This window comes from Conger conger, chromosome 4 (genome assembly GCF_963514075.1).
Source record: "Conger conger chromosome 4, fConCon1.1, whole genome shotgun sequence".
Lineage (NCBI taxonomy): Eukaryota > Metazoa > Chordata > Actinopteri > Anguilliformes > Congridae > Conger > Conger conger.
Genome location: NC_083763.1, coordinates 44,182,739 through 44,326,917, shown reverse-complemented (window position 1 = coordinate 44,326,917; position 144,179 = coordinate 44,182,739). Strand labels below are relative to the sequence as shown.

At 41.7% G+C, this 144,179-nt stretch overlaps 6 protein-coding genes across 10 annotated transcripts in view; 3 read left to right on the top strand and 3 right to left on the bottom strand.

The window, feature by feature from the left end:
• dmbx1b (diencephalon/mesencephalon homeobox 1b) overlaps positions 1-2,408 on the top strand; it is an 8,934-nt gene extending 6,526 nt beyond the window's left edge. The window contains exons 4-5 of the mRNA XM_061240771.1: positions 291-678; positions 1,993-2,408. Of these exons, the coding sequence (XP_061096755.1) occupies positions 291-678; positions 1,993-2,408 (804 nt within the window). The remainder of the gene's footprint in view (positions 1-290; positions 679-1,992) is intronic.
• Positions 2,409-35,336: 32,928 nt separating this feature from the next.
• On the bottom strand, positions 35,337-66,305 carry faah (fatty acid amide hydrolase). 3 transcript variants are annotated; one of them, XM_061240739.1, is made up of 17 exons: positions 66,210-66,305; positions 65,938-65,998; positions 65,360-65,551; positions 60,586-60,699; positions 58,258-58,398; positions 51,883-52,016; positions 51,470-51,676; positions 50,255-50,295; positions 50,015-50,139; positions 49,361-49,486; positions 44,005-44,099; positions 43,682-43,781; positions 43,450-43,493; positions 42,773-42,812; positions 42,010-42,118; positions 39,262-39,407; positions 35,337-38,445 (listed from the first exon to the last, which is right to left on the bottom strand). In XM_061240739.1, exons 3-17 carry the CDS (start codon positions 65,531-65,533, stop codon positions 38,290-38,292), a joined length of 1,752 nt encoding a protein of 583 aa, XP_061096723.1. In that variant the 5' UTR covers positions 65,534-65,551; positions 65,938-65,998; positions 66,210-66,305; the 3' UTR covers positions 35,337-38,289. The 3 variants fall into 3 exon arrangements, with proteins under 3 accessions (XP_061096723.1, XP_061096724.1, XP_061096722.1); XM_061240740.1 differs by lacking the exon at positions 65,938-65,998; XM_061240738.1 differs by lacking the exons at positions 65,938-65,998; positions 66,210-66,305 and having other exon boundaries at positions 65,360-65,745.
• An 8,303-nt stretch (positions 66,306-74,608) lies between these two features.
• LOC133127168 (cytochrome b-c1 complex subunit 6, mitochondrial) lies at positions 74,609-77,134 on the bottom strand. Of its 2 annotated transcripts, none has more exons than XM_061239850.1 (4): positions 76,971-77,134; positions 76,353-76,397; positions 75,837-75,998; positions 74,609-74,828 (listed from the first exon to the last, which is right to left on the bottom strand). In XM_061239850.1, exons 1-4 carry the CDS (start codon positions 77,013-77,015, stop codon positions 74,796-74,798), a joined length of 285 nt encoding a protein of 94 aa, XP_061095834.1. In that variant the 5' UTR covers positions 77,016-77,134; the 3' UTR covers positions 74,609-74,795. The 2 variants fall into 2 exon arrangements, with proteins under 2 accessions (XP_061095834.1, XP_061095835.1); XM_061239851.1 differs by having other exon boundaries at positions 76,353-76,385.
• Positions 77,135-80,276: 3,142 nt separating this feature from the next.
• On the top strand, positions 80,277-83,741 carry LOC133126622 (leucine-rich repeat-containing protein 41-like). The gene is made up of 6 exons (XM_061238964.1): positions 80,277-80,293; positions 80,411-80,463; positions 80,712-80,810; positions 83,120-83,248; positions 83,343-83,415; positions 83,513-83,741. The coding sequence occupies exons 1-6, from the start codon at positions 80,277-80,279 to the stop codon at positions 83,739-83,741; spliced, it is 600 nt and encodes a 199-aa protein (XP_061094948.1).
• A 6,811-nt stretch (positions 83,742-90,552) lies between these two features.
• Positions 90,553-99,587, top strand: lrrc41 (leucine rich repeat containing 41). 2 transcript variants are annotated; one of them, XM_061240383.1, is made up of 10 exons: positions 90,553-90,896; positions 91,270-91,356; positions 91,834-91,904; positions 92,751-93,216; positions 93,322-93,567; positions 95,310-95,471; positions 95,719-95,817; positions 97,078-97,206; positions 97,301-97,373; positions 97,471-99,587. In XM_061240383.1, exons 1-10 carry the CDS (start codon positions 90,788-90,790, stop codon positions 97,688-97,690), a joined length of 1,662 nt encoding a protein of 553 aa, XP_061096367.1. In that variant the 5' UTR covers positions 90,553-90,787; the 3' UTR covers positions 97,691-99,587. The 2 variants fall into 2 exon arrangements, with proteins under 2 accessions (XP_061096367.1, XP_061096366.1); XM_061240382.1 differs by having other exon boundaries at positions 92,361-93,216.
• rad54l (RAD54 like) lies at positions 98,498-107,287 on the bottom strand. Its single transcript, XM_061240381.1, has 18 exons — positions 106,870-107,287; positions 106,676-106,759; positions 106,438-106,551; positions 105,936-105,996; positions 105,620-105,755; positions 104,705-104,774; positions 104,206-104,494; positions 103,713-103,837; positions 103,358-103,508; positions 103,071-103,197; positions 102,670-102,744; positions 102,331-102,461; positions 101,288-101,398; positions 100,967-101,090; positions 100,709-100,787; positions 100,261-100,440; positions 99,797-99,960; positions 98,498-98,995 (listed from the first exon to the last, which is right to left on the bottom strand). Exons 1-18 carry the CDS (start codon positions 106,870-106,872, stop codon positions 98,794-98,796), a joined length of 2,226 nt encoding a protein of 741 aa, XP_061096365.1. The 5' UTR covers positions 106,873-107,287; the 3' UTR covers positions 98,498-98,793.
• Between the last annotated feature and the right edge of the window lie 36,892 nt (positions 107,288-144,179).

The following is a 144,179-nucleotide window of genomic DNA, read 5'->3' as shown; positions in this document are numbered from 1 at the left end:
AGGGTTTGGGGGGAATTTCATTTGGTGGGAAGTCCGTGTTTTATCAATGCTGCAGAGATCCCCTCTGTTGGCGGGGCATCCAGTCAAAGTACATGTGAAGTGCCCTGCTCTGACTTACTATCTGTGTGAGCTTTACTGAAGGGAAAGAGGAGAACGACTGTCTAAACTTTTTCAAAATGAGAAGGGAGGTGCCAACACAAACGTACAGTATATGAACTTCAATATTTGGACTGGAACGAACCTGGACGGTACGGTCTTGGCCCTTAATCTAACTGTGCGTCTCCCCCCAGGTATGGTTTAAGAACCGCCGCGCCAAGTTCCGCAAGAAGCAACGTAGCTTGCAGAAGGAGCAGCTGCAGAAGCAGAAGGAAGTGTCGGAGGGGCCGCAGGAGGAGGGCAAGGGCGAGCCGCCCGCCACCTCCGTCTCGGAGGCGCACACCCCTCCCCCCTCCTCCTCTTCGTCCTCGGAGGCCGAGCGGCCTCAGCACCTCCTCCCGGCGGAGCTGAGCGTGGAGGTGAACGTCACGTCGGCCGAGCAGTCGGGCAGCGAGTCCGCCGCCGAGGACAACACCGACAAGGAGGAGGAGCTGAAGCAGCTGGGGGAGGGGCCTAAGGGTGATGTCAGCCTGCTGCCGGGCAACACTTCACCGCCCTGCAAGCGTCTCAGCCCCAAATCTGGTGAGTAATAGAGGAATACTTCTTCAGAACGCAACGTGTATTTTACATGTTGTGTAGCATGTTTTAAGAAAAAGATACGAAAACCAACTGAGGTCTAATTGGATTGAACCAAACAAAACAAATTAATAAATGTAACCTAGTGTTAAAAAAAAGAATGAACCTTTTTAGGTTCTGTTTTACCTTTGACACCAATGATAACATTATATGGAATGAGAGAATGTATATTGCGAATTTCCAAATGTACCAACAACCTAGAGATTACCCAGGGCTATTTTCAGTTGCTTAGAACAGTAGTTTTTCCTATTACTTTTACTATTAGAAGAGTCATTCCATAAGCAAGTGGTATTTGAAAATTAACCGCCTGGTACTCCTTCTACAGTCCAAAGACATGCAGTTAGACTAATTGGAGACTCTAAATTGCTGGAATGGCTGAGTGAATGGTGTGTGGGCCCTGTGATGGATTGGCAGCCTGCCCAGGGTGTATTCTGCCTCGCACTCACTGCATGCTGAGATCCAGCCATGACCCATGACCCTGTCCAGGACTATGCAGTTTAGAGAATGAGAACATGAGGTGGAAAGTAAATGTTGCTCTTATCCAGCAATAAGTGCTTGATGGGGCCAAACAAACAACTTCCAATTTTCTCATTGAACAACATTTGATAACTATTAACACATGAAAATAATGGAAGCTCTACTAGCTCAGCGCTACTCAAATCCAGGTCCTGTGGGCTGCAGTTTCTGCAGGTATTTGCTCTTACCTTGCGCTACACTACCTGATGTCTCTAATTATTTGACCTGCTTGGTTCAGATAATAAGCTAACGAGTGAAATAAGGTGGTGTACCGCACAGTTGAAGCCCGCAGGACGTGGAGTCGAGTAGCGCTGCACTAGCTAATAACAGTTTCCATACAAGTACATAAAAACATTTCACATTCAATTCACTGGTGACAAATCATCTTTATGTGCATTCTTAAAATTGTAAAATTTGGGAAAAATAGCATTTGGGGGAAAAAAGGTGCAGAATGGTAAAAGAGTAGTAGTACAGCGGATTTAAAATTACATTACATTATTTGTATTTGGCAGACACTCTTATCCAGAGCGACGTACAGTTGATTAGACTAGGCAGGAGACAATCCTCCACTGGAGCAATGCAGGGTTAAGGGCCTTGCTCAAGAGCCCAATGGCTGTGCAGATCTTATTGTGGCTACACCAGGGATCAAACCACTGACCTAGAGTGTCCCAGTCATGCACCTTAACCACTATGCTACAGGCCCCCTACCCTATGTGATATCCTGTTTTTCCTTCCCCTCCTCAGACTCCCCGCTCAGTTCCCCGCCCCTCCCTTCCTCAAGCGGCGTCGGCAGCGGGATGGCGCAGAGCAACTCGTACGCCTCCTCCCCGCTCAGCCTCTTCCGTCTGCAGGAGCAGTTCCGCCAGCACATGGCCGCCACCAACAACCTGGTGCACTACTCCTCCTTCGACATGAGCGCCCCCTCCTCCATGCCCTACCTGGGCATGAACGTCAACATGGCGGCTCCACTGGGCTCTCTGCACTGCCAGCCCTACTACCAGTCTCTATCCCAAGCCCAGCAGGTCTGGAGCAGCCCTCTCCTGCAGACCCCCCCCGGCAGTCTCCCCAGCCTCAACAGCAAGACCACCAGCATAGAGAACCTGCGGCTCCGCGCCAAGCAGCACGCTGCCTCCCTGGGTCTGGACACTCTGCCCAACTGACCCCCCGGGACTTCCGCCCAGCCGAGAACCGTTCCCCCCCCCCCCCCCCTCACACTGGACCTCAGCTTCACCCAACCCCCGCCACCTGCAGCTTCATCTGGAACCGGTTCCCAAGATGACAACCAGCTTCAGCTACTAGCATTGGGACTGAAGGCGTCACCGGATTTTTCCCAATGTGAGCCTAGAGCTCAATATCTCACCTGAGCACATCACATATGCAAGAGACAGTATTAACCCTTCCGGGAAAAAAAGTATGCACTTCACTTAAAAAAGGGAATAATCCAATGATAAACACTGCATCATCCACAGTACATTCAGATTTTTTTTATGTCAGCTACAGCCGAAGACTTACGGCAGTGGCGTAGACTGCTGCATTTAATTATTTCTCAAAGAAAGAGGCGAAGGACTTCCTTTAAATTCTTCCATGAGCTCCTCTTCAGCCGACTGGTCCTGATCAGAACTCACCGCATTCTTCAGACAGTCTGCCTGCGCTTTTCACCAAGGATCTACTCAGCTTTGTATATAGCCTCACACATTTGTTCACATCTCCCTGGTTTGTGTGTCTAAGTCAGTGTCGCCTTCTGTGAAGAAGACTGTGAAGAAAATATTTAAAACTTTTTTTATTTCCCCGTTGTGACGGTAAATAAAGGGGACAAAATGGAGTGAACTCAGACTCTTCAACAATGCAAATGTACATAGAGGCTGCCCGAAGGTGGGACTACTTTCAACACAATGACCATAAGATTAAAACTGCTATGTTGCGTACTTTGTCATTGTCTGTCCCGTTTATGTATCCCTTGATTGTTTAATTAAATGTGACTAATTTATATGTTTTTATGCACGGGATTAAACCACATATATGGAGAATATCCTGACAATGACAAAATAATTTAAATGACTGAATGTGCACGATTTTAATTACTTTTTGCCTGTGGCAATAGCAACTTTACGGTATGCCAGTGTAAGCTCTGTGTAATATGAATTCCACTTCAACAAAGTGGTTGTAAGACAAGCAAGGCAAGTAACCTCAGTTTCTATTACCCTTCACAGTTACAGTTGAATATGCATATGCAATTCTTTACCAGATAAATGAACATGAACTAGACTGGAATCGATTGCATTCAGACTGAGCTTTTAACATCATTGGCCAAATGCTGATTATGATATTGGTTTATGTCACTGTTTGACTGTTTGTTGCATACCTGTATCTTGGGCAAAACAAACCGACTTCTAAATCCTCGGAAACCCCGCCTCAAATTAGACCCAATCAGTTTGTACAAAGTTAATACAAATGTCATATAAAAGGGCTAGAGACACATAACTAGAACCTAACACAGTTTTTCAACAGTCTCACTGAACGTTAACCAATAGATTAGGTGATGTGGCACTTCCTGTTGGGACATAGGAGTTGTTAGAGCACTTCTAGAAACTTCTCCAGTCAGTCTCCTGCATGTCTCTCCTTGTTGAAGACTCTGAATTCTTCCACTGATATTATGAAAATGATTTTATTTGTAAATTATAAAAGATCTGTAAATGTTATTTGAAAGGGGATATGTACATTTCTCATTTGTTGTAGACTGAGAAGTATCATTTGGAAGGGAGAACCTACAGTCCAACTCTCCCTCGTTTACGATTGTATCAAAATTTGGCGACAGCTCCGCACCTTAAAAGGAGGCGGTGAATGCTATAAACGGTAGTCTGGGTGTCTATGTAACTCTTCCTGTCAATTTCCATTGTCACTGTGATCATGGAACAGAATGATCACAGTTCATTCATGGGCTATCAGGCCAAACTGTGAAGGTCAAATGGGTGAAAACTGATTCTGATAAAAGTTTCCCTAACTTAATAAAGTAGGTCTTAAAGTGGTATGTTGTAAAATCCTCAATAAAGTATTGTTTGGAGATATTTATACATAAGTCATCCCTCCATGTGTCTTTGTTTGGTGAAAGTACTGACCAGTTAGTACTGTAGGTGATTTCATTGATATCCCACACTAACTTTTGTGGCTAAGTACATTCTTCGTGTTACTTTTTGAGGCCGAAAGGCAAGAAAATGCGATAATATGTGTCTCTCATGGAATGATACTTTCCCATTAGGCTGTCTAAAGGAATGCAAAGAATTGCATTGTAAAATGTCACCGAGAGACCAGTCTGGACTAGAGTGCATAGCTCACAATGTGCAATACCGTATACAATCAATATCATTTGTCCTGGTGCAATGTCTATGCACATGGAATTCCAGATTGCATAGCTGACAACATGCAATATGAACACTCAATATAACTGATCAAAGTGCCGATGTTCAGATGTGGCGCGATGGAATTCCTCTTTTGTGTGTGTGTGTGACACCAACATCAACACCAAAGATAATGAGTAGAGAACATTACTTCAATCATGTATGACAATGATAAAATCACGTATTTCATATGCACCCAATGCATATTCTTTCAATATGGGCAATCTTATGGACGGAAAAGTATATTTTAGATGTACTGGCGGTGAGACCAATGCTGAGTAAAAGTACGGTAACGCTATTTTGGCATGAGCGTGGCCAAAAGAACTAGCGAACGGTCTGTGGAACAGAGAGAAGAGGGCTTTCTTCCCAGAGCTAATTTAGAAAGCTACAGTTTCTTTCCCCCTCGGTTTCTTTGCATCAGTGGCATGGTGTCGGTGTGGAGGCGGTTCCCCCCAGGCTATGTGTGAATGAGATTCCTCTCTCTCCATCATCCTCTTGGGCAATCAGTCTCTGTGATTGAGCCCGGCCGCCCAGGCCACCCCGAGCCCACCTCCCGAGCACCACGTGACGCCCAAACGACACACCTCATGACACCCTCTGCCATCTATGCCCCGTATGACACCCACTGATGACAAGACAAGCTCTCAGTCGTATGATCCGAGGCTGGAGATTCGCCAGTTAGTTCGACGAGTTATGGCATATAGCTAAGGGAATTTCAGGATAAACCTTTTCAACCTAATATGAGGTCAGTTTTAAAGAATATAATAAGGTCCCCTACAAACTATTATTTATAACAATTAATACAAAATATAAATAAAGGAGTGAATTAATGTACACGCAGTGATCATCTTATTAGGTATTTATTAGACTTAATTTTTAGACATATTGGTCTTCTGCTACTTAGAGGTTTGACAGAGATGCTGTTCTGCTTGCCACTGTTGTAAAGCGTGGTTATTTGCATTACTGTCACCTTCCTGTCAGCTTCAACCAGTCTGGCCCTTCTCCTTTGACCTCTCTCATTAACAAGGCGTTTTCCCCCCAAAACTGCATGTTTTTTTGGGGTTTTTTTTGTTTTTGCACCATTCCTTGTAAACTCTATAAACTGTTGAGTGATAATCCCAGGAAATAGGCATTTTCTGAGATATTCAAACCACCCTGTCTGGCACCAACAATCATTCCACGGTCAAAGTCACATTTCCTCTCAATTCTGACATTTGGTCTGAAAAATAGCTGAACCTCTTGACCATGTCTGCATGCTTTTATGCATTTAGTTGCTACCACATGATTGGCTGATTAAAGATTTGCATTAACAAGCTGGAGCACAGGTCTACCTAATAAAGTGCTCACTGAGTGTATAGCATTCATTAATATAAGTTGGTTACATTTATATAGTGCTTTTCTCACACTCAAATCATTACATTACATTACATAACAGGCATTTGGCAGACGCTCTTATCCAGAGCAACATACAGTTGATTAGACTCAGCAGGAGAAAATCCTCCCCTGGAGCAATGCAGGGTTAAGAGCCTTACTCAAGGGCCCAACGGCTGTGCAGATCTTATTGTGGCTACACCGGGATTAGAACCACCGACCTTGCGTGTCCCAGTCATTTACCTTTACCACTACGCTACAGGCTGCCCTGTAGCAATTTTTTTTCCCAATTAAATCAGGGATGATTAGGAGGCAGGTTGAAATTTAGCCGCGGAATGCATACTGACAAACAGAGCAGTCACTACAAGTGATTATACTTCAGAAGCCATAGGAACACAAGCCATGGTTGTGACTGAACAAATAAAGGCCATGCCCGTGTCACATATCCCTCCATCCAAAGCAGGATGATTCTCTCTTAACGTGCAGTTTCATAAGCAATATCCTACAAGCCACAATAGCCTAATGATGCAAACGGATAGAGGGTACGAGACTTAATGGACGGCACAGCGAGGCTCCCCGTCTGCCGGGTGATAAAACGACAGTCCAGCCGTCACGTCCTGGAGGAGGCCAGCAATGTACCTTTACAGGGGACATCAAAGCAATTTCGAGGCCAGAAACATCGCTGGCTTTAAAGAATTTGGTCAATTTCTTCAGCCATTACCACACAGCGGAGGGCATAAAGACAATGTGTGCGGAGGTGGTGGGGGGGCGGGCGGAGACAGCGTGAACCTGAAATCAGATTACCAGACAGCTGACGCAGGTGTGCGCTCCCCCGCCCGAACAGGGGCGCCTTCAAGTGCGGCATCCGCGCGCGGTTTGTCCTCGAGCAGCCGAAAGCAGTCGACACATCCGCCGTTTCTCCGCGCTACAGGATTAGAGCCTAATAATGAGTCTACGATTCCGTGACTCATACAATTTAGTGATCCAGGCTTCAGCTTCTTATAGCCCCTATCCCGAGGATTAAACGCAAACCCCTCCGGACAGGGTTCAGTCTTTTATGATGGTTCCACTCTACTTCCGGATGCTTCTATTCCCCAGCTCTCACAACAACTACACCCCCCGTCCCCACCTCCATCATCCCTCCCACCGCCACCACCAACCCTGTCTTGCATCTGCTGGGTCTAGGCTTTCCTTTCTTCTCCCTGGTGGCTCGATCGCCCCGCAGCCCTTATAGCCAAATTGGTTTACATTAGACATATAAATACATTGCAAATGCGCTTAAACAAATACAGTAAAAATGCAGACGGTGCATGCCAGGATTATCACCGGAGTCAGCGGGGAAGAAGGAGCGTTTGTGCAGCACAAAGCCCGAGAACCAGACTGAAGCCTGCTGATGCAGCCCATCTCATCCACTTCTGGGGGGAAAAAAGTAGGGGATTTAGCATTAGCATGTCAGCCTGTAATTCCAGGTATTATACAACTTCATTGCCAGCAAACAAACTCAGCACTGCAGCACCGTTCGAGTGTGGCTTCGCGCGGCTGAGCAGGCTGAGGCCCTTCGGGTTGTGGAACAAAGGGCTCATTGGAGAAAGGCCACCCCTGAGGGCTCTGGTAGGGTGCTACGGCGCAGTCAACCCAGCAAGTCCCGGAACGAAGAGGCTCGCGGCTAGCCGTCCCAATAGCAGCTAAACTTACTGCATTTTAAAGGGGGGGAGGGAAGATTCGGAGGATATGTGATTTTTCTTTCGGGGGGACCCCAGCCCCCTCTGTGTGGAGGTGTTTACACTGCAAGGGATTTAATGCCTCCCCAACAAGATTTGTTAGCGGGGCTTCCTGCAGGATAGGTGGCCGGCTAACATTGTGTTAGCGCAGATAAGATCAACTCAATTTCTATGTAAGCCCAAGGCAAGTCTGCACACATGGGACAGCGGATTGCAGCAGGAGAAGGGTGAGGGGAAGGCGGCTAGCCTGGCCACGAGCTAAACGCTAATTCTGCTGATGTCACCCGCATCATTTGTGAACCGGCTCCATATTTACTAGGGTTTAATACAGAAGGTAAGTTCAGGCCATAGGTAATTAGACAGTGTTGTGAAATGAACCAAGCCCCATGCTCTTATAAAGGCCATTTTAAAGTCGATGTGGGATGACATCACTGTCCATTACATTGTCATTGAGGAGTATGCACCACACGATCGCAAATTTTTTATTTCTGTTATTTTAACAAATTTAACATAAGAGCTATAATCTTTCACATTAAGGACATTCATCACAGTGCCACAGGGCCCACCATGCTTAAGGACAAAATGCAATCATGTGTATGTCATTTATATTGATATAACCTTGCCCGCTTTCAAGAAGCTTAGTCTAATTTTTTTTTTCTATTGGCGAAACAGCTACACTGTAGGTCATTTGCTGAGTAATTCTGATTAGGACATTTAAAACAAAGCAGTACAAAAATAATAATACATGAGCATAAATTGAAATATTTCTCTCACACAAGAGAGGTTCTTCTCTTAAAATGCTCAGACTGTGTTGCTTCAGCCTGGATTGTTCTTTTGTGGTTTCCTTTTATCAAACAGAAAGGCCTCGGTCCCACAAACAAAAGCAGAAATTCGGCACAGACGCCAGTCCCCACTGCAGCAGTGCACCGCAAGGACAACTCTACACAGCGAACCCTACACACAGCAGAAAGAAAGGAGATGAAAGAATGAAAGGCAGAGGGTGAAAAGATGGAGAGAGAAAGACTGAAGGAGAGAGGGAGAGAAAGTGAGTGAGAGGGAGAGAGAGGAAGAGAGAGGGGGAAAGAGAGAGAAGGTAATCTTGTGATATAAAAAAAATGTGCAGGGAACGTAAACTCTCCCAAATGAATAAGTAGCCTATTATGTTGAAGAATGACAGCCGGGGGCCACGATTATGCCGGCATTATATCTTAAACAGCGTGGTTTGTCAAAAAGCATAAGCCCCGCTGAAATAAAGAGGGGGCTCCCGCATTTACATTCCTCCAGCAATTGGTTACTGCCACTGGGGTCCCCCCCTTCCGATATCAGAGGCCTCCGATGGCTGTTTTGGCTTTTTTCTTCGCAACCCGAGACACTAATTGAATCCACCTTATTCGCATTCTTCCCCACACTGTAAATAAAGTCTGTTTCTCCAGGCCACCCTTCCGAAAGCGGCCATGCCACGACGGCGTAATCCTGGCGATGCAGCGAACGACGCTGGAGGTGGGATGGCGGGGAGATGCACCGCAGACCCCCGCGGCCGCCGCGCGAACGCTAGCGCCCCACGTGACCCCCCCACCCCGCCCTGCCCCACCCATACAACATTCTGTCACGCTCAAACCACCACGCCCGCGGGGCTGGCAGGCAGATATGCGGATTTTAATGCGCCGAGGTCAAACGTTTTCCGCGCAGTGATAGAGTGGTCCCTCCCAGCATGCAAATGGGAGTTGGCCGTCTTCCGCAAAACCGTCTGAATTATTTTTCCGCTCTTCTCTGTTTTTTTCGGGGTGAACGATGATCGTGCCGATTGCCCACAACCAATGGTATCAACTTTTGAATTTCAGCGTCATAACTTCTGCTACTAAACACCAACAGGGAAATCCAGTCTATTTCCTCTGCCTTTCAGGTGTTCAGAAACAGACTGCAGGTTCCTCGTGCGGGACATATCTGCGCATGGGCATTTTGCGTGTGTCTGTGTGTGTGTGTGTGTGCATGTGCGTGCGTTGGCATGCATGCATGCGTGTGTGTATGTTTGTATGTAGGATGAGTGCAGGGCTGGGGGTGTATTGTTGATGTTCCCATGCTGTGAGCATCTCTAATGAGCCACAGTCTGAACCCCCCACACAACCCACCGTCCTCTCGTGAAAAGCACTCACACCTCCACCAAAGGTTGTAACAGAGTGCTTGTCAGGGAAATCTGGCGCTCCATCAATTACCTCCCAGAACCTGAAGTCTGATTCAGTAAAGTTCATTCCACCCCTTCAGGCCTCTAAGCCAGACAGTCTCCATGCTTCCCATCTCTTTCACCACAATTTTGTTCAATATTATCTGCCCAAATGCTTTAAACTGGCAGGAGGCAGAACGCTAATAATAAATGGCCCGATTCATTAAGGATTTCATTGCCATAAGCTGTACACTCAGAAAAAAAGATTCACAAAACAAAGATTTAAGTGACTGTAATGCTGTTGCAAATGCTATGAATTGAGCAGTCATAAACTGTTATGACAGAGCGAAAAAATACACTGAGACAATATGAAGAGAAATTGAGCTTTCACATTTAATCACATTTTAGAGTTTTATGGATTAATCACCAGATGGTCACATGCTTTCTGTTTCTAGCTCTAAATTCCAAATGGCCTCCGTAAAAGCCTGCCCTTCCTGCTAACTACTTAGCGGGCCCGGATAACAAAGGGGCGAAAATGAAGTCAGAGCTTTGTGCTTTCCACCTCCGCAATATGGAGAGTACACCTAATTCCCAGTGAACTGTCACAATGTACATCTGCAGCCTCCCCACAGAGGAGAATAGAGGACTGGAAGGCCTGGCTTTACCAACCTCGACCCCATTGCGGTAACACATTTCATTTCTCAGAGATCAGAGCTCAGGGTGAGGGGAGGTCATGGTGCTAATCCTCTCTTCATTTAGGAAAATTGGGGCTTTGGATGCGGGCCCCGGTGGCAGCCCACGGGAAAGCTGGGAGCGGCCCTCATTGTGCTGGATTAAAAAGAGCCTCCCGCCTATTTGCAAAACAAACAGCAAATTATGAAGTGGCCACTGTGCGGTGAGCGCTGTGGGAACAGGTGACAGGGCGGTTTAGTGCGAGTTCTCACACAGGGTGGGGAGTGTCCGTCCAACTGAGGTCATTAGCAGTCGTCCACTAGACAAACTGGATCAAACAGACAGTACCCATGACCCATGGGTATGTTTTTATTTTCTTGCGTTTAAACTTGCAGCCGCATAATGAGCGCATCACAAAACATGCCGTTAATGTTAGAGGTTACTAGAATTAATAGTAGAATATATTCCAGTTTTTAGCTGGCTTAGCCTTAAACAGCCTACAGCAGAAAACCCCTACACAAATGAGCAATGTCATTATATGCCACTACTGTACTGTATGTCTCCATGCCTATGCTCAAGACTTTGGCGAAGAAGTTGAAAGCAGGACACAAACCAATGCGCCGTATGTCCAATATAGGAAAGTGCCGTCACCATTGTAACAGGCAATAGCAGTTAAAGCCAAAGCTGGCTCTTTATAGAGGCTATTCTTCCCCGTTGGGCTGGCCTCCATCTACAACGATGCCCTACGGACTGCCCAAGAGATTTAGCATGAAGTTTACAGAACGCAGTCATCTCTCCCCCCCTCTTCACCCTCAGCCTGCACGCAAAAGTACCACTGCCTCTTTAATTTCCCCAGCCCTCCCCATACAATGCACCCTAAGCTAGCCCAGAACAGAAATCACAGCGTACCATTCAATCAGTGTTTTTTTTCACCCCCCGCCCCTCCACCCCCTTTTTATGGTCCCACTAAAGGTTTTAGCGGCAGGGAGAATGAAAGCTGCCACTATAAGAAACCTTAGCCCATTGAAGAGCTGACAGGCACTGCCAGAATATGATCCTAATCCTGTTTCCAGCATTCTTTTAGCCTACTGGCATCGCAATTCTGCCACGTATTCTCCGAGCTGTCAACTCAGAAAATCCCTCTAATAGTGCATTGGCCAGATACACATCAAAGAGCTCCTGGAAACCTCCAGCAGCTTAGCAGCATAGCAGTGCAGACACACACGGACACACACACGCACACACAAGTACGCACACACACACGGACACACACACACACTCACACACACATTCACACACACACATACACACACGCACACACAGATCAGACCCTTTTGAATGACGGCTAGTATATCAGAGTTTTGAATATTCATATATATCTTTACTTTGCTCAAGTTTAAAATCCTAGCACAGTGCATCTGAAACTTGGTCGAGAGGGAGAAAAAGAGGCGGGAAAGTATTGAAGCAAGAGAAAATGAAAAAGAGGGAAAAAACACAAAAGTGGAAAAGAAATATAAAAAAAGTTGGGATAGAACAGAAACAACTCCCGTTTATTAATGATCATCCCAAAAAAGAGTTGTCTCCTCAGGGAAAAAAACCTCTGCAAAAGGGTGACATCAAGTGGGAGCAGAAGGGTTGAATATGAATCATTTGCCTGCAGGATTAGTCACACTATAAATGGTGTACGAGCCCTCATGATTAACCAATGATGCTGGATGACGGTGTGTGTGTGTGTACACAGGGGGCTCATGGGACCTGCAGTAAGAAATAAATAAAAGAGTGGGGCATGTGCTGTGAGACAACAGCAGAACCTCTGAGATCCAGAAAGCAGGCTGACTGATCTCATCGAGCACTTTATTAGGAATATTTTTACTTTATTACACCTACTTATTCATGCAAATATCTAATCAGCCAATTGTGTGGCAGCAGTGCAATGCATACAATCATGTAGATACAGGTCAGGAGCTTCAGTTAATGTTCACATCAACCATCAGAATGGAGAAAAAATGTCATTTAAGTAACTTTGACCGTGGAATGATTGTTGGTGGCGGACAGGGTGGTGTGAGTATCTCAGAAACTGCTGATCTCCTTGGATTTTCTCGCACACTAGTCTCTAGAGTTTGCAGAGTATGGTGCAAAAAAAACAAAATCCAGTGAGCAGCAGTTCTGCAGACAGAAAGCTGACAGGAAGGTGACAGTAACACAAATAACCACACATTACAACAGTGATATGCAGAAGAGCATCTCTGAACACACAACACATCATAACATCATAATTGGATAGGCTACAGCAGTAAAAGCCAAAAAAATAAGTCTAATAAATACATAATAAAGTGCTTGGTGAGTGTTTTACGCATTTAGCTGCTGCAACATGGTTGGCTGAATAAATATTTGCATTAACAAGCTGGTGTACAGGCCTACCGAATAAAGTGCACATTGTATATTGTATGAGGTGCCATTTGCAAAAAGACGCATACACTGTAATCCTGCTCAATTCTTCACATTTATAATTTATGTAAAATGTTCAAATATCACTTTTTTAAACATTTATTTAAAAATGGGTACAAAACATTGATATGGCTTACATGAGTAATGTTTTTTTCAAAAATGTTATTATATGAACATTAAATATTAAATGTAAATGTTAAATATAAATATAAATAATGAATGCAATTCTAAAACTTAAACATAATTGTTAAATGTAAATATTAAATGTGGAAATTAAATGTTTGAAATATACAGTACTGTGCAAAAGTTTTAGGCAGGTATGAAAAAATGCTGTAAAATAAGAATGCTTTCAAAATAGAAATGTTAAGAGTTTATTTTTATCAATTAGCAAAATGCATGAACAGAAGAAGTGATTGAACGGAAGAAAAATCTCAATCAAATCAATACTTGGTGTGACCACCCTTTGCCTTCAAAACAGCATCAATTCTTCTAAGTATACTTGCACACAGTTTTTGAAGGAACTCAGGAGGTAGGTTGTTCCAAACATCTTGGAGAACTAGCCACAGTTCTTCTGTGGATTTTGGCAGCCTCAAATGCTTCGGTCTCTTCGTGTAACCCCAGACAGACTCGATGATGTTGAGATCAGGGCTCTGTGGGGGCCATACCATCACTTCCAGGACTCCTTGTTCTTCTTTACACTGAAGATAGTTCTTAATGTCATTGGCTGTATGTTTGGGGTCGTTGTGCTGCTGCAGAATAAATTTGGGGCCAATCAGATGGCTCCCTGATGGTATTGGATAAGTATCAGCCTGTACTTCTCAGCATTGAGGAGACGGTTAATTCTAACCAAATTCTCAACTCCATTTGCAGAAATGCAGCCCCAAACTTGCAAGGAACCTCCACCATGCTTCACCGTTGCCAGCAGACACTTATTCTTGTACCGCTCTCCAGCCCTTCGGCAAACAAACTGCCTTCTGCTATAGCCAAATATTTCAAATATTTCTGGACTTTATCAGTCCAGAGAACCTGCTGCCATTTTCCTGCACCCCAGTTCCTGTGTTTTCATGCATAGTTGAGTCGATTGGCCTTGTTTCCATGTCGGAGGTATGGCGTTTTGTCTGCAATTTTCCATGAAGACCACTTCTGACATTAAACTGTCTTCAGCAACCTGACCTTGGAAGCAGAGTTTGGCTGTTCCTCGCCCAGTTTTAACAGCTGTTTATGTTTCAGTTAAAGATTGTGTTTCAACCTACATATTAAATTGATGATCATTAGCTCCTGTTTGGTATAATAGGTTAATCACACACCTGACTATATGCCTACAAAATCCCTGACTTTGTGCAAGTGTACCCAAAATAATCGATGTTGGTTTGAAGGCCAAGGGTGGTCACACCAAATATTGACTTGATTTAGATTTTTCTTCTGTTCACTCAGTTTGCATTTTGTTAATTGCTAAAAAAAATAAACTATTAACAAACTATTAAGTAAGCATTCTTACTTTACAGAATTTTTTCACACCTGCCTAAAACTTTTGTAGAGTACTGTATGTTAAATGGCCTTATGTATGTAACACCTTATATACAATGTAGGTTTTTTTGCGAGGAGGAGGGCAGTTTCAACTACACCCACACAAACCATGTAAGCAGGAGCTGAATCAGTTGCCTTAAAATGGCTACTCATCTAGGCAAATTAGCTGAAATCATTGAAAGTGTGTTTCCAGCTGGGGTAAGAACTGGCTCATTTAAAACTAGCCTAGCCTCAGGCAGAACTTCAAGAACTACTATGAAAAACAGACAAATGTGATTTTAAAGTTCATTTTATACCTGCAGCTCTTACCTCAGCTGCAAACAGTCCTTCAATGACTTCAACTAATTTGCCTAAACTAGCAGCCATTTTGGCGGCACGGATGGTGCAGTGGGTAGCACTGCCGCCTCACAGCAAGGAGGTCCTGGGTTCGAATCCCCGTCAGCCGGGGCCTCTCTGTGCGGAGTTTGCATGTTCTCCCCGTGTCTGCGTGGGTTTCCTCCGGGTACTCCGGTTTCCTCCCACAGTCCAAAGACATGCATGTTAGGCCGATTGGAGAGTCTAAATTGCCCGTAGGCATGAGTGTGTGAGTGAATGGTGCGTGTGCCCTGCGATGGACTGGCGACCTGTCCAGGGTGTATTCCTGCCTTTCGCCCAATGTATGCTGGGATAGGCTCCAGCCCCCCTGCGACCCTGATCAGGATAAGCGGGTTCAGATAATGGATGGATGGATGGATAGCAGCCATTTTGAGGCAGCTGATATAGCTGCTGCTTACAGTATTTGCATGGTGTGGTTGAGACGGCCCCCCCTTGCAAAAAACGGACATTTTACAACAAGCATATACTCACTGAGCACTTTATTAGGAACACCTCTACAACTTTATTACACCTACTTATTCATGCGATTATCTAATCAGCCAATTGTGTGGCAGTAGTGCAATGCATAAAATCATTAGTTAATATTCACATTGACCATCAAAATTGGGAAGAAATGTCATCTTGTTGATTTAGACCGTGGCATGATTGTTGGTGCCAGATGGGGTGGTTTGAGTATCTCAGATAATGCTAATTTCCTGGGATTATCACTCAAAACTGTTTCTAGAGTTTACAAAGAATGGTGCAAAAAACATGCAGTTTGTGGCAATTCTCAGGGGAAAATGCCTTGTTAATGAGAGAGGTCCTAGTAGAATGGGTAGACTGGTTCAAGCTGACAGGAAGGTGACACTAATGCAAATAACCACACATTACAAGAGTTTATGCAGAGAACATCTCTGAACACACAACACGCCGAACCTTGAAGTGGATGGGCTACAGCAGCAGTCAAAAGAATAAGTCAAAAAAATGTAATGAAGAGCTAATAAAGTGCTCACTGAGTGAATATTCAGATATTCCAAACATTCAGTTTCCATGTTTAACAATTACATTCATATTTAACATTTAAAACATATATATTTATAAATATTAACATTTTAAAATGTTTGAAATGCCAGTTTAAAGAAATGTCAGAACAAAACATTATTGGTTAATTAACTACAAGTAAAATAGCCTGACTTGATCATGACTGATCTAATTCAAATTCTTAAAATTAGTTTATTCGATCCAACAGTTTCTTAGGTCCAAACAGCATCCACATCTATTGTATCTCTGAGGTGCTGCTGCATGAGGGTGGGTGCTATGTAGTACAGATAAGAGGTACATGCAGCAAGTAGTATTTGGTGTGAGGTAGGGAAGGGATGTTGGGTAGGGGAAAGGAGAAAATAGTGCACACAGAGGGATATCAAGAGATGGAGCAAGGCGCACCGATACACTCGTGGTAGAGTGAAGGTATGTTTTTGTTCTTCAGGGGACAAATGTCCTAACTGCACCCAGAAAGTACAATAATGTTATATTTGGGTGTTAATAAGATAATCTTACAAGCAAAAAAGGTACAAATGTATTATCCGTTGCTCAATAGGGGGACAGTTCTCAGTTTATTTATTTATTTCATTGAATTAGGACAGTGCACACTAATCAACATATCAGCATTACGCTTCTATGCAAGTGTGCCGGAATTAGCGCAATTGCTAATATGTTCCAGTAGGGTACCAACCCAGTGACATTTGAGTTGTACCTTTATAGGTACTTCTTCATACCTTTTTCTGCGAGGGATGGGCACACTCCGTGTACGATAAATGCCGCAGAACGGGGAGGGTAGTGGGCAGGGTCTCGACACGAGCAGGAAGGGGAAGTGAGGGGGTTTGCCGGGGGGCTAGGTGGCGGTCGCGCACGTTGCCCGGGGCCGAGGGGCCGGGCCCCCCGCTGAGGCGGTAATTTCACGCTGCGCGGCGGAGAAAGACTCCCGCTGTGTGATCCTCTCCGGTTCAGGAGTCCACTTCACAGTGCTCTGATTATCTAACACGCCCCTCTAGCCCAGGACAGCCTGACGGAACAGAGGGGGCCTGCCGTACCGCGTCCCACAAAGCTGAGGAGCACACCCTGCTTTGCCTTGGACCATACTTGAGCCCCTACTCGAGTGACCTCTTTGGGGGTGTCTGAACCTCCCGCATATACCAACATATCATGCACAGCATAGCAGGGCGAAACAAATATAGCCTGCGATCTATCAATACAGAACTTCCAATCAGGAATAATAATGCATTCCTGGTAGTAGCTTAAGCTTCAGTAACATCTATGTAGGTTCCAGGCTCATTCCTTGTTAAAACAAGCCACTCATCAGCCTCATAATGATAAATGCATTAAATGTAATTGAAAGCATTTCCTCGTACTAGCTATCTAACCCAGCACTTCGGTTTAAATGAAGGGGTATCTGTTAATCATCATCTCCGTCTGCATTAAACGCCAGGGTCATGCTGTGACTGAGAGTTACTTACGCATTCGGGTCTCCGCTAGCTCTACAGCATTAACACAAGCTTTCCTAATTTGCCTCGGCTCTCAGCGAGGAGAGGAGAGCCGCTACGTCCCGGATCGGAGTGCGTCGAGTTAATGAGGTGGGAGAGAAGGGAAGCGGCACTGGTCGCGTCGGGGCTGGCGGGAGCCTAATAAAGACTCCACACTCTCTCAGCTGGAGACCAACAGCGCCTTGGAAGCCAGAGCTCCATCACTGCACCCGTTCCCTCCGTGGGTTTGGGCCTAAACACAGTGTAGGGCTGTGCCTAATCTGGTCTTGCGACGGTTCTCTGTCCACCAGTGCTCTTTCCATAAAACAGGACAAATTCTCCTCATGCGTTCATACTTACACGGCTGAGAACTTAGTGACACTTCTGTCCCCTTTTGCAAGACCAGACCTGGGTCAAATTGTTTGGATTCAAATACTTTTCTGTGCTTGATTGATTTTGCCTGGTGCAATTGAGACGGCCAAGAGAACCAGAAGGCAGTCGTCCTGTTTTTCATAGGTTCCAATACACCAGACAAGCTCAGTAAAGTGTAGAGAAGTATTTGAATCCAAAACAATTACGTATTTGACCCAACCCTCAAGGTCAACAAACACATACCACCTGCTTTAAGGAGGTAAGGACTTGTAAACCTCAAGTCCTTTCCCAAGATGCAGCATTAAAACTTACCCACCTTTCTGATAGTGTTAAAGTGGCATGACTGATCATTTAATTTGGTCATGGTCACACCTGAATGGGACCAGTCAAACCCAAGATTTAGTCAAGGTGAACATTAGCACCAATTAAGCTATTTCGTTCTTCTGGGCTTTACTAAACAAACTTATGAAATCTGCTTATTGGGTACAGGGGAGCACCTGCAATCCCACCCCCTCGGTCTTAATTTGCCACAGAAATGGAGCCACCTTCTAGGGAGGGGGGGCCAGGTTTCGATAAGGCATGTAGGGTGAACATCAGCTCTGAAGGCCCGACTCCAGGACAGGAGGACGTGCGTTTGCGAGGTGATGCCATTTGATGTGGGGAGTGAGATGCCTCCGCCGTCAGCCCGGTGATCCGTGGGGATTTACATGCAATGTCACGCTGCTCTGCAGAGCCAAGAGCTTAGGTTGCTTCTCAGTGCTCAGGGCCCGACAGAGTGCCACACCTCGTGCCAATCCTGCTGGATTCGGATGGAAAGGTTCCCGCCCCCTGGTCTCTGTGTCTACTCCCAGCACAATGGCATATTGCTACAAATTTACCTAATTCAACAAGGAGACGGCAATGTGTGTTTGTGTTTATGAGAGACAGAGAAAGTGTGTGTGTGTGTGTGTGTGTGTGTGTGTGCATGTGTGTGGTGTGAGTGTATGTGTGTGAGAGAGAGAAAGTGTGTGAGAGACAGAGAAAGAGTGTGTGTGTGGGGGGGGAGTGAGTGCATGTGTGTGAGAGAAAGTGTGTGAGAGACAGAGAAAGGGTGTGTGTGTGTGGTATGAGTGTATGTGTGTAAGACAGAGAAAGTGTGTGAGAGACAGAGTAAGTGTGTGTGTATGTGTTAGTGAGAGAGAGTGTCCCTAATGGTCTCCCATCTCAGGAGTGTTAAAAAATGTAAATTTATGTAAAACCCAAAGGAAACATATATTTACAATGCGTTGGGGTAATCACAAGATGCAGGCATGGCAAACTAGCCCCGCCGATGGAAGCAGTCAATACAGAAATAGTTTTTATGTGTCATTAATTCCCCCAACATTCCTAAATATTCCTTCTATTACCACGGTAATACAGTAATCACTCACAAGCGCACAGGAAATTATCTGCACTCATCTGTGGCATAAAGACAGGGGAAAAAACAAAGGGGAAAACATCCCATTTTAGCATCCCGTGCACCCTTAATGTTCATTTGCGAGCCGCAGCGCAAACAACCGGCCCTCTCAATTTTTCGATTCCATTGCCAATGTGGGGCCGTTATCTCGCAGCTTAATAGCAGCAGGGAGCCAATTGCTCCTTCTAATGTTCATGCACCTATTCATGCTACATTGCCTGAGATGGACAAGGAGCTTCTATCAGTCTGTGTGTGTGTGTGTGTGTGTGTGTGTGTGTGCGTGTGTGTGGTGGGGTTGTTGAGAGGCTGTCCAACATTCTTGGGTAAATACAACCCCACATCCCTAACAAAAAAATAACTTTATAACAGATTAAAACAGAGCTCATATGCTACAGTTGCAAGTACAGATTCCAGGAAGTGGTGGTCCAATTGATCTAACTGTATGCTCCAAAAGTCAAAATATTCCCTGGACTTCTGCAGCTTCAGCATTCAAAAATATGTTAATTCTGTCTCAACTGGAAATGGAATCTGAAGAAGCTATACAGACATGCTTTTCTTTTCTGATTCAAAGTTACTTTTTAATAGTATTACCAAACCATATTCACACATCACACGCTAGATACAGACCTGCTGCTAACAGAAATTAAACCATAGCAGACAAAATGCTACTTATTCTTGATGAATTGTTTAGACATTGGCCCGTTGCCATTTTCTAATCAGAATGAACAGCATTACGATTTAAAACTCTTTTTAGTTTAAGGCAACACGATCACAACTGAGCAAATATTTAAGGAATATTGTGTTAGCTGGGATCCCATCAAATATTCAAGACTGATAGCGGGTGAGACTCTTTACTATGTCACACTGATAAATAAGCTTTGCTCTTTGTTTTGAAAAGAAATTAAGGCTTTTCAGATAATACTATTATGTTACAATTTATTTCTTGTATAAATGGCTGTTCCACTGCATTGATTACAAACTGGGGGATAAACCCTAGGGTACTCTGGATACCTCCAGGGCATACTTGGGATTAATTGTGTGCTGTCATAATTTATTCAACATTTTATTTTCTGGCTGTGACTAAGCAGCTCTAGAAATGATACCATCGCTCACACACAGTGTGCTCAGACTGCATTCTGACAGTATCTTTCTTGAAACAAGTGTGCATATATTGTGAAGTGTTTTAACTTTTAACAAAATGTGTGCATATACCAATTCAGAAAATGTTTTGAGATTTAATAAATACACAGAGCAAGCTCAAAAACAGAAAACGGCTAGACATGCTTAGATGTGATACTTGCTAGTTGTCTTTTAGGCAACAACAAAACAAATGTGCATATTTTTTGTATTATTCAGTCTAAATTATAAAAAAAATTCACACAAACTGTCTGCGTGGTAATAATAACTGTCAAATAGCAATCAAACCATGGTCCCACTTTCCACACGTTGTTTGTTACCATAGCTATCTCCATGATACGTGCTCATCTTGGGAGACTTTTCACAAGCTAGCTAACTTAGTATATCAACCATCGATAGCTAAGGTAAGGACCCTGGCTTATCCAATTATAATTTTTGCTAGCTAGCCAAGTTAAGATAAAAGCACGACTAAGCACGTCCTTATGAAAACAAACAAGCTAGCCTGTCACTTTATGAAAGATATCTAGATTACGCTTAACAATGTGACCAGAAAGAGTCAAATTGTCCTTAAAACGCACTCTAATTTAAGTGAACCTAATGTCAGTCAAATATTTGCATTGTCTTGCCTGGAAGCCAACGGCGCAAACTATGAGTCGTGTGACGAGAACATTCTCAACCGGTTGAAAATAGGACGATACATTTAAAACGCTTACTTCTCCAAATCTAAAGAACGGACGTACTTCCACCGTGTTTTACCAATGCCCTCTTGTGCAAATTACATATAAAAACCTCGAAAGTGTGACCAACTACCATGTTACCAGCAGTACATGCCGTTTAAACTGTCATCTGGTCATTTTGTTTGGGACATTGCCTTGGAGTGCCGTTGCTGTTTTTGCACTCGGTTACATTGAAGCCAATGACATATTTATGCTTGAAATTATTTGGCTGCTGTCACATGTTTTGGTGTTACTGAACCCGTTTACACAACTATAAAACTTATTGTACTTCATATGAATGAGTACTTTCATTGTAGGCCTAAATGGCTAAAAGATACGAGTAAAGAGATCAGTCAGGGAAGCTGCAGCCCTCAACATTCCATTCTCGCTCCATAAATGCAATTTGTTCTTTTTGGCTCCAAGTGGCATATTTGGATAAGGCTTCCAATAGCCTACTCTGATTCCAGAGTGTGCCAGTACATTCCTGGCTGGGATTCACATGGGATGGCACAATCAGAGCATCACCAAGCAAAAGATAGTTTCGTAACAGGCAGACAACTCCCTGCCTCACCATTCACAAGTGACTGATCCCTCTGGTTCAAATTCTAATCTAACCACCTAATCACTCCAACTGTAGTTATACTTATGAGACATAACTTCTGCTCACTGTACGTTTTTTTGCTTTTCGCACCGTTCTCTGTAAAATCTAGAAACAGTTATTTTGGAAAATCCCAGGTGACCAGCAGTTTCTAAGATACTCAAATCACCGCATCAGTGAATTGGGACCAGGCTATCCAGTTATCCAGCTACCAGCGAGTCCTCTAGTACAGCAGCTACATTAGGTGCTGGACTACAGAGCACAAAAGATGCAGTCTCGACATTTCTAACAATGCACATGCTAAACCCCACCCTTCCAAATCAATTGGGGACATTAAGTTTAAATGTTCAAAACTATAAATGACTAAATACCTGAGGTTGGATATTACCAGACTAAATATTATCTACCTGAACTGAGTAAATAAAATGGCCTACAAGCATGCACTGAACCCTTTCCTTGAAAAAGCATTATCCTATTATCCTAAGTCCATGCCAGCAGCTCAATTATAGTGTTCAAGTGCATTTTATTTGACATGTTCACATACTTAAATTTAAATTTGACAAATGAGGGCACGAAAGCTGAGATTTTCAACTGATTTTGATCCAGGGCACCGGTTTTTGACACCGGTCCATGCTCAAAGGGGGATGAGGTTGTAGTTGCAGACTAACTTATTAGCTTTCAATGTTGCACTAGTGTTGTTCTGATACCAAAATTTTGACTTTGACACCAATACCAGTTACCTCAATACCACAGTGAACCACTGATGATCAAAAATGAGAAATTTAAATATTTATTCTTAAAATATCAGACACACAAAATAAACAGAAATAAATAAAGTCCTGGCTAGATGGGCTTGCTTTATAACACATATTCAGTTTGTATTTATGAAATGAGACTGGGGAAAGCAGCCTGAATCAACTCATATTCAAGATTTATTTGTCACATGCTCATACAAGTACAGAACAGTGAAATGTACAGTACAGCGAGCACTTTGTAGACAATAGCAATAGCTTGTTAAACCGATGAAAGAACTGCATCGATACAGGTTGTGTACCTATCGATTATTATTCTTGATTTTCTTTTTGACATTTCTTTCAGCATTAATCACACAATTACACTGCTGTTGCAGAACAACCCCCCACAGACCCGCTCTGCCTATCACCCACCCGTCACCCTCCCCTAGCCTCACAAACTGAGCAGTAGAGAAAGAAGGAAAAAAGGTATGCACATACACATCTGCATACATATACACATACAAGCAGTTTGAATTGAAAATCATACGTTTTTCCACATACAGTAGCTAAAATAGCACTTTGTTTATCCTGGCAGATGAAAGTTACAAGTTAACAATATCATAAAAATGAAATGGCCATTTCATCACATAAAACCTATGTTGAGGTAGCCATCCCTGAGCAATCAGATTTTTTGCCACTGTCAATCCAGCAAGCCATACTTGCACTGTGTACTTAACTGCATATTGGAAGCATCATTCAATAATAAGGGCATTGGCTGAAGAGGGATAGTTTTTCTATTATTAGAAACTGCTGAGGTGACTTTTCTCCAGAAGGTGGAGACACTTGTACCCCACATATTGTGGGCTCCAGAATTATTAATAAAAATTGAGGAAAAATGCTGCATATGAACAGGAAAGCTATACAGTATACTTTACATTTGTAAGGCGGAAATAATTAATTATTAAATTAATTAATTAATTAATTATTAAATTATTATTCTGGCATTATCACTCAGGGCTGGTCAGCTTGCTGGCTTCCTCTGGTATTGTGGCAAAATGTGGCTGTAAAGTAATTTAGGAGCATGCACCATTAACCCCGACTATCTCCGCACCCATACGGGCAGGAGCCTGTGGGGGAAGACTCAGGCCTCCAGCCGTAAAACTCGTTACTATGGGGCAACATCCTTTACGGCACGGGAAGGTTTCAGAGGGCCTGTTAGGCCCTGACCTTCTCCTGAACCCCCCTTCATTGCTCTCTCCCTCTTTACTCAGTCACTAAATGATGTGTACAACATTGGATGTTTCATGACAAAGTCAGTTTAGATAATATTCATGTTTGGTATTATTCTGATTGTTTCAGTGCGACTGGTGCAATGGTTTTATTTCTGCAACAGAAAACCCTGTACATCATAACCAACCAGGAGAAGCTGTGTGGAGCTCTGCCCCAGTGAAAGCCATGTGCCTCAACCCCCCTGCGCTTCCTGGGGAGGCGTGGCTCCAAATTACAGATGGGTGACCCATTTTTAGGGTTAACATCAAAGGCCAGATTTTGGATTTAAGGACAGCAAACTAAGCAATCTGGGAGAATGCAATCAGCCTCCCGTGCACTCCGTGCACGTAATTTCTACGTACAGGGTGTCTGTAGCCAGACTCCCGTATGTAGCTTTTATTACCAGGTATGACTTTTAAGACTCCGTAATTTGGTTTCCGTTGTGATGTTTTTTGATTTGGAACTAGAATGTATGTGTGTGCAATGTAGTGTATGCAATGTAGTGTATGTAACCTGCCTGGTAAAATAAATTGTTAAAACTTGATCTGTTTGGTTTCGTTTACTGACACTCAAAGTTATACAGGGAATGCGTGGTTTACCCCCTCAAACTGGTCTAGGGAGGATGATTATTTCCACTTAATGTATCACGGCGTATAGCACCCGTAGACCTATGTTGGTAAATCCCTCGCCTCCGCATGGTAGTTCATTCATGTCGAGCACAGCCGTAGCTAGGTTGGTCTGCTTGGGTCCCTAGGCTGTAAACAGATATACCCAAGAGTAGCTATTCCTGCGACCTCTGATGACTACAGATAGCTAGTCAGTTCGTGAGACATGCACATTACGCGCGATGTGACATGCGGTGGTGCCAGCAGAGGACTGTTCGGAGAGTAAATCTCAGTACAGGATTCCTATAGCGATCAAGTCAAAATTATAAATACGACATCCACTAAATGTGGATAACTAATCTAAATTATTATTCTAAAATGGAGTCAGATAAACGAAGGTGAATCTATTGGCCCTATTGTGGAGATTCTGGGTCAGCCCGGACCAGTAAAGAGCGGAAGGCAGAGTGGTACTACTGCCTTTGTATCGTGGTTTGTTTATTGGCTGATCTAGACTGTCTGCATAGGGGCCACTAATTTTTAACCCTATTAGTATTCTTTCAGCAACACCAGAAGGACGAGCATGCTGATACCTTCAGCCCTCGCTAAATTCCGTCGTTGGGTTAGCTTGGGGTATTACACATTTACTTAATTTATTTTCTGAAAAGAACTAAATTATTGGCAATTTACATTATTGTAGATTAAATCAAACAAAAGTAAAATTAGCAATACAATTTTATGTTAAATTTAGTTAATCTCAGTCTAAAGAAACTATATTATGTCCTTCCATAACTTCCTGTTTCAGTATAAAAAATTAGGTAACAAGCCTGCAAAATCCCTTTGTCAACCATCAGCATGGGAAAAGCCAAATAACTGTCAATTCAGAAGACACTGATGGAAATCGACCATACAAAAAGATATATGAACGCTTAAACATACCACTTAGTACTGCAAGGGCAATAATTAAAGCCCTGAAACATATGGAACGGTTGCAAACTTGCCAGGAAGACAATGCAAGTCCATATTATCCCCACGAATGGTAGGGAATATGCTGAGGGAGACCATAAGTAACCCAAGGATTGTACTTTAAGATTGGTTTTGTCTTGGGGTCACCAAGTCCTGAAAAAAAAGAAGGAAGGGTGGTACAAAGATAGCCCTTACTGAGCACAGTAAACAAAACCAAGCATGTTGAGTTTGCCAAACCTCATTGGAATTATGACGGGAAGTGCTATGGTCAGATGAGATCAAAATTCAACATTTTGACCACGCACACCATCGACATGTTTGCTGACAAAATGGAATGCTTAGAAGGAGAAGCACCTCATATATACCGTCAAATATGGTGATGGGACAGTGATGTTTTGGATATGTGTTGCTGCCAGTGGTCCAAGGGCACTAATTTAGACCAATGGCATAATGAATTCAACAAAGTACCAGGAAATCTTTGGCAGAAAACCTGGTAGCATCTGCTAGGAACCTGATTCTTTGTCGTAGGTAAATTGCCCAGCAGCAAAATGACTCCAAGCATACATCAAAGTCCACACAGAAATGGTTAAGTAAATTATAAAGGGTGTCAATAAGTCTGTATCTTGTAACTGCGGTACAATATTTGACACAGGACATATCGTATTATTCTTTGATGGGATAGATACGTTTTTCAAAAAACAATCTATTTCTTCTCCATCACATAATCCCTTATGGGCGGATGCGACCTGCACGTTACATCTCCCTTAACAGATGGATGTGACCTGCACGTTACATGTCCCTTAACAGACAGATGTGACCTGCACATTCCATCTCCCTTAACAGACGGATGTGACCTGCACGTTACATCTCCCTTAACAGACGGATGTGACCTGCACGTTACATCTCCCTTAACAGACGGATGTGACCTGCCTGTTACATCTCCCTTAACAGACGGATGTGACCTGCACGTTACATCTCCCTTAACAGACGGATGTGACGCCAGCGTTACATCTCCCTTAACAGAGGGATGTGACCTGCGCGTTACATCTCCCTTAACAGACATATGCGACGTCAGCTGAGTATTTGATCATATAACTGTTTTTCAAGACACATGACCACATGGTTGGATATGGATATTTTTCCCTAGCTTTCATAGCATTTGCATCTTTGGACAGTACATTGTTGATAAAAAGACAGAGGCAAAACCTAGATCGCATAGTGGGTGAGATTCCAATCCTACTCCCGAAGGAACATCATAAGCACAAAGCACAGATCTAAATTTCAACTAAAGGCTGAAAGGGAAAGGATGCAATTGCTGTGCCACAGAGGTGTACATGCAATTCATATTCCTTGTCACTCCCTTTTCTAACAGCCTAAAATTAATTATAGCATGTAATAGTTGGCTCAAAGTCAAGCATACATTCGTTACTGGATATCCAAGAGAAACGACATCTTCTCATTTAATAGGGTGAACCAATACATCCTCAAGTGCCTTCCATGAGACATTAAAGAATTGATTCAGCCAACTTTTTATTGGACAAAGCTGGTATGGGGGTATAGTTGAAGATGCAGGAATGCGAGACCACAATTCCTTTTGGTGCATTGCTGTGTAGCGAGTCTTATTCTAGGGTGTTTCTCTGCCCAGATATACAGTATTAAAATTAAAGTTATTTCATGAACCTTCTTTCAGGCAATGGTATCACCATACTATGAAAATTAATATACAGGTTATTATTCTTCATTTGCTCTTATACTGGAAAGCCTTCATATACCTTTCCAGTATTGCCTATGGCCCACTCATAAGAGGCATTCGAGGTTGCCCTTCAAAATGGCCTCTTAATCACTTGGATAGGACTGGATTATATTAAACAGTCTTCTTCAGAGGGGTTCTCCACCCAACATGCACTTGATTCAACTAGTTCTGTAGTTCTGTAATGTTCCATCATTCCTTTCCCTCATCCCATGTCATCATTCTGATGTGTAATATGGTTACAGATATGAAAAAGTAGCATCTTTCAATTCTAGTCCTAACAGATAAATAAAAACAGTATCCCAGTTGCTTGCAAAAGCGCCTTTAGCAGCAATAAGCTAAAACAATAATTTTCTCTATAAGTTTATCATGCATAGCGACAGAGCCCACTCCGAATGAGGAAATTACTAAATATCACAAAAAGAGAGAAAATATCAGACTTCCATCGATATTCATCCAATGTGACAACAGACCAACAAATCCACACACTGGAAGTGGGCCCATCCTGTGGCATTCCCATATGTGACTACTCGTTCCTGGGCATTCCCATATGTGACTCCTCGTTCCTGTGGTCTGCGACCAGCTGCTCCACCTCCTTCATGAAGCGCAGGCAGAGCTCATCCCTCCAAGGAAGGGCGATGCACTGCACGGCCACGGGGAGTCCCACAGCCCCAGTCACAGCCTGTAAATACAAACAGTGCTGTCACTGCTGCACTCTGCGTGCAGACCGGGGATTTGTTCAGCAGCCAAAAACAGTCTAGCACTGTCATCTACATGCCGGAAGAGGAACTGCAGCCAAGCAAAAGGTCTATGTACACATATAAACTAGATTTACAATATGTATACCAGTACATTCCAATATCTTCTTGTTCTTCATGGACATACACTCACCAAACACTTTATTAGGAACATTTTTACTTCATTACACCTACTTTTGTACTCGTGATTATCTAATCAGCCAATTATGTGGCAGCAGTGCAATGCATACAATCATGTAGATAAGGGTCAGGAAAAAATTTGACCTAAGTGACTTTGACCGCGGAATGATTGTTGGTGGCAGACAGGAATTTCAGAAACTGCTAATCTCCTGGGATTTTCACGTATACTAGTGTCCACAGAATGGTGCAAAAAAACAAACAAAAAAATCCAGTGAGCAGCAGTTTTGCAGACATAAATGACTTATTAATGAGAGATGTCAGAGGAAAATGGCCAGACTGGTCAAAGCAGACAGGAAGGTGACAGTAATTCAAATCACCACACATTATAACAGTGTTATGCAGAAGAGCATCAGGGCATGTATGGCTGCCACTGATACTGGCTCACTTGCGTTCATTGATGATGTCACTGCTGATAACAGCAGCAGGATGAATGCCAAAGTATACAGAAACAACTCGTCTTGTCTGTTCACATCCAAGCCAAAGCATCAAAACTGATTGGGCGACTCTTCATCATGCAGCAGGACAATGATCCAAAACATACAGCCAAAGCAACCAAGGACTGCTAAAAACCTTGAAAGTGTGACCAACTACCATGTTACCAGCAGTACATGCCGTTTAAACTGTCATCTGGTCATTTTGTTTGGGTCATTGCCTTGGAGTGCCGTTGCTGTTTTTGCACTCGGTTACATTGAAGCCAATGACATATTTATGCTTGAAATTATTTGGCTGCTGTCACATGTTTTGGTGTTACTGAACCCGTTTACACAACTATAAAACTTATTGTAATTCATATGAATTAGTACTTTCATTATAGGCCTAAATGGCAAAAAGAGTAATGAGATCAGTCAGGGAAGCTGCAGCCCTCAACATTCCATTCTCACTCCATAAGTACAATTTGTTCTTTTTGGCTCCAAGTGGCATATTTGGATAAGGCTTCCAATACCCTGCTCTGATTCCAGAGTGTGCCAGTACATTCCTGGCTGGGATTCTCATGGGATGGCACAATCGGAGCATCACCAAGCGAAAGATAGTTTCGTAACAGGCAGATAACTCTCTGCCTCACCATTCACAAGTGACTGATCCCTCTGGTTCAAATTCTAATCTAACCGCCTAATCACTCCAACTGTAGTTATACTTACGAGACATAACTTCTGCTCACTGTACGTTTTTTTGCTTTTCGCACCATTCTCTGTAAAGTCTAGAAACAGTTATGTTGGAAAATCCCAGGTGACCAGCAGTTTCTAAGATACTCAAATCACCGCATCAGTGAATTGGGACCAGGCTATCCAGTTATCCGGCTACCAGCGAGACCTCTAGTACAGCAGCTACATTAGGTGCTGGACTACAGAGCACAAAAGATGCAGTCTTGACATTTCTAACAATGCACATGCTAAACCCCACCCTTCCAAATCAATTGGGGACATTAAGTTTAAATGTTCAAAACTATAAATGACTAAATATTACCTGAGGTTGGATATTACCAGACTAAATATTATCTACCTGAACTGAGTAAATAAAGTGGCCTACAAGCATGCATTGAACTTTTTCCTTGAAAAAGCATTATCCTATTTTTAAGTCCATGCCAGCAGCTCAATTATAGTGTTTAAGTGCATTTAATTTGACATGTTCACATACTTAAATTTAAATTTGACAAATGAGGGCACGAAAGCAGAGATTTTCCAACCGATTTTGATCCAGGGACACCGGTCCATGCTCAAAGGGGGGTGAGGTTGTAGTTGCAGACTAACTTGTTAGCTTTCAATGTTGCACTAGTGTTGTTCTGATACCAAAATTTTGACTTTGATACCAATACCAGGTTGTTACCTCAGTATCGATACAAATCAATACCACAGTAAACCACTGATGATCAAAAATTAGAAATTTAAATATTTGTTCTTAAAATATCAGACACACAAAATAAACAGAAATAAATTAGCTCAAGTCCTGGCTAGATGGGCTTGCTTTATAACACATGTTCAGTTTGTATTTATGAAATGAGACTGGGGAAAGCAGCCTGAATCAACTCATATTCAAGATTTATTTGTCACATGCTCATACAAGTACAGAACAGTGAAATGTACAGTACAGCGAGCACTTTGTAGACAATAGCAATAGCTTGTTAAACCGATGAAAGAAATTCATCGATACAGGTTGTGTACCTATCGATTATTATTCTCTATTTTCTTTTTGACATTTCTTTCAGCATTAATCACACAATTACACTGCTGTTGCAGAACAACCCCCCACAGACCCGCTCTGCCTATCACCCACCCGTCACCCTCCCCTAGCCTCACAAACTGTGCAGTAGAGAAAGGAAAAAAGGTATGCACATACACATCTGCATACATATATTTTACAATTTTACGTTAAATTGAGTTAATCTCAGTCTAAAGAAACTATATTATGTCCTTCCATAACTTCCTGCTTCAGTATAAATTAGGTAACAAGCCTGCAAAATCCCTTTGTCAACCATCAGCATGGGAAAAGCCAAATAACTGTCAATTCAGAAGACACTGATGGAAATCGACCATACAAAAAGATATATGAACGCTTAAACATACCACTTAGTACTGCAAGGGCAATAATTAAAGCCCTGAAACATATGGAACGGTTGCAAACTTGCCAGGAAGACAATGCAAGTCCATATTATCCCCACGAATGGTAGGGAATATGCTGAGGGAGACCATAAGTAACCCAAGGATTGTACTTTAAGATTGGTTTTGTCTTGGGGTCACCAAGTCCTGAAAAAAAAGAAGGAAGGGTGGTACAAAGATAGCCCTTACTGAGCACAGTAAACAAAACCAAGCATGTTGAGTTTGCCAAACCTCATTGGAATTATGACGGGAAGTGCTATGGTCAGATGAGATCAAAATTCAACATTTTGACCACGCACACCATCGACATGTTTGCTGACAAAATGGAATGCATAGAAGGAGAAGCACCTCATATATACTGTCAAATATGGTGATGGGACAGTGATGTTTTGGATATGTGTTGCTGCCAGTGGTCCAAGGGCACTAATTTAGACCAATGGCATAATGAATTCAACAAAGTACCAGGAAATCTTTGGCAGAAAACCTGGTAGCATCTGCTAGGAACCTGATTCTTTGTCGTAGGTAAATTGCCCAGCAGCAAAATGACTCCAAGCATACATCAAAGTCCACACAGAAATGGTTAAGTAAATTATAAAGGGTGTCAATAGGTCTGTATCTTGTAACTGCGGTACAATATTTGACACAGGACATATCGTATTATTCTTTGATGGGATAGATACGTTTTTCAAAAAACAATCTATTTCTTCTCCATCACATAATCCCTTATGGGCGGATGCGACCTGCATGTTACATCTCCCTTAACAGATGGATGTGACCTGCACGTTACATGTCCCTTAACAGACAGATGTGACCTGCACATTCCATCTCCCTTAACAGACGGATGTGACCTGCACGTTACATCTCCCTTAACAGACGGATGTGACCTGCACATTACATCTCCCTTAACAGACGGATGTGACCTGCCTGTTACATCTCCCTTAACAGACGGATGTGACCTGCCTGTTACATCTCCCTTAACAGACGGATGTGACCTGCACGTTACATCTCCCTTAACAGACGGATGTGACCTGCCTGTTACATCTCCCTTAACAGACGGATGTGACCTGCACGTTACATCTCCCTTAACAGACGGATGTGACGCCAGCGTTACATCTCCCTTAACAGAGGGATGTGACCTGCGCGTTACATCTCCCTTAACAGACATATGCGACGTCAGCTGAGTATTTGATCATATAACTGTTTTTCAAGACACATGACCACATGGTTGGATATGGATATTTTTCCCTAGCTTTCATAGCATTTGCATCTTTGGACAGTACATTGTTGATAAAAAGACAGAGGCAAAACCTAGATCGCATAGTGGGTGAGATTCCAATCCTACTCCCGAAGGAACATCATAAGCACAAAGCACAGATCTAAATTTCAACTAAAGGCTGAAAGGGAAAGGATGCAATTGCTGTGCCACAGAGGTGTACATGCAATTCATATTCCTTGTCACTCCCTTTTCTAACAGCCTAAAATTAATTATAGCATGTAATAGTTGGCTCAAAGTCAAGCATACATTCGTTACTGGATATCCAAGAGAAACGACATCTTCTCATTTAATAGGGTGAACCAATACATCCTCAATTGCCTTCCATGAGACATTAAAGAATTGATTCAGCCAACTTTTTATTGGACAAAGCTGGTATGGGGGTATAGTTGAAGATGCAGGAATGCGAGACCACAATTCCTTTTGGTGCATTGCTGTGTAGCGAGTCTTATTCTAGGGTGTTTCTCTGCCCAGATATACAGTATTAAAATTAAAGTTATTTCATGAACCTTCTTTCAGGCAATGGTATCACCATACTATGAAAATTAATATACAGGTTATTATTCTTCATTTGCTCTTATACTGGAAAGCCTTCATATACCTTTCCAGTATTGCCTATGGCCCACTCATAAGAGGCATTCGAGGTTGCCCTTCAAAATGGCCTCTTAATCACTTGGATAGGACTGGATTATATTAAACAGTCTTCTTCAGAGGGGTTCTCCACCCAACATGCACTTGATTCAACTAGTTCTGTAGTTCTGTAATGTTCCATCATTCCTTTCCCTCATCCCATGTCATCATTCTGATGTGTAATATGGTTACAGATATGAAAAAGTAGCATCTTTCAATTCTAGTCCTAACAGATAAATAAAAACAGTATCCCAGTTGCTTGCAAAAGCGCCTTTAGCAGCAATAAGCTAAAACAATAATTTTCTCTATAAGTTTATCATGCATAGCGACAGAGCCCACTCCGAATGAGGAAATTACTAAATATCACAAAAAGAGAGAAAATATCAGACTTCCATCGATATTCATCCAATGTGACAACAGACCAACAAATCCACACACTGGAAGTGGGCCCATCCTGTGGCATTCCCATATGTGACTACTCGTTCCTGGGCATTCCCATATGTGACTCCTCGTTCCTGTGGTCTGCGACCAGCTGCTCCACCTCCTTCATGAAGCGCAGGCAGAGCTCATCCCTCCAAGGAAGGGCGATGCACTGCACGGCCACGGGGAGTCCCACAGCCCCAGTCACAGCCTGTAAATACAAACAGTGCTGTCACTGCTGCACTCTGCGTGCAGACCGGGGATTTGTTCAGCAGCCAAAAACAGTCTAGCACTGTCATCTACATGCCGGAAGAGGAACTGCAGCCAAGCAAAAGGTCTATGTACACATATAAACTAGATTTACAATATGTATACCAGTACATTCCAATATCTTCTTGTTCTTCATGGACATACACTCACCAAACACTTTATTAGGAACATTTTTACTTCATTACACCTACTTTTGTACTCGTGATTATCTAATCAGCCAATTATGTGGCAGCAGTGCAATGCATACAATCATGTAGATAAGGGTCAGGAAAAAATTTGACCTAAGTGACTTTGACCGCGGAATGATTGTTGGTGGCAGACAGGAATTTCAGAAACTGCTAATCTCCTGGGATTTTCACGTATACTAGTGTCCACAGAATGGTGCAAAAAAACAAACAAAAAAATCCAGTGAGCAGCAGTTTTGCAGACATAAATGACTTATTAATGAGAGATGTCAGAGGAAAATGGCCAGACTGGTCAAAGCAGACAGGAAGGTGACAGTAATTCAAATCACCACACATTATAACAGTGTTATGCAGAAGAGCATCAGGGCATGTATGGCTGCCACTGATACTGGCTCACTTGCGTTCATTGATGATGTCACTGCTGATAACAGCAGCAGGATGAATGCCAAAGTATACAGAAACAACTCGTCTTGTCTGTTCACATCCAAGCCAAAGCATCAAAACTGATTGGGCGACTCTTCATCATGCAGCAGGACAATGATCCAAAACATACAGCCAAAGCAACCAAGGACTGCTAAAAACCTTGAAAGTGTGACCAACTACCATGTTACCAGCAGTACATGCCGTTTAAACTGTCATCTGGTCATTTTGTTTGGGTCATTGCCTTGGAGTGCCGTTGCTGTTTTTGCACTCGGTTACATTGAAGCCAATGACATATTTATGCTTGAAATTATTTGGCTGCTGTCACATGTTTTGGTGTTACTGAACCCGTTTACACAACTATAAAACTTATTGTAATTCATATGAATTAGTACTTTCATTATAGGCCTAAATGGCAAAAAGAGTAATGAGATCAGTCAGGGAAGCTGCAGCCCTCAACATTCCATTCTCACTCCATAAGTACAATTTGTTCTTTTTGGCTCCAAGTGGCATATTTGGATAAGGCTTCCAATACCCTGCTCTGATTCCAGAGTGTGCCAGTACATTCCTGGCTGGGATTCTCATGGGATGGCACAATCGGAGCATCACCAAGCGAAAGATAGTTTCGTAACAGGCAGATAACTCTCTGCCTCACCATTCACAAGTGACTGATCCCTCTGGTTCAAATTCTAATCTAACCGCCTAATCACTCCAACTGTAGTTATACTTACGAGACATAACTTCTGCTCACTGTACGTTTTTTTGCTTTTCGCACCATTCTCTGTAAAGTCTAGAAACAGTTATGTTGGAAAATCCCAGGTGACCAGCAGTTTCTAAGATACTCAAATCACCGCATCAGTGAATTGGGACCAGGCTATCCAGTTATCCGGCTACCAGCGAGACCTCTAGTACAGCAGCTACATTAGGTGCTGGACTACAGAGCACAAAAGATGCAGTCTTGACATTTCTAACAATGCACATGCTAAACCCCACCCTTCCAAATCAATTGGGGACATTAAGTTTAAATGTTCAAAACTATAAATGACTAAATATTACCTGAGGTTGGATATTACCAGACTAAATATTATCTACCTGAACTGAGTAAATAAAGTGGCCTACAAGCATGCATTGAACTTTTTCCTTGAAAAAGCATTATCCTATTTTTAAGTCCATGCCAGCAGCTCAATTATAGTGTTTAAGTGCATTTAATTTGACATGTTCACATACTTAAATTTAAATTTGACAAATGAGGGCACGAAAGCAGAGATTTTCCAACCGATTTTGATCCAGGGACACCGGTCCATGCTCAAAGGGGGGTGAGGTTGTAGTTGCAGACTAACTTGTTAGCTTTCAATGTTGCACTAGTGTTGTTCTGATACCAAAATTTTGACTTTGATACCAATACCAGGTTGTTACCTCAGTATCGATACAAATCAATACCACAGTAAACCACTGATGATCAAAAATTAGAAATTTAAATATTTGTTCTTAAAATATCAGACACACAAAATAAACAGAAATAAATTAGCTCAAGTCCTGGCTAGATGGGCTTGCTTTATAACACATGTTCAGTTTGTATTTATGAAATGAGACTGGGGAAAGCAGCCTGAATCAACTCATATTCAAGATTTATTTGTCACATGCTCATACAAGTACAGAACAGTGAAATGTACAGTACAGCGAGCACTTTGTAGACAATAGCAATAGCTTGTTAAACCGATGAAAGAAATTCATCGATACAGGTTGTGTACCTATCGATTATTATTCTCTATTTTCTTTTTGACATTTCTTTCAGCATTAATCACACAATTACACTGCTGTTGCAGAACAACCCCCCACAGACCCGCTCTGCCTATCACCCACCCGTCACCCTCCCCTAGCCTCACAAACTGTGCAGTAGAGAAAGGAAAAAAGGTATGCACATACACATCTGCATACATATATTTTACAATTTTACGTTAAATTGAGTTAATCTCAGTCTAAAGAAACTATATTATGTCCTTCCATAACTTCCTGCTTCAGTATAAATTAGGTAACAAGCCTGCAAAATCCCTTTGTCAACCATCAGCATGGGAAAAGCCAAATAACTGTCAATTCAGAAGACACTGATGGAAATCGACCATACAAAAAGATATATGAACGCTTAAACATACCACTTAGTACTGCAAGGGCAATAATTAAAGCCCTGAAACATATGGAACGGTTGCAAACTTGCCAGGAAGACAATGCAAGTCCATATTATCCCCACGAATGGTAGGGAATATGCTGAGGGAGACCATAAGTAACCCAAGGATTGTACTTTAAGATTGGTTTTGTCTTGGGGTCACCAAGTCCTGAAAAAAAAGAAGGAAGGGTGGTACAAAGATAGCCCTTACTGAGCACAGTAAACAAAACCAAGCATGTTGAGTTTGCCAAACCTCATTGGAATTATGACGGGAAGTGCTATGGTCAGATGAGATCAAAATTCAACATTTTGACCACGCACACCATCGACATGTTTGCTGACAAAATGGAATGCATAGAAGGAGAAGCACCTCATATATACTGTCAAATATGGTGATGGGACAGTGATGTTTTGGATATGTGTTGCTGCCAGTGGTCCAAGGGCACTAATTTAGACCAATGGCATAATGAATTCAACAAAGTACCAGGAAATCTTTGGCAGAAAACCTGGTAGCATCTGCTAGGAACCTGATTCTTTGTCGTAGGTAAATTGCCCAGCAGCAAAATGACTCCAAGCATACATCAAAGTCCACACAGAAATGGTTAAGTAAATTATAAAGGGTGTCAATAGGTCTGTATCTTGTAACTGCGGTACAATATTTGACACAGGACATATCGTATTATTCTTTGATGGGATAGATACGTTTTTCAAAAAACAATCTATTTCTTCTCCATCACATAATCCCTTATGGGCGGATGCGACCTGCATGTTACATCTCCCTTAACAGATGGATGTGACCTGCACGTTACATGTCCCTTAACAGACAGATGTGACCTGCACATTCCATCTCCCTTAACAGACGGATGTGACCTGCACGTTACATCTCCCTTAACAGACGGATGTGACCTGCACATTACATCTCCCTTAACAGACGGATGTGACCTGCCTGTTACATCTCCCTTAACAGACGGATGTGACCTGCCTGTTACATCTCCCTTAACAGACGGATGTGACCTGCACGTTACATCTCCCTTAACAGACGGATGTGACCTGCCTGTTACATCTCCCTTAACAGACGGATGTGACCTGCACGTTACATCTCCCTTAACAGACGGATGTGACGCCAGCGTTACATCTCCCTTAACAGAGGGATGTGACCTGCGCGTTACATCTCCCTTAACAGACATATGCGACGTCAGCTGAGTATTTGATCATATAACTGTTTTTCAAGACACATGACCACATGGTTGGATATGGATATTTTTCCCTAGCTTTCATAGCATTTGCATCTTTGGACAGTACATTGTTGATAAAAAGACAGAGGCAAAACCTAGATCGCATAGTGGGTGAGATTCCAATCCTACTCCCGAAGGAACATCATAAGCACAAAGCACAGATCTAAATTTCAACTAAAGGCTGAAAGGGAAAGGATGCAATTGCTGTGCCACAGAGGTGTACATGCAATTCATATTCCTTGTCACTCCCTTTTCTAACAGCCTAAAATTAATTATAGCATGTAATAGTTGGCTCAAAGTCAAGCATACATTCGTTACTGGATATCCAAGAGAAACGACATCTTCTCATTTAATAGGGTGAACCAATACATCCTCAATTGCCTTCCATGAGACATTAAAGAATTGATTCAGCCAACTTTTTATTGGACAAAGCTGGTATGGGGGTATAGTTGAAGATGCAGGAATGCGAGACCACAATTCCTTTTGGTGCATTGCTGTGTAGCGAGTCTTATTCTAGGGTGTTTCTCTGCCCAGATATACAGTATTAAAATTAAAGTTATTTCATGAACCTTCTTTCAGGCAATGGTATCACCATACTATGAAAATTAATATACAGGTTATTATTCTTCATTTGCTCTTATACTGGAAAGCCTTCATATACCTTTCCAGTATTGCCTATGGCCCACTCATAAGAGGCATTCGAGGTTGCCCTTCAAAATGGCCTCTTAATCACTTGGATAGGACTGGATTATATTAAACAGTCTTCTTCAGAGGGGTTCTCCACCCAACATGCACTTGATTCAACTAGTTCTGTAGTTCTGTAATGTTCCATCATTCCTTTCCCTCATCCCATGTCATCATTCTGATGTGTAATATGGTTACAGATATGAAAAAGTAGCATCTTTCAATTCTAGTCCTAACAGATAAATAAAAACAGTATCCCAGTTGCTTGCAAAAGCGCCTTTAGCAGCAATAAGCTAAAACAATAATTTTCTCTATAAGTTTATCATGCATAGCGACAGAGCCCACTCCGAATGAGGAAATTACTAAATATCACAAAAAGAGAGAAAATATCAGACTTCCATCGATATTCATCCAATGTGACAACAGACCAACAAATCCACACACTGGAAGTGGGCCCATCCTGTGGCATTCCCATATGTGACTACTCGTTCCTGGGCATTCCCATATGTGACTCCTCGTTCCTGTGGTCTGCGACCAGCTGCTCCACCTCCTTCATGAAGCGCAGGCAGAGCTCATCCCTCCAAGGAAGGGCGATGCACTGCACGGCCACGGGGAGTCCCACAGCCCCAGTCACAGCCTGTAAATACAAACAGTGCTGTCACTGCTGCACTCTGCGTGCAGACCGGGGATTTGTTCAGCAGCCAAAAACAGTCTAGCACTGTCATCTACATGCCGGAAGAGGAACTGCAGCCAAGCAAAAGGTCTATGTACACATATAAACTAGATTTACAATATGTATACCAGTACATTCCAATATCTTCTTGTTCTTCATGGACATAGACTCACCAAACACTTTATTAGGAACATTTTCACCTACTTTTGTACTCGTGATTATCTAATCAGCCAATTATGTGGCAGCAGTGCAATGCATACAATCATGTAGATAAGGGTCAGGAAAAAATTTGACCTAAGTGACTTTGGCCGCAGAATGATTGTTGGTGGCAGACAGGTATTTCAGAAACTGCTAATCTCCTGGGATTTTCATGTATACTAGTCTCCACAGAATGGTGCAAAAAAAACAAACAAAAAAATCCAGTGACATCAAAGGAAAATGGCCAGACAGGAAGGTGACAGTAATTCAAATCACCACACATTATAACAGTGTTATGCAGAAGAGCATCTGGGCATGTATGGCTGCCACTGATACTGGCTCACTTGCGTTCATTGATGATGTCACTGCTGATAACAGCAGCAGGATGAATGCCAAAGTATATAGAAACATCTCGTCTTGTCTGTTCACATCCAAGCCAAAGCATCAAAACTGATTGAACGACTCTTCATCATGCAGCAGGACAATGATCCAAAACATACAGCCAAAGCAACCAAGGAGCCAAAGCCTAATAAATATCTAATAAAGCGCTCACTGAGTATATGTTGTCCATGGAACACTTACCTGCTTGAAGAACTTGTCCCATATGTCTCCATAGTTTCCCTTGTAGTGCTTCAGCTCCTCTTCATCAGCATCGGTCACTGTGGAGACTGGCACTACCCCAGCAGGGAAGCCAAGACCATTATATAAAGCAGTATAGCTAAGGGCACCTGAGGAAACAAAAAATAGCCACAAAATAAAACTTTACCAACAAGCAAAATAATTGACAGAATTAACACAAAAGAAATACAAATTTGAATAATTTGGACCAGGGGTAAGGGAGGAAGTCATATTCTACACAGCATATACTGGAAAATATCGCTAATACAAGTGATTTCATCAAAAACCGTATTTATAATTTGTTCTTAGGAAAGAAAACAATTGAGGAGTAGTCCTGACCTGTGATACGGATCATGTAAGTTTTGAAAAAGTAAAAAGCGCAACGCTGCTACTTTACAGAGTCACCACTTTATTGGCAGGCGTGCTGATGTTTCGGCACTAGGCTTTCATCAGAGTAACTGATAAGCAACACATTTCATGAGGGGCACATGTGCATGACTCAAAACAATATTCAATATTCAGCAATAAGGAATAAGAAAAAGTTCATCAACAGTCTGCCATATTGTTATGTTTTGCGAAAACCAATGAACTACATTGAAAAACCCAGGCCTTGATAATGAGGTAATTGGCCATAACTACTGTGATTGCAATGAATCACAGCATTGGCCATACATGCATGAAAGGGCAATGCTGCCACCTGGTGGACAGTACTCTACTCTCCCTTCCTGGCACCACATACAGATATCTATCCAATACATTATATGTTAGTCCCATTTGGTCATTTAAAACGGTGCAGTAATCAGACTTGAAATTGAAAACAGCACGAGCCAGATGTAGATCAAACAGAGACTGAGCCAATGTCTTATACAGAGTAACGTCTTATGACGGACCTAGGCTATAATGGCTTTGTTGTCATCTTGTGGTGGATACATAATACTACAGAGTGATGAACGAATGTCAAAACTGACAGACCGATCCATTGTAAAGAAATACATTCCATAAGTTGTGAAATCTAACAAAGTAAAATGATTGTTTAATTTATGCATCAATTCACACATGCAATAGTTCTAATATGAATCTAACATTGAAACTACTTATACGGTATCTGTTAAATATCAGGTAAAAAAGCTGGAAAATAAGTTTACGTCTTTTGGCCCATAAATACTATGAAAATGTACTACAACAGTACACAACAGAAACACCAGAACACCAATTATAGTTGTACAGTATATCTGTAGCAGTGGAGGCTGGTGACTTCCAGAATTGAGGAGGCCATTTTTTTCCGCTTGCTCACTTCACTCGCAATGGAATGTTCCCTGTTCTCTTATCTGTCTTTGTGCTGGCCAAAAGGCATACTATTTGGAGTGTAAGCTACAGTCAGAAAGTTCTGGCTGATGAAATTCATTGTGCAGAGCTTAGCCTTGTGCCTTCCTGAAGAAATGACATTGCTGTAAGTCTATGAGCCTGCCTGATAATTAAGCTGAGAAATGACATTTGGATGTAATATAAATGCCAAGTGAACAAGTGAAAGGCAGGAATTTTAATTATGTAGTTAAAAACAATTTTGTTTAGCTTACATTTTTCATTCTTCTACAGCTTCAACATGTAATCACCAATTTAATCAAGTTTAGCATATAAAAAAGATAAGATAACACTTTCTTTATCATATGTAGTTTTATTCAATATATTTAATATAAAATATGTAAAAATATGGTTCCAGTTGGCTTTATCTAACGTTAACGTTATCCACTAGAGGGCAGCACTCTATTCGTATTTAGAGTGAATTTCCTCACAGAGCAACAATTCAGTAATTTGATATGGAAGATTATTAAATTGACTTGTAATAAAACGAAATGGACTACATTAAAAATAAAACTGTTCATTAAATCCCAAATGGTGTCTAACATGACCTATTGAATGTCATTCTCACTCCCTAGTATCTGGAATCTGCATATCTCCAGCCCAAGATCTCAAATTGCGCCAGAATCTCGCTGACTTCCGAGGTCGTTTTAAGCAAAAGTATTTGGCCAAATGAGCTATACACTTCAGGGATGATAGCCAGGGGTGTTCTCTAAATTTCCTATCGGCATCGGTAGCCACTATGGCGAGTGTTTGTTTGACTGAAGTGACTGGCAAATTCTCAAAATGGCTTCTGTGTTGAATAGGAAAGGAAAGGATAGTTGATTCCAAATGAACCAGTAGCATGTGATTGGACGAACAAAATGTCAATCTTTCAGCCCTGGACACAATGCATGGTGAGGCCAGGCCTCCGTTGCCCACCCATTTTCAGTGATCTGGCCAATCACATATTGGCATGAAAAAAAAAACCTCTATGGAGGAGCCTCCACTGATCTGTAGTTACCACTAAATTACCAATTAGTAATGCTAAATCACACATTACATCATAATTCATAATGTAGGCATATAAAAAAATCTAATCTGCCTTTTCTGCAGATTAACCTGCATTTATAGTAATTTATTAGCACCTAATGAAATGCTCACTCTGGAGCAGAGCATCTTAACGTAATGAAAAGCATTATCATGTAATTTAATGTAAAGTACCTTCTTTACACCATGACACTATAAAATTCAATAATACTGCAATGAGTTTGCAGTCAGGTTATACAATTGCAAAATTGCAATATTGTTCTGGTGTACTAAAATGCATCTACAGAATGACAACATGGAAAGCACCAGAAACAGGAAACATACAGGTCAGCTTCCCAGCATATCTGAAGTTGTAGGCTGGGCCGAGCGCTGGGGAAAGCAACACATCGAGGTCCTGTTTCTTCCACTCTTCAGTGAACTCATAAAAGTACTCCTAAGAACAAAGAGAGAAGGACATTTACTATCAAAGTCGCATTGTTTTTGTATGGCACTGTCTGTAAGGAAAAGGTGAGATCGGTTCATAGAGGGTAGAGTCCAGGGGAATTTAATGAATAGCTAACTGTTACAGGACTGTGACTCCCTGACAAAGTAATTTAACTGGCTTTTGACGCAAGATGACCCACATAAAATGGATGATGTTTGTCTTCAGACAGTCAGACATGCAAAGCCAGAGAAAGGCCTTCTTTCATACCACTTATAAATTTTACCTAAAAAGTGCATTGTGAAGAAAATTACATGTTTCTTTGTGCCCCAAATAATTGGCAGAGGTTGCAGCACAGCTAGTGAATATGATCGGGCATTTAATTTCAAAAACCTTACGTGAAAGGAAAAATATGTAAGTACTATGCACATTTAGGCTAAAGTAGCACACTAACATATTTTGAACTGAGAGGGGTGGTCAGCATAAACAAGAAAATAAATCCTCTTTCTGCAAGTCCTGTTGATTTTAAGTCATGCATTGTGTCACATCAGAACCGGATATGCCCCTTTTAAAATAAAGTAGCTTGCTAAAAATGTAATTGAGATCTGAAGAAGGAGAAACGGCCACTGTCCTCACATATTAAAGGTTTCTAAAATCAAGGCTTACCTCAAGATCGGTGTGGTGCCTCCACAGGTTTTGCACAGATCTGAAAGCCACCATAAAAGCATGAGCATATTTGCGCAACCTTTGACCAATTCTACACTGAAAATAAGTATCCTTTATTATCATTTAACCTTGATTTTACAGCTCTGTAGATGCCAAAAGAAGGCGAACATCTGAACATTTGCTAGGTACATTTTGTTAAATTATAACTTTAGAGCTGCATAGTACTTATGCGTAAATATAGCCATTTGCTGATGTTAACTAGTTCATGCGGTGAAAATAACATCACATAGCATAACTCAGAGCTCTTGCATTAGCAGCATTGTGCAGAATGCAGATAAGCTAGATAGCATGGCAGTGGGTATTGAATTAACAAGTCATTCTGTAACATTAGCCTACCAGTGTCTAGGTAGCAATAGCTAGCCTAGCTGTTGTGTGGTGTAGTTGTGCTGCTATAATATATTGCTATATAAATAAATATATTACTCATTACTAAAATAAACTGCTATAATAGCCAGCTTCCTGTCACACTACAGTCAGGGCTGGACCACTACCGCTCATAGGATGTCAGAGAACCTGGCAGCCACTCGCGGTGCTGAGTTTCCATCAAAAGCAACTAGCTAGGCAGTGTCATGCAAGGACTAAACACAAGTGTTCGACAAAGATGAAGAGAAACTCACCCAATTCCACAAATGGCAGATACTGATGCAGATATGCGAGGATACTAAGAGAGAAAGCACAAAAGCACAATGATCACCACCGATGACACACCACTCCAATACAGGCCCTGGCGCACTGATGTCATTTCTGAAGCTACCGAGTGACAAGTTATTTCGGTCAGATTTTAAAAGCTGTTAACACCCTTGCTCTGTCCTTAAGAGTCTAGTACTTGAGATATAATGCCGCACTTACCAAGGGCCGGAGGAGAAAGGACAGGACCTTCTTGATCAGTCGTGGCAGGCCGTAGGGTATCGTCTGGCCTTTTAGACAAGGGTCAGTGGGCCCCTCCTTGCTGCAACCACATGCAAAGGTTTGCCTGAATCCAACACTGAATCCAGCAAATATGCCCAAAACTATGTACCAGCGCCCAAAAGGGCAAATCCTTTTGCCCATTTACTGCCTAAACAGAACCCTAGAAGTAAGGGATTTGTTCTTACAGGAATCCTATTCTGTAAGGCCGACCTTAAAATGACTGACCCACAGACATTTGATGAGAAAATGCAAGCCTCACTCACAAGTTGCTGAGCAAAGTAGCTGCTCCATCTGCCAATATTCCTGTGGCGAACAAATGCATGGCATAGGCTATTCGAGGAACGGAGAACGGGACCAGCTGAGGAGGAGAGGGTCAGTTACACTGTAAGTAATATCATTTTATTACTTTCAATTGTGCATAATGAAATCAATTATTGCCTTATCTGACTTACAAACGTAAACCTGCATTACATGCATAATGTTGCCGTCAAGGCATATTTTATGGCAGAATTTGTCGTAGCCAATTGCAAGGGTGTAGAGACCAGAGTTTCTTAGTGAGGGTGTTAGGGTGACCGAGTGTGGATTCTCAGAATCAGAGAAATTTAGAATTAATAAAAAAAAATATATATATATATATAAGAATAAAAATAATGTGCTTAACAAAAACCATCATTCCCAGGATCGTGATTGGGAACTACTGGATTAGGGTCTATACACTCAGTGACTTTTATTTACAAGTCACTTTATTAGGTATTTATTAGACTTATTTTTTTGGCTTATTGGTCTTCTACTGCTGTAGCCTATCCACTTAGAGTTGTCTGTTCAGAGATGCTCTTCAGCATACCACTGTTGTAATGTATGGTTATTTGCATTACTGTCACTTTCCTGTCAGCTTTGACCAGCCTGCCCCTTCTCCACTGATTCTCTCATTAACACCATTCCCTGAAAATTCCAGGAGATCAGCAATTTCTGAGATATTAAAACCACCCTGTCTGGCACCAACAATCATTCCACGGTTACTTGGATCACATTTCTTCCCCATTCTGACATTTGGTCTGAAAAACTGCTGAACCTCTTGACCTTGTCTGCATGCTTTTATGCATTTAGTTGCTGCCACAAGATGGGCTGATTAAATATTTGCATTAACAAGCTGGTGTACAGGTCTATCTAATAAAGTGTTCAGTGAATGTATATATTAGATATTTGTATGCACATTCATGCTGCAAATCTCCCGTTCTATTGGATTCAGAGCTGGTGACTGGGACGGCCACTGAAGAACATTGAACTAATTGTCAAGTTCATGAAACCAGTATGAGATTACTTTTGCTTTTTGACAAGGTGCATTATCATGCTGGAAGTAGCCATTAGAAGATGGGCACATTGTGGCCATGAACGGATGCACATGGCCAGCAACAATACTCAAATGGGCTGTGGCATTCAAGCAAGGATTAATTGGTATTAACAGGCCCAAAGTGTGCCAAGAAAACATTCCCCAAACCATTACACCACCGCCATCAGCCTGGACTGTTGACACAAGGCAGGTTGGGTCCATGGATTCATGCTGTTGGTGCCAAATTCTGACCTGACCATCTGTATGATTCATCAGACCAGGCTATGTTTTTCCAGTCTTTAACTGGTGAGCCTGTGCCCACTGCAGCCTCAGCTTTCTGTTCTTGGCTGACAGAAGTGGAACCCAACCTGGTCTTCTGCTGTTGTAGCCCATCCACCTGAAGCTTTGTTGTGCATTCTGAGATGCTTTTCTCCTCACTACAATTGTACAGAGTGGTTATCTGAGTTACCGTAGCCTTTCTGTCAGCTCGAACCAGTCTGAGTTTCCCCGAAGCCCTCTTAACGCTACGTCGTTTGTAAGTTATAACTTAAGCTCTACCTTAACATTTCAGCGTGTTTCCTGAAACGTTCTTAGTTAAGTATACCTTCTGTAAGTGGTACTTTCGTTAAGGTTGGTCTGGACCACTCTTAGCTATACCATAGCGATGTTATCTGTTCACTCCGCTAGTGGCCAACACTGTTACGACCGCAAGCCTCTGAAATCAGCTGTTGCTCTTAGTTACATCTCAATCTGTTAAGCAATATGTACACTAATAATTCCACAGTTGTAGTTGGCTAATAATATTACTAAAATACCACATTAATGGGACTGTTTTCATGCAAATAATAAAATTGCGCATGTTGCGCTTTATTGAACATGTTGCCTAATTGCTTTCGAAATGATATTTATAAACTGACGATTTCCCACTCTCTCTGTGGGCTGGAGCGATGTTTAACCATAGTTCTTTCTTTGTATTGTTGGCACCGTAGTCCTAAAACTGGAAAATGATTTATTCAGCGCCACGTCCTCCAACAATATCTCCATTTCATCAGCTAATCAGATAAAATGGTGAATTACACCAGTAATGTGATGGTGCTTCTGGCAAATCAACCCTGAGTTGCTGCATGGAGTGAATAATCAATCTTCGAGTCGTCGATGGGCCTAGTAACATCGCATGTAGAAGCTATCCCTACAGCCTAAATGAAAATTTGGGGAAAAGCCTAGAAAAGTAAAAAACTTTCAACTCTTCGTAAAACGCTAAGAGACACCGTTATCGGGAAACGCGGCCCTGGCCATTCTCCGTTGACCTCTCATATCAACAAGGCGGCAAAACTGCCGCTCACTGGATGGTTTTTTGTTTTTCACTATATTCTGAGTAAACTCTAGAGACTGTTGCGCGTGAAAATCCCAGGAGATCAGCAGTTACAGAAACCAGCCTGCCTGGCACCAACAATCATGCCATGGTCACAATTGTACCCATTTATTTCTCTATTTTAATTTATTGTGAAGCAATAAATGTGTTGCATTAAGGTGTATGAAATGAGTTATATAAATAAATAGTATACAGGATTATTGACTGCAACATATTAATATAATGTTTTATAATGAAAGTCATTTCTTGATGCTGTGGTTTGAAATTAGGCCTTCTTTTCAATAAATTCTATTTTAAAGTAGCATTTGGTGTGGTACCAAAACAATAAACCCTATTAACAGATTCTTGTTTATCAAGGATGTATGCAGTAATAAATTAAACCCTATTTAAAAAGTGGAATAAGTCCACAGTGGCTATACTGGTAATGGTAATCAGACATTTTAGATTATAGGGTATGTAGGTATGTAAAGATGTACAGCGGCAAGAAAAAGTATGTGAACCCTTTGGAATTACTTGGTTTTCTGCATTAATTGGTCATAAAAAGTCCCAAGTATAGACAAACTCAATGTGTCTAACCTAATACCACACAAACAATTATAATATTTCATGTCTTTATTAGACACATCCATTGAACATTCACAGTGCTGGTGGAAAAGGTAAGTGAACCCTTGGATTTAATAACTGGTCGAACCTCCTTTGGCAGCAATAACCTCCAACAAGCGTTTCCAGTAGCTGCTGATCAGACCTGCACAACATTCAGGAGGAATTTTGGACCATTCTTCCTTACCGAACTGATTCAGCTCAGCCATATTCTTAGGATGTCTGGTGTGAACAGCTCTCTTGAGCTCATTCCGCAGCATCTCTATTGGATTCAGGTCTGGACTCTGACTAGGCCACTCCAAAAGGCGGATTTTCTTTTTTTGAAGCCATTCTGTAGTAGATTTACTTCGATGTTTAGGGTCATTGTCCTGCTGCATCACCCAACTTCTACTGAGCTTCAGCTGGTGGACAGCCACCCAGACATTATTCTGTAGGATACCTTGATAAACTTGAGAATTCATTTTCCCCTCGATGATGGCAAGCGGTCCAGGCCCCGAAGCAGCCCCAAATCATGATGCTCCCTCCACTGTACTTCACCGTTGGGATGATGTTTTCATGTTGGTATGCAGTGCCCTTTTTATGCCATGCATAGTGCTGCGTGTTCTTCCCGAACAATTCAACCTTGGTTTCATCAGTCCACAAAACATTTTCCCAGTAGCGTTCTGGAGTGTCAAGGTACTCTTCAGGCGTGCAGTGATGTTTTTTTTGGAAAGCAGCGGCTTCCTCCGTGGTGTCCTGCCATGGACACCATACCTGTTCAATGACTTGCGTATGGTAGACTCATGAATAGAGATGTTAACCAGATCCAATGATTCCCTCAAGCCTTTAGCTGTTACTCTAGGCTTCTTTTTTACCTCACTGAGCATTCTGCGTTGTACCTGTGGAGTCAATTTGGCGGGGCGCACACTTCTAGGGAGAGTAGCCGCAGTACTAAATCGTCTCCATTTGTGGACTGGTGAATACCTAAAGTCTTGGAGATTACTTTGTAACCCTTTCCAGTTTTATGCAAGTCAACAATTTTTGATCGTAGGTCTTCGGAGATCTCTTTTTTGCGAGGCATGGTTCACATCAGCAGATGCTTCTTGTGAATAGCAAACTCAAAAAGTTTGAGTCTTTTTTACAAGTCAAAGTAGCTATACACCTCGCTCCAATCTCGTTTCATTGATTGGACTCCAGGTTTGCTAACTCCTGACTCTAATTAGCTTTTGTTGAAGTCATTAGCATAAGGGTTCACTTACTTTTTCCACCAGCACTGTGAATGTTTAATGGATGTGTGCAATAAAGACATGAAATATTATAATTGTTTGTGTGGTATTAGGTTAAGCACAATGAGTTTGTCTATACTTGGGATGTAGATCAGATCACATTTTATGACCAATTAATGCAGAAAACCAAGTAATTCCAAAGGGTTCACATACTTTTTCTTGCCACTGTATGAAGTTAGGATAGTTGTAAGTGTTATATAAACAAAACCTGAGTACCAAAGCTATTTCTTTCTATAAAAGTTGATTAAGGATGTAACTTCAACATATCCAAAGTATAGGGTCAGGTGACATTTCTGACACTGATTTCCGGGCAGGTCTAAATGGGCCAAAAATTGCCAAATTGAATATTGCATGGGTCATATCTCAGCTAATGTTATTAGTAATGTGTTTATCTTTACAAAGTGAGAAAGTGCTCTCAGATGACTCATTTGACTCAGTTAAAGTATGTTTAGGTTTGGAGATATGACTCCCAAAATGTATTATTTAGTGCCAAAAATCTCTAAAAAGAATGTAGATATTATCTGAGGTGAAATGGGAATTATAAGTCACAATTATCCTCACATACAGACTTACAATGATTCAGGGCTTTGCGCGCTCATCCTATTTGAATCGTTTCTGAATTTGCCGCACATTCCATTTTTACATTTGCTTCTTGCAGTACGTTTCTGTGTTAGCTTTTTGTACGCGTTTTGAAATCGGCATCGTTTCTTGATTCGGAGCACGTTTCCCTAAGATGTTTGTACTTTTGTTTTAGAAGCACGATCCTTGTGGGACACCGTACTAAACAATTACAAATCAAATCTGATTTTGCAAAGCAGAACAAATGTAGCTCTCCAGTTGTTTGTGAAACGTTTATTCAATTTAAATAAATTAAGGTAGATTTGTTACATATTACCACTACACACATATACAACAGGCATGAATTTACCAAAAATGAATGAAATTATTTGGACAAGTATGTGTAATACCATGGAAGTGTGTTGTATTTTATTTATTTATCAGACAGAACACTAGGTGCATAACAGGTAGTTACACAAGTAAATGATCTGTACCGTGTGTCCTGCACCCTCCAGCAGCTCCTTAACCTCCCTCAATGCTCTCCTCATGCTTGGAGATGCCAGGTGGTAGTCATCGGTCTCATAGTAACCAATTCTTAGGGGCCCAGAACTCAAGTATTCCTGAGAGGGAGAAAAACACCATGAATGCATGTACAATTTTCCATTAACCAGTTGCAGAATTATGGCCTCCCTGGATTGCGATCATAATGACCTTTAATAATTCACTACATAAACTGCCAGTTAAGCCGCGTTTTGAAAAACATGCATGTGTCATATGGTCAAGATTACAATCATTGAGCTTATGCAAGATTGGTTCTTTAATGGCAGTCATATGCTTTACGTAGATAATTTGTGAACATCTGCAAAATTAGCCAACCAACTGCAAATTAGAATCACTAATACAATAATGTATTGAGCAAGCAAGCTTGTCAGTTGATCAGTGTAAAAATACAAACACACAGACCATTATTTACTGTACTGCAGATAGGCCTATAAAAGGGGTTGTAAACCCTTATTACTAAGCATTATAATGCTGATGTAACTACTGAAAACAGAAAGGAATGCAGTTCAGAAACACAGACTTGGAATTTTGAGGGGAAAAAAACAAAAACAAAAACCTAATCTTGCCAATGAGTGTAATTTGAGTACCTGCTCATTGAATGGCATAGGTGGTACAGAAGGGTCCAGAGCAAACATGTGCTCACAGAGGAGAGCCTTCATGCACAGGGCCAGGCTGCTCACATCCCTTGCCAATGGGCCCAAGGATGCTTTCACTATCAGAAAGAAAGAGAAAATGCAGTCAAGTCACATTCACAACCCCAGCCATTTTGAAGTTTGAACCATATTTCATACTGACGGTTGTCCTTAAACACATTTTTTTTAACACACCTGTTTTCTGGCCCGGGGAGCATGAGCTGGAACCACGCATACTAAAACAAGAAAACAAATAGAATCACACTCTGTATGTTGTAAACCAGTTAAACACAAGAAATACTGCTATGCCTGATGATGTACAGACATTTGTTGAAGACATCACAGCTCTTACAAAATGTATCGCTACTTTAAGAGTCTGCTTAATAGCAATCTCCCTTAAGGGCTATTATGAAAGGCAGGTTCCAATGGAGGACAGAGCGAGAGATAAAATACTTAGTTACAAAATGAAAAGGCTATTGGGCCATTCCATGAAAGATCAACCAGAGATGTGGGAGTTGACCACTCCAGTTTTGCTCAAACTTTGTGTAAATGTTCTTTTCTTCAGTTGCGATTGCTGTCTTGGCATGTCTTGATCATTTCATTTCAGAACCTTCATTCACAAGAAATATTATGTTTGTACAGTGTTTTAAATTTTTACATTTTTAAAAATAATTTTTTATAAATGTGAAAAAGCTACGACTAAATACACAAATGCAAAAGATGTTTTGATCATTGTTTTATACCAAAGACAATCATTTAGCCACATTTTTGATGTTATTTATATGTTGTTCCTATAAACTGGGGTACTGTTAAAACTGATCAAAACATGCACAGGCATTGCAGTTTCAACTCAAGTTAGCCTATTATACCTTTTGATGAACATAAAAGTTTCATTTAGAGAGGAAACCTTCCACCATACCAACTACTTGGTTGAATATGCAACAGTTTTTTGTCATTTTCTGGCCAGAACTAACTTTGTTATTGTATCAATTTTGAATAAATAATCTATTTACGTAATCCTTCTTGTGGCTGTTCTTAAATAAAATATCTACTAGTCTTAGAAGTCATATACCAAGTGGTGCTTTCGTAGTAAGCCATCAAATACTTCAATGAAATTGGCAAAATTTAGCATTAATGAATGACCTTAACTTTTTCTGAGCAGCATTATGAAAATTGGATCATAATCTTAAAGTAGACAGACAATTTTGCAAGACTACACATTTTCAGGTTTTTCCCTGCTTTAATGCTAAGGATATTGCTCCAAAGTTGACACAACCCTAATATCCACAAGCAAGTGACTTTTTGGGTGTTCGTTATTGAATATATAAATAACAGTTGCACAAAGTTTGAGAAAAATTGGAACCACACTTCACAGATTGACCCTATTCCACACCAAGGCATAAGACAGACCTCAACCGGTTGGCGGTGGGCTTGAATCCACATATTCCACAAAAAGATGCTGGAATGCGAATACTGCCCCCTACATCAGTACCAAGGCCCAGGATGGAACCCCCTTCGGCAATTAGTGCTGCTTCCCCACCAGATGACCCCCCTGACGTCTTCTGGGTATTATGGGGGTTCACTGTCTGACCAAAAATTGGGTTGCTGCACTCGTAGCTGAAGCGAGAAGCGACATAACATGTAAAACACGAGTAATTGCACTATCATTGTATTATAGTGTAATTACTACCCTCATTACACCAGTAAATCACTGCATTAAATTAATGCATGAAAGAAATCACAATCAGAGAAAACTACTGGAATTCATACACACTTCTACAGTGGGGGCAACTGCTGTAGGACAGGAGCAGAGCAATACATACTTAAGCAGTCCCTGGGGCACATTGGTCTTCACGAATGGGATGGCACCTTGTCGCTTAAGCACCTGGACTACTACGCAGTCAATGTCAACAGGCTGTTCCAGCTTACAGATAACTCCACAGGTTGAGTCATGACCCTACAAGGCAAGTCACCAAGCCATTTATGATTCTACAACAACTGCACAGCCATAACACACTCATAGTACAGAATCGTGGTGATATAAAACTTCCGGGTACAGCGGTACCCATTGTTCTATGAGCTTTAAGCTCTATGGGAATTGGATTTTATCCAATCTCGAGACTGAAAAAAGATCTACGCAACGCCATCTTGATGGCCAATCAGGGCAAAGATGCGCTTTAGCGACCAAATTTACATACGGTGGCTATAGAAGCGACATCGCAGGCCGTCGTTCTTTCTTCGAGACAAATTTTCAGCAAAGGAAAGAGACAGGGCCTGTGAAGCTTAAAGCGATTGGACACTGAGCTCAGGACTGCATATGCAACTGACGGTGTCGATGCATCCAGCAGATAGAAACGTACAAAGGCGAACTCTATGACGCCGCTGTACAAATGTCCTGCACACTGACCCCTTTAAAAAGTGCCCGAGAAGCTGCCATGCCTCGAGTAGAGTGGGCGCGAACCCCCGACAGAGGGGGCAAGCCCATACACTCATACGCCCAGTTGATTGCGTCAGTAAGCCAATGGGAAAATCTCTGTGCCGTAACAGGTTTTCCTCTAGCAGCAGCACCATAACAAACAGCTGATCTGCTTGTCGAATAGGCTGCGAACGTCGTACGTATATCGACAGAGCACGCACTGGGCAAAGTTTATGAAGCATAGCATCCTCCTCATCGTCATGAGGAGGGGGCTTGAAAGCCACCAGGTCCAATACCCGTGAGCGGAAGGATGTGGTGATAACCTTCGGGGTAAACGCAGGGTTCGGTCTCAGCACAACTCAGTCAGATCCTGAAAAGGAGAGACAAGGCGCATAAATCGCTTACTCGCTTAGCAGAAACTAGCGCAGTCAGCAGCGCCACCTTAAGGGACAAAGCTCTCCACTCAACGCTCTCCAGCGGTTCGAAAGGAGGGCTACACAAGGCTTTTAGTACCACCGTTAAGTCCCACTGCGGAACACGGGATGGGGCCACGGGTTTCAGACGCCGGACGCCCTGGATAAAATGCTTTACCAGGGGGTGGGCAGCCACCGTAGAGCCACTATAGCCAGTATGGCACGCAGGAATTGCGAAGACATACCCCTTTAACGTGGACAAAGATAACCCCTTATCAAGTAGACTCTGCACAAAGTTGAGCACTACGGATACAGGGCACACCAGGGGGTCCTGAGAGCGTTCGAGACACCAAGTCTCGAAGGCCTCCCATCTGCCTTTATAAGCCATTGTAGTTGAGATAGCGCGAGCATGCTGTATAGTATTTACAGCTGCCTCGCTCAATCCCATGTTCACGAGCCTGCTCCTAACAGCGGCCAAGCCGTGAGGTGCAGCCTGCTTGGGTGGGGATGAAAAATGGTCCCCGCCCCCTGTGACAGGAGGTCCCGGCGCTGGGGAAGTCGTCACAGGACGCCGGTCAACAGCAGGGCTATATCGGCCATCCACTGTTTGTACGGCCAATCTGGCGCGATCAAAATCAGGGGTTTCTTCTCCTCTCTCGCTTAGGCTAGTACCTGCGGTATCAGACCAAAGGGAGGGAGGCATAGAGGAGGCCCTTGGGCCAGCGATGGGCTAGCGCGTCCACCCCCAGTAGGGGCGAGCCGGTTGCTGTCATCGCAAACCATAATGGGCAATGCGCATTCTGTCGGGAGGCGAATAAATCCACTCTCGCTTTCCCAAAGCTTGACCACACCTCCGTTACCACGAGTGGGTGAAGACACCACTCTAGGGGGGAGGGACCGCCCCGAGACAAGAGGTCTGCGCCGCAGTTCAGCTGCCCCGGGACGTAGAGCGCCCATAAGGAGCGAACTCGCGGGTATGCCCAAGTCCAGATCCTCACCGCCAGCCGGTGTAGATGTGGACATTTGGGGCCACCCTGTCGGTTTAGGTAAGCGACTGTATCTAAGCATTCGCCCATTTCGCCAGTGCGAGAGTGCTCTCACAACCGACTGCGGAATGCGAAACAGCTTTGCGCGGTCTCTCATTGGATCGAAATGCATTTGCTTGAGCCAGAATTGCACCGGTCTCATGCGTAGCAATCCCAACGGAACCACGGCGATTGCTGCGGCCATTAAACCCAACAGGCGCATAATCGTGATTCCACTGATGCAGCGACCTGGGAGAAATCGGCAAGCGTGGTCTCTCAGGGAAGCAATTCTCTCCTGAGAGAGACGCGCCGTCATTGACAATGAGTTCAGCCGGAGCCCTAGGTACTGAACACACTGGCTCGGGGTGAAAACGCTCTTGTCGCGATTGATGGTGAAACCCAATCCTTCGATGTGGGTTATCAGCATCTCTGTGTTTCGCAGCCAACTCCCTGGAAGGAGCTAACACAAGCCAGTTGTCCAGATACATTAAAACACGTATGCCCTGTTGTCGCAACAGGGCGATAGCAGCTCGCGCCACCATTTCGAAGGTGCGGGGTGCCAGGGACAGACCGAATGGGAGTTAGGTAAATTCGTACGCTCTTCCCAGAAAAGCGAAACGAAGGTACTGCCAATGGCGCTGTACAATGTTCACATGGAAGTAAGCATCTTTTAAATCTACGAGCGTGAACCAGTCCCCTTGGCTGACTGAGCTCATTACACGCTTGTGCGTTAGCATCTGAAAACGCTGTTTCACCAAATGACGGTTCAGTGCTCGCAGGTCCAATATTGGTCTCACACCGCCGTCTTTCTTTGGAACGAGGAAATAAAGGGAATAAAACCCTTGCATTTCGTCGTGTTTGGGGACTAGGCGGATCACACTTTTTGCCAAGAGAGTCTCTATCTCTTGGGAAAGTGCGCTGTTTAGATGCGGGGGCATATTCGTTTCCCTTACTCCTACAAAAGGAGGAGGGGGGACAGCGAACTGTAATGCGTAGCCCGCTCTGATTACAGTACTGAGCCATGGCGTCAGCTTGCACTTCCGAGTCCAAGCACAAAGGTTGAACGCGGACCTGGTTGAAAGCAGTGCAGACTGTACCGCGGGCTTCTGAATTTGCAGAAGCCCGGCTCTTAAGTGGGGGCGGGGTCGAATTTGAGCCAGCGACCTGGTGTTTATCTGGGATAAGCCAACATAGAGTCCTGGCCGGCTACGATTCTGAGCCGGCGAGGACTCCGATAATGCCTGAATGTCGGGGAAAAAGGTCCCTTTTGACTGGGAAATCACCAAGTGCTGATGCCAGCTTTGAGGCAGAGGGCAAGGGAAATGTTTGTGTAACAATAGGGGGAGTGTGCTTTGTGACTGTAAGGGCGAAACTCGCTCCCGAGTAGGCGCTAGCAAAGTCCGTGATACAGGAGGGGTGTCCGGTCCACTCGACCGGATCGCCTCTATGACACTCTCCCGCCAAAATTCAGGAACGCTTCTTGGCTTTCGATTGAGGCGGGTGGGCCCCGGGTGCAGCAGGGTTGAACGGCTTTGTCCAAGCCTTGCCGCTAGCAATAGCGGTAGCGTCTCTACGGCCACCGGGCTGCTCCTCAGTTGAGCGCCGGGATGATGACACAGGAGTGTGGCGAGTCTCAGACCATGAACGGCGATCCTGGCGTCTTGCTTCTGAAGCAAGAGGCAGATGCTTCTGCAGAGTGGGTCTCTCCTCATCCAGTCGTTTAAACCTCGCTATCGCTTCGGTCACCGCTGGACCGAGGAGACCGTCGAGAGAGATTGGGGCATTAAGGAGGGGAACCTTGTCCGCTTCGGGGAGTGCCGAGTTCGCTAGCCATAAGTGCCGGAGAGATACTACACTCCAGCCCATAATCCGTCCAAAATCCTGTGCCAACACCTGGGTGAGGTGCAGGATTGCGCCCACGTTCTTCCTCAGCTCCGCAGAAACGTCATCTGCGAGGGAGGAAGTAAGGGACTCGATCAAGTTTGTCTGTGCTATCGCTAGGATAGCAAGATTGTTCGTTGCTTCGGCACCTTGGGAACCGCAGATAAACAAACGTTCAGACAAGGCAGCTGATATCTGCCCAGACCGAGTGGGAAGGTTAGGCTTCCTTGCGCTCCACCTTGCTGTGGGGGCGAGGAGATGAGTAGCCAAAGAATCTTCGAGTCGCGGAACCCCTTCCGTCTGAAGCTTTTGTCGGCCCGACACCACCATGAAAGGCGAAAAAGACACTACCGGGGCTTTCGTAGAGAAAGGCTTGTCCCGGGTAAGCTGCACGTAGTGCTGTACAGACGGGCAGACGGGGGTAGGTTGCACACCGTGCCTCGATGTGTCGCGCCTGTACACTGGAGCCACCAGCTGGTTTACAGGCGCTGCAGGAGGAGGGGGCCAGGGGAGCTCCGCTCTGGTCGCCGCCGCTTTCATCACGACCGGAAAGTCTTTCAACAGGGAGGGGTGGTGCTCTAACTCACCCGTCGCCGTTGGAATAGCGACAGAGCCGGAAGGCTCCAAATTGTTGTCTGGAAGGATCTCCTGATCGCTAGAGTGGAGAAGGAGGTCGTCGTCCTCGTCCCCAGACCTGTTAGCGAGGGTTAGGAGCGCCTCTTCCAGATGGGCCGTGTCAGACGGAACCCTGCCATCGCGCAGGTTTGGCCTGTCCTCCTGAGAGTGCATGGCAAAAGGCTCCGAGAAGTCAGCCCAACTGGCGTCTTCGCGGTGCATGCTTGCCCGGCGCAGTAACTCTTGCGCCCCGAGTGCAGCGCAGGCGGTGCAGGTCACCTTAGATAAGGCCGCGAGAGCATGGGTCTCGCCTAGACACATAATGCAAGAAGTGTGAGGGTCCGTATCCTCCATGGCTGCATCGCACCCTTGGCACTGCTTCATGGTGAAATCCTCGAGCTCGATGTCGTCTAGCGAGGGCCTTTGAGTCGGGGAAAAAAAGCTCCTCCTCACAGCGGTGCGTTTCTGCTTGCAGATGAAGAACTTTGGCGTGGTAGAAATGTAAGTCTCCAGCTAGGTTGCTAACCTTGCGCTGAATATTTGAGAAGAAAGAACGACGGCCTGCGATGTCGCTTATATAGCCACCGTATGTAAATTTGGTTGCTAAAGCGCATCTTTGCCCTGATTGGCCATCAAGTTGGCGTTGCGTAGATCGTTTTTCAGTCTCGAGATTGGATAAAATCCAATTCCCATAGAGCTTAAAGTGAAGCTCATAAAGAAATAGAACAGCACAGCCAAAACACACTGAAATTGTCTACACTTAAGGAAGTATACTCAAAGCAAAATAGAACAGAGTAAAACAACGCGTTTCAAATTAGAGATAAACAAAAATAAATTGTGTTATGAGCAAGCACCCAGCTCAAACACCCAACTCAAACAATGTGTAAACGCAATAGCCCACCATTTCACACCTCCCCCTATGTGCAACTGGCCTAAATATTATAATTATTACATTTTTTTACTGCTGCTGTAGCCTATCTACTTAAGAGGTTTGACATGTTTTGTGTTCAGAGATGCTCTTCTGCATACCACTGTTGTAATGCATGTTTATTTGCATTACTATCACCTTCCTGTCAGCTTCGACCAGTCTTTTGTTTTTAGCACAGTTCCCTACAAAATCTAGAGACTAGTGTGCATGAAAATCCAAGGATATCAGCAGTTGTGAGATACTCAAACCACCCTGTCTAGCACCAACAATCATTGCATGCTCAAAGTCACTGAGTTCACATTTTTTCCCCATTCTGATGGTTGATGTAAATATGAACTGAAGCTCCTGACCCGTATCTGCATGATTATATGCATTGTACTGCTGCCACAGGATTGGTTGATTCGATAATCGCATGAATAAGTATGTGTACAGGTGTTCCTAATAAAGTGCATAGTGAGTGTATATACAGTGCTGTGCAAAAGCATTAGGTACCATTTCCTTTATATAAATTTGGTCCTAAAATGTTTCATTTATTTTATTTCTACTTTTAAAGAATTGAAGGCTGTCTGGAATCAATATAGAGAGCCAGAAGCAAGCAAGACAGTCTGCAAGAACTGTGGCAGATTCTCCAATACGTTTGGAATAACCCATCAGCTGGTTTTCTTATAAAACTACTAGACAGCGTGCCTAAGGGAATTCATGCAGTTTTAAAGGCGAAGAATGGACACAACAAATATTGATTCTATTCAGTTTTTAACTGTTCACTGCTCTTTATAGTATATTTTTCAATATTTAGAAACAGTTTAATTATTATTTAGAAACATTCAATTATGAAAGCCTCTTCACTTTATGGAAGGTGCCTGTGCATGGACTTCTTTTGCAGAGAACTGTAGTTTAAGTCAACATGGGATCCGCAGTACCTTGTAATCAAGGTTTTCCTTGATGCTGACAGGAACTCCATAGAGAAGTCCTTCCCGGTGAGTTTCTACAGCACCAAGCTGCTCACAGCTCTCCAAAAGGAACTCAGTGGCACAATTCAACTTCCTGTGCACCTCCAAAGCCTGATGAATGTCAAACATCATGGAAATACCACAAACACATAGGATATTATGTGACTCTATGCAAGTTATTTACCAGTGACACACTACATATAGTGCATGCTACTACAAAAACCAATCTTGAAGACAAACTTTAAATGTCTGTGTAATTAAGCAATTGGTTGCAGATCACCCAGGTACACATTTATAGACAAGCTGCAATCAAATCAAGTATGTAAGCAGGTTATTTCAAATTAAATGCATCGTCTAAATATTTGGACAGTGACACAATTCTTGTTGTTTTTGCCTTGTTGTTTCTAGGCTAACTGATGGTTGTTGCATAATTACAGTAGTTCAAACATGTTAAAAAATTACAGTAGTTCAAACAACATAAAAAAGGCATCAAGGCGATTCTTGTCATGGAATTTGCGTTGCTGAGGACTGTTGCTGAGGTCTCTCAACATGAAGCTGAAAAACTAAATCGATCAGAGACATAGCCAAAACATCGGGCGAGTCGAAATCAACTGTTTGGAAAATCAACCTTGTTAAGAAGCAAGAATGCAAGAGAAGACTACACCAACCTAACCTTAGAGGGAAACCAACCAACCTAACAGAATAGGCAGACCAATGGTAAGCCTGAAGAACAGAATGGCCATCTTGCTAGACAGCGAATGAAACTACAGTAAATCCTCAAATTGTGTCCGGGATTCTATTTGAAGCCGGGCCTCGGATAATAGCCGGAGGCGTGGTCGATTTGGACAAATAAAGGCCGACCATGGGTCTCCAACACGTTGCTCTTAAGCTACCAGTCGCTTGCCGCCCCCTTCTGAGTAGCTTGCCAAAGGCTGAAGCAGTATACATTTAAACACAATTGTTGCCGCAAGGTATGCCAGCCTACGAATTTAATAAAAAGTAAATCAGGCAAAATTTTAAATTAACTCAATTTAGGCTACTTGGCTACGCAATAAGGTTTCCATGTATTTACAGCACAGCGCACGTTCAATGGATGAAAGCGGCTGCCTTGCCTCGCAATAAACAGACGGGTGGAAATCCCGACACTCTTTCAGTGCCCATCAGTCCCAACATTTAGCAATAGAATCAAACAGTCCAAAAGTCAATTAAATCCCAAACCAAAGCGAAAATCTTTTGATAGCCTACCGGTATGCTGCTCCAAACAAAATGCATGTCTCATAATAAAACGCACTTCAGGAAAAAAAGATCCTTAACTTGCTGTTATCTACACTAATTTGTTACTGTTCATTAAGGCGTTTCTGGCAAGTTGTTATTTTATGAAGACGCATCTGCTTGGCTTTCATTAATGGTTTAGCTATTCAAGTAGCATTTCTGAACGGTTACAGGAAGTGTTGAACAGTGTTGGCCCACTTTAAGTGTAGCCTTTTACTTTATTTCTAAGAATAAAATTCTACAACAGAAGCCTAATAAGAAATAAAGGCCTGCCTCGAATACAAGCCTGCCCCAAATAAAGGCCTGTGCTTTGTGCAGCCTAAGTAAATAAAAGACCCCGGCCACAATTTGAGGATTTACGGTAAAGACTTATGGACAGACGAGACCAATTTTTCCCTACCAAATGTGTGAGGAAGTTGCACACACCTTTTGTGTTGGAGGGTAATATTTTAACACAAAAAAACCCAAAAAATAATATTATCATCCAATGTTGTTTTTTTGGGGTTTTTTTTTAACCCATCATAGCCGTAGTGTAAGCTTGGGCATGGGCTGCAACTCGAACTAGCTCCCTTCCCTTTATTGATGATGTGACTAGTGATGGCAGGAGCAGGGTGAACGTTGAAATGTACATAAACATTATCTGCTCAGATCCATCTAAATGCCTAAAACCAGGGAAGTACCCAGCCCCTGGGGATGTCTATGGGTCGCAGACATCAGGCAGTCATGAAGTGCAAAGAAAAGGGCTGTAATTCTTACACAGATCTCCCAACATGGATGCAAATATCCTGCCTGAATTTTAAGCCGACAAATGGCACATTAATCTCATATTATTGTTTCTTTTCAAATCAAATGTGCTGGAGTATGGAGCCAAAAAAAACAACAATTGCCATTATTAACTATTATTATTTTGTTGAAAAGTATTTAACAAAAATTGTGTCACTGTCCAAATACTTACAGATAATAATAATAATAATAATAATAATAATAATAATAATAATAATAATAAGAAGAAGAAGAATAGAGAACCTTTCCCATGTAAGTGTGTAGGACAGTGTCAGGACTTAGTGAACCCTCCTTCAGCTTTTTTGTCAGTTCAGACAGGGGCAGAGATAAGATGGCATCAGGTTCTTGGCCTGGGCACTAAGAGAAAAAAGGAAGAAGAATATAGCTACTGAAGACAATTAGGTTTGAGGTCAGGAATTACACATGAGACGATAGATCTGAATTTCAGCTCATCTACTCTTGGTTTTAGCCTTGGGTTTTGCCTGTGAAGACTGCATTTGTGTTAGAAAAGATAAACCAACATGAAGACCAGAGAGCAGTCTTCCTGAGGGAAAAGCAAGCCAATTTGAAGCTTAGAAAAGAGGATAAATCGATCATAGCCATTGCACAAGCATTGGGGATAGCTTGTACAACAACTCGGAATGTCCTGAAAAAAAAAAAAACGCTGACATACTGAGCAACAGACATCAAACAATTCAACCAAGGAAAACAACAGCAGTTGATGACAGAAACATTGTGAGAGCTGTGAAGAAAAACACTAATACATCACAAACACAAAAACTATCGCCCAGGGCAGGGGTGAAGGTATCTCAATCAACTGTTCAAAGAGTAAGAGAGCAGCCATATCCTCCAGAGAAGCGGCCCATTCATTTGTGTCCTTTATAATGGACATTTTGTTAACCTGTATTTTCCTTAAGTATTTGCAGTTACCCTATCAAGCCCTATTTCATTCTGTAGAGGACATCCTGGGCTTTCCAGTGATGTGTCATGTGATGGGTATGCATGCTGGGAACTTTCCTTTTTTTTAAATCAAAATGGCCGCCATACCAACAACCACATTTTATGGAAAGAGGAGAGGTAAGTCAAATATTCTTTATCTACTGCTATTTTTACCATGATAATTATATATATTCTTGTTTATTAACATGTCAGTAACAATATTTTTACATCTGAAAACAGTTTCATAATTTCTGTTTTGAAATAATAGTCCTTTTATGAATGTCAACTGTAGTGGACACCGGGACCATTTCAGTGTATTTAATGACTGCACATTGTTGTAGCAGAAACAAGTGAAGCAGAGAGGATTCTATACCGGATAGTAGAGGGAGATTCAGATTTGGAGCTGTCAGATGAGGAAAAGGATAAGGATGAGGATGAGGATCAGCCTGTGATAGGGGAAGATGGTGATGAAGGAGGAGAGGAAGAAGATGCAGGAGAATCTGATGAGACAGAGTCAGAGTCAGAGCCAGAGAGGGAGCAGGAAAGTCGTCGTGCTCTGTGGGCCAGGACTAACTTGTATGTTTTATTTAGTTTCAGGCTAATGTATTCAATTCTATTATCATGTTAGATTATTGTTGTATTTGTACTATGTGTTACTGCTGTTAAATATATGCAAATTGCCTAAAAATATGCTTATGAGGTTGGTCAATAGGGAGTCATATCACATCGATGACACTTACTGCATTAATCCAAATAGATGTGTAAAAGATTAACTGTTACTCCTTTTATAAACTTGAATTTATTTGGGTTTTTTTTCCATCCATCATAATAGATTCACACCTGTGCTACCTGGGCTTCCTGTCTATCAAGATGACCCTAAAATCCGTGAATACTGGAGTCCAATGGAGTACTTTTCACAGTACATCGACGACAAAATCTTTGAAGATCTGGCAGCTTTTACTAATCAAAGACAGCTGCAAACTACAGGAGTGTCACTGAATACTACTGCCCAAGAAATCAAGATTTTGTTTGGCATATCCGTACACATGGCCTGCCTTGGCTATCCCAGAGTCAAAATGTTTTGGGCTAAAAAAACTAAAGTGCCAGTTATTAGCAGGAAAATGACAAGGGACAGGTTCTACAAGCTGAGAAGCTCACTCAAGATTGTCAATGACCTGGATGTAACTGAAGAGACAAAGGAGTCAGACATTATTTGGAGAGTCAGACCATTGCTTGACCGTGTGAGGCAAGGTTGTCTCAGCCTTCCAAGGTATGACAAGGTGTGCGTTGATGAGCAAATCATCCCGTTCACAGGCCACTGCCCAGTCAGGCAGTATGTGCCAGGAAAGCCAAACCCTACTGGCCTAAAGGTTTTTGTGCTTGCCTCGCCAAACGGTCTGGTCCTGGATTTTGAGGTCTATCAGGGCAAGAACACATTCAGGGGCCAAAGACTGGGAGTTGGAGCTGCAGCAGTCTTGCGAATGGTCGAGTCTGTTCCTACAGGAACTTATGTGTTCTTTGATCGATATTTCACAACGATTGATCTCATGAACACTTTGCTCTCAAAGGGTCTTCCAGCAACTGGAACTATTATGAAGAACAGGGTTCCAAAGCAATGCCAGCTGCCAGGAGATAAGCAGCTGAGGAAAGAAGGGAGAGGAGCTTCAGTGACAGTGGTCCTGGAAGGGGCCTGAGCTGGCAGTCACAAAATGGTTTGACAATAAACCAGTTCTGATGGCTTCCACTGTGTATGGGAGAGATCCAGAGGATATCTGTAGCAGATGGTCCAAAAAAAAAAAGGTCACGTCCAGGTGAGACGGCCAGCAGTGATCAGGGAATATAATGACAACATGGGTGGCGTAGACCTGTGTGACCGAATGCTCAGCTTCTACCGCATGTCAACCAGGACCAAGAAGTGGACATCACGTGTGATCACGCATTTCTTTGATGTTGCCATCACAAACGCTTGGATCCAGTAAAAGGCTGACAGTAAAGCGCTGAATCGACCAGCTAAGAACACCCAGCAGTACCTGGACTTCAAAATGCACCTGGCTGAAGAGCTGCTGGATAGTCCTTCATTTGATGACAGCAGTGAAGACAGTGAGGAAGAGTATCAGCCACCAACCAAAACAAGGATCCCACAACCAGAGCCATCTGTACGCAGACTAGGAGCCAGGCACATGCCAGAGATGATGGACATCAAACATGCAGAAAGGTGCAGGAATAAGGGCTGCAATGGCAAGACATACATGAGGTGCATCAATTGCAAGATGTTTCTCTGCATCACCAAAAAGAAAACATGCTTCCAGGATTATCACCGCTAAAATATCCAGAGGAAGAAGAAATGCATAAATGCATAAATGTTCTATGTTTATGTTCTATGTTTATGTTCTTTTGTCCTTGCAAGCAACAAGCAACAGAAGAATGCTAAAGATCAAATGAATTTGATCAAATGAAATGTATTCTTGGGTTAATATCACTCTAAAGACAAAATCTGCAAATTTTTTTTTATTTTCTAAATTCAGTTGTATTTTCACACGGAAATCGTCCTGTTGTCCTCTACAGTTGACATGCTGTGAAATTAAAATTAAAAATCTGTTCAAAAAAAATTTAATTGTAAGGTGTTTTTTAGGCCCAAATAGATAGGAAATCACACAAAAAAATAAATTGTAAGACACTTTTTTTCTTTGGTTCTCAGGAGGATATAGAGGCTATACCACAAGATGCAATCCACTCATCAGAAGTAAGAATCAGAAGGCGATATTACAATTTGCAAAGAAGTTATATGAAGTAAAGAAATGAGCCACAAAAGTTCTCGAACAAAGTTTTATGGACTGATGAGACCAAGATTCACATCTACCAAAGTGATGGAAAGGCCAAAGTGTGGAGAAAGAAGGGATCTGCTCATGATCAAAAACATACAAACTCATCTGTGAAGCACATTGGAGGAAGTGTAATGGCTTGGGCTTGCATGGCTGCTTCTGGAATGGGTTCACTAGCTAATCTTTATTGATGATGTATGATAACTCATGATGGTAGCCGCAGGATGAATTCAGAAGTCAACAAAAACATTCTGTCTGCCAACTTACGGAGAAATACGTAAAACTAATTGGGCGGGACTTCATCATGCAGTAAGACAAAACACTGTCAACACAACAAAGGACGTCATTAGGGAGAAAAAGTGGAAGATTTTACGTAGTAACGTATTTTAGACTGGCCAAATCAATCACCAGACCATAACCTAATTGAGCATGCATCTCACCTCCTGAAGAGGAGATTGAAGGGAAAACACCCCAAAACAAACAACAACTGAAGGGACTGCAGTAAAAGCCTGGAAAAGCATCAGAAAAAAGAATGCAACAGTTTGGAGATGTCAATGGTTTGCAGGCTTGATGCAGTTATTTCAAGCAAGGGTTATGCTACCAAATATACTGCCAAAAATTTGCTAAGTGCACAACTTCAGTCCAGGAGGGCAAGCTGGTTTTTGTTCCAACCAGTTATCTTTGTTTAGTCTTCAGGCACTACAACTATGCTGGTTCACTCCTGTACTTGAGCACAGTAAAGTCTTGTTTAACCAATAAATATAGCAGGATGGTCTTGTTACTATGTTTTAAAGGTGCAATAAGTAATATTTTGTGTTAAAACATTGTTACAAGACCACTGTAAATCCTTCCTATCAGTTGATGGCCCAACAATATAACTGTACCATAACATTGTATAACTGTACAATAATTCAAGTTCATTGGTTGAAACATTGATTGAATGCTCGTAAAATGAGCGCTTAAAAGCCACAAAAACAGTCATATGTTAATTTCCGGAAATACATCTTTCGGTTTCTAACGGCGTTAGAAGTCCGAAATTACCTATTGTACCTCTAACGCAGAACCTGTGGTTTATAGGCTACTCCAGCTAATCAAACTGCAATTGACCCACATTACTCACATTGTTTACACAGTACTAGCCTACACATCGATATCGTGAAGTTTTATAACCCGGCCAATAAATTGACAACATAAAATAAAATTAAAATAAAGCAAGGATATTCATAAGAACATATTTAAATATATACAAACAGCACCTTTTCTCCGAATTGATGGAAAGTCATTTCTGCCTTCTGGAGCGAGGTAACCCTTCTCAACTTCGCTCTCTGAATCTTTCGGTGTGCCTCCCGGGAAGTTAACCACTTCAGAAGAAGTATTGATACTACTGCACAGCACGTCGTGGCCAGCAGTGTTGTGTAGTTGGACTCCATATCGGAAAAACCTCCAGACTATTGGAATATAAAGACGTAATAGAGCCTATTCGAAGAGATATAACATTGAGGACGGCGTTCAGGAGTACACTACACCCACGCAGTAGAACCGGTAGCTGCATGCATGTTCCACCCCCTTTAGCATTGGTGCGTTCACATCACATGGGCTCACAATTTAGCTCTCGTGTTTTTATAATATAATTTTTTATATAAATGCATAGCTGCCAACTCTCACGCTTTCAGCGTGAAAACAGGCAAATGCGTGTGTCTCACGCCGAAAGCGTGAGAGTTGGCAGCTATGTAAGTGCCACAAATCAACAAGTCAACTCGATAAACCAGCACGAAGACCATAATGCAAGTACAACGTTAATTTCAGACGCACTTGTAGTACAAGTTGTCATGACCGTAATGTCACATGCATCCGACTAGCAGCAGCGACTGACATCTGAAGTCACAGTTCGCTATCTAGGTACAGCAGAAATACGTATTTGTTATAGCAATTTGAGTTGAACATATGTTGTTATATTTTTATTAATACATTTTAAAAATGTAGCATGTTTATGAATAAAGCGTGACTAGTCATCTCCAGTTAGTGACATTAGCTAGCATATATAGTTTAATCCCTCATAAGCAGCAGCATTGCATTTTTAGATAGATAGTTGATTACATAAAATACCAATGTCTAATTTGAGGTGGGCTCCGAGAACGCATTGACACCTAGGAAAGGAAAGTGCGTTCCGAAGCTGACTTGAATTTTCGGTCTACATTCTTCTCCGTCTTCGTCTTCTTATTCTTTTTGGTGTTTATCAATGGTTTGAAGACAAAAAAGTGCATTACCGCCACCTACTGGAGTGGAGTGTGGATCGGGATTATATTAATTCACAATTTCTTATAACGACAAAGAAAATAGATAAATAAAATAAACCTAAATAATTATATATTAACTTACTTGTTTGAAAATACTGAACTAAAACATCACTTGAGCTCTACTACGCTTCTCTGCAAAATGTCTTATTTCCAAATGTAGGATAAGCCCTAGAGAGTATACATCGTTTCTCTCTTCATAATACCTAGTTATATAATATTACATGCTCTATAGTTTCTTCCTGACCACGATAAATAACATTTCCTTGTGGAATGTTTTTTTTTATTTTTTATTACCAACAACATACTGTTAAATCCTGTCTGTCCAAATCTTAGTCTGATTCTGCTTTCTTATTTCTCCCTCCTCCCATGGTTATGTTGATTAGTAATGGAATACAATATGGTAGTGCTTTGATCTACCTAGTCTTCATTTTCTTTCTACTGAGTTACTTGAAGCTATGCTGGAATATTATTAAAAGCAGGATTTCTAATGATCATTTTGTTGATATTCCACCAATAATACAGAATATGGGGAAGGAGTTGCTTAATGAGTAGAGAGAAAGAGTTGCATAAGGAATATGGAGAAAGAGCTCTTAATATCCTTGCTGAGTACTTTATTAGGAACTAATACTGGGTAGGGCCTCCATTTGCGGTCAAAACAGCCTCCATTCTTTCTGGCATGAATTTCACAATTTGTTGAAAACATTCCTTTGAGATTCTGTTCCATGTTGACATGATTGCATCATTAAATTTTAGCAGATTTGTCAGCTACACTTTCATGCTATGAATCTCTCATTCTACCACATCCTAAAGGTGTTCTATTGGATTCAGATTCAGTGACTGGGAAGGCCACTGAAAAACATTGAACTCATTGTCATGTTAATGAAACCAGTTTGAGATTACTTTTGTTTTGTGACATTGACCATTATCATGCTGGAAGCAGCCATTTAAAGATGGGTACATTGCGGCCATGATGGCGGTGGCATTCAAGCGATGATTGATTGGTATTAACGGGCCCAAAGTGTCCCAAGAAAACATTCCCCACACCATTTCAGCACTGCCACCAGCCTGGAGTGTTGACACAAGGTAGGTTGGGTCCATGGATTAATGCTGTTGGTGTCAAATTCTGACCTTACCATCTGTATGCCTCATTAGATTCATCAGACCAACAGGCTACGTTTGCCAGTCTTCAACTAACTGTCCAGTTTTGTGCCCACTGCAGCCTCAGCTTTCTGTTCTTGGCTGACAGAAGTGGAACTACAGTGCATATGTCAGGAATCAAACAAAGGGAACCAATCGCAGACTCAGGGATAACGTGAATAAGGCAGGCTTTAATGGCAAGGGGCAGATCCAAAATGTATTAAAAAGACAGGCAATGGTCAGAATCCAAACAGACAGGTAATGAAGGGCATGCAGAGCGAGTTCAAAACCCAAGAAGACAGACAAGCAAAGGTACAAAAACAAAAACCACACCAAACCAGAAAAATCCAAATACATAACATAATGGGGTACATGCACAGGGTACAGGAAGCTAAAACCAGGGTACAGAACAGAATAACAGATAAGACGAACTAGCAACAAGAAACTGAAAGTGGAAGGTTTAAATAGACTACTAATTGACAGACAACGAGACACAGGTGAGAGAAATGGCAGAAATGACAGGAAAGAAGTCCATATAAGGTGTGGGGAGGCGGAGACACGAAATGGGGAAACAACTGAAACAAATGGATGAAGGTGAATGGAGCAGGAAACAGACTACGGAAAGCACATAGGTAATAAAAACAGATAACAGAAAAACATAGAACCTGAGAGCATAGTTGGATTTCACAGAAAATCTCTACTTTGCCTTATTTTGACTATCTAGAACAGGGGTCGGCAACCTTGGTCCTGGAGAGCTGCAGGGTGTGCTGGTTTTTGTTTTCGCCTTAATACCAGCAACTGATTCATACCCAAGAAACCAGGTGAGGCGAGTTAACTGTGTAATCCACTGCTTTAATCGATCAATTAAGTGCTGAGTAACGACAAAAGCCAGCACACCCTGCGGCTCTCCAGGACCAGGGTTGCCGACCCCTGATCTAGAATTTGACTAATGTCATCATATTAATGTGTAAATACCATATTCATGTTTGTAAGTGGAAAAGTATTCAGCTCTCATTTACCTTTTTCATGAATGAACTGGAGAAATACTGAACACATTTTTAAATAAATGTCTTTATTGATATAATCTAGCACAGGGGTCGGCAACCCTGGTCCTGGAGAGCTGCATGCTGTGCTGGTTTTTGTTTTCGCCTTAATACCAGCAACCTATTCAGACCCAAGAAACCAGGTGAGGCGAGTTAACTGTGACCGATTGCATCAATTGATCAATTAAGTAAAGAGTAACAACGAAAGCCAGCGTACCCTGCGGCTCTCCAGGACCAGGGTTGCCGACCACTGATCTAGCAGTATGTGTGCCCAGTACGCACCATGTAATTGTGTAATTCTTCTACCCCAATGTAGCCGGTTTTGTTGTTTCTGGAGGCTTTTTTTTTTTTTTTTTTTGGTTTTTTGCATTTTGTTTGGAGTTCTAAGTGCAATGTCGTGTTCCCATTTTTTTATTGCACTGTAGATTGACTTGAGCAATACAAAACATTCTTTAGCTTAATATTATTTATGCTTGATACAATTTATATAAATGTGTACAATGATATCAAACGCATATCTTCCAGATTATAAATGGGTATTATAATTATGCATCATACATTTAAACTCACAAGCACTTTATTTGGTATTGATTAGACTTTTTTTTTTTTTTTTTTTTACTGCTGTAGCCTATCCACTTAGAGCAAGGGTGGGCAATTCCAGTGTTGTCGAGGACCCGGCCCTAGGCCCGCCTGATGAGAGATTGACAGAAGATGGGTTAGGCAGGAATGCATTGTTAACCCCTCGCACACGCCAATGGGGTAGGAGTAAAAGCTCCCGTAAGAGAAGTATATGGTACAAGATGAATGTACAACCGTATATGGATACTGAGGAGTCTGAAGTCAGAGGACTTAGATTCAGGGTTTTAGAGAGCAAGGCTAAAGGCCTGACTGAGGCCATGCGTAGAATATGTTCTAGCATGACCATGGAAGATGCTGAACAAGCTGAACGGGAAATTGATGACCCAGGGAGTTTGGCATTCAAGGAGACTGTGACAAAGTAGATGAGAACACACCATTTGTCCCCATTGCCATCATCATTGCCATATTGTTTTGTTCATTTGAATTGTTTGTTAGCCAGAATTCACTTATTTGCATTATGTTTCATAAGTTAATTACAGTCTTCTTTGTTTCCAATCCTAACATACTCACCATGTGGTCCAGAGGCAAAAGGAGGAAGCAGCCAAACACTTCCTGTATTTGTATCCTAGGTGACATCATGAGTGATGTCACGGGACCAGACCAAGTAGGGGGGGGGTAGGAAATGTTTAGGAAGTTATGTATGTATATTGATTGTGATTTGTTTATGTGATTACAGATATATGTTATATAGTAAGCCATGTGAACGGTTTCGGTTGGGCTAAATGAGGACAAGGAATGGTTAACAATTGTATCACTTACCTGTGTTCAGGAGAGACACCTGCGGGATTGGTATAACCTAGATTGTCTGGGTTTGAGGTTGATTGAAGGCCTATTTAAAGAGTTGCTGTTTAGCTGCTGGGGAGGTGGGACGTCAGTATGTTGCTGGGTACACGTTGTAGGGACTACAACGTCCACATTCCCACAGGAAAATTCCGCGACGTCCACCACGAAAGACGTCTAACTTGGTTCAGCCAATCCCGTCATGGCGGGAGCAATAAACGGTCCCGTATAAGAGCAAGACACGTTCTTGGGATCTTTCTTCTGTTTCTTCTGCTTCTTCTCTTGGACGCACCCTTTTTGGGCATTCGCTTCAGCTCATCTGCTCCGAGACTCGGACAGAGGCTGGATGCTGCACAGCGCACTACCAGGCCTACGGACACACCCAGTTACCTCGCGGTAACTTCGTGGCCTATAGCGAGTGGAAACTGGTGTACGCGGAACGCTACATCAGTTTACTCCTGCAAAGCTCACAACAACGAAACGGCAACGAACTTTTACACCTGGAAAAGGACCAGCGGATCAGACGACAACGCGCTGCTAAGACGGGAACACCCCAGCCTGCGCATCTCTCCCGGACCCCATTCACAGCACCATCGCCGCTTCTACAAGGACAGCATGTCTTTTGGATCCAGCAATGCGTATGGACTCAGTAAGAACAAACATTCAGGCATAGCCAGTGTTTAGTTTAGTCTTAACTGTTTTTGTGAATCTGTGTTTCAATATTTACCATCCAACCATTGTAATGTGTTTGGTTAGCTACATATATGTACGTGAATTGATTCGCCGTCTTTTGCGCATATATAGAGTAAAACTACGCAAGTAGTCCCTTCTCACAGCTGACTCTAACTCATTACCACACCCAGAACTCTAGCTTACTCAAGCTAGCTACTCCCACCTTTCCTTTGTTCAAGCGACACGCGCGCTTGCGCGCGCCACACGCACACGCACACACACATACCCAACTAAATTTCCCTACTAATTCTCGTTCGTTTATCTGTTATGTGTTTGTATGTTTGTTTAATAAATATATTTTATTAAACCCCGGTGTCCGTTTTGGAATCGCATAGACCTGAGAGCCGAGTTAAAGCAGTCTTTCGAAGAACTTCCAACCTTCAGGTTATCGGTATGTTTAATCATTAATATTGGTTATTTTAATTATTAATTAAAATACTAAATTTGTGGTTAGATATTTCTGGTAATAGTAATTTTATGAGACTGATTACTTTTCGCAGTTATACTGCAACACAACGTTTAACTGGCGCCCCGGTTTCGTAGAGTAAAATCCCTGCGTTATTTGGCGGCCCGTGCAAGGACCCCTACAACGTGATGTTAAGTTCTGTTATGATTTGAAGTTTGTTGAGTTAAGCCAAGTTACTTAATTTCTTTTTTTTTTTTTTTTTTTTTTTATATATATATTTTTGGTTGCACATGTAGCCGTGTCACTTGTTTTTGTAAATAAAACACCTCTTGTGATGCCGGGACAAGTCTCTGTCGTCTGCCTCCTACCAAACTTCTTGCCACTCTGGTCAGGCTTCCTAACAGAGACGATCGATGTGATGACATACTTGGTTGACACGTGTGGGCTTGCTCCTACAGGGGAGGAGCACAAGGCCTGGTTAAAGCAACAGGATGAGAAAAACAATGAAGATAATTGGGAGATCAAAGAGTATGAGGAGATGGAAAAATGTAAGAGAGATAAGGAAAATGGAAAGGATGTCAATACCGAAAGAAGATTAAGAGGCTTCAAGGGCCTTCTTGATTATAGCACAAATAATTTATCCGATAGATTCAAAGGACTAACAAGTGGAGGAGTTAAATGATGAATTACACTCAGCTATTAGCTGGATGTCCTTTGTAGATCCCTTAAGGTGCTGCGGAGAGGGGCACCTGAAGAGTGTATTGAGATGGTGGCAGGCATTAACTTCTGGCTTGCAGGAGATCAAGGTGTGGAGGAAGTCAAGGAGAGACTATGAAATTGAAACAGACACCAGTTATGAATAGGTTCCTTAAAAAAAATACAAAAAAGCTAGTGTTTTTCCACTCGTATATTAAGATGGTGGAAATTCCCAAACCGGAGGGGCACATGAGAAAGTATTGGGGAAATTTCTTTTGAGGTATGAGAAAATGACAGTTGGAAAAACCGAAATAATGAATATGGTCATTAAAAAACAAGTTACATAAGAGATAAATGTCTTCCCGCTTGAAATATCGGGGACATTTCTTATCAAAAAGGTACACTTTTGTATGCAAAAAAGATATATAAGGAATAAGCTTTTAGACCTTAGGGTAGGATCTTAGAATTTGGCTTCAGAAGATATCTACGAGCTGTTGAAGAAAGCCACGCAGAACAACTATAACCAAGCTGGAGTGGTAATTATAATCTATATTACTTGTAGAAGTAGGAAAAATAATACATAGAAGTAATACATTATAAGCTTCCTTTTATTTTAATGTCTTTTATTTCTCATTAAGGTATTATATAAGGTAGAAAAATGTAGAGACGTTATTATAGTTAGATAAATATAATATTCTAGGAATAGTTTCTTTTAAACGTCCAGAAGGGGGAGCTATAGGATAAGGCTATGGCCAAAGAGGATGGGTATTTGAGGGGTGTACCTTGACTTTTAAACATCATGGTGGAAAGGTAAATTAGAAAGAGCTAAAGGGGTATATGTAACTTGCATGTGATCAGCAAACTGAAAGATGATATTTACACTGTAATCTGTATAACTATTCTTTTGATTGATTATAATAAAGTATATCTTACTATAATCATATGTGATAAAGATTCTTTAGAGGAATACATTGAATACAGGACATCGAATACCAGATTTGCATCACACCCTTCACTTCGAGACTGGGCTGGAAGTTCAGTAGAACTTACCAGGGCTCCAGAACGTTCAGAGTACTTCAGTTCGTCCCCGAGACACCTCCTCGTGGGGTACTGCTCGTGGGAACGTGAGGTCTGAGCTCGGCAAGGGGTCCGTGGCACACGAGTGTGTATGCATGTTTTTGTTTCCACAATTAATCTGGCTAAATGAGCTAATTGGCCATATACACCAACACACGCTCACTCAGATCAGATCACAGTAAAACCATATCATATAGGGACACAAAAACAGTCTTTGACTGTCATTAATGCCTTCATCAAGAAATGTAGCAAAAATGTCAGATGACATACATGTTAGAACCAATTAAGTAATTAAGACCAGCAGTTTGCATGAAAACCAGAAACAGCTACGGCCCTCATTGCCCACCTCTGACGTTATGATGTGTTGTGTGTTCAGAGATGCTCTTCTGCATACCACTGTTGTAATGTGTGATTATTTGCATTACTGTCACCTTCCTATCAGCTTTGACCAGTCTGGCCATTCTCTGCAAGTTCTTTTTTTTCTCTCCCCTCATCCTTAGCCTACATTTCACCTCAGCCATATATTGATCGATCACATCTCATTTATTTAAACTCCGCTAAATCTAATTTTTCTTGGCTACAATCTCTTTTTGTGGAGTTGAACGGCTTTGTAGATGACAACTTCAGATTAATATTTATATGCAATAAAACACAAGCCTACAAAATATATTGCTTCTTCCGTTTAGAAATGCACTAAATCACCCCTCTGCTTCACGCATGGGGCATTGAATTATGGGATATCCCTTCTTTTATCCCCTTTCACAATTAAGAATCAAACCTACATATTGTATCCTGACATTTTGGGGATTCACCCTTGAAGTAAGGGAAGCTAACATCAGGAAGAAAACATACAATGGGCCAGTTTCAATATTTTTATCTCCACCCTCCTTCACTCCACTCCCCCACTACCACTCCTCCATTCCAGCAGAAGTATGTGGAGCAAAGGAGTGGAGTTAACCTCCTAAGACCTGGCGTACACATGCGTGGACTCCACATTTTGGGCTGTATAACCATAATACTTAATTCTTAAGACCGAGAGTCCACATATGTGGACATCATTTTTCTCAAAAACTACATCATGTCAAAAGATGATGCTTAGTTTTTATACTTATCAGGTCCCAATAAGCCCAAATAGCAAAGAGAAATTAAAAATGCGTACCAAAAAAGAGTGCTGGTCTTAGGAGGTTAAGGAGTGGAGCAGTGGCGCAAACAAGGGGGAGTGAAGAAAATTGAGATAAGCTTACCGGCTTCGCAGTCATCACAGTCAATGTCCTGTGCTGATTAAATAGCTTTAATTAGTCATTAGAGTGTAATTACACTTTGAAATGGAGGATTTCAGTTAGCAAAGTGGGTTAGAATTATGGACACCGTTGTTCTTCTTGTTTTAATGGAAAATAGTCAATAAAAATACCTTGAGCAACAAAAAAAAAAGAAAAAGAAAAGAATTATGGACACTGAATCGCTTACAAATTATATAAACCAGTAATATACCAGCTGATGCATTTAGAGGTAGAAATGTATTGTGTTATGTGGTTTTTTTTCTGCCTTCTGCATTTCATTTGAGTAATCCTTGATATAAAAAAAAAACTAATATGAACATTCAGTGGCTAGATTTTATACTGTAAAATATATCACACTAACTACCAAGGACCAATGAATAATCATTATTGTCCATTAACAGAATAACAATACACATAACAGGTTTAATACATTTTTAATACTTAAATATACCCACACACATCAAATCTAATTTCAGGACATTCCTAACATTGACAGTATACCCTGATGGGTGTCTTTTTTTACAATTGCAGTTTCAGCATATTTTACGAAGATTTTACTGTATATCTGTAGAACAGGAGACACTGGAACCAACTTTCAGCAAAGTTTACTTCACTGAATGGAACAGCTTGTGTGCCACCTGTGGGAAAAGGGGAAACAATATCACATGCATTGACAATCGAAGTGATATAGCAGCCTAGATATTAACATACATTTAATTGTAACCTAACCATTCAAACAGCCACAAAACAAGTAGTTATTGGCATGCTGTTAAAGGCACTGTTACAATGGCATATTGTTTTCAGCAATTCAGCAGTAAATCCCTTCCTATCATTGAAAAAGGCTCACTGACATGTTGACTCATCCTCTGCCCGTGTTTATAGCACCAAAACATTGTATAACTGTAATTGCCACAGCCAATGGCGTTTCAATGTCAGCATGTTTACAGAGAAGGGGGAGGGATAAACAGTGTTGTGGTTTCAAGGTGTATGTTGCTGCTTTTCCTCTCTTGACCGTTTGAAATCCAAAATAACCTACTGTACCTTTAATATATGGTATTTATGAAATTGTTATATAATATAAAATATTGTCAAAAAATAAACCATACGTTTTCTTTGCAAAGGCACAGATACAAGATGACTGCAGTTCAGTAAATATTTAATATCATAGTATTTATCCACACTTTAAAATATTAGCTTTTTTATATCATATTGGCATCCCTTTCCTAGGTAATTATTATTGATTTAAATGCGACATTGGCTCAGGCAGTAAGAGCAGTCGTCTGGCAGTCGGAGGTTTGCGGGTTCGATTCCGCCCTGGGTGTATCGAAGTGTCCCTGAGCAAGGCAGCAAATTGCCGTTGGTGTGTGAGTGTGTGTATGACTGGGTGAATGAGAATCAATTGTACAGTACTTTGGATAAAGGTGCTGTATAAATGCAAAAAGTTGATGATCACTTCAATGCTGCTTTAGAATTGCACAGATACAGTACCACACAGGTGTAAGTTCCATCATGACTAAACAAAATAAAAGTAAACCATATAAAACTAATATGGAATTAAAGTGGAATTAAAGAGTATACTCTTCCACTGGCACATGCTGACAATAACACAGCCAATACAATTGGGAAGTTCTGCCCCTGTGACTCACACAGTGGTCGCGGGCATGTAAGAAGTCAAAGAGCTCCTCAGTGCACTCCTCTTGGGTTTCTGACCGTGAGCCCACCCTGGTCTCACAGAGCTCCAGCTTCTCCCGCATGTGTACACAGTGGTGAGTTTCTTCACACTTCTGCCGCACGGTGTCTAAAGGGTCCTGCAATGCACACAACGGAATCTCAGCATTCAGTAAACCCTCTTTAGTCCAAAAGGCACTGTGCTGCTAGTCACAAAATTTGGCAGTGTTTTTTGTTTATGTTAAAACCTGTATATAGGCTGATTTTATTCTTTTTCACATTTGATAAACCGGTCCTTGTCATTTATTTCAATAAAGGTTAAATTTGTTCAGAAAACCTGGTTATGTACATGGTAAGAATTCAACCTTTTAAAAATAACGGGGACGTTATGCCAACTGACAGCAGTCCACCAGTAGCCAACAGTGAGCAGTTAGAACCAGACCATCGACTGGCCCCTGGCTTCCTTTACACATATTTGAATAATTAAACCATACCACCATGTCTTCTTCTTCCTCCTCCTCCTCCTCCTCCTCTTCCTCCTAAAATTAAAATGGAATAAAGATGTCAGTACACTGTCAGAAGGATTGTGGTAGAAGAGTAGCAAGCTAAAGTTATAATGAACGAGTAAGTTAGCTGTAGTCAATGCCCAGAGCTATCAGCTTATAATGCCTAATAAAATGCTTCACGGTCCATATGATACGGTCAAACATTAACTATAGCTAGCTAGGTAGGTAGGTAGATAGGTAGGTAGGTAGTACGTCAGCTAGGATTACATAGAACTGGTATTAGACGAACACATACCTATCTATAACGCTAGATTGTTGTCTAACTAAGTATATAGGTGGCCATCCTTTGTGAGTGATAAAATAATAGCACGTGTTCCAGTATTCAATCTGTATTTTACAAGAAATTATCAAAGTCAATCAGGACAAAATGCATCGGAGCCAGAAAGCTACCGCTGGCTAACTAGCTTAATGATAGTGATACTGCAGTGATAACGGCTAAAAGGCCGTGTAATATAAAATGCCTAGCTAGCTAGCTGTTAGCTGCCTAGTGAGCTACAAACAACAGGTAGCCAGTAAATAACATAGCTCCTGGGTAGTAAAATGTACCTCATCAGGCTCTCCATTTGTAATCATTTTCTCCTCAAAAACCATAGTGCAAGAACTCCTGACGTTCGGTATGAGGCCGACAGATGCAGTGCAATTTTGCCTTCGAGGACGTTTCAGGTCACTCGGGGAAACTAAGCTGGAAAATTCTGCTGTCCTGACGAACTTCCGTTTATGTGCTTGTCAAAATAAAAGTATACACTTTATCACTAATTTCACCTTGCTCCTTCAAGTCTAAACAAAAGTTGTACGTAGTGTGGACGTGTCTGTTGTAAGTGCATATAATCCATCAACATAGCCTAAATGTTTTCTATAACAATCACCTTCTAAGGCTTTTGATTGAAGGTTTAATGTGCAAGGGTTATTTGCCATTTTGATACAGAAATATATTAGCTGGCTATCAGACCAATGCAAACTCTTTTAAATGAGCAGCTGAATACGGAGCAAACGGAGGAATTTGTGGTTAAATCTTGATTGACATTGAAATGATGTAGAGGCAAGGCAAGGCAAGGGCCGATCCGCTTCAGGATTTTGTGCCAACTTCTGCTCTTAATGATTTCATTAGCTAAGTAATGTCTTGATCAGAGACTTGTATATGCAGCAGCTACAGCTGCAGACTGCTCGTGTATAAAATAGGAGTCAATAATCTATTAGACAAGCCATTGAACCTTTTATTTTTAAATGGTATCTTGTAATCACCTCACCAGAAGTAAAACATTGCCTTGATTCGTATTCTGCGGTTGTTGTGACGTCAAATCGCGAATATTTTTTTCTCCAAATCCCATAGAACTTTTGTTGACAGTGGTTATAGGGTGAGTGGGTTGTAAAGCTTGATACAGGCACGGATGATAACTAGCCAGAGGAAGTTATTTGTATACAGATATTTGTTGTTATTTGTACAGAAATGTATTCCTGTAACATATCTGTACATGTAGCTAATTACTTACATTCTAGTTTTGATCTGTTCTTTAAACTATATTTTATCAACAAAATATAATAGTGGGATCTCTGATCGCTACTTTTTAGCAACAGCCCATTTTATGAGGGGTCGATCAGATAAAGCAAACAACAGAATGTTTTAAATGTGACAATATTCATATTAATTGTATTAAAAGGAAATCAGAATCAGAAAGCTTTATTGTCATTGCACAACAACAGTACAACGAGATTTGGTGTGCAGCACCTAAAACGATACATGCATACACACAGTACACACACTACACACCCTACACATTCATGCACCCACACACTACACACATTACACACACACGGACCCGAGTTTAAAAGCAGCATAGAAGAACATTTTCAGCAGTAAAAAAAAATATTGCACGTCCCACAATTATTAAAATAAATATATATAAATAAATGATGGATTAGTCCTAAGTGTTATGATGCAGATGTGATGGCAATAGGGGGGGAGTGTTTATTTAGTTCAGTGATGGCTCTTGGAAAGAAGCTGTTCCGCAGCCTGGAGGTGCGGGCTTTGAAGGCCCTGTATCGCCTTCCAGATGGCAGCAGAAAGAAGAGGTGATGAGAGGGGTGGGTTCCATCTTTCAGGATGCTGCTAGCTCTGCGGAGGCAGCGTGACCTGAAGATGTCATCCAGTGTGGGCAGAGGAAGTCCGATGATTTTCTGCAAAGTGTTAATGACTCTCTGCAGGGATTTCCTTTCCGTGTCTGTGCGTGATGCAATAGGTTAAAATGCTCTCGATAGAGCAGTGGTAAAAGGCCTTGAGCAGCTCAGCAGACAAGTTGGTTTTCTTGAGTGTCCTTAAAAAATAGAGCCGCTGTTGGGCCTTTTTTAACAGTGCCGTGGAGTTGGCTGTCCATTTGAGGTCCTCAGTGATGTGGGTCCCCAAGAACTTAAAGCAGGAGACCCTCTCCACTTCCTCTCCCTTGATGGTTAGGGGAGAAAGGTCCCCTCTGTGTCTCCTGAAGTCGATGATGATTTCTTTAGTCTTTTTGATGTTTAGTGTGAGGTTATTGTCTGTGCACCATCCTATCAGTTTGTGGACTTCATCTCTGTAGGCTGTCTCATCACTGTTGGAATTCAGTCCCACCACTGTTGTATCATCTGCAAATTTAATTATTGTGTTTGAGGGGTGTGTGGAGATGCAGTCATGTGTGTAGAGGGAGTAGAGCAGTGGACTCAGCACGCAGTCTTGTGGTGCGCCGGTGCTGAGGGACAGACTGGAGGTGAGGTGTGGGCCGACTGTCTGTGGGCGGTTGGATAGAAAGTCTTTAATCCATATACACAGAGAGTTGCTGAGACCCAGGTCGAGAAGTTTGGTGACCAACCTACTGGGGACAATTGTGTTGAACGCCGAGCTGTAATCTATAAAAAGCATTCTCACATATGTCCCACTCTGGTCCAGGTGCGCCAGTGCTGTATGAAGGGTTGTGGCGATAGCATCCTCTGTGGACCTGTTTGCTCTATATGCATACTGATGTTGGTCCAGGTTATGGGGGAGGGCAGATTTAATGTGCTTCATAACCAGTCTCTCAAAACACTTGGCGATGACAGGGGTGAGTGCCACAGGTCTATAGTCATTGAAAGTGCTGATGTTGCTTTGTTTGGGCACTGGGATGATTGTGGCTGATTTGAGGCAGGTCGGCACAGTAGCTTGGGACAGAGACAGATTAAAAATGTCTGTGAAGACATCTGCAAGCTGGTGGGCACAGTCTCTGATAATTTGTGATCTGCTGGATGCCCTGCCACATACGTGCCGGATCCCTGTTGGTGAAGTGATCCTCGATTTTTTCCTTGTATGCAGCTTTTGCCTGCTTAATGCCTTTTTTCAAGTTGTGCCTGGCTGCGCTGTAATGCTCTCTGTCACCTGATCTGAAGGCTGTATTGCGCTCCTTCAACAGGGTCTGGACCTCTTTAGTCATCCAAAGTTTCCTGTTTGGGAAGACACGGATGCGTGTGTCGATGGTGACATTTTCAATACAGGTCCTGATGTAGCAGAGAACAGTAAAGGTGTAGACATTCACATCTTGATCAAAGAACAGGTTCCAGTTGGTACGCTGGAAACAGTCCTGCAGTTGGAAAGAGGCATCCACAGGCCACTTTTTAACAGTTCTGGTGGTGGGTTTCTGTTTTTTAATAATGGGGCTGTAAGCTGGAGTTAGGTACAGTGACAGGTGATCAGACTGGCCCAGATGTGCGAGGGGGGAGGCTCTGTATCCCTTGGTAATGTTAAAGTATACACAGTCAAGTGTGTTATTCCCTCTAGTTGCACATTTAACATGCTGATGGAATTTTGGGAGCACAGTCTTAAGATTTGCATGATTAAAATCACCGGCCACAATGAAGACGCCCTCGGGGTAAGCATTCTGCTGTTTGTTTATGGCCGTTAGCACGTAGCCGAGTGCTAGCTTAGCGTTAGCATCAGGTGGAATATAGACGGCTGTTACAACAACAACAGAGAATTCCCGTGGCAGAAAGAAAAATAATGGAGGCCAGAAGCTTGGCACCCTGCTGCAGTCCCTGCCAGGTAATACCAGCTGTTCAGGTTGGCATCCAAATAACAGCCTAGACTCAAAAATCTTAAATTATAAATTATTGCAATTAATACGTAGAAAGTCATGTTTAATGTAGATTGTACTTTTCACCATTTTGGATCTTTCAGTTACAGATGAGTGCTGTCAGATGCCTGTCTTTTTTGCATGCACAAAACATTCTGATTTTCAGGGGAACGTATGTGTCATTCTTTCTTTAATTGTATTTCTGTACTTTCTGTAGAGTTGAATCCAAACCTAAAATCCCCGTCCCTGGATGATGTCAACTTGGCTAATTGTCACAATGAAGTTCTAAATCTCCTGAACAACTCAAAGTTGGAAGGTAAATTCTAGAAATTTCAGCTTCAAAGTCAGTTGGATGGATTACAAATCGTGTTGTTGACATAACGTGACACATAGCACTAAAACAGAATGTGTGAATGTTTTATATGCCTGAAAATGAAGTTGAAGCATTTACAGTGGGATCAAAAATTATTGGTACCCCTGACAGAAAATGAACAAACAATACTCAAAAAAATTCTAAACAATATATTTATAGACAAACTCGAAATACCAACATGTGATAAATACTGCTATATTAATGTTTCAATGGAACCAACAAAAATCATTTACTGATTTAATAAAAAATAAATTTCCTCCAAATCAATGTTTCACAATTATTGGCACCCTTAAAGATTTTTGTAAATAACACCTACCAAAATTAAACCAGGTATTAAATTCCACTTATTTAAGTTTATCTATGTGTTAAGGAACTGTATTGAGTGATTACATCACTTCCTGTTTCACTAAGGTAACACACATGCAATATCCCTTTGTCATCCAACACCATGAAGAAAACAAAAGAATTGGCAGTTCAAAAGAGGCAGATGGTCGTAGACCTTCATAAACGTGGTAATGGCTACAAGAAAATTCACAAACGATTGAGTATACCACTGAGCACTGTCAGAGCAATTATAAAAAAGTTCAGAAGTGGAACTGTTGAAAATCTCATGGGTAGAGGATGCAACTGCATCTTGCCCCCCAGGATACTGAGGAGAATGGTGAGAGAAGCAACAAAATCCCCAAGGATCACAGTGAAAGAATTGCAGGCCTTGGTGGCATCTTGGGGTCACCAGGTTTCAAAAAGCACCATCATACGCCACCTCCATAACCACAGCCTCATTGGAAGGGTTGCCAGAAGAAAGCGCTTGAAGTTTGCCAAACGTCATTTACATTATGACTGGAACAAGGTTCTCTGGTCAGATGAGACCAAAATTGAACGTTTTGGTCAGATAGAGCATCGGTATGTTTGGCGTAGGAACAGAGATGCATACAAGGAGAAACACCTCATACCCACAGAAGTCTGGGACTTGGTCGTAGGTGGACTTTCCAACAAGACAATGAACCAAAACACACCTCAAGATCCACACAGAAATGGTTCCGTGACAACAAAATCAACGTTCTGAAATGGCCATCTCAGTCACCAGACCTCAATCCAATCGAAAACCTGTGGGCTGAGCTGAAGAGGTCAGTTGATAAGCACAAACCCAAGAACGTGAAGGATCTTGAAAGGATATGCAAAGAGGAATGGTCCAAAATCCCTCCAAATGTGTTCCTTAATCTTGTCAAAAATTACAGGAAGAGACTCCATGCTGTTATCCTTGCCAGAGGTGGTTGCACTAAGTACTAGGTGAAGGGTGCCAATAATTCGGAAACCTTGATTTTGTTGAAATTTATTTTTTATTAAATGATTATGATTTTGGTTGTTTCCATTGAAACATTAATGAAGTACAGTATTTGGCACATGTTGGTGTATTACCTTTCTCTATAATTATATTATTATTTTAAGCCTTGTTTTTGCATTGCTGGTGAGGGGTGCCAATAATTCGTGAGCCCACTGTAGCTTATTTCAAACTTGGAATATTCAAATGTCTACCATTTAGTGGAAATATTATTTACTTAAATGTATTATTTAAAAATATATATATATTTGAAATGTATTCACGGAACCAATGTTAAAATCCTTAAGAACCATAATTTTTAAAAGAGGAATGAATGCAAATAAACGGACTCGGGCCAGTGTGACTTATCGGGTTAATGCTGGCCACTTCTACCAAACTATCCCTCCTGTAGTGTATGCTGGTAGCTAAACACCTGTTCACATACTGGTTTAATTCACTTGCTCTAAATGTGTAGAAATGCTGCTGGGACAGTTCACTTTCTGGGTTTAAAAAAAAAAATAACATTCCACTTTTAATGTGTTTTCAATTCTCTCAGAAACTTTTATGTGCAAAGAAGGATATTTTAGATAGATGTTTCTTATGATCAGTCAGCTTTACAGTGTGGCATTCTGAGGTTTATGGTCGGAAGCAAATAAAAAAATGCACTTGAGCTTGTACAGTGACATTATGTCCAGAGGCTCTACATACAGTATGAGTACTAATTCTGTAATATATATTCACATTACTAAAAAGTAAATTACCCAAAACCAATTGGGGGGAAAAAAATGCCAAAAAACTAAAAGTTAAGAGTTAAAGCATAATACAGTACATCGTTGCAGTAACATTGTTGACATTAATATTAACTGTAATGTTGGCGTTCATATTCGGCTTTCAGTATGGTCTTGTGTTTTTATGATGTCTCCATCCTCAGATGCACACTTCAAAGACTGTCGACTCCTGGAGAAATGTGAAGTGAAGGAGGACTTTCTTCTGCCTTTTGTGACTGCACTGAAAGGGCTCTTGTCACTTCGCTCCCTCACATTATCCCAAAACCGCCTGGGTAAAATATTGTCCATTTAGCAACACATTATTAATTCCAGACGGATTCATTTGACATTGTTTTAATGCAAAATCTTTTGTCTGTTTTTAAACAGCCAATGGTATAATTGCACTGGGAGACCTATTTTCAGGAGATTCTCCTTCCAGGATACAGAGACTGGACATCAGGTACTGACAAAAGTATTCACATGATTTTACAAATGTATGCTTGTATCAATATTTAAAGCTGTTGAAGTATTTCCATTTTCTCCTGTTTCTTTTTCAGCTCCAACTACATTTTACCGACGGGACTGCTGGAATTTGGGAGACGGTTGGAGTACAGCCCTCCACCGCCTGGACTGACTGTAGATCTGCGGTGCAACCCCCTCGATCGTGACCCCCAGGTCACAGAGGAAGCTCTGCTGAAGCTTCGCCCTCTTTGCTGTGTCCTCACAGATGACTGGAATTCCAGAACTACTATGGCTGACCACATTAGTGTCATGGCAACAGTGTGATTGGGCATACTTCCACCTCAGATCACAGGACAATTCCGCGACTCCACTCTGCCTGATGTCTAGCTCGGTTCAGCCAATCCCATAATGGCGGGAGCAATACACTTTCCCCTATAAGAGCAAGGCATGCTCTCGGGATTGGCCCTTCCTTTTTTTCGACGCTCTTTTCTTCACCTGCCCGATACTCGGACAGAGACTTAATTCTCTACAGCGCACCATCAGGCCTACAGACACAGCTAGTTTAACTTAGTGGCCTATAGCGAGTGGAAGCTGGTGTATACTGAATGCTACATCAGTTTACCACTGCAAACCACTGTTCCACCCGGAAAAAGGACCAGCGAACATCTTTTAAGCAACCGAACGGACCAGACGACAACGCACAGCTGGAGAGAGATTTGCGCACCTCTCCAGGACAGCATTCACAGCACCAGCGCGGCTCCTACAAGGACAGCACGTCCTTTGTATCCAGCAATGCGTATGGACTCAGTAAGACAACAAACATTCTGGCATAGCCAGTGTTTAGTTTAGTCTTAACTGTTATTGTGAATCCGTGTTTTGTATATTTGCTTTGTCTTATCATTTGAATGTATTCTGTTGGCCGTATATGTACGGGAATTGATTCGCCGTCTTTCGCGCATATATAGAGTAAACCGCAAGTAGTCGCTCTTCTCACAGTAACACTAACACTTAACATTCCCACTTTCACCTTTCCTTTGTTCAAGGGACACGCGCGCACACACAAACATCCTAACATACCTTGCCCTCTAACCTCCCGTTATTCCAACCGTATATCTGTTCTGTGTTTATACGTTTGTTTAATAAATATATTTTCTGAAACCCGGTGTCTGTTTTGGCGTCACATAGACATGAGAGCCGAGTTAAAGCAGTCTTTCAAAGGACTTCCAACCTTCAGGTTATAGTTGTTAAATCATGAATATTGGTTATTTTAATTATTAATTAAAATATTAAATTTGTGGTTAGATATTTCTGATAACAGTCATTTTGAGACCGATTACTTTTTGCAGTTATACTGCTACACTACATTAATTGGCGCCCCGGTTTCGTAGAGAGTAAAATCTCTACGTTATTTGGCGTCCCGTGCGAGGACCCTACAAAGGGTCTCCCCTTGCTGAGGTATGGCTAGAACTGATCAACTGTACCAATAAACGTGCCCAATACCTTATTGACCATTTTATTTTTAAACGGTAGCTTGTGATAGCTGCGTGAAGTTGGCAAATGTTGCTGGCCACAATTGGAGACTTCCGGTTCGCATTTATCAAAATAAAAGTTCGGTGAATAAAATTATTTATGAACTGTAATTTTGTCAATTTTAATTGTTAAATTAATACAGTTGGATATGATTGTGATGTATTTGCAGAGAATATACAATTGTGCACAAATTTCAATAAAAACTGTTTGCCACCTGTTGTTGCTGTCTGTCAGGTGTGGTATGGGCATGCATTGCCATAGACTGTCAGTTGCCACCCAGCTCATTTGCATAGCTCATAACTCAAAAACTAGAAATTGTTTCAAAATGAAAGGGGGTATACATTTGTTAGCTGGACCCTTATCTTTAATATTCTACAGTCCTTTCTGCAAAATCCTGTTCCGAGCAATTGTTGCTGTGTTTCTAGTGTGGGGTGGCCATACATTGCTATTGACTGTCAGTTGCCACCCAACTCATTTGCATAGCTCATAACTCAAAAACTAGAAATTGTTTCAAAATGAAAGGGGGTATACATTTGTTAGCTGGACCCATATCTTTAATATGAAACAGTCCTTTCTGTGAAATACTGTTCCGAGCAATTGTTGCTGTGTTTCTAGTGTGGGGAGGCCATACGTTGCCATAGACTGTCAATTCACAAGCAGCTCATTTGCATAGCTGATAACTCAAAAACTATGAATTGTTTCAAAATGAAAGGGGTATACATTTGTTAGCTGGACCCATATCTTTAATATGAAACAGTCCTTTCTGCAAAATCCTGTTCCGAGCAATTGTTGCTGTGTTTCTAGTGTGGGGTGGCCATACATTGCTATTGACTGTCAGTTGCCACCCAACTCATTTGCATAGCTGATAACTCAAAAACTAGAAATTGTTTCAAAATGAAAGGGGGTATACATTTGTTAGCTAGACCCTTATCTTTAATATTCTACAGTCCTTTCTGTGAAATCCTGTTCCGAGCAATTGTTGCTATGTTTCTAGTGTGGGGAGGCCATACGTTGCCATAGACTGTCAATTGCCACCCAGCTCATTTGCATAGCTCATAACTCAAAAACTAGAAATTGTTTCAAAATGAAAGGGGGTATACATTTGTTAGCTGGACCCATATCTTTAATATGAAACAGTCCTTTCTGCAAAATCCTGTTCCGAGCAATTGTTGCTATGTTTCTAGTGTGGGGAGGCCATACGTTGCCATAGACTGTCAATTGCCACCCAGCTCATTTGCATAGCTCATAACTCAAAAACTATGAATTGTTTCAAAATGAAAGGGGGTATACATTTGTTAGCTGTACCCATATCTTTAATATTCTATAGTCCTTTCTGTGAAATCCTGTTCCGAGCAATTGTTGCTGTGTTTCTAGTGTGGGGAGGCCATACATTGCCATAGACTGTCAATTGCCACCCAACTCATTTGCATAGCTGATAACTCAAAAACTATGAATTGTTTCAAAATGAAAGGGGGTATACATTTGTTAGCTGGACCCTTATCTCTAATATTCTATGTTCACAGCAATTGTTGCTGTGTGTCAGGTGCAGGGTGGGCATTCATTGCTATAGACTGTCAATTCACATGCTGCTCATTATAGACCTATATACCCAGGGATAAACCCAAACCATGCAACTTTACAATGAAATTAAAGTCAAATCAACTTTATTTGTGTTGCACATTTCACGCTATATTTGTCAGTACATGCTTTAGAGCAGTGCTTCTCAACCAGGAATTTATTAATTGATTTATTTAATTTAGGGCATTTTTGGTGGTATGATTGGTTCAGTTATTAAATTAGTTGTTTCAGTTTCTGGTTACAACAAAAACCTTCCGGCAAGACTAGAGTTGAGAAACACAGCTTTAGCGCAAGCCCCAGCCTTTCCCCCCACAAAAGCAAGCCTAGGGCAACAGTGGCAAGGAAAAACTTCCAAGGTGGAGAAGGAAGAAACCTTGGGAGGAACCAGACTTAAGTGGGGGGCCCATTCTCCTCTGGCTGGCTTACGGGTGACAATGATGGTCAGATAAAACAATTAACAATTAATTATGAACAATTTGTTCATGTGATGGGTTTTGAATGTGTGTGAGATTGGCAGGGTGCAGATGAAGGAGGTGGCGGTCCTGGGGCAGTATGTGGGGGGTGTCTCAGCGCTGCAGTATGATTGTGATGAAGACAAGGGGGAAAAAAATGACAATATGGCAGTGGGAAGTAAGTAGGGACACAAATGGGACTTGGAAACAAACCGAGGCCTTAATTGTAAGGAGGATTTACTGTTGGGCTAATTCTAATGAGTATTTAATTTTAAGTTAAGTCATCCAGGACAACCTTTCGCATTTTACTTGGACTGCAATTTAACTGATTACTATCAAGTATTATACTTTTTGAAAACACAAACGTAAAGTCCAAAGCTGCTCCCATCTAACTGACCTGGAAAGGAAGGACATTGGTGAGCATATTCAAAAACCAAATTTACTGGATGTAGTTTTCCTGTAATGCCAAAATACTGTAAAGATAAATAGAGTGAGAGACGGTCAAGAACTGCTAATAAAGATGAGTTGTGGTGCTTCAGTGAATCCATTAATATTGCTTTTAAAAATATTTTTCCCTCTAATATCCTGCAATGTTCCATTGTAATATGAATCATGGTCCAATGTAACAAATCTAAATTCACTGGAACAAGGACAAATTTAAATCTCCACCAATTTCTTTTTAAATTTGGTAAATTTGGCAAGACCTCAATTGTCTTGCAGTACAAACTATACAGTTCCTGGCTAACAAATAGTTGCAGTAGAGGGGACAGCAAGAATTATTTTTTTGGGTACTGTTCTGATTAAAAATGACAGGTATGTGTTTATAATGGAATCATTTAGCCAATTGTTTCCAGGATTTCACAGAAAGGACTGTAGAATATTAAAGATATGGGTATATAGAGTAAATGTATACCCCCTTTCATTTTGAAATAATTTATAGTTTTTGAGTTATCAGCTATGCAAATGAGCTGCTTGTGAATTGACAGTCAATAGCAATGTATTACATTATTGGCATTTAGCAGACGCTCTTATCCAGAGCGACGTACAACAAAGTGCAAACCCATAACCAGGGATAAGTTCACTGAAAGACCCTAGAGGGAAGTACAATTTCAACTGCTACCTGTACAACAAAGATAAAGACGAGGGCCTTTTATTTTAATTTTATTTTTTTTATTTTTTTGAGAACAAATTAACAAACAAACAGAGCAAAAGTGACCAAAGTGAACTATCCAAACACTGCTTACCTAGCCAACTAAAAATACCGATACACAAAGCACATCACAGAGACAACAATCAAGGTTCACAGGGAGGTAGGGAGGGACGGGGAGAGGTGCTGCTTGAAGAGGTGCGTCTTCAGCTTGCGCTTGAAGGTGGGGAGAGATTCTACAGTTCTGACCTCAACGGGGAGTTCGTTCCACCACCGTGGAGCCAGAACAGACAGTAGTCGTGAGCGTGAGGTGGAGGTTCGGAGAGGGGGAGGTGCCAAGCGGCCTGTGGAGGCTGAACGAAGAGGTCTGGCAGGGGTGTAGGGTCTGATGATTTTTTGTAGATAAGCTGGGGAAGACCCTTTAACTGCTTGGAAGGCTAGCACCAATGTTTTGAATTAGATGCGAGCCATGACAGGCAGCCAGTGGAGGGAAGTAAGCAGGGGGGTGACGTGTGAGTATTTGGGAAGGTTGAAGACCAGACGAGCTGCTGCATTCTGGATGAGTTGGAGGGGTCTGATGGCGGACGCTGGGAGGCCAGCCAAGAGGGAATTGCAGTAGTCCAGGCAGGACAGAACCATCGCTTGGACCAGGAGCTGGGTCGAGTAGGGGGTGAGAAAGGGGCGGATTCTCTGTATGTTGTATAGGAAGAACCTGCAAGACCGGGTCACCGCTGCAATGTTCTCGGAAAGGGACAGTCTGCTGTCCATCACCACGCCGAGGTTCCTTGCACTGGGTGACGGCGTGAGTGTGGTATCCCCGAGGGAAATGGAGAGATCTAGATGGGGAGAGGTTTTAGCAGGGATGAATATCATTTCAGTCTTGCCTGGGTTGAGCTTTAGATGGTGGTTGTCCATCCAGCTCTGGATGTCAATCAGGCAAGCAGAGATACGGGCTGAAACCTGCGTATCAGACGGCGAGAACGAGACGAAGAGTTAGGTATCGTCCGCGTAGCAGTGGTAGGATAGCCCATGTGCAGTGATCACAGGGCCAAGGGAGCGAGTGTAAAGAGAAAAAAGAAGCGGGCCTAGAACTGAGCCCTGGGGAACTCCTGTGGCGAGGGGCCGAGGTGTCGATACCGAACCAGCCCAGGCAACCTGGAAGGAGCGACCAGAGAGGTAGGACTCAATCCAGTCCAGGGCTGTGCCACAGATGCCCGTTGCTGAGAGGGCAGATAGGAGGATGGAGTGATCCACAGTGTCGAAGGCAGCAGAGAGATCTAGGAGAATGAGGACAGAGGAGAGGGAGGCTGCTCGTGCGGCATGGAGTGACTCACTGACGGAGAGCAGCGCGGTCTCTGTCGAGTGGCCCGATCTGAAGCCAGACTGATGGGGGTCTAGCACGTACGGCCACCCCACACTAGAAACACAGCAACAATTGCTCGGACCAGGATTTCACAGAAAGGACTGTAGAATATTAAAGATAAGGGTGTATAGAGTAAATGTATACCCCCTTTCATTTTGAAACAATTTCTAGTTTTTGAGTTATCAGCTATGCAAATGAGCTGCTTGTGAATTGACATTCTATGGCAACGTATGGCCACCCCACACTAGAAACACAGCAACAATTGCTCGGAACAGGATTTCACAGAAAGGACTGTAGAATATTAAAGATAAGGGTCCAGCTAACAAATGTATACCCCTTTCATTTTGAAACAATTCATAGTTTTTGAGTTATGAGCTATGCAAATGAGTTGGGTGGCAATTGACAGTCTATGGCAACGTATGGCCTCCCCACACTAGAAACACAGCAACAATTGCTCGGAACAGGATTTTGCAGAAAGGACTGTAGAATATTAAAGATATCGGTCCAACTAACAAATGTATACCCCCTTTCATTTTGAAACAATTAATCGTTTTTGAGTTATGAGCTATGCAAATGAGCTGCTTGTGAATTGACAGTCAATGGCATTGCATGCCCTTACCACACTGTAAATACAGCAACAATTGCTCGGAACATGATTTTAGATAATAAATGTATAATTTTATATATATTATACATAGATTTAATGTATGCCCCTTCATATTTGGCAACTTTTTTTTCAAACAGTAAGCAGGTATGCAAATGAGCAGTTATTGAACCGACAGGGTCAAGCAATTCATGCTTGGCCTACAATATAGTCACTAGTCAAATAGCAAGCTAGTTGCTTGCTGACTTTTGTAAGTTCTATCAGCAATGAATTTAAACAATGGTAATTATGTGAGGAAGCGCAGCAAACGCGGTAACTATGTTCTCATTATTTAACGTTACTCAGCAGCTCTTATTTTGACGGAAAATCACAGGAAGTTGAAACCGGAACTTCTGTACAGGAAGTCTAATTGTTGCCAACTTCACGGAGCTCCTTGTGATCACCTTACCGGAAGTAAAACATTGCCTTCATTCATATCCTGCGGCCGCTGTGACGTCAGATCGGCAATTTTTTTCCTTCTCCAAAATAATATTTGCTTGACTTTTCTGTCAAAGTCCATAGGAGTCCATATTGGAACACTGTTAAATATTCGAGCGAAACAGCTAGTTTAGCTAGTTACACTGGTTATAGGGTGAGTCGGTTGTAAGCTTGATGCAGGCACGTATGAACTAGCCATAGGAAGTTATTTGTATCACCATGAGCAATGGGGAGACTGGTAATGTGTATACCAAAGTAGCTGCATTGAGAGAGATATGTATCAAAGGAGTGAGCGAACATATGACGGCTCTTGAAAAGCAAGTTTGGGGTAAGGAGTTTACCGTTATGTACAATTATGTGAAAACAGAGGATAACATTTACGCAGGATAGCTAACATTTTAATGTCGTTATAATCCTATAATACTGTTTCATAAAATAATAACTCCTGTCATTTTGAGAAATGTATTCATGTAACATATCTGTACATGCAGCTAATTACTTACATTCTAGTTTTGATCTTTTAATATGGTGTTGTTTAAACTATATTGTATCAACATAAAATATAATAGTGTGATCTCTGGTCGCAACTTTTTAGCAACAGCCCATTTTATGTGGGGTCGTTCAGATAAATATTAATATTAATTGTATTAAAAGGAAATAACAACGAGATTATTTTCTTAACTATTTACTTTGATATACAGATTTACCAGCTTCACTCATAAAGGACATCTTGCCTCATTTGAACATTTTTTATCTGGAAAGAATTGAGCCTGCTGCCAAACGCAAAGGTAAATGTTCGCAGGTGAATTTATTCCTATTGGGAAACCGGTGTATTGCCCTATGTCCAACTAAATCAAAACCACAAAATCATTTGTTGAGTATGTGATTGTGATCTTAATACAAGACCAAGACTTAATATAGGAAACCTAAACAATTTTTCTATGTTGTCAACTGCATACTTGTAACAAGCCAACCAGACAGAAATACAGTTTAAAAACCATGTGAAGCAAAATAAGCTGCAGTGTATTATTAAATATGTATTTCTATTTAATAAATGAAATTGGACGGAGGCTAATTGTAATACATTTTTTGTTTCATGAATTGTCATGTGGTAAAAGTTGTTCAGAGATCAACTCGTGTTTATGTGATATTCACCATTAGAAAATATTGTCATTTTTATTCAAATGTATGTGTGCTCTGTGTGGAGACAGTTTACTGGAATGTATTTTGCAGTGTGAAATGAGCGGGATTTATTTGCTGCTTAGGTGTGTCCACTGATGTTGTTTGGGCTGCTCTATGGAAAGATTTGGTAAAAGCATGGCGTTGCAGATCCAGGGTCAGTACTGTAAACCTATTTTTGTTTTACTTGAACTTCCTACACAGTTCCTTCAGCAGTGTTCTTTGAATGTTCATAAAATGCACCCTGATTTACATTAATTTAAAGTTTGTTTTTAAGTAAATTTCGACATCACTTCTCTTAAAATTCACCAGAAATATTTTTAAATCAGAAATGGGCAGTTCTAATCCAGGAGGGTGAGATTTCATGAGGCTTAAGCTTTTTTAACTAAAGAATGACAATAAAGTTATATGAAAAGCAATAGACCTTTCAAGCGTGGATGACAATTGCTCATCTGTGATTGAATATATATATTTTTTTATGTCAAAATTTTATTTTAGTTGCTGTAGCGCAACCATTTTAGATTCGTTTCCCCCTCCATAATTGTAGCTTCGGAGTGTGCTAATACTGTATTATATAGAGCTGTGGTTGACTAAAAAGATAATTTATTTTCAGACCACGGTCTCTGCTCATGAATGGAGGCATAAATGCCTTGAAAGGATTTTTCACCTGGCATTGTTTGGGCATATCCGATTGGACAGACCCTACCTTTCAAATCTCAGCTGGTCTTCCATCCTCTCTCTGACGGCTAATCATGTCCAGATCCTTTCTCTCTTTGGGTCTGCCAGAGAGATTTGCAAACTGGCTTCAGATGAATTGAGGCCAGTCTTGGCCACCTTGGAGAACAATGTCAGATGTATTAAACTACAGGACACCAGTGCCCTGTTTAAACAGGGCCATGCCGTCATGTTGTACATCTTTCATCGCCTTCTTGACCATGGATCAGTCAGGGATTTGGTCCTGACAAGGAGCCCTGACATAAGGCTTCTGACTTGGATTCTGCAGAATGACAGCGGAAATCAGTGCAGTATGCCACAGGCAGACACCCCACACCTTGGGTTTGGAGAAAGAAAAAGACCTTGCTTGCATGGAGAAAGTGCTTCCAGCTGTGGAACGTGCTTGATACCTGAAGATGAAAATTTAGGTGCCACGTTAACCAGATGTAGGGACACGTACAACGACGCATGCTTGACTCCATTAAAGCGTCCACGGTTAGACGTAGGACAAATGGCAGGAGCTGCTGAAACGAGTGCTGGGGGTCTCCCTTCTCAGTCCTTTTCATGGCAACATATGGACTCAGAGGGTCAGTTTCCTCCATTCACCCCATCCTGCAGTCTTAATGGGCAAATGTGTCCCAAAGGACAGATCCACTCCCTGGTCCTTGAAGTGTTAAAAGATAACTTCTCTAGGACGGTATCACCACTTCTGTCCTCCTCCATGTGTCTGCGCTCACTCCATCTTCACAGTGAGTGTAAGTATGAAAAAATCCCCCTCCAGATTTCAAATGCAACACCAGATTCTAAATAAATCATGGCAAACTATATGCTTAACTTTGAAATGTTTCATTTTGCTATAGGGGCCATTGAGGAAGCTGATGTGTTGGGGGTGATGGAAGCCCTTAAGGTGCTGTTTGAAAACCCCGCCTGCTCTCTGACTGACCTCAGTATTGGTTCAGTGTCATGCTCTATGCCAGTGTGTACCCTGCTGCTGCGCCTGCTGACTGCATGCCCAACCCTCAAGTCCTTCTCTTTGGAGGCCTCTCCTGTTTGCCACCAAACAAAGACTTGTGTGACTGCAGCTACTCAGCCTGCTGAAGACACTGGTAACAGCCTCTAATCATGGGGTCTTTTATCCAGCAGATTAATGGGAAGATTTCACTGAATATAGTCAGGTCCATAAATATTTGGACATTGACAAAGTTATTATTTTAGCTGTCTACCACAGGATATATAATATTGAAATGGGAAGTAAGTAATGAATATGAGCTTTTTAGCTTTCAGCCTTAATTTGAGCTATAAATATCATCAGTCTGGATATCTTACTCTCAGGTTGTCCTTCAAATGATGCATTTGATACATTTGATGCATTTGAATACTTCTATGGGAATTGCGGGGTGGGACTAGATTCAGCTGTGAATTATACTGATACAGCATAGGACACATCTGTTGGCTAAACTGCTTTAAGACGTAAAGGGTCCAAGGTATGAAATGAGCCTCAAACCATCATGCTGTTGTGAGATATGCAGCCGATATGGATGGATCATTTCAAGGGTTGTTTCTCCTGAATAATCTTTCCATTGGGTTCAGAAGGACAATTATTCAGCAGAAACAACCCTTGAAGTGATCCATCCATATCTACTGCATATCTGGTGTCAGAATGTGAATGGTCATGAATGTACATACTCTATGATTAACTTACAGGCACATGCAGGTTATATATGTCATTCTTTTAAAAATTGAAGAAGCCACATGACTCCTTTATTGTTCAGTGAAATAGATTTTTTTGAAGAGATCACTTGGGACTAACTAATGTCACAGCTACACAACCTATTTATATGTATTGTAAAATAGACATTAATACATTTACATTTACATTTACATTTTTGTCATTTGGCAGACGCTTTTAATCCAAAGCGATTTACAAGTGCATAGGTTCTACCATAAGTCAAAGCATCACATCCAGAACTAGCAAAATACACATGAAATGCTGTTCTAAACATAGTCGTCATCATAAGTGCAATTTTTCTTTTCCTTTTTCTTTTTTTTTTTTTGGGGGGGGGGGGGGGTTAGACAAGGATAGGGATATCAGAAAGGAGGGGCAGGGGAAATCAGGAGGGAGGACTAAGGTAGAGTTTGAAAAGGTGGGTTTTGAGTCTGCGTCGAAATAGGGGGAGGGATTCTGCTGTTCTGACAGTGGTAGGCAAGTCATTCCACCACTGAGGAACCAGAACGGAAAACAGGCGTGAACGTGCAGCTCGACCGCCAGGTGCACGTAGAGAAGGAACCATAAGGCGACCAGAGCTGGCAGACCGGAGTGGTCTAGCTGGGGAGTAGGGAGGGATTGTATGTAAGGTGGGGCAGTCCCCTTAGCAGCCTGAAATGCCAACACTAGGGCCTTGAAACGGATGCGTGCGGCAATAGGAAGCCAGTGGAGGCCAATGAGAAGCGGGGTGACATGAGCCGACCTGGGCTGACTGGTGATCAGGCGGGCTGCAGCATTCTGGATCAGCTGGAGGGGCTTGATGGCACAAGCTGGGAGACCGGCTAGGAGGGAGTTGCAGTAATCCAGGCGGGAAATGACGAGCGCCTGGACTAGGAGCTGGGTGGCTTTCTCAGTCAGGAGATGACGGATACGGCGTATATTATAGAGAAAGAACCTGCAGGTTCTGGCAGTGGAGGATACTTGTGGAGCCAGGGTGAGGCAGTTATCAAGAGTCACCCCAAGATTCTTTGCACAATACATTTCACAAACATAATGTATAAGCCTGCTGATGCTAAATGGATGCCAAAGAAATTACAGTAAGAAAGCTAATTGGCTCTGTATTGTTTTTTGTCTCTTTGCTAGTGTTTTCTCTCGAGAGGTTGTCCCTGAGATTCCCCCAAGTATGTGAAAACCTGGAGAGCTTGACACTGGTGCTGAGACGTGCCTCGAGTCTGACAGCACTTCACCTCATAGGGATCCATAATGGAGGCCAGAAGCTTGGCACCCTGCTGCAGTCCCTGCCAGGTAATACCAGCTGTTCAGGTTGGCATCCAAATAACAGCCTAGACTCAAAAATCTTAAATTATAAATTATTGCAATTAATACGTAGAAAGTCATGTTTAATGTAGATTGTACTTTTCACACTTTGGATCTTTCAGTTACAGATGAGTGCTGTCAGATGCCTGTCTTTTTTGCATGCACAAAACATTCTGATTTTCAGGGGAACATATGTGTCATTCTTTCTTTAATTGTATTTCTGTACTTTCTGTAGAGTTGAATCCAAACCTAAAATCCCTGTCCCTGGATGATGTCAACTTGGCTAATTGTCACAATGAAGTTCTAAATCTCCTGAACAACTCAAAGTTGGAAGGTAAATTCTAGCTTCAAAGCCAGTTGGATGGATTACAAATCGTGTTGTTGACATAACGTGACACATAGCACTAAAACAGAATGTGTGAATGTTTTATTTGCCTGAAAATGAAGTTGAAGCATTTACAGTGGGATCAAAAATTATTGGCACCCCTGACAGAAAATGAACAAACAATACTCAAAAAAATTAGAAACAATATATTTATAGACAAACTCGAAATACCAACATGTGATAAATACTGCTATATTAATGTTTCAATGGAACCAACAAAAATCATTTACAACTGGGGTTGCACTAAGTACTAGGTGAAGGGTGCCAATAATTCGGAAACCTTGATTTTGTTGAAATTTATTTTTTATTAAATGATTATGATTTTGGTTGTTTCCATTGAAACATTAATAAAGTACAGTATTTGGCACATGTTGGTGTATTACCTTTCTCTATAATTATATTATAATTTTTTAAGCCTTGTTTTTGCATTGCTGGTGAGGGGTGCCAATAATTCGTGAGCCCACTGTAGCTTATTTCAAACTTGGAATATTCAAATGTCTACCATTTAGTGGAAATATTATTTACTTAAATGTATTATTTAAAAATATATATATATTTGAAATGTATTCACGGAACCAATGTTAAAATCCTTAAGAACCATAATTTTTAAAAGAGGAATGAATGCAAATAAACGGACTCGGGCCAGTGTGACTTATCGGGTTAATGCTGGCCACTTCTACCAAACTATCCCTCCTGTAGTGTATGCTGGTAGCTAAACACCTGTTCACATACTGGTTTAATTCACTTGCTCTAAATGTGTAGAAATGCTGCTTTAAAAGGGACAGTTCACTTTCTGGGTTTAAAAAAATAAATAACATTCCACTTTTAATGTGTTTTCAATTCTCTCAGAAACTTTTATGTGCAAAGAAGGATATTTTAGATAGATGTTTCTTATGATCAGTCAGCTTTACAGTGTGGCATTCTGAGGTTTATGGTCGGAAGCAAATAAAAAAATGCACTTGAGCTTGTACAGTGACATTATGTCCAGAGGCTCTACATACAGTATGAGTACTAATTCTGTAATGTATATTCACATTACTAAAAAGTAAATTACCCAAAACCAATTGGGGGAAAAAAAATGCCAAAAAACTCAAAGTTAAGAGTTAAAGCATAATACAGTACATCGTTGCAGTAACATTAACTGTAATGTTGGCGTTCATATTCGGCTTTCAGCATGGTCTTGTGTTTTTATGATGTCTCCATCCTCAGATGCACACTTCAAAGACTGTCGACTCCTGGAGAAATGTGAAGTGAAGGAGGACTTTCTTCTGCCTTTTGTGACTGCACTGAAAGGGCTCTTGTCACTTCGCTCCCTCACATTATCCCAAAACCGCCTGGGTAAAATATTGTCCATTTAGCAACACATTATTAATTCCAGACGGATTCATTTGACATTGTTTTAATGCAAAATCTTTTGTCTGTTTTTAAACAGCCAATGGTATAATTGCACTGGGAGACCTATTTTCAGGAGATTCTCCTTCCAGGATACAGAGACTGGACATCAGGTACTGACAAAAGTATTCACATGATTTTACAAATGTATGCTTGTATCAATATTTAAAGCTGTTGAAGTATTTCCATTTTCTCCTGTTTCTTTTTCAGCTCCAACTACATTTTACCGACGGGACTGCTGGAATTTGGGAGACGGTTGGAGTACAGCCCTCCACCGCCTGGACTGACTGTAGATCTGCAGTGCAACCCCCTCGATCGTGACCCCCAGGTCACAGAGGAAGCTCTGCTGAAGCTTCGCCCTCTTTGCTGTGTCCTCACAGATGACTGGAATTCCAGAACTACTATGGCTGACCACATTAGTGTCATGTGATCGGTGATGTGGTTGGGGAATACTTCTACCTCAGATCACAAGTAACACTCTGGATTTTACTTTTACATGCAAGTTACGTATGTTTTGATAAAATTGTGGAAAACCAGAAGCTGATGTATTTTAAACATTTTCCAAATAAATACCTTATAACGGTTATAACGGAGAAGAAGTGTGCCCAAGTGTTGTGGACAGATGAGACTAAGATCAACCTGTCCCAGAGTGATTTAAAGTGTGGAAAAAAGGAACAGTTCGCATGACCCAAAGCCACCTCATCTGTCAATTTGTCCAATTACTTTTGGTCCCTTTAAATTGGAGCTTCATGTCTATTGCTGCCAATGGCTCTACCACCACATAGCTAGGTACGCCTTTCCCCTTCAGCAGATGGGGTAGGAGGCTAGGCAACCTCCTGGCTGCGGCCTACCAGGTTGGCAGTGCATCATAGTTATGACAGCATGGTTGTTTTATATTATTTTCAAGTTGAGAATCCTGCATAGAATGCCTTTAATCATCCCCTAGTTTTTCTGCACTGGTGGAACTCAGTTTCCCTTTCGCTGTCAAATACTTTGTGATCATGAAATGAAATAAAATCACTAAATGCAATCCACCATCATCATCTCATCGATGTAATATCATCGTAGATAATGAAATATCCCCATTTAACTACGCCATTCATCCCATCACAAATGGGATAATTACAAGACAAGGAGTTTTACGCTCTCAAGCCAATCCCGGCTTGTCTTCCCCAACGGGAGCTGAAATATTTGTATTATTAACACTTTGTAAGAAAATCTGTGGTTTCATATCGGATAGATTTGAAAGGTTTATTTACTAAAGGGCCATTAATACATATTTACACCATAAATAAAACAAACAAACAAACAAACAAAAAACTATGAAAGGAAAAACAAGGTCCACACGCTGAAATAGTCTCATCAGTGACATGTCAGTTTCATACCAAAACACTGAGGGAGGTCTGTGAATGGCAGGGTAAGGTGGTCACTCAAGATTAAGGTGGGACTCGCATGAACAACCGTTCCATCTTGCTCTCAACACCTAGGCCAGGATTTGGCCCCTCGCACACAAATTCCCAGTGCGACTGGCATTCACACCACCCCTCTCTGGTCTTCGTGGGAACGCTGGTGGAAGACGAAGGACACAGCGGCGTCCCAGGAGGACTGTAGCACGGCGTCCTTCAGGCCCCTCTTGTCGGCGCAGTGGTGCCACTGGGACAGGTCGCTGGTGCAGTCCGAATCCTCCGGAGGGGGGCGTACCTGCCGCCCATTCACACAGCGCCGGCAGCGGAACCTGGGGACGCACGGCCAGGCAGACTTACAGGGCGGATCGAATTCCTCACGTTTTAAACTCCAACAATCCTTTCAGTTCCAAGAGTGCCATATGGCACTCAAGCACAACTACCACAAAATCCCAAGAGTGCCCTATGGCTCGATATTATACCTTTTCAACCAATCAAAATGACTGCTATGGGACTGGGACTGAAAGGGTTAAGGAGCAAAACCAACATAATTTGAATAGCTGTCATTGTAGTTTGAGCTTTGCATTACCCGACGAGTGTACCAATGTCAGACCTGGGTCAAATATGACATTCAAATATTTTTCTATGCTTTGCTGAGCTTGTCTGGTGCATTGGAACCCATATAATACATCTAAACACGACGTTCTGGTCTTGGTTGGCTCAATTGCACCAGGCAAAATCAAGAAAAGTATTTGATGGATTCAAAAAAAATTATGGATTAGCCTCTGGTCTGATGTGTACTTATGTTTTGTTGTCATTACTAATGGTTGATTGGGTTGTTGGTTGGGTCACCTCTTCAAGCTGCAAGCTCTCCCTGCCCCTCCCTAGCTCCCTGTAAACTGTTTATTGTTTAATTTATTTGTGTGGTGCGGTAATAAAAAATAAAAAATATTCAATGATCAAATAAGCCTAGTCTTATCTTGGTTGTGCTGTTAGTAGTTGATATTGTACTTGACTCTAGGGTCATTCAGTGCACTTGTCCCTGGTTATGGGTACGCACTTTAAGAGTGTCTGCCAAATGCCATAAATGTAATGTAATGTCTGGTTCTGATTGTGTGGCTTTGCTCCTGTACCTGTTGTGTGTGTCGCTGGCAGTGTCCTCGGTGAGAGTGAAGAGCTCTTTCAGCTCCTCCAGGGAGAAGTGTCTCTCCACATCCTGCTCCTCATCCACCACACAGCTGCTCAGGGCTTTCTTATGGGCTTGTCTCTGCAGGATCTTCTCCTCGATTGTGCCGGTCTGCACAAGAAAATGTATTTATTTATTATAAGCAGTCCCTTCCATACATGGAAAAGCAAGGTCAATTCCTTTGTTTTTGCTATAGACTGAATACAACTGAGTTTGAGGTCAAAAGATGTACATGAGATGGCAGATGAGAATTTGAGATTTTATTTCCTGGTATTTTTATCTAGAATTGTTAAACAACTTAGAACATATCACCTTTTGTATCTGACCACCCAATTTTTAGGTGAGCAAAAGCACTGGAAACTGACAGTTGTTTATAGTTGCCCAGATTGTCTGTCTCATTCGCAGTCTCACCGAAAGCAGCCTATAAATGTAGCAGGTCTTCTTCTGCCCATCCCTCCAGACTCGAGCCATGGCTTGCTCATCATTGGCTGGGTTCCAGTCAGGGTCAAACATCACAAGGCGATTTGCTCCAATAAGATTTAAGCCACACCCTCCGGCCTTGCTGCTCAGCATAAAGATGAACTCTGGGTTCTGGACGGAGGGGAAAAAAAATCTCACACTGCACACTTCTGTCTTATCAAGTGTTTTAGTCTTCCGTCTTTTCACTCAAGCAGAAAATATTAGCTTGTTTTGTCACTTTCTGCTTATCAGGGGAAATTATCCCATTGGAAAATCATGAAATGAGTCAAAAGCAATCATTGGCAATCATTTTGTCTTATTTAGCAAAAAAAAAAGTCATAAAGATAAGATTAAGTCTAAATATAAGACTAAAATACAGTAGTAGCAGCTTCATACTCACAGAGAGGCAGTTGAATCGCTCTACAATCTTTGCCCTTTTTTTGATCGACATTGTGCCATCCAGTCGAACATAGAGGTACCTATTGAAAAGATCAAATTAGTTTTACGTTTCACTGATAGAGGATGACACCCAAGGACACCATACAGATTAGCTGAGGACACAGTACAGATTAATTGAGGAGTTAGTCACTGAAGTAGTTGTACCCAATTATTGCACTGACTTTACTGGAAACACATTCAATCACACGCAATTTATTACCTCCGAGATCGGCAGAGCTTCTCAAAGAGGTCCAGAGTCTGTGTGTAGTTTGAGACGAGCACCACCTTGTCACTGGTGGTGCTTCTGGTCATGGCCAGAATATAATCCAGAACTAACATCTTTCCTGGAACACAAACCACAAGATTTAGGCCTTGTCTATAAGGGTAAAGGCAAAACCCCTTGCAACAAGTTGATGAAGTAAAGACCAAGTGCTGATTTAATTGTCCTAAAAAGGCCTGCTGTAAAATAATGCCCACTGTTTCAGCCAAATAAACCGACGGCATGTGCAGAACAATACAGTAGCCTTTCGTGCAGCCTTACCGGAGAGCTGGGGCTCCACTGCTTTAGTGGAGTATCCTGTGGGAAAGAGCTCCAGTGCCCCTTCAAAGCCCTCCTCCCTCTCCATGCACTTGTCATACACGAGAGCTGGGTCTGAAAGCCAAACAGAGTGAGCTACACCAATGTAATAATTCTGTACATCCATTAACATGAAAAAATGTATCTCGGACACAGCCTGTGCGATATTGATTTTAGAAATATAGTTGCGTATTCAGTATTTGTCACTACTACAATGTTGTAGTGCTCTATTAATATAGATGGATTCACAAATGTATCATGTTTACAAATGCATGTGTATTAATAGAGAAGTGGTCCATTCAGTGTTAGCACAATTGCATTAACACTCAGGCAATGTGGCAGTGTTAATGAGCACAGACGCATTAAAACTCAGGCCGTGTGGCAGTGTTAATGAGCACAGACGCATTAACACTCAGGCAGTGCTAATGAGCACAGAAGCATTAACACTCAGGCAGTGTTAATGAGCATAGACGCATTAACGCTCAGGCAGTGTGGCAGTGTTAATGAGCACAGACGCATTAAAACTCAGGCCGTGTGGCAGTGTTAATGAGCACAGACGCATTAACACTCAGGCAGTGGTGTAGTGTTAGTGAGCACAGACGCATTAACACTCAGGCAGTGGTGTAGTGTTAGTGAGCACAGACGCATTAACACTCAGGCAGTGGTGTAGTGTTAGTGAGCACAGACGCATTAACACTCAGGCCGTGTGGCAGTGTTAATGAGCACAGACGCATTAACACTCAGGCAGTGGTGTAGTGTTAGTGAGCACAGACGCATTAACACTCAGGCAGTGGTGTAGTGTTAGTGAGCACAGACGCATTAACACTCAGGCAGTGGTGTAGTGTTAGTGAGCACAGACGCATTAACACTCAGGCCGTGTGGCAGTGCTAATCAGCACAGACGCATTAACACTCAGGCACTGGTGTAGTGTTAGTGAGCACAGACACATTAACACTGGAGCCGTTTTAGGGCAGACACATTAACGCTGGGGCAGTGGAGTAACTCACGGTTACAGAGTTTCTTGAGGGTGGTGATGGAGGAGAGGGAGGACATGCTGATCTTGCCCTTCTGCAGCTCCTCTGCTGGCTTGGCCTGCTTCAGGAACTGCTTGTACAGCTCCGTCTGAAGAGGGGTCAGCCTGCAGAGAGAGAAGGGTTACTGACTGGCATTACAGCAAACAAGACATTTGGCTAAAAGGTTTTACACCGTGAACACAAATAAGAAGAATACCTGGCCATACAATCATTGTAAATCGCATGAAATACAGTTTTCAGACAGCCGAGAGGTACAGTATAATTGTAAATTTTCAATACAAAGTTTCAATCTACCCAGGGTTTTGGCAATACCTGCAAAAGACGACCTGTTCGATCTTCACGGGCAGATACTTGGACAGAATGTCAGAGGTCCTCCTGATCAAACACCTGATGAAAGTACAGTTGCAGTCAATACAGCAAATACAGCACCGTGTCACATTCAATTCAATTTTATTTGTTTAGCGCCTCTCACAGAAGACTGTGCCAAAGACGCTTTACAGAGTAACAGAAGGGGAAAAAATGGGAAATACCAGCCCAGTTCTAATCTCCCAAATTACATGAAAAAAAAAAAAAAAAAAAAATTAAATTAAAAACTCCCTAGTGGAAACCTCAAGAGAAACCCAGCTGTAGGGGGACGTCCATCCTCCACTGGCCTATAGGTTGAGATGCCATTACGTGCGTTTTCCAGCAAGTGTCGATAGTGGTTCTCTCACCGGTTTACGATGCCAATGAGCTCTTTCAGCTTTTCCTCTCCACACTGCCGATCTTCGTCACTGGCATCAGCATCACGTCCCTTCAGGATCGGCACCTCAAAGCGTTTCTTAAACTCCTGAGCAGTCCCTGAGAAAGACAACAACTACCTTGTAAGGGGGGGTACACCTAAGTCGGCCATTTTAAAAGTTGTGATCCTTTCATTGGGTGCAAAGCTTGGTGGCCACTAGCTCATCCACTGACTTTATTTAAATTGGGTTTCTGTAAGGAAAACTGAACACCTACTCACCCAGGATGCCAGCGTTGACAAAGTGCACCAGGCTAAAGTACTCCAGCAGGTCGTTCTGAATGGGAGTCCCAGAGATGAGCACCCGGCGCTGGGCGTTCATGGTGTTCAGAGCCAAATATGTCTGGTTGTCTGAGTTTTTCAGTCTATGACCCTAAAAAAGAAATAAACATAAATGTAACATAAGTGTGTTGGCTATGACTACAAGTAACCTTGCTGAACCGTTTCACACTGGTTAAATGTACAGACCAGTTCTGATTCAAACACAAGTATTCAGAGCAAGCGTGATACTTGTGAGCATTTCTTACATGCATTAGTACTTTACAGGTTTTATGTGGAGCTTAATTTCTGGTCATACCTCATCGCAGATGACCAAACCAACTTTGCCTTTGTGCAAGACGTTAGTGTGTAGGCGAAAGGTCTCGTATGAAATGATCAGGATGGGAGAAGGGACCCTCAAGCCATGCTGGGCCATGAAGTTTTCTGTAAACCCACATACAAAGCACTCAATGGAGATATTTGAAATATGCAGTTATTCTTTTTACTTACTCAAAAGGCACAAATTATAATGAATCTGGGGCATCCTGTAGCCTAGTGCCTAAGGTACATGACTGGGACACGGAAGGTTGGTGGTTCATGTGACAAAGTGATCCGAACCCGGTGTAGGTGTATCTGCTCAGCTGTTAGGCCCTTGAGCAAGATCTTGAACCCCACAATACTCCAGCGGTGATTGTCCCCTGATTAGTCTTATCAACCGTAAGTCAGCATCAGCTAAATAACAAATAACAGCATCAGCTAAGTAACAGATTATCATTACAAAAGTCAGACTTCCAACTACTGTAAATGCCTACCCAGCTTCCTGTCGATCTCCTCCTTCGACCCGCCGTCGATGGCGAGGGGCTGGATGCGGTTGCCCAGCCATTTTCCCACCTCATTGGACCAGTTCCGCACCAGGCTGGACGGGGACACCACGATGGCCTTGTCGATCTCGGGCTTGGCGTCAGGGCTCTGGCGCAGCAGAGTCCACATCAGAGCGATGCACTGCAGGGTCTTCCCCAGGCCCATCTCGTCAGCCATGATACAGCCGAAGGAATCCCCGATACGCCTCCCCGTCACACAGTCCCACAGGAACTTCACTCCCTACAGGGCGGGAAAAGGAGGGCCATCACCTTACACAGGCCACTTCCCCTCTGAACCGTGAGTGAAACCTTGAACCTTGAGTGATCACCCAAAAAAATGAGCGAGCTCAACTCAATGTTTGGATGATAACTCTCTCCAATGTAAGCTCGAGGACGAATTGTAAACTGTGAAAAAAGATCATTGCTGCAGCCTGGACCGGACTTGCTATACCTCTCTTTGATGGGGTCGTAGGACTTTCCCAAGCACAGGATCCACAACAACATGTACAGGTAGCTTCTCTCTGCACAAAAAAAGAAAAAGAAAGTGCATTTATTGTATGCTTTCACAAGCTTTAAAACACAGGTCGCAATAAATGCATGAGGCTGCTCTGGGGATATATAATAATTAATAATAATTTTGTCAACGCTTTTATCCAGAGTGACTAACAGTTGATTAGGCTAAGTAGGGGATAATCCCCCTGGAGCAATGTGGGTTTAAGGGCCTTGCTCAAGGGCCCAACACCTGTGCAGATCTTATCATGACTACACCAGGGCTTGAACCACCAACTGCCCGGGTCCCAGTGTCGAGGACCCGGCCCTAGGCCCTCCTGATGAGAGATTGACAGAAGATGGGTTAGGCAGGAATGCATTGTTAACCCCTCGCACACGCCAATGGGGTAGGAGTAAAAGCTCCCGTAAGAGGAGAAGTATATGGTACAAGATAAATGTACAACCGTATATGGATACTGAGGAGTCTGAAGTCAGAGGACTTAGATTCAGGGTTTTAGAGAGCAAGGCTAAAGGCCTGACTGAGGCCATGCGTAGAATGTGTTCTAGCATGACCATGGAAGATGCTGAACACGCAGAACGGAAAATTGGAGACCCAGGGAGTTTTGCAGCAGTCATGTACCTTAGCCACTAGGCTACGGGCTGCCCCGCATATATAATGAAGCAGGATTACATACTTCACTGGATAAAATAATCCAGTAAAACCCGGAACCCTTCCAAAACTTGAATATGGACTGAAGTAAAAACAGCGGTTCCTGTTTTACTCTGTGAACTTAAGCGGCTAACTCAGTTATCCTGCTTTGTGATATACCCCCCAGTTTATCACACTTCAGCTCAGTCAGGTTTGAGCTTCACTCACTTTTCTGCCTTTATAAGGTCATGAGCCCCGAGAGCAGGGGGCTCATACAGAACCAGAGCCCCCTCTTCAAAAGGGTCGTGCAGCGCCTTCCGGACCCCCGCACGCTTTAAACCCAACGCCCGGATCCCCAGGGAACCTGTGAATACAAATGCAAAGAATCAAGTTGTCACTTCAGATAGAAAAATAATCAGGAGAGTAAACCTGCATGAAACCTCCAGGCAAATGAACATAGTCAAAAACAATTTATCAATAACAATAATCTAAAAAGGAAATTAATTGGGAACGGTTGTTATAGCCAATAAACCACACACAGTACCTGAGTAGTTTGGAATTGGAATCTTGAATGGTTTGGAGAGAATACTACGAATGAAGGCTTCCTAGGGACGCAAAAATAAGTAAATGAACACTTAACACTGAACATGAACACTGAATCCGCCTAAAGTTTTTGCGACCACCTCATAATGTAATCAGAGATTATGCAATGATGAAGCCTACATTTAAGCAAATTTCCCCTGGCTAAACTGATTTAAGTAGAAAACCGACATGGGCCGACATGGCTCAGGCATTAAGAGCAGTCATCTGGCAGTCGGAGGGTTGCCGGCTCTATCCCCCGCCCGGGCTGTGTTGAAGTGTCCCTGAGCAAGACACCTAACCCCCAAATGCTCCTGACGAGCTGGTCGGCGCCTTGCATGGCAGCCAATCGCCGTTGGTGTGTAAGTGTGTGTATGAATGAGTGAATGAGAAGCATCAATCGTACAGCGCTTTGGATAAAGGCGCTATATAAATGCCAACCATTTACCAAAACCCAAAGAACTTACATGTTTAGTGCCGTCCAGACAGACCAGGCGGTTGGTCAGTTGTGTCAAGGGTTTTCTGAAGGGGGAAATATAGTTTTCTCGGATTTCTGCTTCACCTTTCCGTCGCTTTTGAACCTTGGAAAAACATAGCCAAGTCTGACAGCTGAACCACAAATATACATAGCTACAGCTACAATTATTTAAGGTTTGTAGCTAGCTAACTTTAAACATAAGTGATAACCCAAATGCCATCACGAACTGTTTCTGGATGCCAGTCCTCATCTTCAGATGAATCTGCCCCTTGTTTCCTCTTGGCAACCTGGCTTGGCGCAAGGCTTCTCCTCTGAATAGGCAACGTGAGAAGTTATGAGACGTAAAAAAATATTAACTACAACGAAAAGCATGCATGTTTAGCCAGTTACATAGTTAGCTAGGCTAAAGTCAGCTACTTACCATTCTCTTCCTGGTAACGCACGATTATACGCAAAACGACATTTCATAATACAATACTTTATTAACTAAAACTAAGATATTCTATTTCTGTATCAGCTTATCAAGTAGATTTCCAAAAAGCATGCCATTTCTTCAAACTGCAGCAAATTCGCCGTTGCGTTAGTCTAACTTTTGCTAGTTAGCTATGCTACCAGACGAGCTAACGAACTGTTTAGAATATATGCTGTGCTATTGCATTAATATTAAATCGATCTTAAACACCTGCAAACGACATCGTTATAGTACGATCTCCGATTGTTCGTTTACGGTGTGTAACTCTGTCTGAAGTACTTATCGTTAGATATCAAATGTAGTTCATGTTAAGTAAGGAGAGATGGAAACGAAAGCTTAGCGACAGACCCATGTTTACATATTACATATTCCGCGCGCCAGAGGTAACCTACGGAGAGCAGGATTAACCAAACCTAATATCGCGTTTTAGAAACCGGGCGATTTTGTTCCAGCCATTTCAATCTCAGTTTAATCAACAAGAGCCCATATAAATACAGCGATAATACAGGTTCATTATGCTTCATTTATGCACAGTTCATGGTTGCTCAAATCAAGCTGATTGGGAGACAGACAAGTTATAATTTAATTTGCCAATTTTTTACCGCCACCAGGAAGAAGAAACGCAAAGGCTGTCAACAGAAGGAAGAGCAAGGTAGATTGATATAAATTGGTAAGGTCTTACAAAAATTGAATATATAGGTACGAGTTTGTTCGGATCACTTTGTCACTGGTAAGTTTAACTAGAATGCGTTCTATCATGGAACTTCCTCATATTGAAGCTAACATGAGTGAACTGAGAAATCCCAAGGGTCAGTTTTACCAAGTTTAAAGTCCAAATTAGAGGCTTAATAACTTGCTACGAGGTACTTTACAACAGAATCAGCTAATAGATGTTGTGGCACCATGATTATTTATATATCCGATTCATAACTGGTTTGGGCGTAAAGGCATTAGCCTACTAAGACGAGTGGATAATCAGTGATCAAAACGACTTGACATCGTAGCATTTAGTTGCTGCCACATGATTGGCTGATTAAATATTTGCATTAACAAGCTGATGTATAGGTCTACCTAATAGTGCTCAGTGAGTGTATACTCTTTGTAAATACTATGGTTGACCTCCAGTACAGATTTTCTCAATTTCCTCTCAGTTGCTCTACATAATATTTTGAGCTCATGGATAGTGTTGTCTATCCATGGAGAAGTTTTATCACATTACCTAGTTTTAGCCTTGAGTGGGGCAACTTTGTTGCAAGTGAGTAAAAACAAAAATCATGTTCTGCAATGGCCATCTCAGTCTCCAGACTTAAGTCCCATGAAAAACCTGTGGTCTGAACTGAAGATGGGGGTGTCCCATGGATATCAATGATTTTGAAAGGTTCTGCATGGAGGAATGGTCAAAAATCCATCCAATGTGTTCTCTAGCCTAATCATACATTATAGGAAAAGATTCATGGTTATTATCTTGCCAATGGTGTTTGCACAAAGTATTAAACCAGGGGTGCCATTAATTGTAGAATTGTCAGATTTTTGGGGGAATATTTTTTTTATTGACTTTGGTTGATTCCATTGAATCATTAATAAAGCACACTGCTTTACACAAAATAAAGCTTATGTCTAACTGTATTATTTTTTTCGTTGACAGCATTTGTGCATATTTATCAAGGGTTCCAAAAATTCTGGTGCCCCCTGTTTGTTGTCGCTTACTCGCAAATCAAACATAGCCTGATCGGCTAAAATAAGACAGGCAGGTATTTGCAGATAAATTAAATTCGACTTTGATTTACTTTCTTTCTAATAATGCCAGCACAATGAAACATTAAGTTATAACATAACAATTATCAAGACTTCCCATGGGAAGATGAAAAATAATATAATTCAGTGCGCTGGCATTATGAAAAAAGCAAGAAAATCAAGGTATTATGAATAAAATCGTGAATTCGAATCAATAACTTGTAGCCTACACCGTAATGGACGAGTGGTTAACCTCACAGAACATTTGGGAATGGTATAAAAAATATTTGTTACTGATTATGCACTATACATGCATGTATGTATGAAACGAGTGGACAAAAAGTTTATTATATTTTCAGCGACGCCAAGAGCATGTAAAAACGTGCCTGTGCGAGAGCGTGATACAGTATCTGCAGGTTTCGCTTCGCAATGTGCACTTTTATTAATTGCTGGAGGTAAATAATTCCCTCATGACTAAATCGGACTCAATCTATTCGTAATCAAACGTACGTTAATGGATATTTCCCTGCAACAACGTGATCGTCCCTATAGTACTGTTACTGGAAAGCACATTGGGCTCTCTTTGGTGATCTGTAAAGCCACTGGGAAATGTTACACAGGCACTCATAAGCGTTTCAGAGTTGGTTTGGCTAAAATGCTGCAATGATATAGAACGGGTTGTTTCACGTTTATTTAATTCAAATAGCTTTATTGCCTTGGCAAATGGCATGACATCGAGTCAATAAGAAAACTGAACTCCTGTTACATTGCCATCTACTGTTTCTTCGAGGAACAAGGGTCCTCTTGCTGTGGCTCTCTCGCTTCAACTCCAAACCTGCAGATTACCCCTATTGGGAAGTTTGACATTTCACATTGCGCAAGTTTTTTTTCATATAACTAAGCCCCTTTGATTTCATATTATATTTTTGAGAAACCAGATATGGAAGTAATGTTTAGTGTTATTATGGGAAAATGTTTTTTTACACAGTATTCCACACAGTGGCAGCAGTGCTCCAACACGAACATTGACAAACATTATTCTGCGGATTATTTTTGAATGACTGTAATGCATTACCAGATTAAAAGGAATATTATCAGATTTTCTGAATTACACCCCATTATATGTGTGAAATCTCTTGGCATGTCACAGTTGAAATACATTTAATAGGTATGGGTGTTCTTGTTTTTTGTTTTGTTCAATAAAAAGCCTGACTTACTCCTGAGTAACCCAAAGACACCACTAGCAGGGCTCTCTGAGTATATGAATGAATACCAGAGAGAAAGTGAGAGGCATAGTTTCCTTTAAAATTATGGAGAAAATTCAAGAGAAACAAAAATACACATTTAAAAACAAATTGATCATTAGAATTGTAAAACAAATGTATATTCATTATTTGTCCTCATTTTGATATTGTTTGTTTAATTATTAGTAAATTGTAATTTGATTAATTATATTATATAAGTTCATCCAAAACTTAATGTGAAAAAGTACCCAGGCAATGGATGAGCAAGTACAAGAACGATTTCAACAGAAACCAAAAGAACAAAACTAGGTTGAAATGCAGTTCTTGAACAATTAATGAGATATAAGCTGATATACAAGCCCAAACATCTAAGATTATAAACAAGATGTGATATTTAGTCACGTAATAATGAGAGGTACTGTAATATTGCAGCATTTTACTGTGGACAAGGGAATAGACATTGATTGTGTGACAGTGTCCCTCTAGAAAGGCATGAGTACTAATAGTACCGAATGAACAATTACATAATCACAGTTTGAAAATGTCTAACTATTGTGTTCTGCTGCTTGCAGCAAGAGGTTATGGAAAAACTGACTTTTTAAACAATAAGAATGTGAGGTAATAATATTCAGTTTGATCTCATTGTTCTGAACAACAAATAACTTCAATTACATGAAGCGTGAACAGAGTCAGAGGGCTTAGTTTGAAATGCAAAGAAATGTGCATACATTCGCTCCATCCCACTTCCAAGCTCAGAATAGAGACAGATTTTTACTGTATGCTATTATTCAATGATTTCTTGTTTTTATGGGTAATTGAGCAGCTCTGGTAAGAGTCTTGGTGTCATATGATTTCCAAACATAATGATACAAAACCAAAAAAAGCCTTTGCTATATACCATAGCGTTTTGAATTAATAAAACTCTGCTTGCCTGAGGGACATCCAGAGCTGGATGGACAACCACCATCTAAAGCTCAACCCAGGTAAAACTGAAATGATATTCATCCCTGCTAATACCTCTCCCCATCTGGATCTCTCCATTTCCCTCGGGGATACCACACTCACGCCGTCACCCAGTGCAAGGAACCTCGGCGTGGTGATGGACAGCAGACTGTCCCTTTCCGAGAACATTGCGGCGGTGACCCGGTCTTGCAGGTTCTTCCTATACAACATACGGAGAATCCGCCCCTTTCTCACCCCCTACTCGACCCAGCTCCTGGTCCAAGCGATGGTTCTGTCCCGCCTGGACTACTGCAATTCCCTCTTGGCTGGCCTCCCAGCGTCCGCCATCAGACCCCTCCAACTCATCCAGAATGCAGCAGCTCGTCTGGTCTTCAACCTTCCCAAATACTCACACGTCACCCCCCTGCTTACTTCCCTCCACTGGCTGCCTGTCATGGCTCGCATCAAATTCAAAACATTGGTGCTAGCCTTCCAAGCAGTTAAAGGGTCTTCCCCTGCTTATCTGCAAAAAATCATCAGACCCTACACCCCTGCCAGACCTCTTCGTTCAGCCTCCACAGGCCGCTTGGCACCTCCCCCTCTCAGAACCTCCACCTCACGCTCACGACTACTATCTGTTCTGGCTCCACGGTGGTGGAACAAACTCCCCGTTGAGGTCAGAACTATAGAATCTCTCCCCACCTTCAAGCGCAAGCTGAAGACACACCTCTTCAAGCAGCACCTCTCCCCATCCCTCCCTACCTCCCTGTGAACCTTAATTGTTGTCTCTGTGACTTGCTTTGTGTATCGGTATTTTTAGTTGGCTAGGTAAGCAGTGTTTGGATAGTTTTGCTCTGTTTGTTTGTTTGTTCAAAAAAAAAAAAAAAAAAAAATGGCCCTTGTCCTTATCTTTGTTGTACAGGTAGCAGTTGAAATTGTACTTCCCTCTAGGGTCTTTCAGCGAACTTATCCCTGGTTATGGGTATGCACTTTGTTGTACGTCGCTCTGGATAAGAGCGTCTGCCAAATGCCAATAATGTAATGTAATGTAAAACAATTTGTTTTGTCTACACAGTCCATCAGTAGAGGGCAGTATATATCACAATTTGGTTGTACAGTTTTACAAAAAGTGAGTTTTCTTTTGACTTAAATTCAATTAAATTCCAACCTTTCTGGTAGTATGAACATAACCACGCAATCACCTACCGATGCCCATAACAATATTTGGTAATACTTTTCTATAAGGTTCCACTGCCTCACTGTTTCAGATTCCACTGTTATTTATAGAAGAGGACGTTTAATGTCATGAATTAAAAGAGTGGTGTGGATGAATGCCACTCAGTCCTGTTTATGTGACAGAGGTCAATATAATTTTCCCCCTGAAATTCAGTAAGTTCAATCTGTCTTCCATCTGTCATCATTTCCCTTTGTTTACAAGTTTCATCTTCTTGACTGTTTGCTATTCAGAACATCTCACCTCCTAGGCTTATTCACCAATATATTACCAGGGCTTAGCATGAGACCAATTTGAGACCAATTAGTAACAGCTACAGAACAAGTTCTGAAAGCCTTCAATAACACAGAGCTATCCCCAGTACTAGAAATGGATTAAAATCTTCACTTAGTGCAGTTGAGAATCAATGTACAGATTCTGAGGAGGTAAAAGATTACGGAATCCGAGTATGCCATGCAAATCCTATATAGGCTTAAAACACCCAGTCATTTTCATATCAGACTCCATACAATTGTAACAGAACAAACAGGCTACCTCTACATCACGTTCAGAGTCTCTCCATGTCGGAAACATCCTGTCATATGGTTTCCTTATTAGGTACTGAAAATATCCAACAGAAAAATTCTGAAAAGGGGGAATAAAGTCCACACATTGGGTCTATGTCAGGATAATAGTGTATTTGACTGCAGCCGTCTACATGGTCTTGTGGGTTACCGGATGCGATGATATCAGTGAGGGAAAGGTGCAATACAAAATTGTTTTGATTAAAACCGTTTTCTACTTTTAATGAGCTTGTGTATTGGAACCTATGAAATACAAAAAGTGCAAACCTTGCCTCTTGGTTGGCTCAATTACAGTAGGCAAAGGTATTTGAATACTAAAAGATGACATATTTCACCCAGGCTTGGAAAGGTGTGCCTCTGCAGTGGAGAGTACTGTTGCCTCAAAGCACAAGTTCTGTGTGGAGTATGCATGTTCTTTCATGCCTGCGTGGGATTCCTCTGGGGGACTTTGGTTTTGTCCTACAGTTGAAGGACATGCAGTAAGATAACTGGAGACTGCAGGTATGAGTGTGTGAGTGAGTGGAGTGTTTGCCCCCCAACCAGGAATAAGTGGGCTAGAAAATGGATGGATAGCTTGAAGTAATCACTTTCATAAGAATTTGACAAACTATCAACCCACACAGTGCATCACAAAACTAAATATTGTTGAATGAGCAAGTTGAATGAATACAATAAGAATAAATATCATAATCCAAATGGACTAAAACTGTCAGGCTAAAAAGACCACCATACTGAAAAGCTATACTGTTAGGCAAAGACAGACAGACCTTGCCCCCTGTGGCAAAGATCATGTCTGTAGTGGTTAAGGTACATGACTGGGACCCGCAAGGTTGGTGGTTTGATCCCCGGTGTAGCCACAATAAGATCCGCACAGCCGTTGGGCCCTTGAGCAAGGCCCTTAACCCTGTATTGCTCCAGGGGAGGATTTTCTCCTGCTTAGTCTAATCAACTGTACGTCACTCTGGATAAGAGCGTCTGCCAAATGTAATGTAACTGTAAGGGTAATTCTCTCAATTGATTCTTAATTGACAATGTTTGTTAACATAAAGACAATCACATGATTACAAATAACCTTTTAGTGATTTATCCTTATTACTATTAGACCACTTTCTGAATTAAGTGCTTACTATGAGTCTTTCTCTGTCTCTCTCCAGCAGACAGACAGCCTTTGACCTTAATGTCTCTGCCTCTCAGCTAGCACATTCTGGTCTTACAGCAAGGTCAACAAGGGGTATTCAGAATACTGAAAATACTGATAAATGTTTGTGGCTAGCTTCATGTCTTTTTGTTTTGGTAAAGCCCCCCCTTCAGGAAAAGTGTGTATAAGAGTCTTACTGTGTCTGATTCAAATCAGAAAGCCGGTAAGCTTTCTCACTTTCTGTCATTTCTTTGCAAATAAATACGAAAGTTAAACTCAAGTATAGCTATCATTGTTTTTACTGGGATCTGTTTCATCAGACGATGCTCACTTGTGAAATGTTAAAAAGGGCATTTTCCCCTAACAGTTTGGCGACGAGGATGGGATCGCTAATGTTGTTCTTCCCTATACAGAACAGTCTCGGAGTCTGTGACGCGGACAGACAGTGTACACTGCCAGGGGTTAGAGTCCCGAAAAACCCACCCCACGAAGGGATTGTAAGCAATCGCCTATGGGGAAGGATGATGGTATCCGTTCCAGTTCTGAGACGTTTATGTGTGGGGTAACCAATATGTGATCCTAAAAAAGAACACTCAGGTGAGGCCATAGTAAATCACTAAAAGGTACCTTGTTTGACTTGGGGCTGATGGGCCCATCACTCAGGGAGTGATTCAAACACGAGAGCCGGTATGCTCTTGAGAGCCGGTATGCTCTCACTAACACTCTAGGGACTGGGTCCCAAGCGCTGAGAGTGTTAGAGAGTGATTAGTAGCAATACTAACACTCTGGGACTGGGTCCCAAGCACTGATAGAAGTAATAGTTAATAGTTAACTATTAGAATTGATTGGTCTTAATGAGTAAATACATCTAAAAAATAACTGAGCTCTAAAGTAAATTACCTTGTTGTGTAATATGGCATGTTTTGTTGTCCATGAGAGTGCAAGCTGAAAACAGGCCAGTGTGATAGAGGCGTTGTGTACGGGTCTGTGTGTGTGTGCGCGCATGTGTGAAAGTGTCGACATTGGTTTGGTGAAACTGTTAATGATGATCTTGAGAGACTTACAGAAAAATACGATGCACACAGTGGAATGGAGAAACCTGGAGATAACATGCCAGTCTCACCCCGTATGAAAACCACCTGCTTCATGGACGGTTTGCGGAAAGAGCTGGCTTCAGCAAATGGAAACTTTGGGAAACGGCTCCCCAGGGTAATGTCATGATCCAAAACCCTGGTGGCTGCCCTGGATGGAATGGCTGGAGGGCCACAGGGCGCTGGTGTTTTCCCGAATCCTGGCAGCCAAACTGGATTGCAAGGACAATGAAGGTGTGCAGGGCGCATGCACAGGGTGGTGAGTACGCAGGTTTTCTATATCGAACGCCTGCAAATTCATTACCAATCGGGTTGTTAAAAGTAAATAGGCGAGCATGAGACTTATTGTAAATATGGGGGCTGGTCATTCTGTAAAAACAGCAAAATTGTGGGGATCAAAGCCTCCACCTTGTGGAAAAAGTATGGTCAGTCAAGATGCCGGAGGAGGTAATACAACAGAAAAGTTTATAATTCCTTTACTGGTTCCAGATAACAATGCGGGTTCTACTATCATTTTAAAACATGCATTTATATTCTCTCCTGTATGTCTGGTAAACATGCTTGGCAGAGATATTAGGATTGGTTGTAGAATGCACAAATGACGGTTTAACGATTGGTAGAATTAACAGTGTAGAAAACTTTGTGTAGAAAACTTTGAAATGTACTTCTATGCATGGGATCTGGACAGATGCCCAGGCACAGCTAAGGCCAGGTAAATATGCCAGTGATGGAGGAACTAGGATGTAGCAGAGCGTTTGAGAATGTGTAGAAGATTGATGTAACAGATGTATTGAACGGAAGAAAAAGGGGTTTGAGTGTGCTGGATAAGAGCGTCTGCCAAATGTAATGTAACGTAAAAGTATGTAATTACAAAATACAACAATAATGAAATATAGCATCCTATATTGTCGTGCAAATGCATACTGATAGTGAAGTGATAGTGAAGTTACACCAAATACTCAAAAGGGGATAACGTAGCAGGCCATCTCAGTCCATCTCAGTTAAACCATTTGTAGACAAAGTATTACTGTCAGTGTAAAAGTCCAGAAAGCTTTGGTTCTAAGAAAATAGTTATCCAAATCCTCTCCCTTGCATTCAATTTTTTTCCCTTCTATACCCAGATATTTGAGATGAAACCCTGATATTTTTATTTCTGGCACACACACACACACCAAATAAATAAATAAATAAATAAATAATCAATTGAATTTATCTATAAAATACCTGCCAGTTCCTGTCTCATTTTGATTTGCGAGTGAAAAACAACATTACGAGAATACAAAATATATTGCTTTGTACAAGCCATCCATTGGGCTGGGCGAAAGGCAGGAATACACCCTGGACAGGTCGCCAGTCCATCACAGGGCACACACACCATTCACTCACACATACACACACACTCATACCCACGGGCAATTTAGACTCTGGGAGGAAACCCACGCGAACACAGGGAGAACATGCAAACTCCACACAGAGAGGCCCTGGTTGACCGAGATTCGAACCCAGGACCTCCTTGATGTGAGGCGGCAGTGCTACCCACTGTACCATCCGTGCCAGATAAAAATACTTTTTGGAATTTTGTGTGCTCCATCGTAGCCTACTTTCGTCAATTTTCATGTGGGCAGAGCCCCGCCTTTGCCTATATAAGAAGTATGATTTTTGGCATGCAATTCATCTGCCCTTTATAGCAGAGCGGGTGTGCGCAGTTAGATCATCCAATGCTGAATTCACTAATCATTCGTAGTTCACGTTTATGAAATGGAGTAAGGCCAAATTTAATTAATCAGATAATTTGACACTAGATGCTTCAAATTATCCAAGATTGTTCAAGCGACGTATATGAAGTATGGCCCTGGTTTGCTCATCATACTTATTACATTTCTGTTACCATTCATTCTATACCAGGGGTCGGCAACCCTGGTCCTGGAGAGCCGCAGGGTGTGCTGGCTTTCGTCTCCACCTTAAAATAAGCAACCAATTCAGACCCAAGAAACCAGGTGAGGTGAGTTAACTGTGCAATCAACGGCTTTCATTGATCAATTAATGCCAAGTAACAACGAAAGCCAGCACACCCTGCGGCTCTCCAGGACCAGGGTTGCCGACCCCTGTTCTATACTGTATTAACTATTACACCTCTCTCCAGAGGTGACTGTCCATCTATAGATGGGTTCCTCCCGAGATTTCTCCCCACCGCGGAGTTTTATGTTTTATTACCTCAATTACTTGCTTTTTCAGGATTCAGGTCTGAATTTAGTTTTATTTCTGCTGTAAAGCATCGTTATGATTGTGTCTCTGTAAAGATGGTATACAAATAAAATGCCATTAAATTAATAGGTATTTTGCCAAAATAATTCAGACCAAGGGGGCACTTATTCCCTCTGATTTCAAAGGATTTGTTCTGATGGGGGTGTTGAAAAGAGTGCCATTGGGATGTGAACCTGTAGAGAGAGCAATTTTGTCATTGGCATTAGGTCATGTGCTCAGGACTTTAGAGGTTTAGGGTTGTGGCAAGTATGCTTTTACAAGCATATTTCTCAGATTAGAGGTCTCCAGAATACTCGATGGGAGAAACAGTGAATAACATTTTTCAAAAGGTTCAGTAAAAATTTTCTAATGTTTGTTGATGACCTTTGTAGTCGAAAGAGATAACACAATAACAAATAACAAATAACACAATTGGTAACTATAACTTATAACTGCATTATATATTTTGATATGCATGCACAGTTTCCTTGGCCTGGTATCAAAAGTGTTTTTTGCAGTGAGCAGCTGTTGCTTGAGTTTCTTCTTTTGTCTTTCTACTTCTCCTCCTCGTTTGCACCTGCTCTGAAATATCAGGTGTGCAGATTTCCTCCTTTTATTCATTTGCAACGGAAAAAAAAATCTGCCTTATTGTAATCCAGCTACAGCTTTTATTCAACTTTTGTTTTTTGTGCAGTTGAGAAATTCCAGCATTATGGATGTGACATTTGGACACAAGAATGCTTTCAAAAATAGAACTATTAATAGTTTATTTTTATCAATTAACAAAATGCAAAGTGAGTGAACAGAAGACAAATCTGAATCCAATCAATATTTGCCTTCAAACCAGCATCAATTCTTCTCAATGCACTTGCATAAAGTCAGGGGTTTTGTAGGCATATAGTCAGGTGTGTGATTCATGTCATAAATTAAAAAAGTGATGTGGATGAATGCCACTCAGTCCTGTCTATGTGAGGTCAATATCATTTTACCAATACCAATTACACCAAACAGGAGCTAATGATCATCAATTTATTATGTAGGTTGAAACACAATCATTAACTGAAACAGAAACAGCTGTGTAGGAGGGTTAAAACTGGGCGAGGAACAGCCAAACTCTGCTTTCAAGGTGAGGTTGCTGAAGATGTACATGCAGAAGTCATAAACCCTGGCAAGACTGAGCACAGCAACAAGACACAAGGTAGTTATACTGCATCAGCAAGGTCTCTCCCAGGCAGAAATTTCAAGGCAGACAGGGGTTTCCAGATGTGCTGTCCAAGCTTGAAGAAGCACAAAGAAACAGGCAACGTTGAGGACCGTAGATGCAGTGGTCGGCCAAGGAAGCAGATGAAAGACACATCATGCTTACTTCCCTTCGCAATCGGAAAATGTCAGCTCAGAATTGGTAGAAACCAGTGGGACCCAGGTACATCCATCTACTGTGTGGAGAAGTCTGGTCAGAAGTGGTCTTCATGGAAGAATTGGGGCCAAAAGCCATACCTCTGATGTGGAAACAAGGCCAAGCGACTCAACAAGCACGGAAATACAGGGGTGAAAAATGGCAGCAGTCAAAATGATAAATATTTGGCTGTAGCAGAAGGCAGTTTGTTCACCGAAGGGCTGGAGAGCACTACAAGAATGAGTGTCTGCCGGCAACAGTGAAGCATGGTAGAGGTTCATTGCAAGCTTGGGGTTGCATTTCAGCAAATGGAGTTGGGGATTTGGTCAGAGTGAATGGTTTCCTCAATTCTGAGAAGTACAGGCAGATACTTATCCATCATGCAATACCATCAGGGAGGCATCTGATTGGCCCCAAATTTATTCTGCAGCAGGACAACGACCCCAAACATACAGCCAATGACATTAAGAACTATCTTCAGTGTAAAGAAGAACAAGGATTCCTGGAAGTGATGGTATGGCCCCCACAGAGCCCTGATCTCAACATCATCGAGTCTGTCTGGGATTACACGAAGAGACCGAAGCATTTGAGGCTGCCTAAATCCACAGAAGAACTGTGGCTAGTTCTCCAAGATGTTTGGAACAACCTACCTTCAAAAACCGTGTGCAAGTATACCTAGAAGAATTGATGCTGTTTTGAAGGCAAAGGGTGGTCACACCAAATATTGATTTGATTGAGATTTTTCTTCTGTTCATGCATTTTGTTAATTGATAAAAATAAACTATTAACATTTCTATTTTTGAAAGCATTCTTATTTTACAGCATTTTCTCACACCTGCCTAAAACTTTTGCACAGTACTGTGTGTATATATATATATAGAAAATGAATACACCCCCTGAACATTTTTGCAGATTTACTTGACATATAGCCTGTAATTAAAGTGCAATTAATCTATGTGTTTTTTCTACAAATCTACATACAGTACTTAACCTTTTCAAAGTGATAAACCAATTAAAAAATTGTTTTAACATTAATTAAAAATGAACAATTGCAATAAATTGGTTTGATAAGTATCCACCCCCTTTACTGAATCATCCCATAAACTATCTCAGGAAATGGCAAATTGCCTTCAAGACCAAACAATAGCTAATTGCCCCACACCTGTGTGAAATCACAGCAATTAACTTGATGACATGAATAAAAACAGCTGTTTACCATGGTCCCTTAGTATGCAAGAGCAGTCTCACTGAAAGGCAGAAGCATGGGCTCCAAAGAGCTCGCAAAAGAAGACAAAGTTGTGGAAAGGTACACATGAGGTGAGGGATATAAGAAGATTTCTAAGGCTTTGAAGATACCTTGGAGCACTGTTAAGACCATAATTAAGAAATGGAAAGTGCATGGCACCACTCACAGTCTGCCAAAATCAGGGCGTCCGTCTAAACTGGATGACCGGGAGAGAGAAGACAACTGGTCAGAGAGGCTACCAAGAATCCAATGGCAACATATGGCCAACAGAGGGAAACTTGTGCATCATACAACTATATCAAAGATATTGCACACATCTGGCCTGTATGGAAGGGTGGCAAGAAAAAAGCCATTTCTCCAAAAGGTCCACCAGGAGGCCCGCTTGAAATTTGCAAAAGAACACCTTGGGGAACCTGCAACAAACTGGCAGAACGTTTTGTGGTCTGATGAAACCAAAATATAACTTTTTGGCATGAATGCCAAACGCTATGTTTGGCGAAAACCCAACACCGCTCATCACCAAAAAAACACCATCCCGACTGTGAAGCATGGTGGTGGCAGCATAATGTTATGGGGATGTTTCTCATGTAAAGGGACTGGGGAACTTGTCAACATTGAAGGGAGGATGGATGGGGCCAAATACAGGGATATTCTGGAGAAGAACCTGAAGAAGTCTGCAAGGAGACTGAAAATGGGTCCAGAATTCATATTCCAGCACGACAATGACCCAAAGCACAAGGCCAAAGCTACCACTGAGTGACTTGTAAAGAACAAGGTGTATGTGCTGGAATGGCCAAGCCAAAGCCCTGACCTAAATCCAATTGAAAACTTGTGGAATGACTTGAAGGTTGCTGTCCATCAGCGCAAACCAACAAACCTCTCCCAGCTTGAACAGTTCTGCAAAGAGGAGTGGGGGAAGATCTCCAAGTCCAGGTGCGCCAAACTTGTGCAGAGCTACCCAAAAAGACTGGCAGCTGTAATTGCTGCCAAAGGCGCTTCCACCAAGTATGTGTTCTTTGGGTCAGGGAAAAACAAGTCCCATTCTAATCCATTAAATTTACATTCCGTGACACAACAAGACATAAAAATATTGAAGGGGGTGTATTCATTTTATATCCACTGTAGTTAAGCCAGACAAAATGTGACAAATAACTTGCGTTATAGATGTGACGCAAAAAGACAGGTATTTTGGAGAGACTGAATTTTAAAGTCTAATGCAGAATGTTTGATATCAATGTAATGTAGGAGACTTGGCGGAACATAAAAGTAGCAATTCTGAAAATATTTAATATCTTAGTAATGCAACCAAACTCTGGCTTTTGTCACGGTTGCATTGCTGAAATGTATAGGCACCTTGTGGACTGAAAGGTGAATTTATCTCCTGCACGAGCAAACCATTTCTCATGAATCCCACCAAGAACAAATTTACAGAGGTCCCCTAAGAACCAAAGTATTCCGAAAGGTTTATGGGAAAGGGATTATCTCTCTGAGCAGGCTCATATACCTTAGAGAGGAGATTTACCGTACTGTGCGGACATACATTCTGCCATGGAGGTAAAAAAGAACAATCGATTATCGAGAGAATCTCGTGGACTAGGAACACACAAGCACACATTCAATATAGAAACACATGTTTCCAAATACCTAATGGACTTTTTTATAAGATGTAATTATTCATTCTGACAGAAACATGTTTACACCAAAGTTAAATAGAAATTAACCCTGTCCTTTATGCAAATTAAACTGAGGTCTGACATTACTGCAAAGTATAAAATCGTACCGGTAATGTGATGTATGTCAAGTCCTTGTTGATTTGAAACTGCCACTCAATCTTGCTAATGATTCAGTTCAGGTCCAGAAACCAATACCTGTGTGCATCTGAGCCGGTAATATGTGACCTGCTCTATCATTATCAATCACTTTGACCCGAAAACACATTTTTATATATTTTTATATATCAAACTATCAATCAAAATTAAAAACTATCAAAATATCAAACTTTTGAGAACAACACCTTCAAAGTTTAGTCATGTTTTAGATATGTATTTGATTTAAGAAGAACAACTATTTACAGTAAATATATTGCTATAGCCAGGCCTGCGTTTTGGGGGTTTGGAGGCCCTGGGCTGATGCATAGGCTAGAAGCCGGCGCTTCTTTCCAACCACTGAACTTACCACATTAGATATTTTTCCTTCTTTTTATTTAAAGAAACTGTGTTCTGAACAGAACACAGGGAAGCGGCCACTTCCACCAGAATTTCTCTTGAGGAATGTGGTTTATGATTATGGTTGCTTATTGGCTATCCCAGACACTAAAACACTTTGATTGATGTGAATTGGAGTAATAATATTATGGAAAAGGACAAATAACTACACAACTTCCCCGTATTCGGAAGACCGTGTTTGCTCACGATGTTACAAACACCTATTCATAATGTTCTGAACAGCACCTGAAAAATCTCTATTAAATCTTTATCCGGTCAATCTTAACATTAATTAAAGACTAATATTGTCAATATAAAATGAGTGAACAATTTTCTCTTGGCTGAGGCATATAAGTTTGCCCGGTTCGGAAGGAAAAGCAGAGCCGATCTGGAAGTAATTTCTTATTTATTCGTTGTGAAAGTTGCACTGCTTGGAACATCGTAAGCTAACTTGGTATTACACAGCGAGTCTACGTTACCCGACATTACCTAATGTTAGCATTTCAGGTTCACCCCCTTTACTTGTGCATGACATCCCTTTAAAGAAAAATGTTCATTTCGGATTTGTGTTTCGCTTCAGCTTTTCACTTTCAAATTTCTCTTTTTTCCCCCGCTTTCATTTACTTAATTTCGTTTAAGTTGTTAGTCCTGTGGTGTGGAGTGTTATGATGTTGCAGGGGTGGTGGTAGGGGAACAGTATTTTTCAGTTCAGTTCAGTGTTGGCTCTCAGGTAAAAGCGGTTTATGAGCCACCTTCCAGATGGCAACAGAGAGAAGAGATGACGAGTTTCATCCTTCAGAATGCTGCTGGCTCTGCGAAAGCAGCAAGGTCTGATGGTGTCTTCCAGTAAGGGCAGGGAGAGTCCAATTATTTTCTGGGCTGTGTTTATGACTCTCTGGAGAGCTTTCCTGTCTGCTACTGAACAGTTGGCATACCATGCTGTAATGCAGTATGTCAGTACACTATCAAGCAGTGATAAGGACACAAGCAGCTCTGGGAAAAGGTTAGTTTTAAGTGTCCTTAAAATGTAGAGCGGCTGTTGAGCCTTCACCAGAGCAGTGGAGTCGATGAGACGGGTGCGTGGGGGGTTTGGACCCAAAATGCACGACTCAGAAACAATGATGTAATAGTCCCGTCAGGGCTTTATTCGGGGAATATCCAGAGAGCGTAGTCAAAAAACAAGCAATGTTCATACACAAAAATATCCAGCCAGAAAACCAAAGTGCAGTACCGAGGGAGAAGGCAGTCTCGTCGTCGGTACACCATGCAGGAAGTCCGGTAGCCAGGAAAGCTATCAGCAGGGCAGAAGTACAGGCGGACGGTAGGCAGGCTCAGGGTCAATGACGGCGCAAGAGTCAAGACCGAAGTCTGCTCCGCAGGGCAAAAGCACAAAAACAGCAGGCAAAGTCGTGGTACAGGCAGGCGACGGTCAACAAAACAGAAGTCAATAAACAATGGTCAAAAACCAGGCTTGGCCCATAACAGGTAGACAATGGCTTGGTTTAACCGCTCAAAAGACTGCACTGACGAACAAGAGGCAAACAATTTTGCACAGACATGACATGAAACTGAGCTTATATGCAGGTGTAGACAGGTGTAGACAATTAGCTTGAGAGCAGCAAGAGAATGGAAATCAGGTGTGGAGGATTTACAAGTTAACGAGGTAATTAGTAATCGTTAGTAATAAACCTAACCTGCCCTAGCATTAGTAAATTAGTAAATGACATAGCATTAGTAGATTTAGTAAATAGACAAGGGAAATTGAAACAATTAGGGTGTGAGTGACAGAAAGGGAGAGAGAGAAAGCAGGAATGCAAGGTTTGCAGGAAGACATGAAAAAGTGTATGATAAATCAATGAACAGTACAACATAACATGGAACATAAATTGTGACACAACAAGTTTGCAAAACATTGACAATAAACTGTATAACATGACATGGCAAGACTAACAATTAAATCGTAACAATAACTAAACATGAAACATAACATGACATAAAAACGTGGTGATACGAGATTAACATAATACGTGACATGACAATAACATAACCAAGACAATAACTAAACATAAAACATGACATGACAAACATGAAACGTGACAGTCGATTGTCCATGTGAGGTCCTCCGTGATGTGGGTTCCCAGCACCTTGAAGCCGGAAACCCTCTCCACTTCTACTCCTGTGATGTTTAGAGAAGAGAGTGTCCTCGCAGTATCTCCTGAAGTCTATGATGAGTTATTTCGTTTTTTTGATGTTCAATGTTAAGTTATTTTCTGCAGGTCATTCTGTCAATTTGCAGATTTAGTCTCTGTAGGCTGTCTCATCCCCGTTTGAGATCATTCCCACCACTATTCTGGTGTTGAGCCACTGAGACCCAGGTCAAGAAGTTTGGTGACCATGCTGCTGGGGAAAATAGGGTGAAATGCAGAGCTATAGTCTATAAAAAGCATCCTTGCAAATGTCCCCTTCTGTTCGAGGTGAGTCAGGGCTGTGTGGAGAGCTGTGGCGATAGCATCCTCTGTGGATCTATTTGCTTGGATGGATTGGATATGCTTTAAAACCAATCTTTGCTATGATGAGTGTGAATGCCACTGGTCTGTAGTTATTCAGACAGCTGATGTTGGTCTGTTTTCCCACTGGTATGATTATGGCCTATTTGAGACAGGAATGTACAGTAGCCTGGGACAGGGACAGATCAAAGATGTCACTAATCCCCTCCGCAAGCTGATGGCCTCAGTCTCTGAGCACTCTTCCTGGAATCTCATCAGGACCCCACAGCCTTCTTAACATTCAGACTGCGGAGTCTTACCTCCTGTGTCTCTATGGTGAGCACTTCATTGATGGTAGCTGGTGTGGGTGTAGCTACAAGCAATGACAATATTAAAATAAACATATTCTATTAACCCTAAGGCTTAATAAACTATATAAGGTTAATAGAACAATGAAAACAAGACAATAGTAAACATGTTGTCCCAATTAGCCTACTTCATACCTGATGTTGGTAGTATGTAATACAAATGCTTCCACAAAAACAAATTACTTAAACTTCATATGATGTCATCATCTCCTCTTGACCTTTCAGTGCATGGATTTGTTTTGTGACAAGTGAAAAGATCAATTTATTAAAATTTCCCTAGATGGCGAGAGGGCAGCACGGCTGGTGCAGTGGGTAGCACTGCCGCCTCACAGCAAGGAGGTCCTGGGTTCGAATCCCCATCGGCTGGGGCCTCTCTGTGTGGAGTTTGCATGTTCTCCCCGTGTTCGCGTGGGTTTTGTCCGGGTATTCCGGTTTCCTCCCACAGTCCAAAGACATGCATGTTAGGCTGATTGGAGTCTAAATTGCCTGTAGGTATGAGTGTGTGAGTGAATGGTGTGTGTGCCCTGCGATGGACTGGCGACCTGTCCAGGGTGTATTCCTGCCTTTCGCCCAATGTATGCTGGGATAGGCTCCAGCCCCAATGTATGCTGGGATAGGCTCCAGCCCCCCTGCGACCCTGTTCAGGATAAGCGGGTTCAGATAATGGATGGATGGATGGATAGATGGCGAGAGGCTTTAAAGGGCAGATATGGAGGATATTGTAACATACACAAAGGGATGAATACATTTTGATCCAGCTACTCTTTATAGGGAAGCAACAGGAAGATAGGAGAAACAGAAAACCCTGCAATTCAAACAGTGGACCCTCTCTTTAACCTGAAGGGATTTCCTTCACAGTGAGAAATATGGTCTTAAAACTGACAAACAAGGAATCACAAAGCATTGTGAATTGTTCTCACAAAGACAAGACACAAGAAAACCAGTTGCCGGTTTTGCACATTTGCATTTTATCCAGATGATGCCCCTGTTTGGTTCCTTGTCAGAAAAACATTGTAATAAATGAAAAAAAGCTGACGAGTTTACCGGACAGAAAATCCCATGTTCGATGTTACAAATATTTGTATGAATTAAATTTTAAAAAATAAATAAAAAATAAAAGAATTATTCGGAACTGGCAGATCGGGAGTAGGGCAGTGCGCTATGCACCCCTATTGACCAGCAGCCATGCTCCTGTAGTGGTTTTAAGCTTTTGCGTCATACTAATATATCACTGTGGGTACACTGTGGCTGCAAGGCTGCAGACAACCCCTATTCGCTGAAGGAGCTGAGTGGCCCTATTCCGAGACTATTGGCTGAGCTTTTCGCTTCATATATGCAGCCTTATTAATATTATTAATATGGATGAGTTGTGATTACCATGATAAAACAAGGGCTCTGACGAGTAAGAATTAGAATTTTAGATCTGGACATTTGGACTCTCAAAAACGTATTAATTTTTCTCTTAAAGGTACAATCGATAAGATTTTTTCGGTAAGTCATTCCACCACTGAGGAACCAGAATGGAAAACAGGCGTGAACATGCAGCTCGACCGCCAGGTGCTCGTAGTGAGTTTTGAGTTTACAACTGTTGTACAGCTGTACAATAATTCAAGCTCATTGGTTGAAAATTTGTTTGAATTGCCACAGTCAATGGCGTCTCAACTTCAGCACGTTTACAGAGAAGAGGGATTAACAGTTTTGTGGTTTGAGGGTGTTTGTTGCTGCAGTTCCTCTCTTGACCATTAGGAGTCAGAAATTCCAAGTTATTACTGGTCCTTGTCCCATTTCTGCTCGTAACAATGTAATTCTCGATATCTGTATTCATAAGCATACAGAATAATAATAAACAATTTTGAGAATGTGTAGACAATTTGACATTAGTCTATACATGTCACTATGTAGAATAATGTCATGTCACGTCACTGGAAATGCCCTCTGGTGTGGAGTCAAAAGCGTTTTCACTGTCCTCGTAGAAACTCTTCAATCAGACTTTTAAGGCATAAAGTCTCAAGAGCTGTGTTTTCATGCACATCAGCGCGCATATTTAAAATAAATGGAAAATGATTGTGCCAGTGAAAAAGTTTTATGCAAGCCTAATGGTTGGAAACGTAATTTCATTAGCTAAAATGGTACCCATGTCACGTTTCATGTTTGTCATGTCATGTTATGTTTCATGTTTAGTTCTTGTTACCATTTATTTCTTAGTCTTGCCATGTAATGTTATATAGTTTATTGTCATTGTTTTGCAAATGTTATGTCACAATGTATGTTCCATGTTATGTTGTACTGTTCATAGATTTAGCATACACTTTTTCATGTCTTTCTGCAAACCTTGCATTCCTGCTTTCTCTCTCTCCCTTTCTGTCACTCACACCCTAATTGTTTCAATTTCCCTTGTCTATTTACTAAATCTACTAATGCTAGATCAGGATTGGGTAATACTAACATACTAATCATGTGTTCATGTTACCTTATGTTTCTTGTGCATGTCATTTACTAATTTACTAATACTAGGGCAGGATAGGTTTATCACTAACGATTACTAATTACCTCGTTAACTTGTAAATCCTCCACACCTGATTTCCATTCTCTTGCTGCTCTCAAGCTAATTGTCTACACCTGTCTACATCTGCATAAAAGCTCAGTTTCATGTCATGTTTGTGCGAAATTGTCTGCCTCTTGTCCATCAAAGCAACGCTTGAGCAGTATTTACTGATTGAGTCACGTTAAGAGCCAAGCCTGTTTTTTGACCATCGTTTATTGATTTCTGTTTTGTTGACCATCGCCTGTTTTTGACTACGTCCTTGCCTACTGTTATTGTACATTTGCCTCGCTGCTCTGTTTACGGTTCCGCATCGCCCTCGACTACGACCCTGCCTGCCTCCCGCCTGTACTTCTGCCCCGCTGACAGCTCTCCTGCTACCGGACCTCCCTGCACGTCTACCGACTACGAGTTTGCCTCTTCCCTCGGCACTGTGTTTTCGGAGTATTTATTGTTTTATTGGCTGGATCTACGTGTATGGACTTTGCTTGTTTTGACTATGCTCCTGGGATTCGTCCCGAATAAAGCCCTGACGGGACTTTATATTATTTCGTCGTGCATTTTGGTTCCAACCCCCACGCACCCGTCTCAACCCAGTCGCCACTCCAATACCATACTCCTAACTGACTGTACAATTACCAAAAGCTATACTGTTATACTGCTTTCAAACAGTATATGCTGTAACCATATTGATTTAAAATTCTACTGTGAGAAAAGGAATGAATACAAAAAAATCCACTAGGTTAAAGATATTGGAATTCTGATTAGTAAAGATTCCAGGTCCACATATCCATAATTCAATTTTGACTGGTAATATTACTATACAATAAATCTCTAATGTAGCTAATTATGACTAGTTGCAATTCACATTAAAGATGTGAGTAGTTTCAGATATGGAATATAGATATCCATCCATCCATCCATTATCTGAACCTGCTTATCCTGAACAGGGTTACAGGGGGGGCTGGAGCCTATCCCAGCATACATTGGGCGAAAGGCAGGAATACACCCTGGACAGGTCGCCAGTCCATCGCAAGGCACACACACCATTCATTCACACACTCATACCTACAGGCAATTTAGACCCTCCAATCAGCCTAACCTGCATGTCTTTGGACTGTGGGAGGAAACCCACGCAGACACGGGGAGAACATGCAAACTCCGCACAGAGAGGCCCCGGCCGACGGGGATTCAAACCCAGGACCTCCTTGCTGTGAGGCAGCAGTGCTACCCACTGCACCATCTGTGCCGCCCTAGTTGTAGATATCTGAAATTCAATTAAGACTATATTCTAGACCTGGAATTTGTACTAGTCAGAATGTAAATCTAGGTCTTTAATTATAATTTCTACTAAAAGTAAGTCAAATGTGTTTTGATTGCACCCAAGCATCATGGCCATCCTTTTGTAATCCTGTTTATTCAACACTGGGAGCCACGTCAGCACACTGCTAATGAATTTTAAATCTCCTAGTCTTAGTTTATAATTTCCACTGTTACTGGCTATTTAATTAAATCTGAACACGGATGAATAGACTTTTAAAACCTTCTTCAGGTCTTGACAATGGCGTCTCTAGAACTATATAAATTGGGTGGCCATGCGATAGCCAAGGGGCTACTTTAGGAGGTCCAAAATGCATAAACATAAAGAATAACCCACAAAACAAAATATAATATGCATTATTCCATGTATTCCTTTTATTAAACAATTTAACATTGTTATTATGTTCCTCAAGAACTGGGATAACCTTGAACAATTTGGACACAATAATTTAGCTTAATACAAATGAATGAGAGCAAGCTAGCTAGCGGTCTGTGGAGGGAGTGTGGATAGCACAACATTTTTTAGGAACGTTAATATTCTGATTTCCACCTGTAGCATTGGTCACCGCTTGAAAATACCTTCCTCAATTTCGGAACTTTACAAAGTACACCACAGGTAGATTTTTAGTTAGCGTTAGAGAGAGCAAAGCCCAATTGACTGAGCTACAACCAAGTTCGCTAAATTAATTTATCCAAATTGTTTGAGGTTCTGCAAATATGACAATGTTAATTTCCTTCACGTAATTGGTAATTGGCATTTTTTGAAAGAAGTACGTTCTTTTTTGTTTGTTTGTTTGCTTGGTTACAGCAGGTTGTCCAGAGCAGTGGACAAAGGCCTAATTCAGCTCAATTCTGCTTGGTCAGAGTTAGCCACAGCAGGGTCAGAACATCAATTGAAATCAGGTTGGGGCTTTGCCACAGAGATTACACCTTATTTTGTGCACTGATAAATTCTATAGTCCCTAATCTTCTTCTTTGTTTTTTGTTTTTTTTCCAGGGGCTCCAGTCCTTCCCTCACCCTGAGTTCACGGACCAGTCCAGCTTTGTTCTTCGCCCTGAGGCTGTGGCCTGCTGCTGTTCCTTCCCTGGGTTATGCCCATGCGTAGCCTGGAGCTCCAGATTCATCAACCTCTCCCTCAAAACTCCTCTTTTGTTTTGCTGTGATTGATTTCTGTTTCTGAAGGTTGGGCTCTATAGCAGGGAGTTAAACATGAAATGAACTTTCCCATACCAGGGATGCATATTGTTTTCAATACCCAGCAACATTCCCCCTGGAGAACAACCCCAATGGAAACAAGGAAGTAATTATATTAGATTGATATCTTACAATAAATTACAACATACTGTTACCAGAAGCAAGGCTTCATTGCAAGCGTACAGTGTGGGACAGAGAGTTACTGCATTGGACTGGTCCTTAATGTTGTGTTCTTACTTAGCAACACAAAATAAACACGGGGAAACCAGAGTGTAATCAAACGTGTATCCTTTTACTGTATGTTCCGCAGTCAAGAGCTTGTACAATACAGAACAAGGCAAAAGCAATCAATTATCGATGCAGACAGACAGCAGACACAAACAGCAGATACCTGTGCAATCGATAAGCAGAGCCCAATACACTACAACTCCTCCCTTCGAGATAACAAATCATATTTTATCATAGCTCCTTTACTACATTTACATTTACATTTTAGTCATTTGGCAGACGCTTTTAATCCAAAGCGACTTACAAGTGCATAGGTTGTAATTTAACCAAAATACCCTGCCTTAATAAAGTAGTAACTATGTGACAGAAAATGTTAGACAACATAATGAACCTAATCTGAACAAAAACACTGAGAACTAGACCAATAAGTACAGTAGTGCATTAACAGCTTTACCTAGCTGTAATTAGAGTATAGCTGAGGATTCACAGCGTTAGTCTCTCTGGAGGTCTATGGCTACGTGTGGGGTAACGCCTCCCTTCAGGAGGTGTGACTCCTGGATTCGCATCCACAGTGGTGGCACCCAGAGGTGGTCCAGGGGCAGACTGACCATCCACTTCATTTTCCAAGGTTGGAAGATTCGTGTGAGCAGTGGCAGGAGGTACGACTGTGTCCACCAGCTCCTCTTCAAACCGGACTTCCGACCTCCGCAACTGGTCAATGTGCCGTCGCCTGCTGGCGTCAGGAGCAACTTCCACGGTGTAGGACAAGGGCCCATTTTTCTCCTTGATCTTTCCAGGAACCCACTTGTGATCCCCACGGTAATCCCTAGCAAGCACTGTCTGTCCAATTTCAAATTGACGTGTTTCTCCATTGTGTGCACTGAAGCCTTGCTTCATCTGTCGATCTTTCACCGTCCTTCGAAGGTTTGGTTTCAGCAGGTCCAGTCTTGAGCGTAACCCACGTCCCAGAAACAACATGGCAGGTGTCTGGTTGGTAGTAGCATGAGTAGCGTTACGGTAGGCGAACAGGAAATTGGCCAGCTTCTGGTTCAGAGGGGAGTGCTCATCTGCCATGGCTTGTAGACCCTGCTTTAAGGTTTGCACAAACCTCTCTGCAAGCCCGTTGGTAGCTGGATGGTATGGTGCTGATGTTATGTGCCGGACCCCATTCCGCGCCAGAAACATCTGGAATTCATTAGCTGTGAATTGAGGACCATTATCACTTACCAACTGTTCTGGAACGCCAGTTCTTGCGAAGAGACTTCTCAGCACGTCGATTGTGTGAGATGTTGTTGTTGAGTTCATGGTGAATACTTCAGGCCACTTTGAACATGCATCGACCACCACCAGGAATGTTGTTCCCATGAATGGGCCAACGAAATCGATAAGCAGAGCCCAATACACTACACTTAACAATTGCAATTTACTGGAAAATGAAGAAGTAATCACTAGGGCATCACTAGGGGGAAAACCCATTCACCTGTAAGTTGTAAACATAGATCACAAGCTACTTTCTGCACTGTTAAACTGTAAAAATTTACAAAAGGTTAGGATCTCACTGCCAACAACATCCTGTTTTACGTCAGAACATAAAATGCATTCTTGACAGGGAAAGCAATTATGTAAAAATACAAGGTGGACAGCCTGCTTTCTCAAGCAAAATGAAAAGTGCAAACAGCAATCTTCAGTTTACTGATATGTTATACAATGACCAGGCTGAACTTCTATTTTGCATTGCAAATTTTCTCATTATTTATTGTCTCCACCAAAATAGTTACATGATGCTTGCAGTCACATTGATTCCAGTTTATCAAGGACCTCTGTCAGCCCTCTCAACATTTCCAAAGAAACCCATTAAAATGAATGTTTGGTCTTATCAATGGCACTTATAAATAGCCATCAAAGTGCACTCATGTAAGGCTACCATATAGAATCATCCAGTGTCACAATAGTTCAGATTGTCAGGAATCGGGTTGAGGGAACCATATGCAGACTCAGGGATGTAGTGAAAAATAGGTCAATGAAGACTTTCGAATGAATGAATTTCAATACCAGGTAGAGGTACAGAGTCCACAATCCAAGAACAGAATCTTAATAACCAGAACACCTTACGAAGGAAACAGATCTGACCAACTACCACTGAACAGAACTAACAGGCAGTTTAAATACTCACAAAGGGACTAAACAATAAGCAGGTGTGGGAACTGTGGAACAGGTGAGATGATTGAGTGAAGGACAGGAAGGAAGTCCATATAGGGAGTGAAGGGCAGAGACATGTAATGAGGGAAAACAAGGAGTGGAGTGCAAGCATAAAGAAAGAAACCATGGGGAAAAAGGGCACGGACGTGAAAAAAGGGAAAGCAGAGCACAGAGGTACAGGGACAATTAGGGCAACAGGAGAAGTAAGGGAAACTGGGAAAGTACAGCCACTGGGATCTTGGGTGACAGCCCTGCAGGGTTTGAGGTGACTGCAGGTCTTCAGATGGCCGCGGGCCTTGAGGAGAGCATGGCGATTGTGCATTCTGGACCTGGAGGGGCCCGGGGTCTGAGATGGAGCAAGGGGCTGATATAGGTCCTGGGGCAGAGTTGGCATAGGTCCCCGGGCAGCCGGGGACGGAACTGGAACCTTGGTCCGGGGTGAAGCAGGGGACAGGCTCTGGGACGGAACACTGGAGCACAAGTCAACACTGGTTTGACGGGGCACTGATCAAGTACAGTCTATAGGTTCTCCAAACTTGCAACCAACTCAATCAAGACTCAATTTCACTGGCCAAGGCGATAACCCCTTCCAGAGTATGAGGGATATCCTCCAAATAAAGTTAACCATGGATTCTTTCTGAGTGTCAGTGATAAAACAAGTCTGATCCTTGGTGTTACGGCCAGAAGAATCTGCCAATGTTCCATGACCATACGCAGACTCAGGGATGCAGTGAAATTGCAGGTTTTAATGAAGACAGTTCAAAACCGGGTAGGCAGTCCAAAAACAGGGCAGAGAGTCTACAATCCAGAAGACAGAAACCAGAGGCTAGATCCAAGTAACACCTTACACAAAGGAAACAGATCTGACAAACTAGCACTGAACAGTGCTAACAGGCAGTTAAAATTTGGGAAGAATCTACTTATTAGTTCTTGTATGATAGTTTATGCCATACAGAATCATTTGGTTATGTACTGTGTTGGTAAACTTGTTAATGTTAATATTATTCAGTATGTTATCTTGTGTTTAGCTCTTGATATTAAATTTTTTTTTAGGCCTTTTTCAGCTTTATTGGACAGTATATAGTATAGAGAGACAGGAAGAATGGGAGTGAGAGAGAGGGGAAGACATGCGACAAATGTCGGACGGTCGGATTCGAACCGCCGACGTCGCGGCTCGCAATGAGCATGCGGTCAGTGCTCTACAGGCTGCGCCAAGGAGACACCCTCTTGATATTAAATTTGTTGATATTTGCTCTCACTGACCTAACCAATAATTACGCATATTAAGACTGAGGTTATATTAAATATTAAAACTTTCCTTAATAAACCACCATATTTCATCTCACCTCATCATTCCTTTCCAGCTCATTTGCAGCTTTGTAATAACACCTTTCCCCATTTGTACAAACACAATATCCTAAGCATTCTGGTCACAGGGGTTTTAAAGTTAACAAAGTCGGATTAACTTGTTTTCCTTCCTGCAACAATCTATTAATCCTTACAGATGGTGATTCTGATGTAATACATTTCCTCTGTGTCTGAGGGGATCCTTGGTGACCTCGCAAAATATCACTCCTTACAGGGCCAGTTTCAGATTCACACATTAAGCCTAGTCTGAGACTAAATTCAATTTTGAATGGAGATTCCCCATACAAAACTCAATTTATTCATTAACTAATCTTAATCGGTGTCCATGCAACAGGCCCATAATGTAATACCTTAAGGTGCTGCTAAAAGACAAACCCGCACAGGACAATATGCAGTAAATAAAGTAAACACGCCATTTTGTTACTGGTCCCTCAGGCCACTCATCTCATTTTGTGCATGCCAGACACTGCAGTCAGACAGTCCTTCATGCAGCACTAGTATGCCAGTGCAAGCACTGCCATGTGTACTATTAGGTATTAGGTGTACTAATGCCAGATATTCACCTTCACCCCCATTTTCTGAAAGATAAGAAGGAAAAATACAGAAAAGTGTTCCGAGTCATTGCATCAGTGAAAAATATTACGACGGGTTCGGTCTTAATCGTGTCCAACAGATACCTAGCCAAGGGGTAACTGGTATCTGAATCACTGGATTACTGATAGCTTGATTCAAGCATCCATCACAGCCTATTTTATTTCTAAACAGCAGGCAGTTTGATAATATAAAGTATATGTCAGCAATCTTAGTGATTTTCATATTATAGCATGTCAAGCGAATATGTAAATTCCTGAAATATAGAATTGTCTGACTGCTGGCTCATGATTCAATGGCCATTTCACAGTTTTACTAATAAAACATTATTATATTATAAACTCATAGATAATTGTGAACTTTCTGAGACATAACATTCAACGCTGCTCATTAATTTTCCCTCAACCCACATATGAAAGGAGGTATTCACCTACTTTCATCAGAATCCTATTAGGCAGTTAGAAAAGGTCAATTGAAGCATATTGGACATCTCTGGTAAAATAGGATAATTAGACAGACAGGTTTCTGCCTGCAATTGCCTTGCGAATTTAAGCTTTGCCATGTTAGATAAAAACATGAATCTGTATTTGTAATGAAAATAAGCAGAGCTGGCATTATTATGGTGAATTTTAATGTAAAGAAATTAAATCAATGAAACAAAATTAATTGACTCTGTACCTTTTCTATTGCATTACCAAGACAGGAGAAAATAGGAAGGCACAAGCAGAACAACTGGTAACTCTGTAAAGAATCTGTGACTTCTGTGAAACGCGCTATACAAAATAAATTGAATTGAATTGATTATTTACATATCCACTCTACAGATATATGTGGGTTACATATGGATTATTTTTTCCATAGTGGGAACACAGACAGGACCACTCATTAAAGTGACATGGTCTCAGCCACTAAATCCTCTGAACCCACACTGACTGTGTGCATCAGCCCCTGGCTCTGTGTCACCTGGGCTCCTGTGATTAAGTGATGCTATGATGAGACTTTATTTCGATAAACAATGAGAACATTAGAAATGTGTCTGTCCCTTTCAAACTGAAAGCACCAGGATCAGAATTTAATTGGCAGTGTGTATCAATGCTTTATTCCCCTTAATCTGGAAAAATATAGTGAAGCTATGATGTAAAAAAAAAATATATATATATATATATATATATATATGAGCAACTGATCTGTCATGTCCCGTGCCGCTGTTTCTTAGTTAATTTCCCTGTACCTCCTGTTTCTGTGTATTTATATGCATTGACTGGGGTGTGTTGAAATACTGGGTGGCAAAACTTTATACCCCAGAGATTTACATTTACTACTGACATTTACAACAGGCATTCATATCTGTGTTCTTTTGACACATGTCTCTATCCTAGGAGACACAGTTCGCGTCTGGGAATCCTTTATATGAAAACTGATATTAACCAGCATAATAATTTTTAATGGATGCCATCTCACCTAGGCTTAGATAAACCCCTGTGTTTGACCACTAAAATGAATGGGTTGCTACTGGTTGCTACAGCTACTCCAACACGGCCAGTAATCTTGTTGTCTAGGAAATTGTGACATGCTATTAGCCTAGTTTACTTGTTACAGAGAGAGTGCATGAGCTAAAAGTTCCTTCTTTCATAAAGCAATAATTCTTTAAGCGGCAATTTTTATATAATTGTTTGAGTAGCGATAATTACTTGATTGTGAGCAGCAACAATCGGAGCATGCAAAGCGCAGCACAGGCAATGAGCAGCACTGGAGAGGTCTGACTATCGGTTAAAAAAATACATTCCATTAGCGATGTGTGCATGTGATTGGTTGAGTACGAGAACACGTGTGATGTGTGTATGTGATTGGTTGAGTATGAGAACATGGAGTTGCTGAGGACGACCAATGGTTGGCTGCAGCAAGTGTTTCCCTGCCAACTGTGCATTTCATTTCATGCGCAACACAAATAAGTAAGGGTAGCAGCAGCACAGACATGGAAGAGTGAACATAAGCCTCAGAGACTAGTTTTGGGCTATAGTTTCCAAGACGTTACTGCCTGTATTGATTAGCCAGTCATACGTTTCCATTAAGACATAAGTTTCTCTCTCATTTCCAACAGTATATTAAGATCAGACGAAGAGAGCACAATATTCCTCCGAACAGCACATCCACTCACTCAATATCCCATAATGTTGCAAATTGGGTGAACTCAAATAGCAGGGCTAGATGTATCAACAGCAAGCCTATCGGGGCAAGTGCAAGTTAATTACTACCAACCAGTTCCGGTCATTTAATCACTTGAGAGTAAATGATACAGCGTGTGATCGGCAGGGCTTCTGCCGCGATGGGAATTCATTAGTAATCGCAGTCATTTACTGGTAGGCTCTGGATATTTGAACCAGTGGCCCATGTCCTCCTCCTCGTTCGCTTTCTTGTTCGATGATTCCAGCCCACGCGCCTACGGTGCAATTATTTGCTTTGGCAGTGTCAGCATACAGTTAATCACCATGCTTATGTTCTTTAGTCTTATAGAACTAAATGGCAAAGCAGTGTGCCCAGGCGGAATTTATGTCCTTGCATATTTTGACGACCCGGTTGCTAAGAAAACAACCCGTCGTGCAGGTCTCACAGAAATGAATGATGTTTGGTTCATAACTGTTCTTTCATTATGGCAAATTAGCTTCAGTCCCAGAAGCTTTGTTAGACCTGCAGGATAAGATCCCCTTGTCAACTCGCCAGCAACCAAAATGTTCATTTGATTTAATAGTAAAACTTCTTCACCGTGGAAATAATACCATCAAGCTACAAAAATGTTTTCAATAACTAGGCTGCTTTTATAGGGCATCTCACAATTAGAGAAAGGGATTATTTAATTTCGTTCTGCTGAATATTTTCATAAATATGATCTTATTTCTATCTAATGAAAGCAAAACCATCTCTGCTTTCAGGATAATTAGATTCCCCAGTGCAATAAAGAGCTCATATTGTGATTCTTTCCAATGCCTTGAATTTTTGCAGTTAGTTTCAAGAAAAAGGCTGCACTATTTATCTCATCTTTTTAGGACATAATAATGTACTGGTGGGATCCTAATGCTTGAATTTCTTACACAACAGGCACTTATAATGAGCATGTAGTGGGCGCTATCATCTAGATATTACAGCTTGAGGCCTAGACTGCCTTTTTGTTGACCAGGGGTCTCTAGTGATGGAACAAATTGCCTTCATACCACCAAGGGCAAGGTGGGCTTCAATTAGTCTCTGTTACAGACTTGAGCCTCCATAGCTATGTCTGTGGAACATGTGTGAGGAGCGGTGTGTGTCACTTTAACTGTACCGGGGTGCCAGGGTAATTGGGAGATTGAATGGGGGTCTTTGAAAGGCGGATTGTGTGATCGTCGTGAGAAATTCGGGATAGCTGCAGTAGTAGGGTATCGCAATTAATGCAGGTAGACCATCTCAATCAGGAGGAATAAGGGGACAAGAGAGACATCTATGGAAACGGTGTGGGTCTCCCTTGTGGTGTGTATTTGTGTTTTGTTTTTTATTTATTTATATATACATTTTGTTTAGAAGTCCGCCGTTGAAGTTTCACTGGGCTTTCAGGTACGTATCGGTTGTTTGTGTTGGAGTGTGCTGGCGTCTGTCTGTGTGTTTTTGTGAAGGCTGTGAGGACAAACTACTTGCCTGACGAGATTCAGGGAATGTGGGTCAAAGGTGGGGGCTCCACCTGAGGAGAGGAGAGGAGAGGAGAGGGAACCGGGCAGCATGGGAGGGAACTGCAGAACCTGACTGGGTGATACGCTCTGGGCTACATAAGGGACATGCCCCACGTGGATATTGTGTCAGTGGGTGAGTGTGTTGGGTTCTGGGAACTGACCGTGGCTGACAGAAGCTGCTTATCTTCCATGAGTGACTGCACATGCTGCGCTTTATCTGCAGTATATCTTGCAGTTCTATCTATGTGGCTGGTGGATTCCTGTAAAAGGAAAAAAAGAATCTGTATTGGTAATGACAGGGGGGGCATGTTTAATCATCATTCTTTTGTGATCCGACCCACCTGATCCACATAAAAACTGTGACATCCGCTGATTTTCACTCAATACGCGCATCACTATGACTTACTCTTCTAATTTGTTTATTGAATTATCAGCTATTTTCATGGATGAACAATTTCCCTCCCTGAATGCATGAAGGCAGTTCTATCAAGCTGAGGAAATATTCCTTCAGCAGGCTGATAGCAAAAAGCCAGGAGAGGCTAGGCTTTAATTAGTTAATCTGGTTACTCAAAGTTAATAAAATTGGATTTAGCCAGAGAGTGACATGCCCATTGGTAAACACTGGTACTAAACTGGAAATAACCAGCTCCATTTGCTTATACGTCCCTACTCAGAAATGGAATCACTGTGCCTTTTTCTGATTTAATATTGTATTTTCTCTGTTTGTAATCAAACAATTCATATGTGGTCAAAGAGCAGAGCTTTTATTAAAGGGTACTTTCATATATTTTGGTTTTACCATGTAGTAATTAGTCCCCCATTTCAATGTCTGAGCCAAATTAGCATAATGTCAAATAAAAGAGTCATGTTTTGTATTTGCATATCCTTTGCATGATTTCCTGTCTGTGGCCTATGAACATCATCAGTGTCTGGATATCTTTTTCTTTTTTTTTCTCGGTTGTCTATTACTAAAAGCGATACTAAAACTCTTTGCATTTGAATGGATCTCTATGGGGATGGGACTCAATTCAGCTGTAAATTATGTGGATACAGTATGAGACACATTTGTTGGCTGAATGGCTTTTCAAGTCCAAGTTTTCAAACTTGTTTTCAAAGGTTTCAAATGAGCCTCAAACCATCATGCTCCTGCCAGATGTGCAGTAAATACTACAAGAATAGTTTCTCCTGACTAATTTTCCTGTTGATGTCAATGCAAAAAATATTCAGGAGAAAAACTTCTTGTAGTATCTACTAAATACAAAATCAGAAAAAGCTGAAGGTAATTCCAAAGATTTCAGCAGGGTGTATATCTGGCTTACTTCTGGTCTGGTACCAATAATGTGCCACGGTTTATTAAACCTATTTTCACAACTGTGAAGTCATCCAAAAGATGTGGCAGGCACATTATTGCTTGACACAGTCTCCAGAGAGAGTATGCTTCTCTTGTGTGGGCAAGTATCCCCAGATGTCTGTCTAGGGCCTTTCCAAGGACTCAAAAAGCATACAGCAATGCTGTTATTAGCAATCCTCATACTCCTCTATAGTCCTTGGAGAAGAGAAGACATGATGCCACAGTAAAGGGATAACAAAAGCACAAGACCCAATATCATTTCCTGACCCCTGTACCTACTCAGTGTAAAGAAAGGGGAAGCAGCAGTCAATACAATATTTATGAACTGCCGTGCCTTCAGGACATCTGAAGTATTTTTAGTTGTCATTTAACTTGAGTAAGCAATGGTCATATGGACTGTATTTTCAGTTCATGTATTTAACTTATATAACTTATTTCCATTCTGATGTACAGTCCCTATACCCTTTCCTTTTTTCCAATAATTGTCCCTATTTTCCCTTCAGATTATTTGTAGTTATAATGTCTTATTTTATATCTTTAGATCTTTTTTGTTTTAAAATGGTTCATATTTAGGTGGAATTATTTATATACATATGTGAAATTTAACTTTTACCTTTGATACTAAGGAGGTTAGTGGGTGCTGTTATTAGCAATCCTCATACTCCTCTATAGTCCTTGGAGAAGAGAAGACATGATGCCACAGTAAAGGGATAACAAAAGCACAAGACCCAATATCATTTCCTGACCCCTGTACCTACTCAGTGTAAAGAAAGGGGAAGCAGCAGTCAATACAATATTTATGAACTGCCGTGCCTTCAGGACATCTGAAGTATTTTTAGTTGTCATTTAACTTGAGTAAGCAATGGTCATATGGACTGTATTTTCAGTTCATGTATTTAACTTATATAACTTATTTCCATTCTGATGTACAGTCCCTATACCCTTTCCTTTTTTCCAATAATTGTCCCTATTTTCCCTTCAGATTATTTGTAGTTATAATGTCTTATTTTATATCTTTAGATCTTTTTTGTTTTAAAATGGTTCATATTTAGGTGGAATTATTTATATACATATGTGAAATTTAACTTTTACCTTTGATACTAAGGAGGTTAGTGGGTGCTGTTATTAGCAATCCTCATACTCCTCTATAGTCCTTGGAGAAGAGAAGACATGATGCCACAGTAAAGGGATAACAAAAGCACAAGACCCAATATCATTTCCTGACCCCTGTACCTACTCAGTGTAAAGAAAGGGGAAGCAGCAGTCAATACAATATTTATGAACTGCCGTGCCTTCAGGACATCTGAAGTATTTTTAGTTGTCATTTAACTTGAGTAAGCAATGGTCATATGGACTGTCTTTTCAGTTCATGTATTTAACTTATATAACTTATTTCCATTCTGATGTACAGTCCCTATACCCTTTCCTTTTTTCCAATAATTGTCCCTATTTTCCCTTCAGATTATTTGTAGTTATAATGTCTTATTTTATATCTTTAGATCTTTTTTGTTTTAAAATGGTTCATATTTAGGTGGAATTATTTATATACATATGTGAAATTTAACTTTTACCTTTGATACTAAGGAGGTTAGTGGGTTTTCCAAGCTATTGCACATCTAGTAGCTGATGCAGCACAAAGTCAATCCATGCAGCTCAATCCATGCATAATTAGAATTTGAACAATCTACCTATGGCCTAATATTTTCATATACAATGCAACAATTAAGCAGAAGAAATGTTTGTATGTAGGAAGTTACATGGAATGAACTATTACACCCTTAGTATGTTATGTTGCATCAGTTTATAGTTCCGACATATACTCACTAAACACTTTATTAGGTAGACCTGTACACCAGCTTGTTAATGCAAATATTTAATCAGCCAATCATGTGGCAGCAACTAAATACATAAAAGCATGCATTTGACCGTGGAATGATTATTGGTGCCGGGATGGTTCGAGTATCTCAGAAGCTGCTGATCTCCTGGGAATTTCATGCACAAGTCTGCAGCAGGAGTTATGCGGGCAGAAACAGGTTGTTAATGAGAGAGGTCAGAGGAGAAGGGCCAGACAGGTTGAAGCTGACAGGAAGGTGACAGTAATGCAAATAACCACACATTACAACAGTGGTATGCAGAAGAGCATCTCTGAACACACAACACATCAAACATCTAAGTGGATAGGCTACAGCAGCATAAATAAGTGTAATAAATAGCTAATAAAGTGCTCTCTGATCTTTCAATCTTTTTGACAAGGGTGAATGCCAACCATTCAATATCTACCAAATAAAAATAAAAAACTAGCAATGGAGCAGGAGGGACACTACTGACCGAAGAGGATCATATGAGACTTGTACCTTCTAGATGGGTGGACTACAAAATGAAACCTTCACCCAAATCCAGCTCTACAACCGACACACCACATCTCTGCATTCTTTTCTTCTACCACAGCTTTGTTTAAAATTATGGCCCTAACCTTTCTAGAAATCAACAGTGATAGAGCACTCACATTTTTCATACTGGAAGATCCTGGTTATATGTGATAGGTTACAGGCAACATCACACTAATGAACCACCTCCTTTGGAAATCTGCTCTACCTTAGGAGGTGTATACAGACCTCAGAATGGATTATGTGTTATTCAAAAATACATTTCAGCAGGAATGCCCTTTTGAAGTAATATAGGAAATGCCATTCCTGCTTCTGCTTATCTTTTAAGTTCTAAAGATATAGATAACATTATAAAGATAACAACAAAGCCGCTGGTGGATAGACATAAAAACAAACTCAAAACACAACAAACCACAACTCAGAGGCGAGCCTGTGGAGACCACACAATTAAACTTTGCAGATAGCAATGTTAACAACACCAAACAATAGCATACATTTTTTACATTCAATGTTAACCAATATCCAAATATTAATATTACAAATATGAATCTCTCCCAATCTCTTCCAAAGAAACAAAAAAGGGATGGGGTTAGTTTTGTTTTATCAGACAGCTTTGTCTCAAAGAAAAGTCCCCACCTAAGTCATTCTATAACTGACGTCATCCAAGCAGCAAACTACTGTAGTTGTGCCCTCATGACACTTGTCTTTGTATTCCTGGGCTCTACAGATTCAAACAAATTCTGCTGGTAGTTTCCTTCAAAATTATTATACATTTTTAAAGCTAGTTCATTAATATGGGCCCTCAAAGACATTCCAATCTAAACTTATACTCAAAGAATGCAGTTCCCAGACCAAAAACCAGAGTAACACTAAGGGGTAGCTTTAGCAATTATATTATATTTGGATCCAGATTGGACATTAAAAGTGGTGAGAGATTCAACAAGAGCATATGAATGTAATGAGCTGTTGAGATATATGAAATAAGAGATGAGTGTCATAGAGTGCACATTGACAAGTTGATTTTATAACCAGACAAAGAGGTAAAATCACTGAACAATATTTAATTCTGAGGATCGTCCAAAAGATGCACAAGAATATCATGCATAACAAAACATGGAGTACGTAGCCCTTTCAGCATTACATTAAACTATATTATCCAGTCGCTACATTCATTTAACCAATAGTTGTTAATTTTACAAAGCAGTGCTTTCACTTGAGTTATGTACAAATGTGCCAAACCTGGCTATGAACATTCCCAGGCCGGCAGGTATACAACCACGGATGGAAAGTCCAGGGGTCAGATTACAAAAGTCCTGTCATGTGTGTCTTCGACCTTTGAACTCAGTCAGCTGCTTTGAATAATTCGCTCTTGTAAGGATTGTGCTAACCAGCAAACCAGGTGATTGGAACTGAATATGGGGGAGGACTCTTACTTTCTGGACCTGGATCACTAAAGCACAAGTATAAGTCATCTATGCTAATCAAGAACCAAAATACAAGCCCTCTATACATACAGATTACATCCATAACAAGCCCATAAATCATAATATCATAAGGGTACCTATAATAACCTAAACTAATGCATAAGAAATGAGTGCTAGTGTGTGGTGATGGGTTTATTAACTGTTTTGCCTACAGCCTGGGTGAGAAATCCTAACAGTACTGCCACATGCCTCTTTCCAGACAGAATGGAGGAGACCTCTGTCTGTATTAAGTAGTTGGATTATTAAAGAGTTTGGAAAATGTCATTTTCCAAAAGGGTAAGCTCCCTATTATATCTTCTGTTAAGACTGGAAAAAAGCTTGAATGCCATTTTTTATTCAATAATTGACACAATTGAACCAAGCGCCCCCATGGCAAAATAGGTTACTATTACAAAGCCATTACAATAACTGCCATAACTGAAATAGCTCTTCAAAGTAATGATTTGACCTATTTTTGGTCCTTGCGAATGCTACAATGATTGCACTTTTGTATCATGATACAATTTCCCCTTTTACTCCCAATTTGGGATGCCTGACATTATTCATCTGTGCTCAATACTGATTGATCTGGGATAGCACAGACAAGCAAATGCATGTCCTCCATAGCATGTGATATCAGCTGAAGTTTCTTATCAACCCACAGTTAGCAAGGTAGGCTTATACTCACATCAGTCGGGAAAATGTTCAGCACAAAAGGCAGAATTGTACAGTAGTTACAGTAGTTTCAGATTGGAGCAGTTTCACTGGTACGCGATGCCAAGACGCTGACGCTGCCATCTTAGCCAACTGAAACCCTCCCATCCCTGTGTGATGCTAGGGCTGACTGTTCATTGCCCAGTGGGGCTGCAAGCCATAGTCTGCATTGGCAGAGTCCAGATTCAGAAAGAGACCACCGGGGCTAATCCACACACTGGAAGTGTCTTAACAGGATAAGCCACCCAGCAACTCATCTTCTACACCAACCTTCAGCAGATTGAAACCACTTCCGGTTTAATGATATGCAATG

What these genes read in the sequence shown, in the direction of transcription:
- faah (XM_061240739.1), bottom strand. Translation starts at nt 65,533, where the DNA reads ATGGAGTCCAACTACACAACACTGCTGGCCACGACGTGCTGTGCAGTA. An exon ending in TGGAGGGTGCAGGACACACG is followed by an intron (nt 44,100 to 49,360) that starts GTACAGATCATT and finishes TCTCCTCCTCAG; the next exon opens with CTGGTCCCGTTCTCCGTTCC. An exon ending in GCTACTTTGCTCAGCAACTT is followed by an intron (nt 43,782 to 44,004) that starts GTGAGTGAGGCT and finishes ATGTGGTTGCAG; the next exon opens with CAAGGAGGGGCCCACTGACC.
- LOC133127168 (XM_061239850.1), bottom strand. Translation starts at nt 77,015, where the DNA reads ATGGTTTTTGAGGAGAAAATGATTACAAATGGAGAGCCTGATGAG. An exon ending in AGGAAGAAGAAGACATGGTG is followed by an intron (nt 75,999 to 76,352) that starts GTATGGTTTAAT and finishes TGTGCATTGCAG; the next exon opens with GACCCTTTAGACACCGTGCG. An exon ending in TACATGCCCGCGACCACTGT is followed by an intron (nt 74,829 to 75,836) that starts GTGAGTCACAGG and finishes CTTTTCCCACAG; the next exon opens with GTGGCACACAAGCTGTTCCA.
- LOC133126622 (XM_061238964.1), top strand. An exon ending in CCTGCTGCAGTCCCTGCCAG is followed by an intron (nt 80,464 to 80,711) that starts GTAATACCAGCT and finishes TACTTTCTGTAG; the next exon opens with AGTTGAATCCAAACCTAAAA. An exon ending in GAACAACTCAAAGTTGGAAG is followed by an intron (nt 80,811 to 83,119) that starts GTAAATTCTAGA and finishes CTCCATCCTCAG; the next exon opens with ATGCACACTTCAAAGACTGT.
- lrrc41 (XM_061240382.1), top strand. Translation starts at nt 90,788, where the DNA reads ATGAGCAATGGGGAGACTGGTAATGTGTATACCAAAGTAGCTGCATTG. An exon ending in CCTGCTGCAGTCCCTGCCAG is followed by an intron (nt 95,472 to 95,718) that starts GTAATACCAGCT and finishes TACTTTCTGTAG; the next exon opens with AGTTGAATCCAAACCTAAAA. An exon ending in ATACAGAGACTGGACATCAG is followed by an intron (nt 97,374 to 97,470) that starts GTACTGACAAAA and finishes TTTCTTTTTCAG; the next exon opens with CTCCAACTACATTTTACCGA.
- rad54l (XM_061240381.1), bottom strand. An exon ending in GTCTGGACGGCACTAAACAT is followed by an intron (nt 105,997 to 106,437) that starts GTAAGTTCTTTG and finishes TTGCGTCCCTAG; the next exon opens with GAAGCCTTCATTCGTAGTAT. An exon ending in GGAGATCGACAGGAAGCTGG is followed by an intron (nt 103,838 to 104,205) that starts GTAGGCATTTAC and finishes GTGGGTTTACAG; the next exon opens with AAAACTTCATGGCCCAGCAT.